Genomic DNA, 122076 nt, shown 5'->3' on the forward strand with positions numbered 1-122076 from the left:
ATGCAAAAGGGTCCAAGTTCAATTCCTGGTACCTTCAGATAGAGCTGGGGTAGACCCATGTCCGAAACCCTGGAAAGACCCTGTCCATCAGTGTAGACAATATTGAGCCTAATGGACAAATGGTCTGGCTCAATTTAAGGCAGAGTCCCTTGTTCATAATGAGAAACTGCAATTGTGCCTAGCCTGCTGCCCTCTGTAAGCCTCCAAGCAAGCTGTTGCCCGGCTTTTCCTCTTTCCCCTTCAACACATGCTCAGTGGTTTCGAATAGAGAAGACGACATTAGTTAATGTGATTTTAAGCTATTGAAAGATCTTTGTTTTTCCTGCTGTTGTTAAGGATGTCAAAATAAACGCATTTCCCCCCTCCCGTCTCTGGCAGGAACAACGGAAGGCGGAAGCCACGTCAGCCCTCAGCTTGCATGGCTCTCTACAACAACGGAGCGAGGATGCCTTCACCCCAGGAGGTGTCCAACGGCTTTCCCCAACCCAGTGCCTCAGGCACCTGGCACAAGCCGGAAGATGAAGTACGGCTGGTGGAGGCTGGATTGGTGAAGAAAGCCCACCGGGAGATCCTGGACCACGAGAGGAAACGTCGGGTAGAGCTGAAATGCATGGAATTGCAGGAGATGATGGAGGAGCAAGGGTGAGTACATGCGTGAGGACAGGAGCGCGTCAAAAGAGCTGCCTTGGTCAGGCCCACCTGGACCAGTATTCTATCCCTCTGTTTATTTGGGATGTATGAGCGTTTCGCAACCCCAAACTCAACCACGAGAAGGAAAGCAGGGAATTTCCACAAATTCCTGAATGTACGCCCATGTTTGAAAGCGCGCATATGCGCACATGCACACTTCCAAAAATACATACGTGCACAAGTGTGCGTTCCTCCCCAAAGTCAACATTTTGACACGTTGGCCTTTTGGGGCTAAATAAGCACTCCCCTCCCCCGACTGGGAAAATTTACATTTTTTCCCCCTAACCAGAATAATAATAATTTTTAAAAGTGTGTTTGGGAATGCAAATGACGCTAACTGAGCTTTGAGGAGGGATTTGGGAAACCTCATCTCATGGATGTTTTGTGGTTCCCCTCCCTGCCATTTTAACAGGTGGAAAAGGCCCTCAAGAGCTTTATGCTACTTTGGGCCTGTTCAGACAACACACTAAGCCATGGTTAGGGCCTTAACCCCCGTTTAAGGGAAGATTGAGGGGAGACATGAGAGCACTCTTCAAATACTTGAAAGGTTCTCACGCAGAGGAGGGCCAGGATCTCTTCTTGATCCTCCCAGAGTGCAGGACATGGAATAACGGGCTTAAGTGACAGGAAGTCAGATTCCGGCTGGACATCAGGAAAAACTTCCTGACTGTTAGAGCAGTATGACAATGGAACCAGTGACCTAGGGAGGTTGTGGGCTCTCCCACACTAGAGGCCTTCAAGAGGCAGCTGGACAACCCTGTCAGGGATGCTGTAGGGTGGATTCCTGCATTGAGCAGGGGGTTGGACTCGATGGCCTTGTAGGCCCCTTCCAACTCTGCTATTCTATGATTCTACGAAGTTTGAAGAATCTGTGCGACTCAGAAAAAGCCGCCCCGTTGAAGAATCCAAATACGGATTCCCCTGATATTCCTAGCACAGATTATTATTTAATATATGGATGCAACCAATGATGAGGTGTAGCTCACACACACACACGCACACGCATACACAACACAAGGTCACCCCTAGCATTAAAATCAACCGTTGTCAAAAAGATTTATCAAACTACTTGTGCGTAGATTTCTTGGTGCATGAAGGAAAATGCCCGTGCAAAATGCGCAGCTGCGCAGTCCCCGCTAGGCGTCACGTTGTGTAGTTAATTGGCGATGCGGTATATGTGTGCACTGAGGGAGGCTAACGTCCCACTGCGAGCCAGGGAGGAAGCGGTTTCTCTCACTCGCTTTACGATTCGGCGTCTTCTCTTTTAAAAAAAAGAAAGCAAGAAAGAAAAGAAAAGAAAAAAATCTGTTTCCAGGACAGCTCCACCAGCAAATCAATTAATTAATTAAATAAATACAACGTAGAGAGAGCCCTAATGAGAAGAGAGGCCATCTGTTGTCTCTCATCCTGCCCGGCTCTCTGACATCCAGCCGGCAAGAGCATTGTGAAGAACACGGCATGGCAAATATTTGCCTTTTCCAGCAAGTTCTTCCAGCCAGCTGAGGACAGCTGCCGGGTGATGGCGGCTGTAAATCTCACAAACGTGGGGAAGGCAGACGGCCTGTCTCGACGGGTCTCCATCTGGGCCTGGATTAATCATTATGTTAAGGACGCTATAGCGTAGGATTCTGGCCAATCGGAGCTTCCGCGTGTGCAAAAAGGGTGGCCCTTTCGGCTTCGCGTGCTGCAAGGCTACGAAAGCCTGAGCAGGCGTGTCACAGGCATTGGTGCTTCCGGAGCAGGGACGGGCTGCCTCCCCCCCCCCCAGACCTGCCCCTTACAGGCCACCTTGCTGCCACTGTGCCATTGGAATTGCCAGTGGAGACTGGTGGCTCAAAAGTCAGTGGGGATGTGACTCCATCCTGGGGTTCAGTCTGATTCAATTCTAAAGGAACTATCCAAGGTGCTGAGGCTTATCCTGAAACTAGGTTCAGTATCTTGGATAGCTCTTTCGCATTCGTGTTGGTAGGGATTGAAACGTGAAGCTTTGTACCTCAGAGAGCTCCATTAGGGTTCGGACTGTTTCTGAACGAAACATGAAGCTTCGTACCTCAGAGAGCTCCTTTAGGGTTCAGACTGGTTCTGAACGAAACGTGAAGCTTCTTATCTCGGAGAGCTCCTTTAGGGTTCGGACTGGTTCTGAACAAGATATTAAGCTTCGTACCTCAGAGAGCTCCTTTAGGGTTCAGACTGGTTCTGAACGAAACGTGAAGCTTCATACCTCGAAGAGCTCCTTTAGGGTACAGACTGGTTCTGAATGCAATGTGAAGCTTCATATGTCGGAGAGCTCCTTTAGGGTTTGGACTGGTTCTGAATGAAACATGAAGCTTTGTACCTCGGAGAGCTCCTTTAGGGGTTGGACTGTTTCTGAACGAAATGTGAAGTTTCGTACCTTGGAGAGCTCCTTTAGGGTTTGGACTGGTTCTGAACGAAAAATGAAGCTTCGTACCTCGGAGAGCTCCTTTAGGGTTCGGACTGTTTCGGACTGAAACTTGGACTGGATTCATCTCCCTGCTGACCTCCACTGGATGCACATAAAAAGATCCCTCAAAGAACCGCACGCGTTGATCTCTCCAAAGCCGACAGAGCCGACTGCTGTTCAGCTCCTCTCCAGTGGCTTCATTAATGGCAGTGTTCCTTCTGGGCTCGGCCTTGAGCTTCGCTCACATGACGGGAGGTGAGATTAGTGGAACCAAAATGTGCAGCCCTTAAACGATCAAACTGCGCTTTTGCCCAGATGCCGCCTTGCGCACTTGCCAATTCATCTGCCTTTAGGGGAGTGCGAGAGAGAGATAGGGGTGGGGGGACGTCTGATTGTCCCATTCGGTTTTAAAGCTGCTGTGTCCTTATTGTTAGCCGACAGCTAGCAATAGGATCTGAAATGAGTTTTAATTTTCCTTCCCCGTTTTTCCTCCCAGTACGTTTTGAGCCGTGTCTCGGTATTACTTTTTGCAAGCTTCTCCGGGATCCTTTTTGCAAATAAGTCAATAATTGTATTGATATATGATTTATTAGTGCGGGGCTGAATCCTTCCCATGTATTTTGGGAAGTTTTTCTCTCCCAATGAAAGAGGCATGGCTTTTTCTGCCTCTTTCAGCCAGGGGCGGCCGGGTGTGTGTGTGTGTGTGTGTGTGTGTGTGTGTGTGTGTGTGTGTGTTCAGAGAATTTTCTCCTTGGGGAGGAGGACAGGGAACCCACATACTTTTTTTAAAAATGTGTAGCCAGTTGCTGAGGAAGCTTCTTCCTATTTTTTAGTTTAAAAACAAAACAAAAACATCCCGGCATTTTCAAGAGCCCTTGAGGTATTAGTGAATGCCTATCAGAAACCATGTGACCTCTCTCTCTCCAATAAGCATTCAGGAAGAATTCCTGGGCTCCTGAAAATGCCGGGGGTGTTTTAAAAATAAAATAAAATGGAAGGAAGGAAGATTTTTTTTTTAAAAAATTATTACATTTTTATACCGCCCAATAGCCGAAGCTCTCTGGGCGGTTCACAAAAGTTAAAACCATAATAAAACAACCAACATGTTACAAGCACAATTACAAAATACAGTATCAAAAGCACAACCAGGATAAAACCAAGAAGACACACACACACCCTCAACAACTGGCAACATTTAAAAAGATATGTGGAAAACCTGTCCTCCTCTCCAAGGAGAAAATTCTCCAAAATTCTCACCTCTGCAGCATCTTTCGCCCATTTTTTGTCCCCCCCCCCCGAAATGCCAAAAATGGAACGGTCAAAACATTTGGCACAATACTCTGATTGATGGAAGTTCAATGAAATTCAGATCCTCTCGCTAACGGATGGATGAATCCACTTGGGAATAAGCAGTGAAATGACCACAACAGGCTCTCTGTGCCTAGGAGGAAGGAATAGAGTCACCCACCTTCAGGTCCCAATGCACAAGACACCACAGGAGCCGCGGAAAAACTGGGCCAATTCCTGTCTGCGTAGTTCCACATACCCAGGATGGACGGAGGGCTTTCAGAATCGTGATTTGTTTAAGGCAGGGGTGTTAAACCTCGTGCGGCACACAGGTCTGGAATCCATTTCGGAGCAGCTTCCGGGGGCGGGCGGAGCCAAAGGGGAAAAGGGGCTAAAACGCAAAATGTCAACATATTTTAGGGTATAGCTCTTACGGCCAGGGATTAGGAACATCAGAAGCTGCCTCAAACTGAGTTAAACCCTTGGGTTTCTACTATTTAGTGCCGGCCCTCCTCTTCAGGGGAGGCATTTCAACCTTTTAGAATGGGGGGGACATCCCCAACCTGGAGATCTCCAAACATTTGCCTTTTGGGGGGGAAGGAAAGGGGGAGTGGCTCTCGGGGGACTCCAAAGAGCCGGCCTGGGGCCCCAGACTTGGCTTGCACGGCTGAGGTTCAACACCCCTGGGTGTTCGCAGGAGAATCATAGAATCATAGAATAGCAGAGTTGGAAGGGGCCTACAAGGCCATCGAGTCCAACCCCCTGCTCGATGCAGGAATCCACTTTCAAGCATCCCTGACAGACGCCTCTCGAGTGGGAGAGCCCACAACCTCCCCAGGTAACTGGTTCCATTGTCATAGTGCTCTAACAGTCAGGACGTTTTTCCTGATGTCCAGCCAGAATCTGGCTTCCGGTAACTTGAGGGTAACTTGAGGGCAAGATTTGAACCCAGATCTTCTAGCACGTGGCTTACACTACCCAACACCGCCTTGGAAAGTCAGGGCAGGCAATATCCCCGGCTCAGGAACCCACAGGGTGCCTAATTCCTTTGTTGCTGGCTTCCGTCGTCTTCTCCTTTCTGCCGTTGAATTTTGATGTATATTTCAAAAGGCAAGGATTTAACGAGTCCGTTGCTTCCTGCATTCTCTCTCTCTCTCTCTCTCTCTCCCGCCTCGCCAGCTCCCTTTTATCTGACAACTGTCCTGAAACATCTCAAAGCCAGGGACAGTTTTCATGTTGCATGCATCTCCCTGATGTGCTGCTTCAGAGAGACGGCATAGGAGGTGTTGGGGCGGGGGAGACAGGCGGATGGGCACGGAGGCCTTTGTTTATTCTAGCCGTGTGCCGGCGCTAACAAGCTTTCCTTCTGCCAGTTTTGTCATCATAACCAGCCCGGGGTGGGGGGGGTAGGGGGGAGCAGACAAATTCATCACAGACAGATCAATCAACAGTGGCTTATCAGCACCACCATCATTGTACAGTTTCCATATTCATCATCTACTTTGTTTATTTATTTAAAGTATTTTCCCCTGTTCCTTAGTCCCCCTGTCGAAACAGAACAAACAAACAAAAACACGCTATATAAGAACATTAAATCATAGAATCATAGAATAGCAGAGTTGGAAGGGGCCTACAAGGCCATCCAGTCCAACCTCCTGCTCAATGCAGGAATCCACCCTAAAGCATCCCCAACAGATGCTTGTCCAGCTGCCTCTTGAAGGCCTCTAGTGTGGGACAGCCCACAACCTCCCTAGGTAGCTGATTCCATTGTCGCACTGCTCTAACAGTCAGGAAGTTTTTCCTGATGTCCAGCTGGAATCTGGCTTCTTTTAACTTGAGCCCGTTATTCCGTGTCCTGCACTCTGGGAGGATCGAGAAGAGATCCTGGCCCTCCTCTGTGTGACAACCTTTTAAGTCCTTGAAGAGTGCTCTCATGTCTCCCCTCACTCTTCTCTTCTCCAGGCTAAACATGCCCGGTTCTTTCAGTCTCTCTTCACAGGGCTTTGTTTCCAGACCCCTGATCATCCTGGTTGCCCTCCTCTGAACATCAGAAGAGCCCTGATGCTGGATCAGACCAAGGGTCCATCTAGTCCAGTATTCGGTTCACACAGGAGACACCCAACTGCCCACAGAAAACCCACAAGCAGGACATGAATGCAACAGAACCCTCCCACCCATGTTCCCCAGCAACCCTATCACAGCAGCTTATGATCAATCACCAAACAAGACAGGCTGTATTATTATTATTATTATTATTATTATTATTATTATTATTATTATTATTATTATTATTGCATTTTATACTGCCCAATAGCCAAAGCTGTCTAATAATAATAATACATCATAAAAGATAACAGTGTAACAGCAGATTCATGTAGGAAATGTCATCAGTTACAGGAACAACAGACCATGTAAGAGGAGGATGTAAAATTCTAGCAGGAATGAACTATATGGACAGACAAAATACAGCTGCAAAAATAATTCACCAACAACTGGCCATCAAATTCAACCTCATCAAACAACGTTCGCCATACTATACATAGTCATCTGAAACAATCTTGGAAAATGTAGATCATAACATACACTGGGACAGAACAATTCATACCTTGCAACCGACCAGACATAGACAAAAAAGAGGGGGGGGGAAACCACTTACTTCATTTATATAGCAGTACCTAATGACAAAAATGTTGTAGAAAAGGAAGAGGAAAAGAGAGAAAATATTCACCACTGGCTATGAAAGTTAAAGAACTATGGCAACAGGAGAAGGTCACAATTATTCCATTAGTCACATCAGTCACCAGTATCACATCAAAAAATTATACAGAAAACCTTCAGAAACTGGGCCTACCAAAATACATTCCCATCAATATCCAGAACGTAGTTATACTGAAAACGTGTTCATTAGTCAGGAAATTCCTGGATCAGTAAAAAACAGCATGACTCGGCAAAGCCTGTCATGTCCCTCTAGAAAAACTGTTATGAGCTGAAAAGAGAGATAGTAATAATAATAATGGGGTATGAGGAAAAGGGAATGAGGAGGGAAGAGGAAAAAAATTAAGGAGACCTTCAGCAGGGCTGGTGGAATGTCCCTGTCCTATATCACACCTTGTTCGCCATAATCTTTATTTGTATGCCACTCTTTTCAAATTATGCTGAAAGTGGATTGTGAGAAAAGGGAACAAATCAATACGTAGGTACAAAGACACGCACATAAGAATCATAAACATATTGAACACATCTCAGATGATATCCACATTTAGAAACCCACATGCTGCAGTGAAAAGGTTCCCCGAAATATATGAACGCACATTTCTTCAGTAGTTTTGTTCCTGTCTGGAAAGATGGACCCCAGAGGGGATTCTGGGAGGCAGCTATTTATCCTTTATTGCTTTATTGGGATATTTATATATGCCCTTCCTACGGTCCAGGGCAGTTTACAAAACCCAATGACCTGTTGAAGGTCCAGTGATGATGATGATGTGCACTGCTTTGGTAATCTTAATAGATAAGATGAGGATGAGGATGAGGATGAGGATTCTGTCTGCTGCTTTGGTAATTTTAATAGATAAGGTTATTATTATTATTATTATTATTATTATTATTATTATTATTCTGTCTGCTGCTTTGGTAATCTTAATAGATATTATTATTATTATTATTATTATTATTATGTCTGCTGCTTTGGTAATCTTAATAGATATTATTATTATTATTATTATTCTGTCTGCTGCTTTGGTAATCTTAATAGATAGTATTATTATTATTATTATTATTATTATTCTGTCTGCTGCTTTGGTAATCTTAATAGATATTATTATTATTATTATTATTATTATTATTATTATTCTGTCTGCTGCTTTGGTAATTTTAATAGATAAGCATTATTATTATTATTATTATTATTATTATTATTGCTACTACTGCTACTAGTTCTGTCGTGGTACTAGTAGTTGTAGTTATTATGAACTTATTATGTAGTTATTATGTAGTTATTATGAACCATCAAAAAACCATGGTTGTCTTTTTGGTCTTTGTCGTTCAGGCATGCCCTATTTTAAACGTATGCATGTCCTATTCTAGTCCTATAATAGCCTGGAGAAATGGAATAGAACAGGAGGGGCTTTGAGGGGCAGAACTCAGGAACCTGCCCAAAGACCAGGGCCCGATGGGCTTCGGGTGATTCCCTGTTCCGCCCCCGCGAAAGGAGAAAAGGACCAGCCAACGCCGCCCGTGAGCGTGTGCGAGGCAGAACGCCTCCTGAGCGCCGCCACCCGCAGTGACCTGTTCTATTATTGAACACCAGAGCACATCCGGAACCCATGAAATATTCAACAAGGCTTGAATGCCAGGCGGAGCCCATGGCGAGAGGCCGCACAGATGCTTTTTGCCTCCACCTTTGCGGTGGAACGGAATCGCCCGTTCTGAACTCCGTCGGCAAGACACCCCCGCCCCTGTTTTTGGCAGGGACTCTGTGTTACTGCCTGCACCAGCCGTGGCTCTCTGAATAGTAATTTGGAGGCCCTGGACTTTGGCTTTGAGATTAGACCTGCCTGCACCGCTGGAAGCATCACTTGGGTTGCTCCATTCTGTCCTCTGGGCAACAGCATGACAGAGAACTGTGATCCCTGGGGATGATTAAATATGTGAGACAGCCTCTGAGCATGCACAAAGGGAGAACTTGCCTCCCCACTTTGGCACCACAGATGAGTCCTAGGGATGTAAAATCTGTTCCACCTCCGTTTTGCAGATTATCAGGTGCCTTTCATTGCATTATCTGGAAGGGCGGAATCGTGTTTCCCCCCCAGTTTTTGGAATGCACGCAAATTCGCATTTGCACAAATTCATATTTGTGAAAATGCGCACCCCTCCCCCCAAAACACGCAAATCCTCATCAAAATGCGTAAATCCCTGGAGAGATGATGCTGCCAGTCAGTGTTGACAATATTGAGGTAGTTGGACCCAGGAGCTGACTCACTATAAGGCAGTTTCCAGGTTTCCTATGGAGTGGATTTTTGTGTTGAAGGACTGTGAGCATCATTCAGTTCGGGGACTCAGACCAACCTCCTGGGCTTAGCGTGCTTCCATTCTGAATGTCTTTTGCAAGGGGTTGGCAGATCTCAAAGTTCTTGTTCAAACAAACCAAGTTGTATCTCCAGAGCGTGAAGTCTGCTCATACATGCCCATGAGAGCCGTGGTCTCCCTCACTGAGTCACTGTGCTATTCCCAGATGTGATGGCTCCTTTGAAGTTAGATGAATGAGAATTGTTGATGTCCTCACTACTGGAGCTACAACTTGCAGGTCCTGAGCCCCGGGGTGCTGCCAAGGGGATAGAAATGAGTAGGGGTACTCAGCACCGTGTAGGATCAGGCCCTGTATAAATGCACAGTCTGTGTGGGACGGCACTCCGGCAGGCCAAGCACAGTTGCAATGTTACTGCAGCTTGTCCTTGGCCTAATGCCTGCAGCCTAGCACAGGAAAGCGCATTCAGCCCTTGAATATTATGGAGAGTGTGACAAAGGAGTAGGGTGACCCTGTAGAAAGGAGGACAGGGCTCCTGTATCTGTAACAGTTGTATTGAAAAGGGAATTCCAGCAGGTGTCATTTGTATAGATGGAGAACCTGGTGAAATTTCCTCTTCGTCACAACGGTTAATGCTGCAGGTGCCCTGCCCTCTTTTAAATCTGGTCACTTTCCGATCACTGATGTATTTAAATCCAATTAATCTTGAAACACTCTGCAAAGAATTGAGCTGTTGCCCATATCTGAGGTATGCATTTTGTAGGCAGGAGAATTACTTCCTCATGTGTAGGCGTGCCAAGGCTTGTTACCTGGGATGCTATTTGAAAGTGCTACTGAGTGATTCAGTCCTGCTTACTACTGGGTAGACACGCAGGAGTCTTGTCCTTGTTACTTCTGAGTAGGGATGTCAGAGATACCTGCAGTGCAATCAAATGAGTTCAGATTTCTATGAATCCAAACCACGGATTCCACAGCGGACTGAGTTTTCCCGAATCACACAAATTCTGTGGACTTGTGCAAGTTTTTGTTTTTTGTTTAACTTTCTGGAATTTTACAGAAATGTAGCTATAGAAAGCAGCAGCAGCAGCAGCAGCACATCTCCCACAAGCTAAAAGATTAAAATCCACGTTGGGGCGATTGTCACATCCTTGCAAATGCAAATTTGCGCAACTGCAAATTTTCAGAAATGCAAATTTGCGCAACTGCAAATTTCCACAAATGCAAATTTGCGCAACTGCAAATTTCCGCAAATGCAAATGTGCACAACTGCAAATTTTCAGAAATGCAAATTTGCGCAACTGCAAATTTCCACAAATGCAAATTTGCACAACTGCAAATTTCCACAAATGCAAATTAGTGCAAATTCAGCAAATTGGAGGGGGGGAAACTGATTTTCCCAGTGCTCAGCCAGTGGAACAAAAAGGCACCTGACAATCCGCGAAACACAGATGGAATGGATTTTACAAAATCTCTACATCCCTCCTTCTGAGTAGCCTTAAAATGGTGATCATCACCACGTTAGCCCCGCCCAATCTGCCTTTGGCCACGCCCACAGACGGAACGCGGCCCCTGAAACTTTCCCTATTGTGCAATTTGGCCGTTGGGCTGTAAAAAATGTTCCCTGTTCCTGCTATACACACTTACCTGTACAGCCGTGGACGTGGCCTTCAGGGTACCTGAAGACGATTCCCCTCCAGGCCTTTCCTGTGTTGTGGGGTTGGGAATCGCAGTTGACTTGGCAGGTTGCAGGCTGCTCCCGGACTTCGTCTAGTCCACGAGTACAAAATGGGTGTGGAGAAGGGGGCGGGTGTTCACGAAAGCTCCTGCTCTTCCCTGCTCTGGGAGTTTCCCTCTTCCCTCCTCCTGGGTGTTTCCTCGATGGTATAAATCAAGGAGGCATTGACCCATCGATTCCCGCGGCTGGGGAGCCCTCCTCCGTGAGCAGAGCGAGCAGCGCCCGGCTCCATTTTCCAGGCCCATAAGTCAGAGTTAATGAGCTGCAGAAGCCACGGAAGCCGAGCGAATCGCCCAATAAATACTCGTCTTGGCCTCTGAAGTCAATCAGGAAGGAAAACCAAGCAGGCCTTTTGTCAAGGAGGCCAAATGCAAGGGATGAAAAGAAACGCTCTGGGAGGGCGCGTCTTTGGCCCCGTCAATATTTCCTTCCGTGCCTCCCGGTGTTATGGACTCCTTTCCCTTTCCCTTTCCCGCTCTCCTTTGGGCCTTCTGCTCAGACTGGAGCTGCCTCTCTCTGTTGCGTTGAGGTCCAGTTGGGCACCTGTTCAAGGCCCATACCCCAGCAGAAATCCGCTTACAAGAAGTTGCTGCTGCTCCTCCTCTTCTAGGGTGACCCTATGGAAAGGAGGACTGGGCTCCTGCATCTTTAACAGTTGCACAGAAAAGGGCATTTCAGCAAGTGTCCTTTGCATGCATGCAGCACCTGGTGAATCCCCTCTTCATCATAACAGATAAAGCTACAAGAATCCTGATTCTTTTGTATCTGGCCAAGAGGGCAGGGCTCCTGCAGCTTTAACTATTGTGATGATGAAAAAGTAATTTCACCAGGTGCTGCAGGCATACAAACGACACCTGCTGAAAGGCCCTTTTCTATGTAACTGTTAAAGACACAAGAGCCCTGTCCTCCTTTCCATAGGGCCACCCTATACCTCTTCCCCACTGCTTGTCCCCCTGCCGCAAGATGTGCTGATGGCCACCAATTTGGATGGCTTTAAAAGGGGGGTTGGTCACGTGGCTGAGTGCCTTAGCACCCGTGTTGTTTCGTGACATTGTCAACCACTGCCTCCTATTGCACTGTAAGATTTGTCAATTCACATATGCCTCCATTGCATCACATCTACTTTGGCCCTGGGGTTCTGGGGCTGGTCAGGGGTTGCTTGAACCTCCGTAATGTGGCTGATGTCCTGGTCCAAGATCCAACGAAGATTGTCCACCATTTATAAAACAAGGGCGGGCAATTTGGGCAGGGCAAAGCAATGGTTGTTCCTAACTTTCTCCCCCCTGTTCTAATCTGTTGAGGCAGGTATTCCGAAGAGGAGATCCGGCAGAAAGTTGGGACGTTCCGCCAAATGTTGATGGAGAAAGAAGGGGTACTCACTCGCGAAGACCAGCATGGACGGCATATGTGAGTACCGAGAGATCTCTGCATGGGTGGGATCTGGCCCCGTTGGTAGGCGTCAGGGGTTGCTGCTCTTTCTAAACTGGAAGTCTGGCATTAGGATGGCAGAGAAATCCGGAGCGGATCTAAATGCGTTTTGATTTCTATGAATCCAAGCTGAGGATTCCGCAGACTCATTTAGGACTGAGTCAAAATCCCTCGCCTTCTATAAGTGATAGGGCTGAGCAGGGCCTGGAAGCCCTGTATCAACATCAGTAATAGTGATGTTTATCGTGGGTGCGGTGGGCTTGCCTTTTGAGTGCTCCCCTCCACACACACACATACATGCCACACGAGAGGCCTTCAAGAGGCAGCTGGACAGCCATCTGTCAGGGATGTTTTAGGGTGGATTCCTGCATTGAGCAGGGGGTTGGACTCGATGGCCTTGTAGGCCCCTTCCAACTCTGCTATTCTATGATTCTATGAAGTGCAGGACACGGAATAAAGGGCTCAAGTGACAGAAAGCCAGATTCCGGCTGGACATCAGGAAAAACATCCTGACTATTAGAGCAGTACGACAATGGAATCCGTTACCTAGGGAGGTTGTGGGCTCTCCCACACTAGAGGCCTTCAAGAGGCAGCTGGACAACCCTCTGTCGGGTATACTTTAAGGTGGATTCCTGCATTGAGCCGGGGGTTGGACTCGATGGCCTTAGAGGCCCCTTCCGACTCTACTATTCTATGATTCTATGATCCACTTCAGAAAACTGTCACATTAGGGAGAAAACTCAGCTCTGAGCTGCTAAGTTTCTCCATGCAAGGAGTTGGGCGAAAACTAGGTTCCTTTCTGTTCTGGTTTTTTTGTTTTGTTTTGTTTTTTGAGTTTTTGAGGATTTGCGCTACTGACCAGCTTTTTCTGAGTCACGTGGCTCTGGTTTTGGTGGGGCTGTGGATCCATTCTGCTTTCCAGCCAGAACTCTAAAGCCGCTCTCCACGGTGCTGAACCTGAACCCCAAACTGGACTCAGCGCCACGAATAGCTCCTCTGTGGTTCTGTCAAATCGCCACCAAATTTGTCACCCAAGACCCAGAAGACCATCCAGCCATTTGAGCTCAGAGGCTTCCTTCCTTCCTGCTTCAGAGGCCTGCTCCGTTGATAACGCTTCTCAATTTTCCTGGATTGTCAGTGATTTAGCTGCAGCCCAGCGAGAAAACTGCATGTTATAATTCATCAGCAAGGGGGGAGGGATGGAGGAGCGAGAAACCAGGTCACTCAGGACAGGAATAGACCGTGCTGAGTCACTGAATGTAAATGCTTCCTTGGGCCAAGGAACTGGGGCTCAGAACCTGTGAAAAGCGGGCTCAGAACCTGTGAAAAGCAGGCAAAAATAGACAGGGCAGGAATAACAGCTGTAGAAGGGACGCTGAGCCCAAAGACTTGAAATTTTTTGTGGGGGGCAGGGGAGAGCAAATGAGGACATAATATGTAGGGTAAATACTAGGGATGTGCAAAGTGGGTCTTCTCCACCTCGAAATTTGAGCCAGAGCCCTGTTGAGGTGATTCGCTGCTTCCCTTATTCTGCCCCATCGGATTAACCGTTGGAGAACCGCCCCTTTTCGGATAACTGCTCTGATCAACGGAAATTAATCAAATGCTCACAGCTCCCTCATTTTTAAAGATAAAGACGTAAAACTTGGCACAGTGATATCTCTTAAAGAGGACTTTAGCCCTGCCAAGTTTGAGTCAGATTGGTTCAGGCTTTGATTTTTCGGAAGTCTTAAAATGGAAATTAACAAAAACGCTTCCATTTGTGTAATTTGTACAGATAAAGAGATGAAACCTGGCAAGGTGATATCTCTTGAGGAGGGCTTTAGTGAGTTTGAATCGGATCCATTCACTGACACAGACACACAGCATTGACACCTGAAAAACAGTCAGATAATTTTGCAAGCTCCGTTCGGGCACGCCTCCGCTCTGATATTAATCGATGGGTTTGGAAGCGGCCAATCTCTGCTCCAGAAGATCGAATGCTCTGTGGATGTTCACGGTTACGCGTACTTTCCCATGTTGTGTGCATTTTGGCGCATGTTTGTTTTTGGGTGGAGAACTCAACATTCGGTGCTATATTTCGGTGGAACAATTCTGTTCTGGTCAAATTTGCGAAGTTTATGTAAAAATTGGACAAAAAGATTTCTCACCTCTCCCTAGACAGTTCACACCCTTAAAACATTTGTAGATTATTTCTTGTGCCTCTTCCGTGCAATGTCTTTCTTGGCCATTACTGTTCATGCCAGGAGCATTGCTAAGAGTTCTTGAAAGATCTGGGGCCCAGGTCCATGGGGGGGGGTGAGTCTTAATATCTCCTAGTGGCTGCAAGGCTGCTGAGGTCAGAGAGAAGATACAGGGAGATGAGGTCATTGGGGCATCTCAGAAGAGCACAGTTCAAAAGATGCAGGGCACATTGCCCCGGTGTGCTCTTAACAATAAAAAATGCCCATGGTCCATGTGCGTCTATAGATAAGCAGGGGCTCTGTAGTCAAGATTAATTCTTTCTGCTTTCCCCCTCTTCAAATGTTTAACTTCCAGGGGGAGGTGGCTGAAAATTGGGGGGAAAGGGTTCCCTCAAATTTGTGGCTATGTACACTCTTTCCAACAGATCTGTTTTTAAATTTATTTATTTATTTTTGCATTTATATCCCTCCTTTTTTCCTCCAAGGTGGCATACATAATCCTCCTCTTCCTCCTCCTCCTCTCCACATTATCCTCACAACAACAACCCTGTGAGGTGGGTTGGGCTGAGAGTCCGTGACTGGCCCAAAGTCACCCAGTGGGTTTCCACGGCCGAGTGGGGACTCCACCCTAGCTCTGATTCACAGTTTGTACTCAGCGATAGATACTCAAACCCAAATGAAACATTGTCTGTCTGCTAGTAACCGGGTGTTTGAAATGGCTGAGTTTCCACACAATATACACAGAAGTAGAATCTCAGAAAAGATGGTGGATCTGTTTGCCTGCTTATTATACACACGACGGAACAAACGTTTTATGGGCAAACATTTCTGGTGTGAAAAGGGTACTTGGGCGAGATCCCAATGTCCCCAAATAAGTGCTGCACTTATTCTTGGCCGTTGCTTTGCTACATTCTATGTTTTTGCTGGGGTTACAACCAACCAGGGATCACGGCATTGCAGTACCAGATGTGGGTATATGGCAACGTTACAAATGCAAGGAGCTGAATCCTATCCCCAAAAGATGTCCTTGGAGAGCTTCTTTAGAGTTCTGGCTGAAACACAGAATGGATTCACAGCCCCGCCAAAATCAGATCCGCCAGCCTCCACTGCCACAAATCCAAATCCAAAGGAGGGCATTGCTTTCTGCCATTGCTCTCAATGGGTGAACATTTTACCGTTGCACAGCCGCCTACCCCAAATATTGCTAGAGTGATGGAGGGGCAGGGGGCGCATGTATTTCAGAGTGTGGATTTTTTGTGACACGCAAGTCCCCCTATTTTGTACAACTATCCAGATTCAAAGGACTAAGGAAAAAGACAATTTTAACAAAGTTTTATCACATGCATACAATTCAACAACTGAATTAAACAATTAAAATGCACCGGCATCTACTGTATACATCTGACTGAATTAATGTTATACAAGAATACCAAAAGAGAAATTAAAAAAGCAGGTCAAATGCGTTTCGACGCCGGGGTGTCTTCTTCAGTGACCCCAGGCTTCACAGAGCTCCTGTAAAATGTACTTGTACTGGCTGACTTAATCGAAAAGCCCTGAATTGGGAAGCCAGTATCACTCCGTCTACCCAACAGAGCAAGCCTCAGTCTGTCTGCTGCTGACTGCGTTACTCACTTAGAGCAGCCTTTGGTATTCTTGTATAACATCAATGCAATCAGATGTATACAGTAGATGCCAGTGCACTTTAATCGTTTCATTGTTTAATTCGGTTGTTGAATTGTATTCATGTGATAAAACTTTGCTAAAATTGTCTTTTCCCTTAACCCTTTGAATCTAGATAGTTGTACATTTTGTTAAGGACAACACTCTTTCTTTTTACACTGCCTATTTTGTACTCCAAGATGCCTAGACGAAACCACAAATACACTTTCCCCGACGACAGCCCAGCTCCCTCCCGGCCCGCTGATGTCTCTCTTGTATTTTCTGAGCCAAAACACCCTGGGGTTCATTTCCTTTAAAGTAGCCAATTATTCACTCGGCTTGTAATTGGGTTAAAATCCCTGAGCGATGAGATTAACGCCTCTTGGGCGGTGTCTACTGAGTGATATTGCCTCGTGCTGTGATTCCCCCCTCCGGATTTCTTCCGAGGGAAACCAGACAAATTGGGAGGAGGACTCTCTCTCTCTCTAAAAAAAGAAAAAGCATGATTCTCTCTCAGGTCCATGGTGGGGTTTTTCTGGGGGAGGGAGTTACGTACGGGAGTTACGCCGCCACAGGCTTTTGTGTTCCTGAAAGCATTGGGCAAATTGCATTTAATGAATGCACCACGTCCCCACTAATCCAATCCAGAAATAATTTGAGAAAACTCAGATTGACGTCCTACATGCAGAAAAAATAATAATCTAGGCCTTGAATGATTATTTACAGTGCAACCCTGTCTACAGAGAAATACGTCCTGCAACTCCCAGTGTGGCACGGTGACAGTGGTATTGCCTCTTTCATAGAATCATAGAATAGCAGAGTTGGAAGGGGCCTACAAGGCCATTGAGTCCAACCCCCTGCTCAATGCAGGAATCCACCCTAAAGCATCCCTGACAGAGGGTTGTCTAGCTGCCTCTTGAAGGCCTCTAGTGTGGGAAAGCCCACAACCTCCCTAGGTAACTGATTCCATTGTCGTGCTGCTCTAACAGTCAGGAAGTTTTTCCTGATGTCCAGCCGGAATCTGGCTTCCTTTGACTTGAGCCCGTTATTCCATGTCCTGCACTCTGGGAGGATCGAGAAGAGATCCTGGCCCTCCTCTGTGTGACAACCTTTCAAGTCTTCGAAGGGTCAATAGACCGTTTACACCCGTCGTGTTGCATAAACGGGCCTCTTTACGTAAACGTAGGAGCATGGCACAGCATGGCAGGGGTGAATTCAGCCATCGCTAGTTCCATGCCCAGCCATGCCCACCACGGCAGCCATTTTATGAATAGACAAGGCACCCCCATGGCAGCCATTTTGTGAAAATGCCCATGACTTCTCTCTCTCTCTCTCTTCATCTGCTTCTCTTTTTCTTCTACTTCTTCCTTGGACAGAGTGATAGAAAACCACCATATGGTGGATGGAGAAGAGTATACAGTGCAATACGCAGAGTACCGGGAGGGCTGCCCCCTGCAGTGTGACTGTGGAACTGACTGCTACCAAGATGACAGCAGTCACCGAGAATACAGGTGAGCTTCAGGACTACCTGTTGGTGGGCTTAACAGTCGGTGGAATATTACTCAAGTGCAGCTATCGATTTTCATGTCCGGCTTTTCCCGGTCCTCTCTTGGGTGTACCAGTCTCTTGGCAAAATCTCATCCAGCCTTCCCCAACCTGGAATCCTCCAGATGTATATCCCAGCATGCTCCATGTGGGTTGATCAGGATCCATCCGCAGGGTCCATCTGCAACCGGATCAAATGATCAACCTTTTTCTGTACCATTTCAGGCAGCGACTGGAAAATGACTCGCTAGGATGCTTCTCTGCCAACCCCTCCCCCGCAAATTGTGCTCCTTGCATGTGGAAAGGTAGCAAGTCAGAGACGAAGGGCTCAGCGAGGTCACCTTCTCTCTGGCATCTTGTTGTCCATTGTTGTGATTACCTGAGGCTCAAAGGGGAAGCTAATTTCATCTGACAGGGTCAGGTCTGTGCATCAAGAACTAATCTATCTAGAACGGTTTGGTCAAGGCAGGCGAGGTTGTGTCAGGTGGGCAGGGTCCAGTCAAGGTAATTGCATTAAGGACAGCAAGCTAACTAAAGGCAAAACCCCTACTGGATAAAAGATAGCTGCAACAGGACCACAAACAGCTCAGATTGAGCTTTACTGGCTGGAACTCTCCCCTAGTAGAAATACAGGAGGATGTTGTCTCAGCAGCAAGCTAGAACCAACAGAAACCTTATGCAGGCAGCCACAGTCTGTAGTGTGATCAGCTCCATCCTCTCAGCTTGACTCGCTGCAGACCAAATTAGGCCAACTGACAAAAGATGAGCCAAAATTCGGGGGAGGGGGGCAAGCTGACAAAATCCCATCATGCTCCACCCTCAAATGGATTCCTTCCTCTTACCGTAGACAGAGAGTCATTTTATGACTTGGTTATCCAGTTCCATGTTCTTCATTTTTGAGGACCAATCATTTACGTAATGAGTTAACCCCTGCATGTAGACATCTAGCAGGTCAGGGAGAAGACTAGTCTAGTTTAGTACAACCATTCTTCCTGTTATGCTAATTTTCGGGAGGTGGGGTTGGTACGAAGGAGCATTTCACCCTGTGACTCCAAGCTACCGCCTGAAGCAGTACAGCCCAGGATGCAGGTTTTCCTCCTCATCTGCCCTCTGTGAGGACTAGATGCATGAAGAACATTTTAAGAAGGACGCTGATCCTGATCGCTCTCTCCTTCTTCTCCCACAGGCTGAAGAGGCGGTCCAGCAGCTCCACCTCTCCCCCGCCCAAGAAGAAGAAGAAAAAGAAATCGGGTCACCGCCGGAGCCGGTGAGTTGCCCAAATGGAACAGCTGTTTGGTGGGGGCAGAGGAAGGGGGACACGTCAATCCAGATGTGTTGCTAGGTCTTCACCCAATCCAAAAATGTTCTTTGTGGGGAGGGAACGTGTAATAGGCAAGGGCCATCGCCACAGTTCCACCGAGCATACAGCTACTGGTTGGAAGTGAAATAAATTGGTGTTGAGCTGTGTCAGCACCGAATGGAAATTTGACAACGGGGAAGATAATTATATTCAACTTTGGGTGGCTTTCCCTCGTCTGGGGCCTTCCAGGTGTCTTAGAGGAGAATCCAACGTAAGTCCTACATAGAGTAGACCCAGTGACATGAATGGCTGCTTTGCTACTCATAAGAACGAAAGAGGAGCCCTGCTGGATCAGACCAAGGGTCCATCTAGTCCAGCACTCTCGTCACAGAAGGCGATCCATGGCTGCTAGCCCTGATGGTTGTGTGCTATCTCCAGTATTTGAGGCAGTAAGCCTGTGTGCACCAGTTGCTGGGGAACATGGGCGGGAGGGTGCTGTTGCACCAGGTCCTGCTTGTTCATCCCTGGCCGATGGCTGGTGGGCCCCTGTGTGAACAGAGTGCTGGACTAGATGGAGCCTTGGCCTGAACCAGCCTGAGGGCTCTTCTTCCGTTCTTCTGTTCTCTATCCTGGGCCTTTATGAAGTAACCTGAGATAGCCTTAACTCTGGCCTTAAACTGTCAGGGTTGTTGGTGTGTGCGTGTGTGTGTGTTTATCATTGAATACACATTCCATTTGGTGACCCTGGGACCAGTCTTTCCAATTGATTTGACAACGCTCACCCCTTCCGGGAGGTCCTGGAGTGTCACCACTTCAGACTGAGTCCAGCACTCCCTGGCATCTTCTCAGCTCCATGACCGGCTCGTCTAGGACATGGCTATTTAGCACACTCATGGTCACAGGCGCTCTGCCACGGAACCATGAAAAGCTACGCTTCGGCCCCCCTCGCCTGTAGCTGACATGGGCTCCAGTATCACCTGCCCGAAGTGGAGACATCTGCGCACCCCATCATAGAGCCGTTGAGATGTGCTTCCATTGCTCTGCTGTGGAAATATCCCAGCCTTCCTAGGCTGAGTGAAGGAGGGGGGGGTCTCATTGGTGCAGTGCCATTCATCTCACACACTCCCCCCTGCCAGGTTTTAGATCTCCCCGCTAATAATTTTCTCCTTAGAGCACAGCGACCATTTTAATGAGCTTGGCTTTCTTAGGGCAGGCTAGAGAAAAACCCACGTTATGAGGAGGAAGAGGGGGCGTGTGTGTGTCAGGAAGCACACCTTGAAGTACGTGTGAGGAGGAACGCCAAGAATAACAACTAACCGGGTGTTTAACCCAACCAGATGTCTGTGTCTTGTGAACAGAGGCAGCGGCTCACACGGTAGCTGCAGAACCTGCAGTAAATTTGAGTTTGCCTTGGTGGGAGTTGCCTTGTTACATCTCTGTGCTGCCACCGGGTGGCAGTAAGCGCCCCGCCATTGCTTTATGGCTCCGTTTCATGCTCGCTGCAGCAGAGCATGGCGCCGGCTCTCTGCGCATGCAGGCAAACACAGCAGGATGCCTGCATCAAGCTTTTAAATATTTGAAGAGTGCTCTCATGTCTCCCCTCAATCGTCTCTTCTCCAGGCTAAACATGCCCAGTTCTTTCAGTCTCTCTTCATAGGGCTTTGTTTCCAGACCCCTGATCATCCTGGTTGCCCTCCTCTGAACACGCTCCAGCTTGTCTGCGTCCTTCTTGATTTGTGGAGCCCAGAACTGGACGCAATACTCTAGAGAAAGTCCATCTTTTCTGGCCCGTCTCTAATAAATGTTATCCACCACCACCCCCAATTTGGAAATGCCTATTTAGAACGGTGTTCTTCATGCTTCTAGAACAACATACGAACATCAGAAGAGCCCTGCTGGATCAGACCAAGGGTCCATCCAGTTCAGCACAATGCTCACACAGGGGCCAACCAGCTGTCAAACACGGACCCACAAGCAGGACACGGTGCAACACCCCATGTTCCCCAGCAACTGGTGTATATAGACTTACTGCCTATATAGGCTTACTGCCTTATAATGTTTTCCAGCCTGGATCCCTCCAGATGCCTTTGCTGTCCAGAGAATAGGGGGGTGTTCAAAGAGGCACTGTGTTTTTCATTTGTGCAGTGTTGTGAGTTATCACACATACGCCCAAACATATATGGATGTACAATAGATACCTGAAAAACAGCCGGATAATTACGGAGACTTTAGAAGCACCGATTGGGTGTGGTCTCCGCTCTGAGATTATTTGACGGGTTTGGAAGCGGCCAAACTCTGCCCTGGAAAATCAAATGTTGCATGGATGTTCGTGGTTGCCAGATAATTCCGGGGCAGAGTGCATACCCCTACTGTGTAGCCTAGGGATGGATAAATGTGTCTGGTCTGATGCCAATCAGTTCCTCATTTCCACAACATTAAGTTTGTTCCCGTCGCATTGTGAGAGCGGGAGAAAAACGTCTCCCTATCCACTATCCATCTTTATACCCTTCTATCGTTTGTCATGTTCCTTCCAGTCCCCCGTAACGTGACCATCCCAGCATTATCCCTCAGCCCACATGTTTCCTCATCAGCATTGTCCACAGGCTGCAAAACTTATTTTCGCCTCCATAGGGACTAGCAACTTGCTCGCAGACATTCCTCGCATACTGAACTAAACTCATTCATTCCGAGTTGGTTCCCAGCTCACACTGGGTGTCAAAACCCACAGCCTGTTGGTTGGGATTTCACCTCGCCCCCAGCAACATACATGTCCTTGGACGTCTGTCCAAAGGCCAGCCATAATCTCCAAAGCCCTCTGCTCTTTGTGAAGTGACCCTCCTTAACCCTGTTTTGTCTGTTTCCTGTCCTGCAACCTCAGCAAAAAAAGGAAACCTGGATCAGACCGCAGGTGAGTTGCCGTTTCTTATTTCAGCAGAATGTACATTTTTATCTCTGTGTAAAATGTACCTGCAAACATTCAGAGGTTGAGCTGGATTGCATGATCCAAATAGCTCACTGTAGATCAAGCCACGGTTTGTTGTAGTGTTTGCCACCATTATTATTATCAATAATAATAATATTTATATACGACCCCATAGCTGAAGCTCTCTGGGCGGTTTACATTTTGAACATGCAAGCCCTGGCCAGTGGCCATGATGGCTTGTTGTGCTGTGTGAACCCAGGCAGCAGGGCTTATGCAAGGGTTAAGCAACCTTCACATAACCCTAGGCTGAATGTGAGGATTCTAGGGTGGTTCTAGGCAGGTTCACATGACACGAAACACCATGGTGACTTCTGGCCCCAGCTGGCATATCCAAAATGTTGTCCAGCACGTGGTTCAGTGGCCAGGGTGGCTTCTTGTGATGAATGAGCCAGCCCAGAGAGAGATTCCTAGGCCTTATTCCTAGAGCATCCCAGGAAGTAGACAAGAAAGTTCAACCATTATTTCCTGGATGCTCTAGAAATTTGTCCGGCGAGGTGATGTTTGCCCTGTCCTGGACGGGGTTGCACTCTCCCTAAAGGATCGGGTCCGTAGTTTGGGGGTGCTCTTCGATCCAGAACTGTCACTTGAGGCACAGGTGAACTCAGTGGCAAAGAGCACCTTTTATCAGCTTAGGCTGATATACCAACTGCGCCCTTATCTGGACAGTGATAGCCTAGCTACAGTTATCCATGCTCTGATAACCTCTCGTTTGGATTACTGCAATGCGTTATACGTGGGGCTGCCTTTGAAAACGGTCCGGAAGCTTCAGCTGGTACAAAACAGGGCAGCCCGTTTACTAACAGGGACTGGCTGGCGAGATCACATTACGCCAGTCCTGTTACAACTTCATTGGCTGCCAGTCCAGGTCCGGGCCCGATTCAAAGTGCTGGTATTGACATTTAAAGCCCTAAACGGTTTGGGGCCAGGTTATTTGAAGGAACGCCTCCTCCCATATGTACCTACCCGGACCTTAAGATCATCTACAGGGGCCCTTCTCCGTGAGCCCCTGCCAAAGGAAGTGAGGCAGGTGGCTACTAGGAGGAGGGCTTTCTCCGCTGTGGCACCCCGGTTGTGGAATGAGCTCCCCAGAGAGGTCCGCCTGGCGCCTACACTGTACTCCTTTCGTCGCCAGCTGAAGACCTTTTTATTCACTCAGTATTTTAACACTTAATTTTAACTTAAATTTAAATTATACTGTTTTAACTCTGTATTTTAACCTTATATCAATTTTGCTGCGTGGTTTTATCCTGGTTGTGCTTTTTATATTGTATTTTGTATTTGTATTTTTAACTTGTTGGTTGTTTTATGATGATTTTAATTTTTGTGAACCGCCCAGAGAGCTTCGGCTATTGGGCGGTATAAAAATGTAATAAATAAATAAATAAATAAATAAATAAAAATAAATAAGGTTCCTGTTCTATGGCAGGAACCAAACGGGCTTTTCCTAGAACTTCCCCCATCTCATGTTTTGGCAGCAGCAGGTGCTGGGGTCACCTGAAAGGGATTTGGGGGGTGGTGGAAGATCTGCAGGTGTAGAAGAACTTCAGGTGTAAATCTTTGGGGTTCGCTTGAAGAAGTCCACAAACTAGTCCAGAGGAAGGCAACCTGGTATGCTCCTGAAGCATTGGACTACAACTCCCATCAATCCCAGCCAGCATGTCCCATGGTTGGGATATTATGGGTGTTGTAGTCCCCATAACATCAGGAGGGTGTTGTGGAGTCGATCAAAAGGCAACCGGGAATTATTTAAATATTTCACACAGGCCTTGGTTCCATATTGATCTGACTATGAGAAAAAAAGAGTCTACCAGCTCTGGTGCTAAGAAATGTCAAAAGAAATTTCTTTAATTTTATCCGAAATATAACAATTTAAAAATGTTCAAAACAACTTTCAACCAAACTTGTACAACACTCCACATTTCGGATCCGAAGATCCTTCGTCAGGAGCTGTACAACGAAATAAATTTGACTGCTGATGGAGGCAGAATGAATACCACTGCAGATTTGTAAAAAATATCTAGAAGGTTTTAAATTTATAATTACATCAAAAAGTAATTTATTTCGTTGTACAGCTCCTGATGAAGGATCTCCGGATCCGAAACGTTGAGCGTTGTACAAGTTTGGTTGAAAGTTGTTTTGAACATTTTTAAATTGTTATATTTTGGATAAAAATAAAGAAATTTCTTTTGACATTTCTTAGTTAGTAGACTCTTTTTCTCATAGTCTTTTCTGGTGCTTTCTCCCCCTCTTTTTACTCATCCATATAGATCTGAGCCATTTTGTTCATTTTCATTATCTTATCCCAGTTTAAGATGTCGAAGTTAAGACTGAGCAAGTGAGCATAACTCCCCCCACCCACAAATGTGGGAAGGCAGAGGATTTCAGAGACTTTCAGAGGGCAGGCAAAATGTGTATCCCTTTTGGATATTATTATTATTATTATTATTATTATTATTATTATTATTATTATTATTATTATTCCGCCTTTTGCCCAATACTGGGTCTCAAGGCGCCCTTACAAAATTTAAAACATATACATTTTAAAACCTAGGAAAAGAAATGTACAAAAATTAAAATAAAATACAATATTAAAACATTAAAGGTTTAAAATACAGGACAATTTTACAAGTCCTTAACATAGATGGAGGGCCAGATTATTCTCCAAAGGCCTGCCGGAACAAACAAGTTTTTGCCTGCTTCCGAAAGCCCATCAAGGAGGGAGCCAGGGAAGAGAAATCCAACGCCCTGGAGCAGCCACTGAGAAGGCCCTGTCCCGTGTTCCCACCAAGCGCGCCTGTGAAGATGGTGGGACTGAAATAAGGGCTTCCCCAGAAGATCTCAAAGCACAGGCAACCTCACACAGAGTATACGGTGTGCATCACATACAATGAAGTGGAAGAGGGTTTTTATGGCTTTGCTGTTTCCTTAACACAGAGCTCAGCTGCCATCCCAAACTTTGAAACTGGAGGTCAGACATAGCACTGTTTCCCAGGCATTTGGGTGTGTGTGGAAATTGCTGTCCCCATGGGCAGAAAAACACCCCCTTGGCTAATCCTTTCCATTTTGACTAACTGGGGATTCTTGTTTGCTGTACAGTGGGGATAGCTCTTCCCCCATCCGGAAGGAGAAGAAGAAGAAGGCTGGGAAAAAGCATCGAAGAGACAGGTAACCAGCCATGCCTCTCCTTTCAATGCTCTTCAACATATCAATTCTCTCCCTTTGCCTCTCTTTTCTGCCTCTCCCTTAACCTGGACAACTTCCCTTTAGTGAGGGAAGCCTCAAAAGCTGCATTCTCCAGCTGGAATCCCTTTTGGACTGCAACTCAGGGATGATGGGAACTGTAGTCCCAAAACATTTAAAGAGTGTGCCAGGCAACGGAAGGCTGCTGTAGCTCTGGGGTGAAGCACATGCTTGGCATCTAAAAAGTCCCGTGTTCCAGTGGAGGCTGGTGGCTCCGATTTGAGCGGGGCAACGAATCCACTCAGGGTTTCAATTGGAACCGTCCGGAACCCCAAAGGAGTTCCGTCTGAGTTCCGAATGAAGCCCAGAGCAGATTCCCACTCAATTAGGAGCCACCAGCCTTTACTGCCGGCTACCCTTTTTGTCATGACCACTTTAAAAGCATCTCAGACAGCAGGCCTGGATGAGATTTCGCTCCCTGCTGGCACGTGGACAAGACCCCCTCAACGGGGCCCTGGCTTGACAACTCCGTGGACTTGTCAGGCCCTTGATCTCTCCACCCCTTCTGCATGCAAAGCAGGGATCCACCACTGAACTATGTCTCGTCCCCTAAAACTAAAGTCGGGTTCTGGTCCTCATTGTTGACCAGAGCCCAAAATGGTTCTCTCTCTCTCTCTCCCCATTTGTCTTTTTAAACCTCCCTGCACCACGATCCCCCCGTATCGCGCTGCTCCACTCAGCACCACCACCACATCCCAGCGTTCCTGGCTCCTTGACATGGCAACAGCTCAGCAAGGTGGCTTCTCCCGCCCCTTGCCTTTTGGAGAACTGGTGTATCGGGGGTACTCCTGGGCCCTTGAGGCTATTCTCCTGACCTCAGGAATGAAGGGAGGGGCCTCAGAGAGAGAGGGGGAGGGGCCTGGGCAGGGAAGCCTCGCTAAGCCATGAGCTGCCCACGTGGAGGACACGCCCTGTGCCTGCTGTGGATTGACCGGTTGATGGAATGGCCAATGAAAGCACCTTGATTGCTGGCGTTTGTAAAGATGTCCCATGGCAGGGCCGGGAATGGCTGCTGTATCAGGGTGTGCCTGCGAATCTGAAGGACTGCAGACAGAGTAGTCCTGCCTGGCGTGCCCCAGATGGGTTTTGCCCTACAACTCCCTGGGAGAATCCACAACAATGCACCTTTTCCTGAGCAAAGACCCTGTGTCGATTTGGGGTGCTGGAAGGCCGGGGGGGGGCTCTTATATTTTAGGAACCCCTGAGAAGCGATAGTGGATTTCTGCATTGGGGTGGATTGTAGCTCAGCGGTAGACCGCACCCATTGCTAGCAGAAGGTCCCACGCTCAAATCCTCCTCCCCTTTTGCTGGGCATCTCCAGTTAAAAGGATCAAGAACCCGACATCTTGAAAGACCTTTCTCTCCTGGGGCCCAGTTGGTGTGGACCAGCTTAGCACCCTCAACATGTGTTGTACCATAACACCCATCATCTTCAGCCTGCAGTGACCCATTTAGGTTGATGGTGACTGCAAGACCACATGACTGGAGGGGGCCCAAGAGGGGAAGGAATGGGCAGCAATGTGGGGCCAGGTGGTGCAACTGGTTCCCAGTTTCCGTTGCGTGCAGAACTCTTTCTAGGATCAGTGGGGGTGAGCCAGCCTCCCCGGAGTGTTGGGCTGTGGAGGCAGGCTTCACCCCCCACTGCAACATTATCCCAAAGGGCAGTGGTGTAGGAACTCAGGGCTAAATCAAGCCCTCCGTGGATGTCACTCTGGCCCTCCTGGCCATGTCTCTGCCCCCACCCAGGGGAGGCTAGCGGCTCCCGTTTTGGTGGAGTGGAAATTCCATTCTTCTTTTTAGTTACAAGCAGCCAGAAGTCTAAAGGAGCTGTCCAAGGTGCTAGAACCGGGATGGAGGTGGGGTTCAGCACCTTGGATAGCTCCTTTGTAGTTCTGACTAAAACCCGGATTCACTGCCCCACTGACATCGGAGCCATCCACCTCCACTGCAGGGGAAAAGGTAAAAAGGAAATGGCTTTTAGATAGATCTATAGATATCTGGCAGTGCGTTCCACTCCTCTTTAACCATCTCAACCAATGTCTCCCTGCTTCCCTCCCTCTCTTTTGTTTTCCTCTCGGTGGTCCACCAGGTCTGCATCCGGATCACGGAAGAAGAGGAGGCACAGGTGAGGGCTAACGGTGTGGGACCTTCCACCCCCTTCCACTTCCACGCACCTTTCTTCCACATCCCTTCAGCCGTACCTCGCCCCTCTCCATCCATAGCAAGGCAAACTGTGCACTGCTCTCTAGTGGTTGGATTTAAAAGGTCTTTCCGAAATGAAACCTTTTTGCCGTGCAGCATCTGAATGCAGAAAATAGAGACACAGTGTAACACTGTGAGGGCAGCATCATAAAAACAAATAAAAACTCATTGGAGTCTGCAGCAGATTTCTCTGGCATCCCTAGTAGCGGCAACCTGAGGGATGAAAGGGAAAATTTGACTCTGCCTGGTGGGATCTACTTTGGTGGACTAATACCAAAAGCTCTTGAGCCAGTCAGAAAATAACCTTCTCCTTTGATTGTGGCCCTTTATCCTAAGAGTTGTCCCCTGGGAGTCCCTGACGTAAAAACATTGACAATTCAGATCAAATTGGAGAACTGGCAATGTGGGGGGAAGAAGCTGTTCCAGAAGGTACCCGTAGAAGATTATGGAAGGTAGACACAGCCACTGAGGTCACTACATCCGTCTGCCATACTTATGTGCCAATCTGTCTTTCATTCTCTTTTCCCATGTGTTCAGTTTTCTGCTCTCTCGTAGGTCCAGAAGCCCCAAGAATAAAAGGAAAGAAAAAAACAAAGACAGAAAAAGGTGAGGTTCTAACCACCTGTTGGGAGACCGGCTTATGGGCCACGCACACAGAACAGTAGTTTAACCAGGGTGGGGTTATAAGGACACAAAATGAGCATAGATAGTAATGTGATATCTTGATGGCAATTAAAGTGGTATTTAATTGCCATCAAGAAGATGGTCAAGAACGCATAGAGGACAACCCAAAATCAAAGTCAAGTAAAAGTCCAGAGGTCAGTAGCATGGAGGTTCAAACACACGGCAAGATCAGGGAGAAACCAAGAGACTGGAGCTGAAATTCAGAAATATTTCCTGCAGCTTTCAAGTTTACGTGAAAGGTAATATAGCTAGAGCTTCTACAGCCCCACCCAGTGCTCAGCTGCATCCAGGTAGAGCAGTGGAGGCCGGTGGCTCCGAATTGGGTGTGGCGATGAATCCATGCTGGGTTTCAGTCAGAAGCAGCTAGGTCCCCAAATAAACTATCCAAGGTGCTGAATCGTAGAATCATAGAATAGCAGAGTTGGAAGGGACCCACAAGGCCATCGAGTCCAACCCCCTGCTATCTATTTGGAGGATAGGGTTCAGCAATTTTGATAGCTCTTTTAGAGTCCTGGCTGGTTTGGAGTGAAACCCAGCTTGGATTTACAATAATTGGAACCACCGGTCTCCACTGCATTAGAGGCTTCTCAGATGTCTTCCTCATAAGGAGGGCCCAACTCCTGAGTAGTCCTCTTCAGGAAGGAAGCACTCCTCCACCTGGCCACCATCAGTATTGTGGATTTTAAGGCGACAGCATTCCCGGAGGCTAGCATCTCTGCCTCAGAAGCTGAGCTCTCTGTCTCTTGAGGAGGCAGATACAAAGGCATCATTCCTGGGGGTCCTGGATCATCTTGGCTAGTGCCCGGGTCTCCTGAGGGGTCAACTGGCTCTGAAAAGGCTGACTTCTATTCTGAAGATGACTCCAGTAGTGGCATGACCCCCTAAGACCATGACAGTGAATTGGTGCCTTGATTCAATCATTCAGAAGACTCATTTAAAACACACACACACACGGACACATAAACACGGCTTTAATGTAAGTACTTATAAAGGAAGTGGTGAGTTCTTTTGTAGAAGAAGCACTCCTTCCCAATGCGTGTGAAAGAAAGGGGAATGTCTCATCAGAGAAGAAGGATGTAGTGAATTCCATAGTTTAATTGTTTTTTAATACATCCAAACAATACAACAATACAATATAAAACAATACTATATAATACACAATAATATAAAGTAAACAATTTGATAAACATATGTTCTAACTTAATTCTCTTCACATAATCATTATTAACATAAGTGTGCTCCCTCCAACCACAGGATCTTATTCATATTTCCAAAATCTCATTACTTCTTCTGGGGGTGTTTTCCTTCTCCCCTTTAATAATACAAATTCTAAAAACTGTTTCCATATTCCTTCAAAGTCATTTGTTTTTATCATTCCTCTTCTAACTTTTATATTACATGTTAGTTTATCATTAATAGCAATATCCCATATTTCTTTATACCAGTCTTCTATATGATAATCCCCTTGAACCTTCCAGTTCCTAGATATCATTAATCGTGCTGCTGTTAACAAATTCGTTATCAATTCTTTTGTCTCTTGATTACAATTCAATTCTCCATATACTGATAACAATGCCACTATAGGTGTCTCTTCAATCTCCATTCCTCAAATTTCTTTTATCTCTTTAAACGACATTTTCCATAATTTTTGTACAAATTCGCATTCCCACCACATATTGAAGAAGTACTTCCTGTTATGGGTCCTGAACCTCAGCTTCATGGCCATGCTGAGAGTTGTAGAACTTTTTCTCAATCTAAGCATTAATGATTACCCCCTTAATGATTAACTTAAGTCCCATTGGTTTCAGTAAGTCTACTCTAAGCATGGCTAAGTCTGGATGCGGCCCCTTGCCTTTATTTATTTATAATATTTTAAACAAGACTCAGCACCTCTTTAGATTCTTCCTGATCCAGGTGGTTTCTCCTCTTCCTCCTTTGTGTTGGATTTCTGGTTGGTGATCAGGATCATGGCAGGAGCCGGGCAATTTTATTCATTTTTATTTTATTAAAAACATTTATATCCCATCCTTCCAGTGCGAAAGTGCTATATGACGGGTGGCTTCTGAGCTTTAAAAATGATAATTATGGATGAATAAACCTGGGGAAACTGCCAGCTGAGGAGAGCCTGAGTCTCAACCATTAAAACAAAGCCATTAAACACCCCCCCAAAAAACCCACCATGACCTGCCCATGTACAGCAAAAGCCAAACAGAATCAAACCATCTGCAGCAACTGGCAAAGAGGATAGGGCTACAACCAACGGGTGGAAATTGCAAGGATACAGATTTCGGCTAAACATTAGGAGACATTTCTGAACAGTGAGGGCTGCTCAGCAGTAGAGCAGTCAGCCTCAGGAGGTGGTGGGTTCTCCATCACTGGAGGCAGAGAGAGAGAGAGAAAGGGGTGGCAGAGAGGGAGAGGGAGAGAAAGGGGGTGGCAGGGAGAGAGAGAGAAAAAAAGGGGGTGGGAGAGAGAGAGAGAGAGAGAAAAGGGATGGCAGAGAAAGAAAGGGGTGGTAGAGAGAGAGAAAAGGGGTGGCAGAGAGAAAGAGAGAGAAAGAGAGAGAGAGAGAGAGAGAGAGAGAGAGAGAGAGAGAAAAGGGATGGCAGAGAAAGAAAGGGGTGGTAGAGAGAGAGAAAAGGGATGGCAGAGAGAGAAAGGGGTGGGAGAGAGAGAGAAAAGGGGTGGCAGAGAGAAAGAGAGAGAAAGAGAGAGAAAGAGAGAGAGAGAGAGAGATTCAGAGAGAGCGCATGGGGTTGGACCAGATGATCTCTGAGATCCCTTCTAACTCTATGATTCTGTGAAAAATAGGGAGGTGCTGTAGAGGTCCTCATAGGGTGCAGCTACTGAGAAAGCCCGTCCCTCCCATGCCAGGCCGCCTGGGTGCCTTTTTGGGGTCCCCTGCCTCACGCTCCTGCTTCTCCCCATCCTCTTCCAGGTCCCACAGTGAGTCGTCCACCCGGCGATCCCACAGACACAGCAGCTGCAGTTCCCGGAGTGCCTCCCTCTCCTCGGGTTACAGCGACGGCAAATCGACAAGCAGGTAGGCCTGTGGTTGTGCCTGCTCTGCCCCCTGTAGGCACAGCTGAGGGGTGCAGGAGAGGGCACCGCTAAACGGAGCAGGCTCTTCGAAAGGGCCGCTTCTGAAAACTCCCAGCTTGGCCTCAGCACCTCTCCAGGCACCCAAATGCCTCCGCTGGATCTGAACTGGGATGTAGTCAAAGTTGGGTCAACATGTGGATGTTCCTGAGCTCGGGTGGGCAGCGTCTGCTCTTAAAAGTACTCTGCTCATGGGCAGAGACCACACATGAGCCAGACAGCACAGCCCCCCTGTGGGTTTTACCGGACTGGAGAGGGAACTAGCAATGTCCGAGAAATATTTTTTGGGGTGGAATTCCACGAGTTCTTTGCAGACTCAGCTCCCTGGACTTCGGGCCAGTTCATGATTTTCCGGGTATTCTGCGCTTCTGTGGATGGGGGAGGCAGGTTCTGCAATTTGCGTGATTTTTTTTAGCAATTTGCACAAATTACAGATGCCCACCAGTTACAGCTGAATTTGCACAAATGCAGACAAATTTGTGCAAATTTGTACAAATTGCACAATTTGTGCAATCCCCCTCCACACTCTCCCAAATGTGCAAAACACTTCCCAGAATTAGGGGAACAGCCCACAATTCAGGTTGCAGACGCAAAGGGAGTTTTACACATGCCAAAAAAAGACTGGATCCCCCAGCGACGGAGATTCCTAGGTGGAGCCTGGTAAATGTTGAGGCAGAGTACAGTGCAGCCTTCCTGAACCTGATGATCTCCAGATGTGTTTGACTACAACACCCATCATCCCTAGCCATGCTGGCTGATGATGAGGGATGTTGTAGATCAACATATCTGTAGTGATATGTGTACAAGGAAAACTCAGACTCGTAGACATTCTCCAAAGTCCTTGAAGCAAGTTCTGCCCCATCTGAGTGTCAGTTCGTGAGCTTTGGGGTGTTTCCCCCCCCCTTTTTGGCATGGAAATTCGTGTGAATTCCTCTAAATATACACATCAATTGTGCACAGCTTTGAAAGGTACGTCTTCTTACGCCATTGATTAAAGCTCACATCGCAAGCTTAGAAAGGCACGGATTTCAGCCACGGGTTGCTTTCGAGTCTGTGTTTGCTCCATGAGGTGCAAACCGGGTAAACTGAGATCTAAAACAAGCTGAAACAAATGTCTCGTACAGCCCTACACATCTGGAGAGGCTCCGGGTTCAAGGAAGGCCCAGCTTCCATAAATGTTTGGCTTGGCCAACAGCCTCTGGTCCCCGAAACCCCATGGACCTGTGGAGACAGACGGCTTCCAACCATTCCTCTGCCTTCTCTTTTCCCTCCAGACTGAGTCCCAAGTACCGTGAGGATGGTCAGAAGGCCGCTAGCCCCCGATCCAGCCAGAGCCCGTCTTCCTCGGGTACCGGCCACAGCCGATTGGCCACGCCACACCAGAACGGGCACAAAGGCGGTGCCCAGAATGGCCGCCATAGCCATGGTGCCCTTTCGGAGAAAAAGCAGGAGGTATGGAGGCTTCTGTTTCTTACCACGGTTTGCTCCTCTCCCATTCCTCCTTCCGCGGAAGAACTCGCCCCGCCCTCGAACCCTTGCCCTGTTTTAAGACCCTTGGCTCAAGGTAGGATGGATGACGTGGGGTTCTGTTTCTTCACAATGAGATCTTCCCTCCGTCCCTCTGTATCTCAGCCCAGCAGGGTACATCTACAGAGCTCCGCTTAATGGGGCAGCACACCAAGGGGTCAATTTAGAGTCGGGGGGTGCATCGAGGTCCGACCACATCCTCCACTGTACCTAAAGACAACAGTCTAGTTTACAGGCCAGATTGCAAGACGAGTGACCCAAAGCTCTAAAACGGATCCTTTATCTGCGGTCCACAACTAATTTTCCTGAAAAGCCATGGGAAAGTGTGTTTCCCCCGCCCAAAATGCCAATTCCCTCCCCAATCACTTTTTTTCGTTCCTGTTTTTTGGGGGGTGCTTTTTTGGTTATCAAATGGAGACCCAGAGAGGAGGCTGATAGTACCCATAGGAGCCATAGAGCCCTCAAAGGGCTCCACCTGTCCAGCCCTACTTTACTATAAAGATTAAGAAACAGAAATGTGGGGTCACGGAGAAAGTTCACGGCAGGAAACAAATGATCCGTATACTTGACCTTCTTTCCCCTAAGATTTCAAAGGGACATGGTGGAACGGCCTGCAACTCCCATCACCCTGAGCCAGGGGATGATGGGCGTTGCAGTCCAAGGACCAGTCTGGCGAAGGCTTTGGTGGCGTATTCATAGCGTTGTGTCTTACCTCGGTGTAGACGTGTCCTGGCCCCCAACAGTTGTCAGTGCACTTCCAAACCAAACGACTGAACGAATAAACCACAAAGATGCCAGCATAATTCTTTTCCTCCTAGTCCCAGTTTTTACTCTGTGAAGGAGATTAGGTCAAGGGACAGTTGTCCAGTGAGTTTATTTATTCATTATTTATTATTTACATGTCTCCTTTTTTTGGTACAAAGCCACCAAGGTGATGAGTAACCATTTAAAACAATAAAACCTTCACTCCATAAAAAGAACATTCAGGAGACAGTCCAGTGGGAGGCAGGTGGCTCCCATTCTGGTGGGACTGTGAATCCATTCTGGGTTTCAATCAGAACTTGCCAGAACTCTAAAGCTGCTACTCAGGATGCGGGACCTATTTCAGCACCCTGGACAGCTTCCCAGCCTGCCTCCACCAGCGGCGGAATCCTTGCCTCTAAATCAGCATCCTTCTGTCACTCCCGATGCTGAGATACCACTAACTTCAGTGTCCTCAGAGAAGCCGCACTCAGAACGGGGCATCACGCAGAGGCGTAGGAGATTGGTTCATTCCTGGGAGCTGGAGGCAACTTCCTCTTATGCTAGACTTCTCCGACATGGGACCCTCCAGATATTTTGGACTGCAACGCCCATCAAACATGAGCCAGCATAGGCAGTAGTCAGGGACGATGGGAGTTGTGGTCCAACAACATTTCGAAGGTGGCAGATTTAGCAAAGCTGAGTTATCCATTCTTAAAAGTCAGTCTGACAGCAGGCTTCAGGGCTTTGGGAAAGACTGAAAACCAAATTTATCTATTTATTTACTTATTTATTTTATTATTGCATGTATCTCCTGCCTTTCTTCCTCCAAGGAACCCAAGGCAGTGTACATAATCCTCCTCCTCTCCATGTTATCCTCACAACAACAACCCTGTAAGGTGGGTTGGGCTGAGTGTCTGTGACTGGACCAAAGTCACCCAGTGGGTTTCCATGGCCGAGTGGGGACTAGAACCTGGATCTCCCGGCTCCCAGTCCGACACTCTAGGCGCTACACCTTTCATGCTCCCGACGCCAAAAAAGACATCCTTCTCCTTCCCCGCGTCCCATGCCAAGACCATACCTTAAAAAGTAAACACACATTTATTCCTTTAGTGAATGACTGTGGCCAGTGCTCTTCTGCGAGGCCTTTTTTATTTTTATTTTTAATTCCGATCTGTGTTTTTCTTTAGCCTCCTGTTCGAAATGTGGTAATATAAACTTTCCATTTATTGCTCTGCAAAAGCAAAGAAATGAGGTATTGGGCCAGGCAGGAAGCCAAATGTCACTTTGGGATCCCTGTGTTTCTTTCTAATTTCTTCCCTTTTGTAATATACAGAAATGCAAACTATATCTTTCTCTCTCTTTTTTCCCCTCCTTTTCCTTCCGTTGTCATCATGTGAATGTAGAATATATTATTTCTTCCTCTTGTGCGTGTGTGCGTGCGTGTTAATGTGGAACCCTCCTGGCCAATTAGGAAACAGACAGACATCTTTCTTTAATTCTTTACAACTGTCAAACTTCATTGTCTGTTTCGATTTCAGATTTAAAAGGGAAGACAACTGTACAGTATTTAAAAAGTTAAAAAAGAAAAGAAAGATGATTTAAGAAGTTCTTAACATTAACAGTGTGTATAGCTCCGTTTTCGAACACTCGTGGTTCTTTTGAAGAAGGAGGTGGGGTTGTAGTGACTAAATCAATATCTAAAACAAATTTGATAGATTGCCGTGCAAGGAAATCATAAAATCATCAGGAATGGTAAGATCATTTTTAGTTGCCATCAGCACTAGCAGCTTAAGATCTCCTGATTATAGCCATCGAGGCTAGCAACCTAAGATATCCTAATTATATCCTTTAGGACTATATAAGAACATAAGGACATAAAAAGTGCCCTGCTGGATCAGACCAAAGGTCCATCTGGTCCCGCACTCTGTTCGCACAGTGGCCAACCAGCCTTCGGCCAGGGATGAACAAGCAGGACATGGTGCAACAGCACCCTCCCACCCATGTTCCCCAGCAACTGGTGCACACAGGCTTATTGCCTCGAATACTGGAGATAGCACACAACCATCAGGGCTAGTAGCCATGGATAGCCTTCGCCTCCATGAATGTATCCAACCCCCTTTTAAAGCCATCCAGTTTGGTGACCATCACTACATCTTGTGGTAGTGAGTTCCATAATTTAACTATGCACTATACCTAAGATCTCCCAAGTATAGCCAACAGGGCTTGTAACCTAATTATAGCCATTAGCACTAGCCACCTAAGATCTCCCAATTATACCCACCGTGACTTAAGCCTAAGATCTCCATATTATTTGCCTGTTTTGGAGCTGAAGTGAAAAAGAGTGCTTTAGACTTGCCAATGGACCGTCCACCATTTTAGACTAGGAGGATTTACATTTATATACCACCCCACAGCCAAAGCTCTCTGGGTGGTTCACAAAAGTTTAAACAGTGAACATTAAAAAGTATACAAAATTTTAAAAACCACCAGAAACATAAAAACAACATTATCCATGTAAAAACAAACAGTTCTGGGGTCCGTTAGAAACAAACTTAGCGTTGTTAAATGCTGTTAAATGCCTGGGAGAAGAGAAAAGTCTTGACCTGGCGCCTGAAAGATAACAGTGTTGGTGCCAGGCAAGCCTCTTCAGGGAGATCATTCCACAGTCGAGGGGCCACCACCGAAAAGGCCCTCTCCCTTGTTGCCATCCTCCGAGCTTCCCTCGGAGTAGGCACTCAGAGGCGCATGTTGGGAGAAGCGTTCCATCAGGTATTGCGGTTCCAAGCCATATTCTCTCTATCTTCGTAGAATCATAGAATAGTAGAGTCAGAAGGGACCTATAAGGCCATCGAGTCCAACCCCCTGTTCAATGCAGGAATCCACACTACAGCATCCCTGACAGATGGCTGTCCAGCTGCCTCTAGTGTGGGACAGCCCACCACCTCCCTAGGTCATTGGTTCCATTGTCGTACTGCTCTAACAGTCAGGAAGTTTTTCCTGAAGTCCAGACGGAATCTGGCTTTCTGTCACTTGAGCCTGTTATTCCGTGTCCTGCACTCTGGGAGGATCGAGAAGAGATCCTTCTCAATATAACCAGATTGAGACACCTGGGATAGTGAAGTGATGTTTAACTCAAATAAACTTGAGAGAAGTTGACTTCCCTTTTAAATGGACTGTTTCAACTTACACGCCATCTTTCCATGCCGGTTGGCTTCCTCTCTCTCTCTCTCTCTCTCACACACACACACACACACACACACACACACACACACACACACTTCTCTCTCTCTCTCTCTCTCTCTCTCTCTCTCTCTCTCTCTCTCTCTCTCTCTCTCTCTCTCTCTCATATGCACACTTTACAATTCCTCCCTCTTCTGATGGGGCTTCTTCTGACCTAACCTAATTGAAACAAATCCCCAAATCTTGACATTTTTCTGCCTTCATCCACTGCTTTCCTTGCATGCTGTTTTGGGACTCCCCCACCCCCCACACACACCACCTTTAAAAAAATTAAATGTGACATAGAAACCTCTTTTTAATTTCGTTTTGTTTTCCAATGGCTGCTGCTATTTAGATAACTGGTAAACATAAATATATAGAGATGATGAAAATGAACAGCAAGGCTAAATATGTCTGCCTCAATTGACGGAGGCAAAACCCCCAAACCCCTGAAAAGAACGCTCAAAGCCAAGCAAAGTTTATTAGCAAAAGGGTTCTGAAGCACATGACTAAAGAGTTATTGTTTTTTTTTTTCCTATTCTGCCCTCCAAATGTGGAGATTATTGTTTCTTTTTTTTTCTAATTGCATTCCTGACCAAACAGAAGGTAGGTATTTCTCTCCCAACGCACGTTCACTTCTACAGATCAACCTGTTGAAAAAGCACCGTAGTTTGATTAAATGTTATTTTTCTCTCTCTTTCTCTCTCTCTCAAGTTCTCTCTCTCTCTCTCTCTTTTTCTCCTCCTTTCTCTCTCTCTCTCTCTTTCTCTCTCTCTTCTTACACTTTTTTTGGTGGCTCTGTACAATTTTTATTGTATTTTTTTTTTTTACAATTAGCTACAAAGTCATGCTTTTCTTCTTTATTTTTTCTCCCGCCCCCATGTAAATTTATTATTATTTTTCGTTTAAAACACAAAAAACAAAACCTCATTCTGTTGTTAGAATGCATTTCTGTGTGTCTTCCAGCTCTTTGATCTTGTGTTTGTTTTCATAAATGGTATAATTATGTCCAAGTGATTTGATTTCCTCTGTGTGGTTTTAGTATTTATTATCATTATTATTTTCAATATAGCTGACTAACAAAACAAGTCACCACTGAAGAATCACGAAATGAAAGGGGTGATGTTGCAACCCCTTTTCTGTTTATCACAGCCTCCCTGCAACCTGGGGCCCTGCAGATGTGTTGACTACAACTCCCATCACCCACATTCATGTGGGTGATGGGAGCTGTGGTCCCACACATCTGGAGGAGAAGACTGCTATATGGTTTTGGGAGTTACTGGATTTGCAGAAGGTGCAAAAAGGATACATCCAGTTACTATGTTTAACCTGCAAAATTAAAATAAAATAAGATAAAAAAAAGACGAGGTTCAGTTTTGGTCAAAACATCCAAGGGAATTTCAGGGCAAGCAAAAAAGGGGGAAAAAAAGGAGGGCTGTAATCAACATTAAAAAGGTTACTCACCCTGACATTTGTGGCTAGGGTGTCCTAAGTGAGCAAAACATCCAAGAAAATGTTGATTAGAGGTTAAAAGAGGACCCCCCACGGGCAAGGGCAGGCCTTTCCAATCCCACCTGGGCGAAACGAGAGAATGACTAGTGTGATTTCAGATCCTTGGCACGTTAGATCATGTGGGAATAGGTTTGGAAGAGGCTGTTCTGTTTTGACACCTTCCTCTGCCAGGCTCCCTTCTTCCCGTTTCTTTCGGGCCCACCTCACAGACCTCACTGGTGGATCGGGCCTCACGGTAACAAATGGGGACCCTCAGCTCTGACACTTCCACATGGGGTCCTTGGAAGCAGATGGAGACGTAGGCCAAATCCTAAAGCCCTCGAACCAAATCAGTTGCTCCGTGCGATTTGACGATTTGGGTTCTTGGCAGTCCCATCCAGCACTGTGACACAAACGACTCTTAGCGCCAATCTTAGAAGCCATTCGGCCTTCGGTCAAGGGGCAACAGCTTTCTGTACGGGGCCACCATTGCTTGCATGCCATTGCCCACTCCGCATCCATCCAAGAGCCACAAAGGGTGCGCCTCCATTTTCCTCTGTTCTCCTCCCAGGGAGTCCACTTGATAAACCCGATTAACCGGCCCAGTTGAGGAATCCCTGACAACAAGATGTTCCACTCAACACCCCCAATTCACCGTTGGGCTTCAGGTGTCACCTGTGGGGTTTGCTAGGGAAAGGAAAGGAACTGGTGGAGCAGGGAAGACCCTCCTCTTCATTGTGCCCCTCGGCCATTTTGAAAAGGTACCCAACCAATGGTATGGCCCATAATGGTAGTTTGGGCAGAAGTCTTTCCCTATGGTGGTTGGCATTTGGGCATTGGAAGACGACACTCAAGCTGATAAGCCAGCCAGACATTTCCGGTTAAGGCAAAAATTCCATCCAGGGTAGCTAGCCAATACAACCTGCCCATCCTAAAGCCCAAATAAATTCGCCTTCTTGATCCCAGAGAATGCGGAGTTCTAGAAATTCTGGGTTTGTCCTTTTCACCATGGATTTCCGGCAATGAAACGAGACCCAACAAGTCTCACAGGACTTGGGTTTGCATAAGATCTCTAAGGTCCACCATGCTTCTGATTATTTTACCAGACATTGGGTTTCCTGTGCCCTTCATTGCACATACCACGTGCACAGTGTGTGTGGGGGACCCTGGAGGCTCCTACACGTGGGCGATGTGTCTGAGGCAGGTGGTCCTCGTGAGAGCTACAACTCCCCTGACGCTCTTCTACCCTAGAAGCACTTCCTTTTATTCTCAACATGGACCGAGACCTCTCTGCTAGCGTCCCCTGTCACAGTACTGGATAGTCACGTGCAGGCACATACACCTCTGCCATAAGCAAATATTAACACCAAAGTACCAAACAATTTTCAGCCTTTCAAAATGGTAAAAAAAAAATAATTTAAAAAAGCCCCAGAGTGATTGAAATTGCTTGTTTACAATCGTCAACTCTGTGTACCAGTGGGTCACCGTCCATGTCAGAAAGCGTAAAGATGGGGGCGTGAAAGGGCTTTGAGGTCAACCCCACTTGTAATGAAATTGGTTGTGGAGGGGGAGGAAGGACAGAACAGATGTCCAGGTAATGAATCCATAATTCAGGTTAGAGATGGGACAGAGAGGAGGATCTGGCCACCACAGTTTGATCAGTTTGACTATCACTGTTCACAAAGATAGACCAGTAGGGACAGGAGAACGCACCCAAATCATCAGTCAATCTCCCTGAGCATACACAATATTGGGGGTGAACGGCAATGTTAGGGAAGAATACAGTGCATGTATTGTATGTGGAAAACCCTGGGTCAAATCTTCCTTGCACCCCACGCCCTTCCTGGCCTGAATCAGACCCTTTTCATCATCACCACCCCACCTCCAATAAGTACCTCCAGTTCAAGGGTCGATAGGTACGGCTGCTGCCTGAAAGACCACAGTGATAACGGTGCTAGTTAGTCTGGTGGTGGTGGAAATGTTGATTTTTTTTCAACCGAAGTATACTGATTTCCTTTTGTTTTCTTATTCATGCTGAAGCCTCCGTAGGGTGTCTCGCTGGTAGGTATATGTATGTCTAGAAGGATTGCTAACTCTCTTCGGATTTAGTTGGGCATGCTGGGAATGGGCAAATGGGCCACCGAATGAGCCCCATGGGCTAACAGGGCTGATGTTGACCAGCCACTTGATGCTGCCATGGGCCAGCATCAGTCTTAGGATTGAATGAACTGCGGCTCATGGCCAATCAGAAAGGAAAACAAAATCTTAACTGTATTCCTTGACGTTGCGGGCTGCTAGACGGCCATCTCGAGTTTTCAACATCCTTCCACTTTCCTCAACTGGGTGCTTTCCAGATGTGTAGGACTGCAAATTACAGCCCAGCACATCTGGAAGGCATTTGATTGGGAAAGCATATAGAATTTGCAGGATACAAAATTCACCAAGCTGCTTAAAGGCATTCAAATCCATCCCTAATCCTCCAGTTCCATATATCCCACCTATCGCTGTTTGTCAGAGACATGCCTGGTTCCCCGGCAAGGAAATCACTCTTCCGCTTTGTCTTTTGAGCAACGGGTGGGTGGGATGTTATTCTTTTGCGCACACATGAAAAGAAATACTGTGTACATGCCTGCAGCAGAGCTGTTCTTCCCCAGGCCGTTATTGTGGGGGGCAGGGGAGACATCTTAATTTCTAGCGCGCATGCGTAGCAGTGCAAACGTATGACCACGGAGGCACCGCTTTGAGGTACCCTGCTGTTGCGCCTCCATTTTGAACCTCCAGCTCACCGCCCTGGCTGACTCAGAGGAGGGCCAGAAAAACCAATCGTAGGAGGAAAAGTGGAAGGAAAGGACTTGGTATATTGATAGCATCCTTTAAACCCCGAAGGGCAGTTGCATAGAAGAGAACAAGGACTTGCTCTCTGCTGCTCTGGAGCAATCTAATGTTACAGGAGGGCAGGTTTCGGTTGACCATTAGGAGAAACCTTCATGGTACAAGCCATGGGACTCCAGACTTCGAGGGTTGGTGAGGCCTCCTTCACTGGAGGTCTTCAAGCAGAGAGTGAACAGCTGTCTCCTAAGATGCTCTTGTTTGGGGTGTCCTGAATCGGGGAGGGGGTACCCAAACTGGCAGGCTCACAACTCCCCCACCTCCCAAGGCTAGGAATCGATGACTCATTTGTAGCTGTTCAGGATGTAGAAGCAGTGTGGGAGTTTCCGTTCCTTTTCCAAAAATGAAAAGGAGGCCGAGAGACAGAGAAGAGAGAAGCAGAGAGGAGCAATATAGCAGGCAAAGGAGCAGTGTTCTGGCAGCGGAAAAGATCTCAGGCTGTTGGAGGGGTGTCTCATAGTTTAGGCCAGGGACAGGAAACAGATCTGCCTTGCAGAACTTCCAAATCTAGTGTGTGAAGGCTTGGACTCCCTCCATGGACTCCCCCAAATCCCACGTGCAGTGAAGCCGGGTCGTGCCCAACGTGCTGGGTGGATCATCCACCCAATCCATCAGCCAGGGACCAAATTTTTTTTATTTATTTATTTATTTATTTATTTATTTATTTTCTTACATTTATATACCGCCCCACAGCCAAAGCTCAGGGGGGTGCGGCAGGCCCACACTCTGGCACGCTGGACTTCCCAGCCACGAGGGCTAGAAACTTGACGGGTTTCTTCTTCTTTTCGATGAAAGCTGACATTTTCAGGGTGCTGCCAAAGCCGTCGCTTTCTGAAGCCTTGAAAACCCATCCTGCCATCTGTTGGACTGGGAGGTGTGGGCAGCCTTCTCAGAGATGGGAATGGTGGTTTCAGGCACGGATCTGTAACATATCAAAGGGGAGAAGCCAACTGGATTAGCTGTTGAATGCTGGCTGTGAGTTGCCATCTTCCACTACCCCCGTAGGCTTAGGGGACAGCTTAGAGGGTACATGGAACTCAGCACTCTCCTCCAACACCTTCTGCCACCTCCCAGAATCTGCTGCTTGAGGCAATTGCCTCACCCTGCCTTCTGGCAGAGCCGGGCCAGCTTGGAGTAGAATCTTTGAACGCCCTTTTCTGCACAGTCCTTTTAAACCCTTTTCCTGCATCCAGAAAAAATAGAACGAACGATGTAGTCAGAGTCCTCAACTCCTGCCGCAAGGGATACTTGATGGGCAACATGGAAGGGTAAATCAATTTCTCACTGCTTTCCTTTCACTGGCTGGCAGAGGGAACTTGAAACCCTGGGGGATCCATCTTTTCCCCTTCTTTTTCATGGGAACAAGCACTGGTTCCTGGTCAGACCAAAGGTTTGCTTGTCGGCCCACTCACCTACAACCAAGACACGTTTTTCTACAAGCTGTCCAGAGCTCAGCTGTAACGCCGCCGTCCCGTAACAGAAGTGAAGCAGGACAAAAAAGTAAGAAATACAGCCTAATTAGGATCTAGCGAAGGACCGCTGGAGTCCAGAACGTTGGAGAAATTCTCACCTGGGGCTGTTCAGCCGCTCTGACTTGTGAAGAGATCAGGGGGTTAACTATCTTTCACCCCCTCTGATCCACTTACTCTAGGCAGCTGGGTCCATGTAACTGACAGGGCTCAGTACAGCGGCTGGTGGCGAGGGTGTCTTGTGAGCTGTGGTGTCGTGGCCGTAGGGCTCACAGCGATACTGTGCCCCGACATTTTTTTATTAGCCGGGAGGCTGACGCCATCAACCGCTCTGCTTAGACCTCTCTGTTCCCTCTGAGCTTAGCTGCACTCCTCCTAGTAGCTGGGGAGAAATGAATCTTTCCAGAAGCAATATAATCTGGGATGGCCTGGTCTTGAATAGACAATTAAGACTCATCGGCTTGACGAAAGCCCTGATCCTGGTGGAGATGGAACCAGTTAGCATATGGATCCACGCAGCTGCCTGGACTTTTGGGCTGTCCTTGGAGGCGTGGCTAGGGGTACCGTCACGATGCACTCCTCTGCTTCAAAAGTTACGACTGCACCACAGCGTCTGCCTTTTATTTGGGACCGGGCAGTGGAGGCTGGTGGCTCCTATGTCAGTGGGGCGGTGAATGCACTCAGAGTTTCCGTCCGAATCAGCCATAATTCTAAGGAGCTATCCAAAGTGCTGAACCTATTTTGAAGATAGGGTTCAGCATTTTGGATAATGTCTTTCGAGTTCTGGCTGGTACTGGCTGAAACCCAGGGTGGATTCTCCCCCCCCCCACTGACATTTGAGCCACCAGACTCCGCTGTCTGCCACACTATGGTACCCAAACCTTAGTGATGCTGAAGGAATCCATCCAGGCAGTGGGGCTCACTGAGCCTTCATTAGCTCAGCCCCAAGATTTAGGATCATTTCTTCATGAGCTAACCCAATTCAATCTGCTTTGGGTCAAGGCAGCTCATGGATTTTTCAGGCTTTGTTTTTTTAATTAAATTTTAAAATTGCACAATTTGCTATGATTTGCACAATTTGCTATGATTTGTGCAATCTGCAGGATTTTTGGGGGGGGGAATTTGCACCAATTTCACCTGTGACTTGCACCAATTTTGGCTGTGATTTGCACAGATCTCGGCTGTAATTTGGGCAAATTTCAGCTGCACTTTGCACAAATTACAGCCTTTATTTGAGTGACTTAAGCAAACTATGCCCCCAAAATTATGCAAATTGCCACCACAATTTTTGCAAATCTATATTTACAAAAACAAATCTACGAAGCGAAAAAGTTCCTGGATTTCGGGGTGTGTGGGGTGGGGGGAAACAGCAGTTTGGCTGGCAAATCAAGCCTAGCTGGCAATGCTGCAGAAATCCAGTAAGCCCAGCAATCACTACACTCCGGCTGTTGGTTCAAGGAGGGCTTTCAACCGGCACAGTCAATTTCCCTTCCTAAGAGATCCTGGGAGTTACATTTCTGGGAGGGGAGAGCTAGAAGGTTCTCAGGAACTTGTAAACTACTATTCCTATGATTCCTTTGGGAAGCCATGTTGGTGACCCTGGTATCAAACTGATATATGCTGGTAATATAGACAGCCTGGAGGTCCCCCTGTGAGCCCTATAACATCTACTGATACTCCATGCTTTTTCTCTGGTGACGGAATTGACTCCTGGGCCGGCACGGGATTCGTATTAAGCTCCTTCTGTATCATAACAACTGTTTGAATAAGTGAACCTCCTATAGGTCTCCTCTGCAGCTTTTCCTGGGGTGGGGGGAGGACCGGACCAGAGCTTAGTGGTAGGGCGCATCCCTTATAACCCCAAGATTTAGTCCCAGACATCTTCTCTTAAGTCCTTTCTCTGAGAACCTGGAAAATGCTCTTAGTCATTGCAGAGCAGGGCAGAACGTGATCTCCAGATATTTTTGGGATTCAACTCCTAGCATCCCTGAGTATTGGCAGGTCCAAAACTTCTGGAGAGCGACATTTTGCTCGCTCCCGGAGCAGGCAATGCTAGCCGAGATGAACAAACAGACCCTGTTCAGACGACACACTGAGCCAGGGTGGTTAAGCATTCTGAGAGCTAAACATTATGGTTTAGTGTGCCATGTAAACCATGACTTAGTGTGCCGTGTGAACCATTCCCACCCATGGTGGCTACAGAACCATGGTTGAAACACGCTGACTAACCCTTTGCTGCAAAAGGGTTAGCGGCCTAGCCACAGCTTAGCGTGTGGTCTGAGCAGGTCTGTAGTCTGATCTCACATAAGATGCTGCTTTATGCTCCACAAGCGTCTGAGGCATTTCCCACAGGGGAAAAGGGAAGGGAAGGAACAGTGGTGGATCTCCCAGCTGGCTTCTCAATGCACGCCCAGGGTTGCTACCTTTAGTTCCAAAGCAATGAGGCCTGCACAGAAAGGAATGGATCAAAGGCATCGCCAAGAAGGACCGGGTTGGTTAGGAGCAGAGACTGGATGGAATCTTCAGAGTAAAGGGGAGGAGCCAGGTTAGAATCTTCAGCATAAGGGGGAGGAGCCAGGTTAGAACCTTCAACATAAGGGAGAGGAGCCAGGTTAGAACCTTCAACATAAGGGAGAGGAGCCAGGTTAGAATCTTCAGCATAAGGGGAGGAGCCAGGTTAGAATCTTCAGCATAAGGGGAGGAGCCAGGTTAGAATCTTCAGCATAAGGGGGAGGAGCCAGGTTAGAATCTTCAGCATAAGGGGAGGAGCCAGGTTAGAATCTTCAGGATAAGGGGAGGAGCCAAGTTAGAATCTCCAGGATAAGGGGAGGAGCCAGATTAGAATCTTCAGCATAAGGGGAGGAGTCAGGTTAATTTTTTTAGCATAAGTGGGAGGAGCCAGGCCTTCCACTATTGGTAGGTAATGGATTGATCCTGACCAAATCAAACAGGTCATGGCTGGAGACTGGCAGAATCTGGAAGTGACCCTTGTTATTCTGGAGGGCAACTGGCTGTACTGGTTTGGCCAGGAACACCCCAATGGGTTGGCAACCCTACTCAAGCAATTGCAGCCTTAAATGGACGCAGATCTTAAAAGTGTCCCCAATAGGACCCCGCTCAAATCCTCCATGGTGTTGCAGTCTGAAGGGGGGGTGACGCGAAAACACGGAGACAGTCCTTATCATTTCAAAAATGCAATGCAATCCAATCCCAATGGCATTCTGGTTCTCTAAATCTCCAGGGAGAGAGAATCCCAATGCATTCTGTCCCTCTCCTTCTCGTGGCTGTTTGTTGCAAAGGCCTTAGGAGACAAGGGTGGCTTCGTTTTTTTATTTCTCTTTCTCTCTTTCTCTCTTTCTCTCTCTCTCTCTCTCTTTCTCTCTCTCTCTCTCTCTCTCTTGCATTTTTGTCAATCTAATGATTCACTTATATTGCCCAACTTTTCCCTTCTCTTCATACCTTACCTACTAAAGGAGGAAATACCACTTTCTTGGTAAGTGGATGTTAACTAGGAGGGACTTAAAAAAAAAAAAAAAAAAAAGGTGGAAATTTAACAAAAAAAAATGATAAAGTGAAATTAAAATTTTAAAAAAGGAAAGAGTATAGAACACTGGTGGAGACGCTGCACAAAGTTCAAAACCCAGGAAGAGTTCAGAAACTTTTTCTTGCTTTCTTTCTTTTTTTCAGTACTGATGACATTGTGGAGTTTCCTTTTTGTTTAAAATATAATTTCCCCCCTGCCCCTACCCTGTATGGCCCCCTCATTACGACCCCTCCTGCCCTTCTCATAGTTCCCACTCTTTGATCGGCTACCCACCAATAATTCCATTTTGATCCAACTCCACACGCAACCCCTGCGTCTGATCCCTTCCCATAATATCTCCCCATCCACCGACATCCGTGCCCTCCCCCCTTCCCCCCTCTTTTTAGTATCATTTGGAATTTTCTTTTTAAAACAAACAACACCCGTATACTTCCATTTTTTCCAAGATAAATTCTTCCCTGTTTGAACTCTCCCTCCCTGTTTACATTCTGTTTTTTTCTGTTTTTTTTTTTCTGTTTTGCATGCCAAGGATTTGCATGAGCTGCGTTGTTTAAGGACGAGAGATTGAAGAGGGGAGAAAAGTCCAGAGTAGTATCGTGTAGCCTGCCTTTTTTGCGATCATTGTGCATTGCTGTTGTGAACTGCAGCTTTCCATGTTGGCAGGGGGCTCCCTTTTAAATACCTCTCCTTTCCTTCTTTCTTTGTCTCCTCCTATCCATCCTTCTCTCCCTCCTTCTCTTTCATCCTGCCAGAGGTTGGAGTCCGCGTCGCCTTCCGCCAGGGCACATGTCAAGACCGACGGCGCGTCGCCACACTCCAAAGACGGCAGAGGGGAGAAACACGGCCTCAAGCCCTCGCGGCGTTCCACGTCTCCGGGACGATGCTTGGGAGAGAAGCACTTCCCAAAGCGCCACGCCAGATCCACGTCGATGCATAAGCACAAGGGGAGGACCAGGAACAAAGGCACGTCCTCCAAGGACTCCCCGCGCTCTGTCAGCCATACGGGCTACAGCAGTGACTCTGAAGGCTCCTTCTCCTCACATCCTCACCACGCAGCAGCGGGGGCGGAGAAGAGACATGGGGCGTACCTGAAAACGTAAGAGCCAGGTTACAGCGCCTGTACAATGCTCTAAAAAAAGCCTCGTGTGGCGCAGAGCGGTAAAGCAGCAGTTTCTGCAGCCGAAACTCTCCCCACGGCCTGAGTTCGATCCCAGCGGAAGCTGGTTTCAGGCAGCCGGCTCGGATCGACTCAGCCTTCCAGCTTCCCAGGGTCGGTAAAATGAGTACTCAGTTAGCTGGGGGAAAGGGAATAATGGCCGGGGAAGGCAACGGCGAACCACCCCGCTATAAGGCCTGCCAAGAAAACGTCAGCGAAAGCTGGCGTCCCTCCAAGTCAGTAATGACTCAGTGCTTGCACGAGAGGTTCCTTTCCTTCCTTTCCTACAATGCTCTAGTCCAGAGCTTTCCAAACTGTGTGTCGTGATGCGTTAGTGTGTCAGCTGCAGTGTGTAGGTGTGTCACGCGGACGTAACGAGGAACCTCTGAGTCTCTGTGAAATAAGCAATACCAACTTGCATGCATTTTTACGTAGCAAAGGTGCCGATTAGTATGGTGCACTAGTATATGCCCCTTCCGTCGTATCCGTGTGTGCACACCGCAGTCGAGGGATCATACAGGTACTGTGCATGCACAGGATGCATAATTGGGTCGAGACAGCTGATTCTGCGTCACTTCCGGTGACGCGGCTGCACCTGAAGTGACGCATTCGAGAAATTCCATGGGTCCAGTTTTTTGATTGAACACCATCTCAACGGCCGCACGATCGCAGCCCGACAAAATTGGTTCAATGTGAAAAGTCTTGGAAATGTATGTTATTATCTTGCAAATCATATTTTTAAAAAAATATAAATGAAAGGTTTTCATGAGATATGTTTTGTCCCCATACATTTTGTTATTACAATTTATGTATGTGTCCGTATCTCTTATAAGGGGTTAGTTTAGCCTCCGGTTTGCTAGTAAAACTGAATTACTGTGTCGCGAAATGATGCATGTCTAAAAAGTGTGTCACCAACATGGAAAGTTTGGAAAGCTCTGCTCTAGTCAGAACCATTCCAGGCCAGAAGCCATCCCTGTTCCGTTTGGACCACAAAACCAGGAGCAGATTCCGGTTAGGGACAGGTTTGGAATACGGATCTCCATCACTAGGAAAGCTGGGCCTTTTTTGATTTCCTAGACTTCTGCAATGTGCCAGACTCGGCTTGCACCTGCAAGCTGAGCCACGCATTTCCCCCGAATTCCAGGAACTTTTAACATTTTTTAAAAATTTGCAGAAACACACATTGGTGCAACTTGCAGCCAAAATTTGCATAATTTGCACCATTTGCACCTGTATGGATTTTTGTAAAATTCCTTCTATCTGCCTTCCAGTTTGTCCAGTGACTTTCATTCCATTGCTCGTCCATTGGGGAAATCGGCGTTTCCCAATTTTTCTAAATTTGTGCAAATTTGCAAACATGTACAAATCCCCCCCACAAATTGTGCAAATCCTCCCCCAAACGCACAAATCCCTCACCCAAAATGTGAATTTTCATGCTTTAGCATATAGGGCAGCCTTCCTCAACCTGGGGCGCTCCAGATGTGTTGGACTGGCTGGGGCATTCTGGGAGGTGCAGTCCAACACATCTGGAGCGCCCCAGGTTGAGGAAGGCTGTTATAGGGGAAATGTACATTTTTCAGCTGGTGTTTTTCTATTTTGTTTTACAAATTTTCTATGACTAAATCTGAGTAAAATTCCAGAATGTTTTAAAAAAGCAGTCTATGAACCAGCGATTCAGGAACTGCCAGACCATTGTGGAATCCATGGGTTGGATTCATAGAAATCCAAAATCATTTGGTTCTGTTGTGGATTTCTCCGACACTCCAACAAACTGCACCTATCTCCAGATATTATTATTATTATTATTATTATTATTATTATTATTATTATTATTATTATTATTATTATAATGCCCCATAGCCAAGGCTTTCTGGGCAGTTTACATAGGATAAAAACACTTAAAAACAATATACAAAAATTTTAAATCACAAAAACCTACAATTTAAAACCACAAAAACATACAAAAACAAGCCCAGGCTAATTACATATTGCTAAATACCTGGGAGAAAAGAAAAGTTGTGACCCGACGCTGAAAAGATAACTATGTCGGTGTGAGGTGGGCCTCGTCAGGGAGATTGTTCCACAATTGAGGGGCCACTACAGAAAAGGCCCTCTCTCATGTTGTTGCCCTCTGAGATAGGGCCATGGAGTTCTCCTGTCAAACAATAGGTACATCGGTATGTACGTTAGGGGGGAGCATGGCCCAAAATGGGCCTATTGATGAAAATAACGTTAAATGGTGCACGACGCTTGGGGAAATGCACATATTAGACAAAATTGGCGTTGGAAAAAATGTGTATGTTAAGAGAAATGCATGAAAAAATGTGCATACATGTTTTTCTTACATTTTTTCCCCCCTTTTGAAAACCTGTTGTGGAAAATGGGTAGAACTGAAGACTGGAGAAATGGGGAACTGAGGGTGTGTGTGTGTGAAATTCACCAATGTGTCCTACCTGAGCTTTCAACCTCCCCTCCCCAACCTCCTTGAGTTTGAGCCTCTGAAATCCCTAATCTTGGCCTACTTCCTCCACCAGTTCAAAGGAAAGGCACCATCGGGGAAGACCTCACAGCAGTTCTCCAGCTCCGACCAAACACTCCAGGCACAACTCGGACCGAAGGAAGAGCCTGTCACGCAGCAGCTCCTGGAGCTCCAGCCGGTCCCCGTCAAAATCACGGTCTCGATCCCGGGAGAAGAGATCCGCACGCAGCAGGACTCGCTCTGGGTCCCAGAAAAAAGCCACGGGCAGCAGGTGAGGTCCTGCCTCGCTCTGACACCTGGCGTCAGAGCATTTCTTTTCGATAGGGCTGTGCACCGCCTCGGGGCGAATCCCCGAATCCAAGGTGAGGCGGGCCGATTCGTCCTGCCTCGGCCCGAATCTGGAGTGGCACTGGGTCGGCCCGAGGCACCCCGAGGCCAAAGCCGTTCAGCACCAAAGCCTCGGGACTCCTCAGGTCGATTTGAGGCAGTGCAGGGACCTGCAAAGCTGAGCCACTTCAGGGGCGAATCTCGCCTTGGCTTCGGTGTCTTGGCTGCATCCCGAAGCAGCCTCCAAGGTGAGTCAGGGGGAGCTGAGCACAGCCTTACTTTTCAGGAAGCTTGCCGGCAGATTCTAATCCTTGCACACGTCCTCTTCCATTGCTTTTAAGAGCCTTTGGTTCTGATGCAGCTGAGTAGAGACTAATAGGATGATGAGAAAGACAAGCGCTTCCTTCTAACAACGGGTGGCAGGTTTTGGTTATAAGGAGTGTGAGCTGCCGCAGGCTCTCTACAGCAGAATTTCAGGCTGGGGGCTGCATTTGGCCCTCCAAGGGGTCCCAATCCAAATCTCTGGGGTTTCCCACGCTTCCTTTCCCCTGGCCACGCCGGCTTTCAGCCAGCCACTAAGCATTTGTAGCCCCGCCCTGAACTCATTCTGACCAACGGGCAGGAAAAGCTGGAAGCTACCATAGGCTCCGCCCTATTCACTGTTGGGTTTTGGGTTTGTTCTCTTCACCTAGAGAGAAAGACAACGAGCCGCGAACCCGGCACAGTGATACGGAACCGACCCGGGCCCGCCGTCGCTCCCGGAGTTATTCCCCCATCCGAAAAAGAAGGCGCGACTCTCCCAGCTTTATGGAGCCCAGAAGAATCACCAGGTAAACACTGCAATCTTGGTCAACTCTTGTTGGCCCACAGGACAGGTGAGGCAATACCGTAATGCGGAGCAAGCTTTGGAGTTACACGGGATTCTTCTTCAGGCAGAGTAGAGAGTAAAAAAAAAAAAAAAACCCAACAAATTCCTAATGGTGGTAAAACTAATCAAAGATGGCGGGGGAATGATTGCGTTTTAGGGCAATGCAGTTGGCACATCTACACCGGCAGCCCTTTGGGGAATGAGGAGGGACGATCGTGGGATTTTCCACTTCCAGGATCGTCTCTCAGAGGCCACTGTCAGCGCATTTATTTATTTATTTATTTATTTCATTTCTATACTGCCCAATAGCCGAAGCTCTCTGGGTGGTCCCAGCAGTAAAGAGGGAAGGTCCGGGGTGACATTTTTTTTTAAAAAAGAAGAAGAGACATTTGCACAATTTCGCAATTTCGCAGGCATGACGCTGCGCAAAGGTGAGGTTTTTTAAAAAATTGGCGAGCGACATCCAAAACACCTGCTTACTCCGGACATCCCCGAAACTTGCTGACGCCTCGCTTCCCTTCCAAACTGATTGGCACTCAACCACCCGAGTCCAATATTAGAGGGAATTACAATGTCTTCATTGTAGGCTAAGGAGAGACACCCGTCAGAATTCTTAGAGCATGAGAGAGAGAGAGAGCCGTGTAGCGGTTCATCTCTCCCAGGAACCTACATTCAGTGCCAGGTGAGCTCTCCTTCCTCCCCGTGTGCTCCTTCCGCCGCCGCTAATGATGCAAATTTCTCCTTTTCCATCCCGTCTCAAGGTTCCTCCTGGAGAAGCATCAAGCGAGGCCCATAGCTGCAGGGCCGGGTTACCATGGTAACCTTCCCTTCCGTCAGGACCCTGCTGTGAAACCACCACTCTGTGAGGCCCTTGTAGAGCTAAGCGCCGTCTCTACAGTTTCTTGCTCTTGCTCTCTGGCTTTCCGTGTCAGTCTCACTAACGATGCTACAAGGCCAATACGTCAGAGGCTGTGATGGTGGGTGGGGTGGGCAGCAAGGCTTTAGTTGGTAGCTTGTGGCAATGGCAGGTAGGGATGGACGGGCGCACCTGGGTCTGGTGCACCGGGCGCCCATGGCCTCACCTGCATGAGCCGGGCCATGTGAACCCCTGGATTCCTCGGCGGCCGAAGCTGGCATCCAACCATCGATCTTGAGTTATGGGCACCTAGCACCCCAGCTAAGGGGGCATGACTCAAGAGCCATTCATAGAGTTGGCCACCCCAACAAACTGAGCTCATTTCACAACATTGATTACCCATTAATTGGTATCCGTTGTCCCTCTGTAATTACTAGTGTATTCCCTACCGAACATAAGAACATCAGAAGAGCCCTGATGCTGGATCAGACTGAGGGTCCATCTAGTCCAGCACTCTGTTCACACACTGGCCGACCAGCTGTCAACCACAAACTCACAAGTAGGACACAGGTCCAACAGCACCCTCCCACCCATGTTCCCCAGCAGCAGGTGTATACAGGCTTATTGCCTCAGATACTGGAGGTAGCACATAACCATCAAGGGCTAGTAGCCATGGATAGCCTTCTCCTCCAGGAACTTATCCAACCCCTTTTTCAAGCCATCCAAATTGATGGCCATCACTACATCGTATGGTAGTGAATTCCATAGTTTAACTCTGCACTGTGTGAAGGGGGATTTCCTTTGATCTGTCCTGAATCTCCCGCCAGTCAGCTTCATGAGATGACCCCAGTTGGGTTCTAGTATTATGGGAGTGGGAGAAAACACCCTCCACACCCTCCACAGAGGGCTGCCATTTCTCCATGTTGCACAGCATCACAGCATTCTGGGTCTAGCTTTAGTAGAAACCCTTGGTGGAGAACCAGCTAAGATGTTCCTTACTACTATGAGAGGAGATGCCTGGACCGGAGCACCAATCAGGGAAGGAGAAGGAACACAAAACAAGAGTGGACTTCAAAGGGTTTTGGGGTATATGTGGGATGATCCTGTAGATGAGGTAATCTGGAGGGAAGGGGTGGAGTCAAGAGAAGTGGGTAGGGCCTCTGGAGACTGTGAGGTCCATCACCCCTGACTGAACTTGTAATCTAACACACTTTAATTTGAATTTGAGGGAAATCGGGTGAGCTTATGTATATGTTGGCAGGCTGTTTCCAGAGCAACTTTCCCCAACCTCCAGTACTGGCAGCTGGGGATGATGGGTGTTGGAATCACAGAATAGTAGAGTTGGAAGGGGCCTATAAGGCCATTGAGTCCAACCCCTTGCTCAATGCAGGGATCCACCCTAAAGCACACCTGACAGATGCTTGTCCAGCTGCCTCTGGAAGGCCTCTAGTGTGGGAGAGCCCACCACCTCCCTAGGTCACTGGTTCCATTGTCGTACTGCTCTAACAGTCAGGAAGTTTTTCCTGGTGTCCAGCCGGAATCTGGCTTCCTGTCACTTGAGCCTGTTATTCTGTGTCCTGCACTCTGGGAGGATGGAGAAGAGATCCTAGCCCTGCTCTCTGTGACAACCTTTCAAGTATTTGAAGAGTGCTATCACATCTCCCCTCAATCTTCTCTTCTCCAGATGTGATGGATCAAACACATCTGGCCGGCCCCTGGTTGGGGAAGGCTGCTCTGGGTGCAAATTGCCCATCTAACTAACCCCTAACCTCTCTTTTCTTCCAGCTTTAATTCTCCAGCGCATTGAGCAGAAACGCGAGTGCTGTTAACACATTCACCCTCTGTTGTTCTAGCTGGCTAATCCAGGACTAACAACTCGGGGGGGCGGGCGGGGGGCGCACCTTCAGCACTGAGGGTGTCCTAGTTTGGAGGAGAGGGCCTGGTGAGGGTTTAGCAGCCCAGGCTGAACAAAATCAGTAGAAGCTCTGGGATACCTCTGGAATACGGTGCCCATTCCAATGGGGCTTTCCCTAGATTTCACGCTGCCCCTATTCTCCCCTGTTCACATAAGGCAACAACCAATTTTGAACATCTGCATGCACAAGGTGGTGTGTTTTTAAACCAACATCTGAGATATTAGCACACACTGTTGGGGCATGCTGGGATTTGTAGGACTATTTTCTGTCTAAACATGCATAGGATTGCAGGGCTTTTTCTCTGTCTAAACATGCATAGGATTGTAGGACTTTTTCTCTGTCTAAACATGCATAGGATTGTAGGGCTTTTTCTCTCTCTAAACATGCATAGAATTGTAGGACTTCTTTTCTGTCTAATGCATAGGATTGTAGGGCTTTTTCGCTCTCTAAACATGCATAGGATTGTAGGACTTCTTTTCTGTCTAAACATGCGTAGATTGTAGGGCTTTCTCTCTCTCTAAACATGCATAGGATTGTAGGGCTTTCTCTCTCTCTAAACATGCATAGGATTGTAGGACTTCTTTTCTGTCTAAACATGCATCCTACCCACACTTCCCAAAAAATTAACATTAGCTCATTTATCAGCCTTCCGTCCCTCTGATTGCAGATGGACTTTTGCCTTGCATGAACTTTATTAGTTCTATATGCTCATTTGTCATCTATTTTTTTTTAAAGTAGGGCTGGGTTTTTTGTTTGTTTTAGAAATGCCCATCCCATTTGGGGACTTCATTGTCCTCATGACGTCATGGTCATCAGCCAATCAGTGCTATGCATAAACAGCCTTTGTCCATTGGAGAGTCAAGCTCTTGTTAAAAGCTGGAGCTGTTGTGATTCTACAACAATGCAGGGGAAATATTGCATCCCACATGGAATTCAGCTCCAAGAGAGGTTTTGGCTCTCCTGCTGGTTTTTTTGCAAATTTGGCTGTCACCCTGCCCCTACATCCTTTTAAAAAGTCCTGCCTCCCTCCAGATCTGCTCACTTCCACCCTCAGTGCTGAAATCGGGGCCTTCCCCCACGTCAAACCCGGTTCAGGTTGTGCCACCACTGCCAGCTGTTAACGGGATTTCTCTTTTGCTTCCAGCGCCCGCAAGCGCCCGATCCCTTACTACCGCCCCAGCCCGTCCTCTTCCAGCTCGCTTACCAGCTCCTCGTACAGCCGCAGCCGCAGCCGCAGTTACGAGAGCTACAGCAGCAGCCGCAGCCAGACACATAGCCACAGCCGCAGCCCAAGTTACAACAGCCGGAGCAGTTCCGAGAGCACCGGGTTTTGAGCGCCAAACGCTCAGTCGCCGGAGTGAGCCGGCCCGTCCCGCTCTCCCGTGCCGGACTCCCTCCTCTTCCCACCTAGGCATGCCCAACTTAATTCCTCACCGAGCACCAGTCTCTGTTCCTTCTCCGCCTCTCATCCGGAGTCTCATCTTTGCGTCTCTGGAGATGATGGAGCGTGTTCCCCTACGTCAGGGCCTGGTAGCTGGTCCAATCACGAGTCTGGAAAATCTTCAGGGAGGGCCCAGTGGGGAAAAACCGCCGAGTCACCCAGTAGAAACGCAGCGTTGCCGGGAGAACCCGCTGAGTCACCCGTTAGAAACGCAGTGTCGTCAGGAGAACCCGCCGAGTCACCCATTAGAAACGCTGCATCGTCGGGAGAACCCGCCGAGTCACCTGTTAGAAACGCAGCGTCGTCGGGAGAACCCGCTGAGTCACCCGTTCGAAACGCAGCGTCGTCAGGAGAAACCGCCGAGTCACCCGTTCGAAACGCAGCGTCGTCGGGAGAAACCGCCGAGTCACCCGTTCGAAACTCAGCGTCGTCGGGAGAAACCGCCAAGTCACCCGTTCGAAACGCAGCGTCGTCGGGAGAAACCGCAAAGTCACCTGTTAGAAATCTGTCCGAGATTTTCCCAGCAATGTTCCAGAGACCTGGCTGCTGCTTGAATTACATAGAGGAGAGGCGTGATGGACTCTTTTTTAAAAAAACAAAACAAAAATTCTTCTAGTTTCTAGTGACAAAGGAAGGGGAGGGGTCTCCAGGGGGAACAACGCATTTAGGTTCAGTGAAATGCACAGAGCCAATGAACAAAGGTCAATGCCACTGGATGACTTTGGACACCAGGAACAAAAATGATGGTGGTGGACATGTCCTCTTGAATTTTTTGCTTTCTCTTTTCTTTCCTGAACAAACAGCTCATGGGAGCTGCGACTTCCTCGGGTTGGAGTTTTTAATTTATTTGGTGCATTTATTTATTTCGGTTCCAGCACCAGCTGGAGAAGCTCGCGTTTAATTTATTTGGGGGCGGGGGCGGAAAAGAGTGGGTGGGGTGGGAGCACAATTATGGGGTGTTTATAGGAAGAAAACCCTGGATGAAAGCTAAGGGTCAGGATAAGTGAGTTGCGGAGAGTGGAGGCAAGTGAGCAAGCAGAAAGGAAGGAAGGGGAAAAAAGATAGAAAGAAAGAAAGAAAGAAAGAGACTTGATCTCCTTCAATAAAAAAGGATGCAAGGATTAATGTTGGATTATCTGCTTCTGAACAGAATCCATCTGTATGGACCACAATTCAATTGCTAGAACACCAATAATCATCCATTGCCACTAAACAAATCCCACTGCTGCCACCTGCAGAAGGTCTCAGACTCACTTCAAGGGATCACGTGGCAGGTGACAGAGAGACCATTCTTGGCCGGAGATTTTGAAAAGCTGCTAGCAGCCAGAGTAGAGCATAGACGGAGCAACAGCCTGACCTGATGTACAGGCCCTGACCGACGCCCTGCATCCGACAGCTGTTGGGTCTTAAGAAGAGGTGGGCTATCAACTCGATGCGGTACAAGGCACTGCTTGGTAGGAATAGAAATCTAGCTACTTTCGGCTGCTGAGGACTTGGGTTCCTGGTTCTTGCATCTTCTGTGAGGAAGATGAGAGACAGAGACAGAGATCCTAGTCCCAAATGCAAACTGTGGTTCTGCAGCGGGTTCTAGTCTAACATGGCCCATTTCTGTGCAAACAGATACCGCAACGGGATTGTTCGCCTTTCATTCAAGTCCAAACATCTGCCAGGCAGGGACAAGGCCCCTTAGCCTGTTTCTCTACAACTGGATAGCACAGCAGGACAGGTTTTAGGGTGGGGGTCAAAACTTAGTGCTTCTAAACGAAGCACCCTTCCTCCCCAAGTGAAGTTCGGGATGTGAGTCACTTGATCTGTATCACTAGCCCACGGCTGAGTTGGGTCATGGCTTTACCTCATTGTGCTGTAGTCACCACAGGAGGGGGAAGAGAGAAAGAGAGAGAGAGAGAGAGAGAGAGAGAGAGAGAGATTGGGTACCCGAGGCATCCTTGGAAAAACCTAACTCTCCTTCTATCAGGGGCCAGACATAAATATGGTGATGGTAAAAATGTACATCATGAGGACTAGCGCCCTGGCAAGGCGTGCACTATAATGGCAGGATGGAGGGATGAAAAGAAACCCTGCTGGGAGGCGTCATTCACTAACTAGCGTAGTAAGGACAAAATTGTGGTTCTCCGGCGTCCTTGGAAGTCTGCCTCGATCCCCGCTCCATGGAGGTGAGAGGGAGTTGTCACCCACAGATTAGTTTAGCTTCCCCTTCCAAACATTGAAGCTAACGATGGGACTGGGATTCATACCAAGCGACGTGCGCATTTTGCCTCGTTGAGGGAGTAGTACGGCTGGAAGCTCACGGAAATCCCAGCCATTTCTTTTGTCACTTCCCGTGGGAATTCAGGTGCTGTGAGACGTTCTCCAATTCCTTAGGACCAGGCTGCCAAATCAAAATCCGGCAATGTGAAAGCCAAAATTGAACCTCTAAAGGGAATTGTGGAGTCCTGGTGTGGAAATATAGGAGCGGACAGAGAGAGAGAGAGAGAGAAAACGGCCAACAGAAGTCAACGCACCCATTATCGATATGATATTTTGGGGCACCAAACTCAGACGATTCTTCCCATGACATTATGAACTTGGATGATTCTTCCCATGGCAACGCTGGATCTGGGAGGATTATGAAGCAGAATGGTCATCTTTGTTTTCAGGGCCGTGAACGGACAGGAGGTGTGTTAGGACAAAAGGCCGCTTTACCAACAGTAGACTCCTGCCCCATTGATCCAACCAAGGCAGAAGGTCAAGCTAGGAATCTGTTAGACCAGGCCTGGCCAGCTTAGAGGCTTTGTACTGTTAAAAGGACCTCCGAATTGCGGGACAATGTCCTGTCCGGTTGTTTACATGCCTACCAGTTTTGTAAGCACTTGAGGACATTGGTCAAAACCCCTCTTTTATCTCTTGGACAAACTCTCACATGCAATCACCACCTCTGCGTTGCTGGGCTCACCAAAGGCGACTCAGCAACGTCTGACCCTGATTTCATGGGACACCCGTCTCCAAAGGAACTCCACCAGGGGGTTGCAATGTTGGCTTCTCTTCCCACCTGCCTATCAACCTCGTTTTCCGGCTCCGGAGAAGGAAAAACACAACCAGCCATGATGAAGAGAGAAAGACGTTGCATCAGGGAAAAATTTCAGTCTTCCTAGCATTCTTTCCTAGTCTCTGCAAGAGAAAGCGAACCGGAACAAATAATTCTGTAGAAAAACTTTCTCTCTCTCTCTGTCTCTCTCTCTGTCTCTCTCAATTCCTTCCTTCCTTTGGACTGTGAGTTAAGCTGTAGATTCAATGAGCTGGTTCAGTTATAATAAAATATACAATATATATATATATATTGTAATGGAATCTCTTTGGTGAAGTATAATCTGCTTTGATGATGATGATGATGATGATGACGACGACGGAGGAGGAGGAGGGGAGCAAAGACTGCATCTCAGTGGAAGAACATCTATTTTGTGTGCCGAATTTTCCAGATTCATTCCCTGGCATCTCCACGTAGGGCTAAGGGAATGGGATTTCTCTCTGAAAGCCTGGAGAGTAACTGCTTGTCAGCATAGACAATCTTGAGATAGAGGCCTGACTTGGAATATGGTAGCTTCCTGCGTTCCTCTTTTAATTTGCCCTTCAGTCAAGACAATGAGGGCTGGAATCTTACTTTATTTTTAGGGGAAGGATTGTAGCTCAGTGGTACAGCATGGGTATTACATGCAAAAGATCCCAGCTTCAACACTCAACATCTCCAGACAGAGTTGCAGGAGGGGGAGGGGCTGTCTGAAACCCCACAGACCAGCTGCTACTTCATGTAGACCAATGGTGGGTAATATGTGGCCCTCTAGAAGTTTGGCCCTACAACTCCAATCAGCCCAGGACGTTATGGGCACACTAGAGGCCTTCAAGAGGCAGCTGGACAACCACTTGTCAGGGATGCTTTAGGGTGGATTCCTGCATTGAGCAGGGGGTTGGACTCGATGGCCTCAGAGGCCCCTTCCAACTCTGCTGTTCTATGATTCTATGATTCTCTGAGGAGTGTTGGGAGCTGTAGGCCAAAACATCTGGGATAGGGATGTGTAAAATACATTCTGTGTTTCATGATTATCAGGTGCCTTTTGTTCAAAGGAATCAGGATTTTTAAAAATATATATATATATATATATGAATTTGCGCAAATTTGCATGTGCACAAATTCATACTGATGAAAATACGAAAATCCCCCCAAATGTGCAAAAAAACCCACCAAACCCCAACCAACCAAATATACATCTTCACATTCTAGCTGCATGAGTTTTTGTGCATGCGCGGCGTCCAAGCGCATCTTGGGAGCTGTGGTTTGGAATTGCGTCGTGTGGCATGTTTTCACACGGCCCGCCTGTGCAATAATGACACGCGATGTTTACTCGCTGTTGACGATCACCGGTGCAAAGATGGACACACTGAGTTGTCCTCCTCAGAGCCAACCTGTGACAGTGACCAGCGAAATAGGGGACTGCTTTAAGTCATATTTTGGGGAGTCTAGCTGGTAGGATGACTGAAAAGTTAAGCGGGGTATCTGTGTATTACTTTACGCACATGTTCTGAAGCTGTCATCACTTCCAAACTTAACAGCGAATTCGTAATCTATCGATCCAGGCTTGTTACAAAGGTGAACGTTACGAACGGATGAGTTTCGGATTACAAAAATCCAAATTACAAAAATTCAGCAGCATCTCCAACTTTAACCATTTGAAATAGCACTGAGAACACCTAAAATTACCCTCCCCCGGAAAAGCCCTTCTGTTTCTCCGTCAGTCACGGACTGCATCTTCCGTCCTCATCGGAAAGGAACGATTTTTTAAAAATAAAAATAAAAATGAGAGCGCCCATTTAAACCACAAAACACAAACCAAATGTATCTATAAATAAATGTTTTACAAAATCTGGTACATTAATAATTTGGTGGTGATCTGCTCCACTTACCAGAGCGGTGAGATGTGTTGCAGGAGTAATTTGCACTACAGCTAGAATTTCTTAGAAGAAAATGTTCCGAGAACATTTCAGACACGTCTCTCTCTCTCTCTCTCCCTCTCTCTCTCTCTCTCTCTCTCTCTCTCTGTCTCTCTGTCTTACACACACACTCTGTCTGTCTGTCATACACACAAACACACACAGACACACACACTCCAGAGAAGTCCAGTTTGCAGAATTTTCTCTGGATGTCCTTCATATTGTTTTGGTGATGGCTGCCATTTTGTTACCCCAACGCTCCGGAATGACACCACAGCTAGATCTATGCATTGACCAAAATACCACCACAGGTCTCGTGGGGTGGGCTACAAGGTACAAATGTGTGAGAGGAATATGGTGCCACCATGACAGGATCGCATCCACACAACGTGAGGTCTAGGTCTGGCCCAGGTCTTGGGGAGGGGAATGCGTCATGGGAATCAGGGTTGGGAAACTTGGCACAGAGGCCTGAATTCAATTTCAGAGAAGTTTTCAGGACCCAGGAGTGGACCTGGCCAAAGACAAAAAGGGTAAGCCACAGCGCTTTATTTATTTATTTATTACATTTTTATACCGCCCAATAGCCGAAGCTCTCTGGGCGGTTCACAAATATTAAAACCACAATAAAACAACCAACAGGTTAAAAGAACAAATACAAAATACAGTATCAAACGCACAACCAGGATAAAACCACGCAGCAAAATCGATATAAGATTAAAATACAGAGTTAAAACAGTAACATTTAAATTTAAGTTAAAATTAAGTGTTAAAATACTGAGAGAATAAAAAGGTCTCCAGCTGGCGACGAAAGGAGTACAGTGTAGGCACCAGGCGGACCTCTCTGGGGAGCTCATTCCACAACCGGGGTGCCACAGCGGAGAAGGCCTAAGCATTTTACTTATTTATTTATTTGCAATATTTATACACCACTCCCCACTGAAAATTTCAGAGCGGTGTACAAGGTAAAATGAAAACAAAAACAGAATAAAACACTTTAAAATAGATTTTAAAAGATACAAAATGTACCTCCCTCTGTGATTTTAAGGCAGCTTTGAAGACTAGCCTTTTCCAGCAGGCCTACCCAGATTAATGTAAAATCAAGAATTTTAAAAGTGTGTTGATTCCTGCACTAATGTTGTTCCCCGCCTCGATCCAAAGGGAGAGGCGGGTAAGAAATAAATTATTATTATTATTATTATTATTATTATTATTATTATTATTATTATTATTAAGGAAAGGCTTCCTGGAATAATGATGTTTTCCTTTCAAGAAGAAGGGAAAGCCCTTTCCCAAGACACGTTAACTTCAGAGAGACTAGTTGTGATGCAGCTTCTGATAGGATGCCAGCCGGGCTGACTTTCTCTCGCCTTCCTTTAGCTCCACCCATTTTAGTCTGCGGCATACTCTAGGATCAGCTAACCAGTCCATGCTGTCTCCTTCAGAAGACTGTTGAATTCCCACTGACTGTGTATTATTTGCCCTTGGAGAGATAAGCTCTGGAGGGGGTTCACTTCCAGCTGGTGAAGAGCCCATGAGAGCTTTCTCCCCCACTGGTACAGGCTGGCCTGTTTCTGGCACCGACTCCTCTACTTCAGAGTTTTATTCAGATTGATCACCTGAAACACCTTCTCCCAACCTAGGGAGTGCAGGGCTAGACATGACACTTGGATAGTTCCTTTAAAGTTCTGTCCGGTTCTGACTGAAACCTGGAGAAGATTCGTCACCCCACTGACACTGGAGCCACCCCCCCCCCCCACTGCCTCGCTTCCTCCCTTTCTTTATCTTTAAGTCAGAGTTGGGTGGCTTTCAAGGAGGGCAGAACGTCGATTGGGATTGCTGGAAGTTCTCCGCTTGATTTACAGCAGGCTGCCCCGGGGACTCCCCCTGCCCTGTTTCCGTTTCGCAACAGGAGTGACCAAAGATGTGAATTTCCCCTTCCCCTTCTAAATTAAGCTGCTGAAATGGACAAAACAAGGGATATACGCAGGTGCAGATCTGCGTTAAAAGGAAAGCTGGGAGTAAAACAAATCCCTGAGATGAGTTGTTGTTGTTATAATTATTTGTATCCTGCCTTTTGCCCAATACTGGGCCTCAAGGAGCAGGGCGGCGTCACAGGTAGGCATGGTTGGGCCGCGGCCGGGGGCCCACACCCCAGCGGGGGGCCACTGGCAAGAGCGCCCCCTAGAGTTGCTCCTCCTCTTCCCTGTTAACCGGCTTGTTCAACCTGCCACTCTCTCCGGCTGAGGCAACAGGTGAGAAGGAGGAGAAGATGCCACAGCCTCCTGGCTCATGGGCTCTCTTCCAGTCAAGTTGGCAAGTGCGAGCCATGAGGAGGAGGAGGAGGAGGAGGAGGAGGAGGAGGAGGAGGAGGAGGAGGCAATGAGAAGGAGGGAGAGAGGCATTGAGGGTACCCTGTCAACAAGGCCGGTGCTACCATAGAGGCCACTCAGGCGGCCTCCTAGAGCGCCAAGCTAAGAGGGGTGCCAGGCACAGTGCAGCACTCATGCACGTTGGCTGTGAGCCGGGCTGGCCCGATGATTCAGCTGGGCCTGGGCGGGCGAGATGGCGCCCCGCGCCCACCCAACCGAAGCGAAGCCAGGGACGCTGGGGTGGGGTGGGGGGGGCTCCACGTTCGGACTTCCAGAACGCGCCCGGAAGAGAGAGAGAGAAAGAGATGTATGGGTGAATGGGGTGCATGGGGTCTTTGAGTGAATGCATGTGGTCATGCGTGTGTTTGTTTGGAATGAGCAATGCTGAGTGTGTGTGCGCTTGTTTGCTATAATAGGCATGACTGACAACAAAGGCCCGCGTAGTTAAAGCAATGGTATTCCCCGTAGTAACCTATGGCTGCGAGAGCTGGACCATAAGGAAAGCTGAGCGAAGGAAGAGAGATGCTTTTGAACTGGGGTGTTGGAGGAAAATCCTGAGAGTGCCTTGGACTGCAAGAAGATCCAACCAGTCCATACTCCAGGAAATAAAGCCAGACTGCTCACTTGAGGGAATGGTATTAAAGGCAAAACTGAAGTACTTTGGCCACATAATGAGAAGACAGGACACCCTGGAGAAGAGGCTGATGCTAGGGAAAGCGGAAGGCAAAAGGAGGAGGGGCCGACCAAGGGCAAGATGGATGGAGGATATTCTGGAGGTGACAGACTTGACCTTGGGGGAGCTAGGGGTGGCGACGGCCGACAGAAAGCTCTGGCGTGGGCTGGTCCAGGAAGTCACAAAGAGTCGGAAACGACTGAACGAATAAACAACAAATTTCTTGCACTTTAAAATAAATTTAGCCGTTTCAAGTTTTGTGCTTCTTATTTTTTCCAGGAAACATCTGTTCTTAAAAATCAAAGTTGGCATTTTTTTGAGTGAGTGTCTCTCTCTCTCTCTCTCTCTCTCTCTCTCTCTCTCTCTCTCTCTCTGTGTGTGTGTGTGTGTGCGTGTGTGTGAAAGTAGCTCACCTTGCCTAGGGCGCAAAATAGTCTGGCACCGGCCCTGCCTGCCAAAACCCGGAGCCGGCAGAACCCTGTCCCTGAAATCTAAGCACCTGTCCTTTTCTCCACCTTCAGCTCCACAACCAATGCCCCCCCCCACACCAGAATTGGGGATTCTACTATAACACGAAGCCAGACTATCCGTCTGATTTTTGCCCCCCCCCCTTTTTTTCCTTGTCATGTGACAACCTGGCCAGAAGGAGGCGTGGAAGGACCGCGTTTTCCTGAGCCTTCTGGAAGCCGGTCTCTGTGCAGCCGTGATTGTGCCAAGGACGGAAAGGCCCAGGCGGAGGGAGCGTTCTGGAGGCTTCTTAACGCCCCCCTTCCCTCCGCCACTGTTCACGGTGCAATCAGCCTTCTCATCATGTTCTATTATCATTGCAGCTGGGGGGATCAGCGTGGCAGATGGGACCTGTCAGTTTCCAGTAATTGAGACAAGGGAGGGAGAGAGGGAGACGGGGAGACAGTGGATGGGGGGGGACAGAGAGATTCCTATTGCCTGTCATTCCTTCTCCTCTCCGCCACCACCAGGCTTTCGGATCTGCGTTGGCCGTGGAATCAGCTCCTCCTCGGAAGGTCAATGGGGACGTTGGCCACAGAAAGCCAGGTCCTGCCTCGGCCACCTTGCTGCCATTTCTTTCTGAGTGTCCCCCGTCCTTTAACCCCACGTAAACACCCTTTTCTGATCTTGGAAAAAGTCCCACAACCCAACACCGCCGCCCTGCCTCTCTCTCTCTCCTTATTCACCATGGTTAAAGACAAGGTTTAAGGTGTCTTCTGAACATGGCCTGGCTTTCTGGCTTAACCACCATAGAATCATAGAATCATAGAGTTGGAAGGGGCCTCTAAGGCCATCGAATCCAACCCCCCTGCTCAATGCAGGAATCCACCCTAAAGCATCCCTGACAGATGCTTGTCCAGATGCCTCTTGAAGGCCTCTAGGGTGGGAGAGCCCACAACCTCCCTAGGTAACTGATTCCATTGTCGTACTGCAATAACAGTCAGGAAGTTTTTCCTGATGTCCAGCTGGAATCTGGCTTCCTTTAACTTGAGCCCGTTATTCCGTGTCCTGCACTCTGGGAGGATCGAGAAGAGATCCTGGCCCTCCTCTGTGTGACAACCTTTTAGGTATTTGAAGAGTGCTATCCTGTCTCCCCTCAATCTTCTCTTCTCCAGGCTAAACATGCCCAGTTCTTTCAGTCTCTCCTCATAGGGCTTTGTTTCCAGACCCCGATCATCCTAGTTGCCCTCCTCTGAACACGCTCCAGCTATGATTTAAGGTGTCTTCTCAACTGGCCCAGCATTTGTGATCTCCCCCACAATCCACCATTTCCCTCTTTGTTTTTGACCTAGACCTAGAGACGCTCTAGCCCACCCCTTCTTGGCCAGGAGAACTGATTTCTTAGCCCAAGGGAACACCGGTTTATAAATTACCATGTCATTGGTGTGGCTGTCAGCAGCTGCTACCCCGGAATATATTAACACCATCATCAGCCAAGCGTGCAGAGTTGGCTGTCTGTCCCCCGAGTGCTCTGGGGTGGCTATGTGAGTAAACGTTTCCCATAGTCCAATCCAGCTGCAGTGTGATCTCAAATGCATCATGGGAGTCGACTCATGGGCATTCACGTCAGCTACTACTAGTTACATATTTTTCTATCTAGGTAGATCAGGCCAATGAAACCTTTCTTTGTTTTGATAAGAAGCATTTTCTAAAACCTGTATTATTCATTCATTCTTTTTCAGTTTTTGAGTCGCCTTATATATGACGTTCTCAGGGTGATGTACATAATAACAGCAAAAAACAGTAATAAAACCAGCAATAAAACACTTTCAGGGTGCAATCCTATGCATGTTTAGACAGAAAGACGTCCTGCAATCCTATGCATGTTTAGACAGAAAGACGTCCTGCAATCCTATGCATGTTTAGACAGAAAGACGTCCTGCAATCCTATGCATGTTTAGACAGAAAGACGTCCTGTAATCCTATGCATGTTTAGACAGAAAGACGTCCTGCAATCCTATGCATGTTTAGACAGAAAGACGTCCTGCAATCCTATGCATGTTTAGACAGAAAGACGTCCTGCAATCCTATGCATGTTTAGACAGAAAGACGTCCTGCAATCCTATGCATGTTTAGACAGAAAGACGTCCTGCAATCCTATGCAAGTTTAGACCAGGTTATTGCTGGGAGTTAACAGGCTTTTTTATGTCAAAATATGCATAGGATTGCCCCCTAAATGTATTGCATTAAAACTGGCAACAATAACTTCAGCATTTAAAAGAGATAAATGACTGAGCAGCTAAAAGTGAGAGATGATTTTAAAATGTAACATATGTGAAATCTATAATGGTACAATTATATTGGTTGTCCATCTGTTTTGAAGCCTAATCCGAGGGGCTGGTTTTTTTATCCTATACGTTCTGTAAACAGTGTTTCCTAGGGAATGCCTCCTCTCCTATGAACCTCCCCAAAGTTTCAGAATTGCCAATGAAGCCCAGATTCAAGCTCCATCTTAGGTGGAAGCCAGCTTTGTTTCCGGAAGAAGCAGGGCCTTCACGGTGGCTGCCCCACAGTTTGCAATGTTTCCCCATACACTGTCAATTTGGTTCCCTCCTCCATGGTGATTCTGGAAGCCGGGAAATACGGCATCCTTTTCATTCCGCCCGTGGCTTTATACCGCTGAAATCGACAAATTTGGTCTTGCTTTGTTTAACAGGGCCTTGTTTTTATGGTGCTTTGAAAACAGTTGCTGAAAAGCTTCCCAGAAATCCTTGAAGTAAATAAACCACCAACTTCACTGGAGTGGAGACCCTTCCATATCCCCTGCCCCCAAAGTTTTGTCATTATAAGTAGAATCATAGAACCATAGAATCATAGAATAGCAGAGTTGGAAGGGGCCTCTAAGGCCATCGAGTCTAACCCCCTGCTCAATGCAGGAATCCACCCTAAAGCCTCCCTGACAGAGGGTTGTCCAGCTGCCTCTTGAATGCCTCTAGAGTGGGAGAGCCCACAACCTCCCTAGGTAATTGCCTCCATTGTCGTACTGCTCTAACAGTCAGGAAGTTTTTCCTGATGTCCAGCTGGAATCTGGCTTCTTTTAACTTGAGCCCATTATTCCGTGTCCTGCACTCTGGGAGGATCGAGAAGAGATCCTGGCCCTCCTCTGTGTGACAACCTTTTAAGTCTTTGAAGACTGCTATCATGTCTCCCCTCCATCTTCTCTTCTCCAGGCTAAACCTGCCCAGTTCCTTCAGTCTCTCTTCATAGGGCTTTGTTTCCAGACCCCTGATCCTCCTGGTTGCCCTCCTCTGAACACGCTCCAGCTTGTCTGCGTCCTTCTTGAATTGTGGAGCCCAGAACTAGACCCAATACTCTAGATGAGGCCTAACCAGGGCCGAATAGAGAGGAACCAGGACCTCACGTGATTTGGAAGCTATACTTCTATTAATGCAGCCCAAAATAGGAGCAAGAATGAATCTCTGCCCATTCAGACACGCTGCGAAAATACTTTTCGTCTTCAGTTCAGCCCAAACTTATCTTCAGGCTGCTGAGGACAAAAACAGGGTTGGAAATCGAGGCCTCTGCTTCACTCCGGCGGGACGTGGTCTCCATCTCTCCCCCCCCTCCATCCCCACACTCACCCTTCCGTCCCCTGACACCTAGAAGGCCGTCGAAGAGGGGATGACAAATGCCGAAAAAGAATGCTGGCGAGACCCGGGCAAGATAGTCATCAACAGTTCCTCTGGCCAAGTGTAATTTCCATTAATAGAGACGGGGCATTCTGGTCCCAAAATAGACATTTGTCTGTTGATAAGGGCCAGCCGGTGGCGGTTGCTCTCCACACACAGGCAGAGCGGCTCCGGGACCGAAAATGTCGGAACGCCAAGTTCCCTTCACTTTCCTACGCAGCCCGAGTTGGGATCCGTTCCGGGACTGGCACCGGGGCAGCCGGCTGTTCGACCAGTCTTTCGGGATGCCCCTAATTCCGGAAGATTGGTACAAGTGGCCGGCGGGGAACACCAGCTGGCCGGGCTACGTCCGCCCCATGGTCAGCCCGAGCCCCGAGCCGGTGGTGACAAGCCCCGTGGTCGCCTCGCCGTCCGCCAACCCGGCCTACAACAGGGCCTTAAGCCGACAGCTGAGTAGCGGCATTTCCGAGATCAGGCAGACGTCAGAGAGCTGGAAGGTGGCCCTGGACGTCAACCATTTTGCCCCCGAGGAGCTGGTGGTGAAGACGAAAGATGGGGTGGTGGAGATCACCGGTGAGTAGGCTCTCGTGGCCATGCGAATGGGCCTAATTTGGCACTTTGGAACCCATAACGCCAGAGACCCTGGTTCGAGTCCCCCCTCGGTCGTGAAGCACACTGGGAGATTTCGGGCCAGTCGCTGGCTCTCAGCTGATCCTACCGCACTGGGTTGTTGTGAGGGTAAAATGGAGAGGAGGGTGTGGTGGGGGCCACCAATTTGGATGGCTTTAAAAGGTGGTTGGATAAATTTCTGGAGGAGCAGACGATCAAGGGCTATTAGTGCTGATGGGTCTGTGCTACCTCCAGTATCAGAGGCAGTAAGCCTATTTGCACCAGTTGCTGGGGAACATGGGTTGGAGGGTGCTGTTGCACCTGCTTGTGGATTTCTGGTCAACAGCTAGTGTGAACAGAGTGCTGGACTGGACAGACCCTGGGACTAATTGGTTTTAAAAAATCTGATTCCATAAATGAGCAGACGGCAGAGCGAAAGACACCTGACAATCCACAAAACACTGCCAGAATCATAGAATCATAGAATAGCAGAGTTGGAAGGGGCCTACAAGGCCATCGAGTCCAACCCCCTGCTCAGTGCAGGAATCCACCCTAAAGCATCCCTGACAGATGGTTGTCCAGCTGCCTCTTGAAGGCCTCTAGTGTGGGAGAGCCCACAACCTCCCTGGGTCACTGGTTCCATTGTCGTACTGCTCTAAAAGTCAGGAAGTTTTTCCTGATGTCCAGCTGGAATCTGTTTTCCTGTAACTTGAGTCCGTTATTCCATGTCCTGCACTCTGGGAGGATCGAGAAGGCTAAACATGCCCAGTTCTTTCAGTCTCTCCTCAAAGGGCTTTGTTTCCAGACCCCTGACCATCCTGGTTGCCCTCCTCTGTACCCGCTCCAGCTTGTCTGCGTCCTTCTTGAATTGTGGAGCCCAGAACTGGACGCAATACTCTAGATGAGGCCTAACCAGGGCCGAATAGAGAGGAACCAGTACCTCCCGCGATTGGCTCATATTCAGCTTGTGATCTACAACAATTCCAAGATCCAATTAACAATTCTTAACAATTCCAAGAGTTAACAAACTCTCTTCATCCTTAGATAAGGGGTTGTGTAACCTCACTCCAGGTCCCAGAGGGCTAGCTAGCTGTTTGAGTCTATCGCAGCCTTCTCTGACCCTCAGTGCCCTCCAGATCCTTTGAACGAGCTCTCCCATAAGCCCTAGCCAGCACATGGCCAATGGTTGGGGATGATGGAAGCTGTAGTCGGAAAAATCTGGAGGGCGTCAGGTCAGGGAAAGCCGGCCTGTGACAACGGAAGCAGCCAAAAGTCCAGTTCATTGGATGCTCAACGCAACTGGGGCGGCTCCGCTCCAACGCGGCGGGCTAAGACGAACAAAGGTGGGCGCGGTCCGAGGAGGCGCACAAAGGAATCCGCTCAGCTTGGGAGCAACGTACGCCCTCCTCCCCTCTCCCCACGACCAGCTGCAGGGCAGCTGGTATAATATACCCCTGATTAAAACCGAGGAGATCAATCAGGTGCCAAGTTTGACTTCGTAAATTACAGGATGAGGCGATGGGTGGGGGTGGGGAGACCTCCCCCCCAAAATCATAGCCTCTTTCAGCTGCATGCCGGAGGCCGGAATGCACCCATTCTGCTAAGTCCTGGGTGTCGCTGTTTCCTGCTCCAACCTCTCTCGGTTCCCCTCCCCGAAATCTGACGAATTGTTGCTGACGAGAAATGATTTATGTCATTTCCAGAGGGGTGGCCTAGTTCTCTCTCTCTCTCTTGCAGCCCCAACGACAAAGGAGTCTTGTGGCGTCTGGAAGTCTGACAAATGCATTCTGCCGTACACAAACGCTCATCTCGGAATGTATTGGCCAGTCTTCAAGGTGATACAAGTCTCCGGGTCGAATTCGCAATGGTTTCTCTTGTGCTCCGTTCCCCCCTCACACACACACACACCTTCCCTAAGGGATTGGATTGTGAGGAAATGCACAATGTCTCTGTTTATGCCGCAGCAGCGCCGGTTGCTGTGGGATCTCACCCCCACACACGCACAATTCCCCGCTATCTGAAATATTAATGAATATATAAAGTCCATGGCTTAATGTGCGGCCACGTAACTATGGCAACCGGCAGCAGATACGGGGAGGGCGGGAGGTTGGAGGAAAAAGAGGAGAACAGGGATGGTGAGTTCCCACAAGTGATTAAAACACACACGCAAGGCAGCAGCCCAGCCGGTGAAGGTTGCCAACTGACCAGAAAGACACACCTCAGAATGCTCCTGTGCATTCTGGTCAGTTGGCAACCTTCACCCGCGAAATTTGCAGAAATCAGAAAGCGGAGCTTTTTTCGATGTTGATGTAAGCCTCCGTGCCTGCTGTTGAACCACGATGCCTGTTTCTTTGAGTATAAATCATAGTAAAACTGGACACACGTGTTTTCTCCTGGGCGCGGACAGGACAATGGAATTTTCTCGAGGCCTCAGCGATGGTGGACGCATAGGCGTGCGCAGCACATCTCATTAGGGTATTCGCCCAGGGTGTATTATTTTTTAAAGACAAACGTTTATTGAATACTCAGTCATAAAGGACATTACTTTTATTCATTCATTTATTAAACACTGTAGAGACTGATGCCCTACTTTGCATTCAGCTTGCCTGGCTGTGGGAGGGCCGTCGCAGGGTTGGGGGGGGGAACGAGGAAATGTTCTTCAAGCCCTCGCAATGAATCTCCTCAATTCGGCACTTATTGCTTGAGACATTAGGGTGTGCCTGGGCACACCCGGCACACCCTTTGCGTACGCCTATGGGTGGATGTCAGAACTTCAAATTTAACCACTGCATGTGTACGTCATTAAGCGGCCACACGAAATGAAGCACGTGCCCTGCGATCCCGTCCACATTTGCTCTCCTGTTTTGCCGTGTTTCATCGCAGCACACAAGCACATGTAGGAGGGGGACGAACTAATGGGAACCACAAATTGTAGCAAACTGTCCCTTCTCTAATCCTGGAAATTCTCATTAAACCAGGACTCAAAGTGCCGATTAGAGAGAGCCAGCAGAACTACAAACATTGTGGGGAATTCTCTGCCATCCTCTGGAGCAGCACTGATTGTTCCATAACTGTGTCGTTTTCCCCTCCTGTCCTATTCCAGGCAAACATGAAGAAAGACAAGATGAACATGGGTACATTTCTAGATGCTTCACAAGAAAATACACGTAAGTAGGTGGATCTATTGAGCGAAGGACGGAGGAGCCTCATTTCCAAAATCAACCTGATGCCCTCTTGATGTGTCGATTGCAAATCCAGACCTCCGGATTTCCCCGGATGGCCACGCTCCCTGAGTAGACAAGTACCTATGTGTACTTTTAGCATCACAACTACTGGAATACCTGCCATAAACATATTTTCACTAGGGACAAAATAGCCCCAGAGAGTTTGGTCGTCTCGTCCAGAGCGAGCTGTCAGAATTCAAAACGGCACAGCCCATGACCAAAAGCTGAAACTCAACCGAAATTCGGCTCAGTACAGAAGAAAATCCCAGATGATAGGAAACATACTTTTCTGTTTCATTTGAAAATGCAAACTAGATATTGGCTAGGACTCAGTGCGTTGCAATGGAGCAGAGGTCCGTCAAGGGTATAACAGCTAAATTATTTCAGTATATCACTGAGCCATGATAGTGACATACCAGCTTCATGTTAAGTGGCAGTATTTATTATTATTATTATTATTATTATTATTATTATTATTATTATTATTAATTTGTTACCCACCTCTCCCTCTGGATCAAGGCGGGGTACAACGCTAATAAAAACACCATAAAATACATACAACTAATTCAAACGTTTAAAACCAGTGCATCATTAAAAGCAGCAGACCATTAAAAAAAGGCATCTTAAAATTCAGCTGGGTAGGCCTGCCGGAAGAGATCAGTCTTTGTGGCTTTCTTAAATTCCGGAAGACTGTTAAGTTGACAAATCTCTTATTTACAGCATTTATATACCGCTCCACATCTAATCAGATTTCAGAGCCGTGAACAATAATCAGATTCCAGAGCCGTGAACAATAAAACAATAATAATAAAAACCCACCATATTAAAAATTGTTATTTTAAAGAACAGAATACCAATTGAAAAATCATGGCCAGTCAGTCAAGGAAGGCTTCCTGGAATAAAGCAACACAGTTTGGCACCTGATTGGCCTCCAGTGGCAGGGAGTTCCAAAGGAAAGGGGCCACCACACTGAAGGCTCTTCTCCAGGTGGATTCCAGTGGGGCCACCAGAATTCTCGTTGAGCAACAGCTCCAATTCCTCTCTGAGGCATCTAGTTGGCCATTGTGAGATGGGATGCTGAACTCGATAGGCCTTTGGTCAATAATAATAATAATAATAATAATAATAATAATAATAATAATAATAATAATTTAAAAAAAATGTAAAGTGCTTTCATCAGGAGTCCAACAACCAGTTTCCCCAGCCTGCTTGTGCGAGATAATTCAATCTTATTATCTTGTTGATGGAAGGGGTGGGACTGAGGCTTAGATGGAGTAGAATGCCTAAGGCTACCTGGTGAGTTTGGGGGCAGCGGTGGGATTTGAACCAAGGGTTTCTGGATCTGTTGCTCCATCTCTTGTCCACTATGCTGTATCAGCTCTCTGTTGCTTTGCTTCTTATGTGAGCTTTTTAAAAATAGGGCAGAGAGGCACCATATACTGGGTGAGTTCATGATCTCATTACACTCTGGCCTTCTTCTCCTTTCTCCAGGCTGCCGCCCAATACCGACCCAGCAGCGGTCCGCTCATCGCTTTCGCCCGACGGCATGCTGACGGTGGAAGCCCCCTTGCCCAAGCCGGCCATTCAATCTGCCGAGATCAAGATCCCCGTCACCTACGAGACTCATGCCCAAATCACCCCATCAGAGGCCAAGAAACCTGAGGAGGCCGTCAAGAAATAAACAGCCCGTGGGGATCTGCAGCCCATGGATAGAAAACGGCGGGTTTTGAACCTCTCCCACTTTATTCCTTTTTGTAAAGCAGGGCTAGCTCAAATGTGCCCAAATCTACGTTTTACAATGTAAAGACACCTCCGCTTCCACGCTTACAAATAAATTTTATAAAAAGCCCTGTGTGATCTTGTTTTGTTTTGTTTTAAAACCTTTATTCCGCTCATCTCATTGTGCCATGTCTGGGTCACATGGAAGTCAGGCCATCAAGATTACTTAATCTTGGGCATGGTTGCAGTGAGCAGGGGGTAGGAGAGGGATGGAATGGGAGGAAGGACAGGAATTCCCCATTCTTCCAACACACATCAAAGGTGCAGTATGCATGCTTAGACAGCGTTGCTAGCTGGGGGATGCTGGGAGTTGTAGGGTGGTTTTTTCTGTCTAAACATGCATAGGATTGTAGGATTGTTCCTGTCTAAACATGCATAGGATTGTAGGATTTTTCCTGTCTAAACATGCGTAGGATTGTAAGGCTTCTTCTTGTCTAAACATGCATAGGATTGTAGGATTTTTCCTGTCTAAACATGCATAGGATTGTAGGGCTTCTTCCTGTCTAAACATGCGTAGGATTGTAGGGCTTCTTTATGTCTAAACATCATAGGATTGTAGGGCTTCTTCCTGTCTAAACATGCATAGGATTGTAGGGCTTCTTTCTGTCTAAATGTGCATAGGATTGTAGGATTTTTCCTGTCTAAACATGCACAGGATTGTAGGGCTTCTTTCTGTCTAAACATGCATAGGATTGTAGGGTTTTTCTTGTCTAAACATGCATAGGATTGTAGGGCTTTTTTCTGTCTAAACATGCATAGGATTGTAGGGCTTCTTGCTGTCTAAACATGCATAGGATTGTAGGGCTTCTTGCTGTCTAATCATGCATAGGATTGTAGGGCTTTTTCTGTCTAGGGCTGTAGGGCTTCTTTCTGTCTAAACATGCATAGGATTGTAGGGCTCCTGTCTAAAAGCATACATAGGTTTGCTCCCTTAAAGATGAAGAAACTTGCGAAGGGAGAGCAGGTGCGAAGTTGTGCATCCACCCTTAGCACCTGGGCAACAAACTCTACAGCTCCCCCTTGACATGGGATGGGAGCATTGGCCTGGGGTTGACCCCACCTCAGTTACATAAAGCCCCACATGTGGAACAAGGCTCAGGAAATATGTGTGAATCGTCCATTCCCCCCCCTTTTCCCCCCCCTTCTGCTACAGTTCGGAGAGTGTCATACCTCCCTACACACACACACACACACACACACACACACCCTCTGAGATGCTCCGGCCTTAGCAACAGAGTGGTGATTTGATATCCAGCTTTCTCGCCCATTGGCTGCTGCTGCCGTGCTGCGATTGGCCCAAAAGGGCTGGGTGTGTGTGCAATGTGCGTGCATCATGCTGTGTGTGTGTGTGTGTGCGTGCGCGCGTGTGCACTGTGAATTGCGTCAGGCCCGGAACAAAGGGTGTGGCGGAGTGGCGCACGGGGAGGGAAAAGCGGTGTGTTGCAGTCCTGCTACCCTGCAGACTTTTGCCAGAAATGTCACTCCAGCGCAGGGCTGTGAGCTGCCAGACTTCTTGTCCTGTCTAAAGATGCATAAGATTGCGCCGTAAAATACGCAAAGCCAGAAATACACTTACAGGCACTCTAGAGCAGACTCCCTCAGCCTGGTTACCCTTCAGATTTGTTGGACTACAATTCCCAGCATCCCCCCCAACAGCATGGTTTTGGTTTCGTTGGGCCCTTGGGCATAAAAACACACATCGGAAGAGCCGTGCTGGGTCAGACTAAGGGCCCATCTAGTCCAGCGCTCTGTACTCACAGGGACCCACAAAGCAGGACACGGGTGCAACAGCACCCTCCCACCCATGTTCCCCAGCAACTGGTGTACATAGCTTACGGCTTCGGATTCTGGAAAGCTAGGAGGAAGACCTCAGTGCCCTCCTTCCCGCAATGAGCCTACCTTGGCCGGATCTACACTACTGCTTTAAAGCGCTTTAAAGCAGTAGTGTAGATCCGGCCCTGGTCACTCCATTGTCACCAGCTCCTCCTCCTCCTCTTCCTCCTTTCTACCACTGGCTTGCTTGTCCTGTTCCTCCTTCTTTCACCAACATTGCCTGGGCCACAGTGAGAGGCAGGTTGCAATGGCGGAAGAGTTGCAGGAAGTCGGGTGTGTGTATGTCTTGTCAATGGGCCCCTGCTTGCCCGGCCATGCCTACCTTTTGGCATCAATCCCAGCCGGGAGGGAGATCCCTGAGTGCGCTGATGCCAAGCAGAGTGGCTGCGGTTTCCCTGCAGAACGGGTCTCCCAACAGAGAGCTCAGGGCCCCCGGCCAGTGTAGGCCCCCTCTGCAGGGGCCCGGCCATCCCAACTCTTCACCCCACCCCTGCTCCTGCTGAGCGAGGTGGAGCGAGCGGGATGCGTCCCTAGCAAAAGAAAACGCAGCCATGGTGCAAGCAAAGCTTTGACACGGATGGCACGCGTGTGCCAATTCTGCGCGCCCTCCTCCCTCCCCACCTTTTTGCAGGGAACGCTTCTGCGCACTTGGAACAGCCCGGGGAGGGCCCCCCTCTTTGCTGCCCCTGGTAGGTTCCACTTATTCACCCTCCCACATCCTGTTCCGCACCTGTTTGAAGGAAAAGAAGGCAACTGGGGCTAGGATTGCCAACTGACCACAGGCCTGGGCTTCTGCAAAGCCTTACGCTGGGGGGGACGGGGGACGGGACCCCCAGATAACAACCCTGGTTGTTCTCACCCACCAGGTGAAACGGAGTTCACCTGACCTGTCAGGGGCATTAGGAATCTGAGTTTCACTGTTTGCTTGAGTCTGCAAAAATGGGAGGGGGTGTTTGCCAAGTACCCTAAAGGCCAGAATGAGAATTTCTTGGACATAGGGTGATCTCCTCATAGCAGGCAAAGTCAATTTGCTTTTAATCCTCTGGATCATGTGCCTGTTGAGAGAGGGAGAATGCAAGAACCCCTGATCCTCCAGTCTCTGACTTCCTGGTGCCGCCTTCTTCTTCTTCTTCTTCTTCTTCTTCTTCTTCTTCTTATTATTATTATTATTATTATTATTATTATTAATTATTATTTACATCTGGCATCTTTCATTATTATTATTATTTGGCTCCTGCAAATTTCACAATGGGTACATATCTCCAACCTTAAATGGCCGATGGACATCTGCTGGGCGAGGAGTGAGGCTCCCAAAACCATCGGTTCCCTCCAGATGTTTTGGACTGCAAGTCCCATCAGCCTCAGCCAGCACGTTCAGGGAATATGGGAGTTGTAGTCTAAAACATCTGGAGGGCACTGCACTGCCTATTCTTGCCCTAAGCTAGGGGTGGGCAGGAAGTAGATTTCCAGACGTTTTGGAGTTCAACTCCCATAATCCCTGATCATGCTGGCAGGGGCTGCTGGGAGTTGAAGTCCAAAAGATCTGGAGATGTACGGGAAGCAGTTTGACAGCTTTCTAGTCCCCACTGCACAGCTGTGACTTTTGCCCACCCCTGTCTGACATGGAAAGGTAACCATAGGGAACAACCATTAACTACCCCACCCACACTCCCCGTGCATTTTAGAGGATCAAGTGCCACCCTTTCCTTGGCTGTGAAGCCCAGGAGAGAGGTACCAAGAACATGGGAGCATGCTGAAGTCCAGTGATACAGAGAGGGGAGGAAACTCTACCCGTTGAGTTTCTGCCTGCATTTGTCGATGTGCAATAGCATTGCTGGGTGTGTCTGTGCGTGTGTAAACTACCAGGCAGTAGCAGGCTACACACCACCCCTTCAAACAAACCAGCATAGGCACCATGTACCAAAAACTGAGAGCCAAAATTTGTGACCCTTAATCACTTTCGCTGCTGTTTATATCAACTTGTGGTGAGGTGTAGTGGTTACAGTGGGACTCAGAAAACCTGGGTTCTAGTCCCCCCCCCCCCCCTCAGCCATGAAGCTCGCTTGGTGACTTTGGGCACAGACTCTCACCTACTTCGCAGGGTTGTTGTGAGGATAAAATGCAGAGGAACCACTTTAGTAAGAAACAAACAAATAAAAGAAAAGCCATTTGATGTCTACTGGCTTCCAACTGTCAAGCTGCTGCTGAAGGTAAAGGAGCAGGTTTGGAAGAAGTCAGTTGGCAACCTCCCTTCTCTCGCTCTCCGGGGAAAATTCTCCCTTAGATGTTGCTTCCTGATCCACAAAGCCTCTTTGCTGCTTGGGTGCCTACTCCGAGAGAGTGTGGCAACGAGGGTCAGGGCCTTTTCAGTGGTGGCCCCCAGACTGTGGAATGATCTCCCTGAGGAGGCTCGCCTGGCGCAAACCCTATCTTTCCAGCGCCAGGTTAAAACTTTCCTCTTTGCCCAGGCATATGGCGGCACATCTTAATCACCCACATGTTTGGTTTTTTAACGGTTATTAATGCTTTATGTGTGCATGTTCTGTGTTTTAGAATTTTAAATTTTGTATATTCGTTTTAATCTTAATTTTAGCATTTCTGTAAACTGCCCAGAGAGCCCTGGCTATGGGAGCGGTATATAAGTGCAATAAATAAATAAATAAATAAATAAAATCCAGAGATGAAAATGCAAATACCGCCAGTGGGGGAATTATCGGACGCCCCCTGAACTGTCAAAAACTGCAAATGAAATAGCGATATTTATTTTGCAGGAGATCTGCGGCCACCACATTTCCTCCACAACTTTCAGATGGAGGACAGGCAACTCCGAAGACCTCGAAAAAAGCACCGCGGAAGGCATGCTTCTTCATTCTAGGAGCGTGGGTGAAGGAAAAACACTCTGCACATGCTCAGAGGCTGTTTATTACTTCCCTTTCTCTAAAGAGGAGGGGCTGGCCATGGAGCTTAAATGGGTATGGGGGGGTTAGAGAAATTCATGGAGGGTGGGTCTGTGCCAAACACACACACACACACACACACACACACACACACACGTGTCGTGTTTATGCTGGAAACTGAAATGCGCTTTGGGTTGCAATACCTGCATCAACCTGAAGATGGCAGCCGCGACGAGCGCACGCCGGGCACAGATTGGAAATTGCTGCAGCCGCAGCCTCGCCTGACCGGGAAGCGGGCGAAGTGCGCCTGCGCAGCCTTTCTGCATTGCAGGGCGGTCATTCCTGCAAAAAGACCCAAAAACGTGCGAGGGCGGGGAGGAGGGGGACTGGGGTCTGAGACGAGGAAACCTCTCCAGGGCTTGGATGCAGATTTCGTCCTGCTTAGAGTAGACCCATTGAAACCAACAGGACACAACTTAGGCATTACTTCCTTGCCCCATTGATTTCAATGGGTGTACTCTAAGCAGGACGAAGCCTGCAGCCAACCCCAGATGTATCAGGGCACAATTCCCACCCACCCCAGTGATCACTGGATGTCACCTGGTCTTTTTTCCAGGTGTGACATATAGCTGACCCTCCCCAGGTATGTTTCTTTAAAGGAGGGATAGGGAACCAGTCTCCTCCCGCAGATGATGTTGGACTACAACTCCCATCACCCCAATCATGAGTCACGCTGGCTGGGACTGATGGGAGTTGGAATCCAACACCACCAGGAGGGCCACAGTTCTCCCACCCTTGCAAAGAACTTTTGAATTGCTCAACAGGAGCAGGATCACCTAACCCATCACCGTTTCTGAGAGCCGCCGATTCCCTGATCTCTACAGGCCGATTGTCCCCAAGTGTTGTGTCGGTGGAACACAGGACTTCAAAGCTCTTCCGAAGCTCAAAGGGGACGAGGCTGGGTGCTGCAACTCTGCATGAGCCACTGGCCTCTTCCCTACCACTCGCCTTTAGGGCTGAGAAATTATGCCCCGTCTCCATCAAGCGTAAGTGCAGCCTCCAGTCACTCCAGAGAGCAGCAGCAGAGGACGGCGGCCCACCCTCCAAGGAGGCTGCTTGTTGTCTCTCTGAATGAGTCCCTGCTGTGGAATGGCTCCCTTCCAATCCAGCAAATTTCTCAGAGCACTGGTTTATAGGGGTGAAGAGTGGCAATTCATACCTTGGCCAACACCAGAGGGGCGGGAAATTCATGGTGCTCCAGCTCCTTTGGGATTCCAACTCCCATTAGCCCCAGACAGCATATGGCCCATGGTCAAAGAGGAGTTGCAGTTCATCAAGGCTGCAGCTGCCCTGCCTCTGCCTTCCACCGTGCCGGCAGTGGCTCTTTTGTAGCGCCAGTGAATCAGTGCACATGTTTCACAAAGAGCCACTTATCCTTTTCAAGGGTGGGGCGGTGAGTCACCCTTACCGGACAGAACTCTCGAGGGAAACCAGGGTGACGCTGCCTTTGTTTATCCCAACGCACTCAAGGGCTCGATTTAAAAGCTCCCTCTTCTCCGTAACTCTTCCGGGATGCCTAGATTCCCGGAAATGCAGCGAGTACATTTCTGAAAGCACACAGGTCCCCAAACAAACCTCTTGCTGCAGAACCCTCCTGGGCAAAACGCGCTTTCAGCAGACCAAAGCGAGAAGCACTCAGCTTGCCAAGTCCCAATTCAGTAGGCTCATTTTATTATGTTTTTGCACACAGCCGCTTATTAGACGCGTCTTAGCCACAGAGTTAATGTTCGTTGCTAGAAGAACAGTTCTTTGGGCTTCCACATCTTTCGCCTGATCTGTCAACGTGAAACCTTCAAGGAGGAGGGGAACGGAACAGCGACCAAGCCCAAAGTGGTGAGGAAACCAGGCCTGTCACTTTAGGTGTCACCCTAAAATGTGGCGGCACATCTTTAACCTGCTTTGCTTTTAAATCACGACGTAGTGGAGATTGCTAAGGGTGGTCATAGGGGTATTGCAAGCATGGAACTGTCATCTCAATTTTAATCTTTGAGAGCTTGGAGCAAGAGAGGGTTTTTTTTTTTTTTTACTCCAACTCCCATCAGCCCCAGCAAGGAGAGCCCATGTCCCGGGTGATGGGATCTGTAGTCCAATGTTGTTCTATTGTTGAATGTTTCGATGCTGTTGTTAACCTGCCTGGGGATTTATCTTTTTTTTTTAAAAAAAAATGACAGGCAGGAGATGACAGATAGATTAGATTAGATAGGGATAGATTAAGATAGATAGATCTAGAGATAGACAGATGGATGGATAGATAGATAAGAGAGATGGATGGAAGGACGGACGGATGGATAGAGACAAATGATAGTGGAGATCTTGGCCAGTAGTCTTGAACAGGTCCAGATCCGAGACCCACGTCAGACTCCCAACCTGCAACACGGGACCCACTTCCACAAATTTCTCCGTGTCCAACATAGCGGCAAGAGCTTTGCCGTGACCTACGTGGACTCCTCTCGCGACCCACTTTTGGGTCATGTCCCACCAGTTGAAGACCACTGTGTTACGAGGGTAAGCAAGACGCGGGCCCTCGAACACCCGCCCAGGTTTCATAAATTATAGAAAAACCAGGTGGAGACCAGAACGCTATTCTTCTGGTCTATGGGCGTGAGACCACGGCCGTGATGCAAGATGAGGTGGCAGAAGGAAAGTGCAGCATCACCAGGCATTCTCAGAAAACTCCCCAGTTGATAATGTCTTGTGTTCATTTATATTTGGAGCTTTCCAGTCTCCAGTGCCAAAATGTTCTGGAGCCAGCCTTGATTGGTAGAGGCAAAACCGTGTGTGTGTGTGAGAGAGAGAATCCAGTTACTGTATTTCTTCGATTCTAAGACGCATTTCCCCCCCCCCCCCATATAAACATCTCTAAAAACGGGGTGCGTCTTAGAATCGCAGGTCATTTATTATTTCTTAGAATCAAAGCTTTTTTTCTGTTGGTGGTACTGAAATTAGTGTGCGTCTTACAATCGATGGCGTCTTAGAATCGAAGAAATACGGTAATCCCTACTGTACTATTAGCGCAGACGGATGTACATACTGTAAGGAGCTCAGCATGAAAATGGGGGTGGCCGTATCATGGGCAGAGTGCAAATACTTATAAACTCACAGAGCATATTAAAGCCACTCACCATGCCTTCACCACGCTAGGGCCCTCCAGATGTGTTAAGATTGCAGCCCCCATCATTCCCAGCCAGTATGACCAATGGCCATGTTGGATGGGGAGGGTGGGACTTGCAGTCCAACACATCTCGAGGGGCCCGGTTTTAGGAAGGCTGGCCTAACTCCATTCATTTAACAAGCTGCTGACCTTTCAGGTAAGGAGTAAGATTTAGCATGCTTCCAGGGAAAGGGGTGGTACACAAAGCAGCACTGAAGTGAAGGCTTGAGCCCTCATTCCATGTTTAGTTGCTGATCTCATAGAATCATAGAATAGCAGAGTTGGAAGGGGCCTATAAGGCCATCCAGTCCAACCCCGTGCTCAATGCAGGAATCCACCTCAAAGCAACCCTGACAGATGGCTGTCCAGCTGCCTCTTGAAGGCCCCTAGTGTGGGAGAGCCCACAACCTCCCCAGGTAACTGATTCCATTGTCGTACTGCTCTAACAGTCAGGAAGTTTTTCCTGACGTCCATCCGGAATCTGGCTTCCTGTAACTTGAGCCTGTTATTCCGTGTCCTGCACTCTGGGACGATCGAGAAGCGATCCTGGCCCTCCTCTGTGTGACCACCTTTCAGGCACTTGGAAGAGTCTCCATTGAATGGGCAAAGCCACCTCTGTTGAAAACCACGCATGTTTGCAATGTTATGAAAGCGTACGCTCAGAGTTTGATTTGTGGCGAAGCTTTCACCATGTAGGCAATGAAGATGAATATCCTAACTCTGCCAAAGTTACCAAAAGCCTTCTTTGGGAGGATTAAGGGGGACAGGGCTGTGACACCCCTTGTTGAAGATACTTTTAGGGGTAGGATATCCCCCAAGTTGGGTTCAATAATACAAAAAAAGGCTTGAAAGATGGTGCTCGTGAAGAAGGACCGTTAGCTATTATTTCCTTACCACCCAGGAACTGAACAGCAGCCATTATCATCTCTTCAGACAGAATTCTGGGACAGGGCAGAAGCTTAGTGGACCTTGAACATCTTGCCAGGATCTCTTCTCGATCCTCCCAGAGTGCAGGACACGGAATAACGGGCTCAAGTTAAAGGAGGCCAGATTCCGGCTGGACGTCAGGAAAAACTTCCTGACTGTTAGAGCAGTACGACAATGGAACCAGTGACCTAGGGAGGTGGTGGGCTCTCCCACACTAGAGACCTTCAAGAGGCAGCTGGACAACCATCTGTCAGAGATGCTTTAGGGTGGATTCCTGCATTGAGCAGGGGGTTGGACTCGATGGCCTTGTAGGCCCCTTCCAACTCTGCTATTCTATGATTCTATGGCACATTTTCCCCACAGAGGATACAACGGAAGCCAGGGACACTCCCAGGCTCACAGCTATCAAGAATAAAGCAGACTCTAACACAAGACCATAGTGAAGTAGCACTGACATCAGATCTGTAAGTTTATTTGCTCAATGTACGACGGCTACATAATGACTCACATTCATGATATTCCATCACTGAGGAAAACTGCTAAGAATGGTCCGTGTGTGAAATAATTCCTTACAGAAACACGGAGTTGGAAAAATAATCACTGATTAGACCTTTAAAAAGAGTTCACTGCATAACATGACAGAAAAGCACAAACAAAGGTTCATTCAAAGAACATAGTCATTTTTCTCCTACACTGTAATAGTTATAATTTCACCATGACGAACACCAGACATTAAGATTAAGCTAACACTGGTGTTTTCTTTTGCTTTCCATTTTTTAAAAAAACAAACAAAAAAAAAACACAAAATCATATATAATTGCATGTCACTATAGCAACATCCATAACAGATCAGTTACTTTACCCCCGAAAAAGAAAAAGAAAAGGAAGAAAATAAATTAAAAACAAAACAAAACCTTTTTTTTAAAAAAAAAAAAAATTGTTGAAGACTATTGTCATAGGAATACGTAACATCTACAGTATAAGTTAATAAATGTCAAGCTACTTTATAGAAATACAACACCAGCATGCACAATATTGTATAGAGTAATGGAGCAGTTATTCATTTCACTGGAGAGACAGTTATCAGAGGCAAGTGCATTTCTTTAACCAGAAAAATAATAACGTAACTGAAAGAAACCATTCAAGCTGGTCACAAGTCCCCAAACCCAGTCCTCCATATTTAGCCCTCTTGTGCGGTCCTTTCCCCCTGCATAAAGTTTCCCTAAAGCAGCCAGAGCTAAAAGCCGGTGGGGGTAGGGGGAAGGAGTCAAGAAAGGTTTTGTAATTCCAGGAAACTACTTCCAAAAATCAAAGCCAGGGACACGCACTGCTCCCACACATGATTGCAAATTAAAAGAGAAGCCTAAAAATGTCCTTCTAGTCCATTGACATTTCCTAAAGGTTTCAGTCAGTTACCCCACTTGAAAGCCTCCTCCTCCTCCTCCTCCTCCGTTAGATCCAAGGATGCCAGGATTGGGCTTACTGGAACGGCACTTTAACTGGGGTGGCCCCGAGCGAAGAGTCACTGAATGCAAACTGTCACACTGCAACGAAGTACAAGTAAGTTTTTAAAAGATGCATCTGCGTTGGACGCATTGATTCCGACTTAATAGCATTTTGCCAATATCAAACCCATTTAAAACTTGGGGCCGACCGCCTTTGGGACCGCAGACCACTAAAGCAGCTCACCCCCGTCGCCCAGGTTCACCGAATCACACGTAACAACAACGAAACCCACTATTACCACCGTGTAAATCAAGATGCGGAGTTCCCACGAGGGAAGACAAATGCGGTTTGTACAATGGGAGTCATTAGCGGCCAGTTTCCTTCCGTGGAGCTTTCGAGGGAACAAAAGCTACATAGTAAAACATAATTCGAGACCGGGAACAGCAAAGAATTTCCAACAATCATGATGCTTTTTGTAAGGAAAAGAAAATGGGAGGGGATGACAGAACATTTCCTGATCAGCTATAGTCTTCCCCCACCCCAGGCAAATAAGACTTGCAGATGTACAGGTTTTATTACAGAGCGTAAGTTCTAGAGTGCTTAAGATTTAAGTGTGTGGGGTTTTTAAAAAAAGGATGTTGGCAACAAACTCATTTTTGTGGATTTCTCCATCAATTCAGACTGTTTCACTTGTACTACAGGCTTACAACAGATGAAATCCCCGCCTCCAGTAAAGGCAAAGAATAAAAGTCTGGGGAGATCTGTTGACAATCTTGAAGTACAGTATGAAAAACTTGGGTTATGAGCTAAAATGGCAGCATGATCCCAGAGGAAGGGGCTATGACACTTTTATCTCTCCCCCCTCCAGAATTTTTTTCCCCCTTAAAGGGAGAAATCAGGATGATCTTGGAGAATACTAGACATCATGTGAGACATACAGACCTGAATTAGCTTAAGTCAAGCGGCATAATGTTATAGCAGCTTCCCCTGTGTCCGATTTGAATTCTGAACTCTCTTTTGCTGTGGACTCTTCAGCCACTTGCCAAAGCACCAATTGAAATGGCTAAGAATTAGAGAAAGATGGATGTTCCTCAGGCAGCATTCAGGCATCTGGGGAAAGTGAACAGGGTGGGATAAACCCACCCACAGATGCAGGGCTGGAGGAGGACGGCAAGCCAGAAAGAACAAGCAGACCAACTTCACACTCAATGGCTTGATGTTAAATATGGCTGTCATGTAGAAATACTGTAAACTGTAATTTAGTGTTAATACTGCAAGCTATCTCAAGTATCTTGACAATAAAGCTCCGAGGGGCTCATGGGGTGTTTTTGGGGGTGGGGTGGGGATGGGGGTGGAGTCTGGGGTTCTCTCTTTTAAAATTGTGCTATGAGTGAGGGTGTCTTCCAAAGTTTGGAGTGGGTAGCAAAGAGAGGAGACACACAGATGTATCTTAACAAAAAATAGAAAAGGAAAGAAAAAGTGTGTGACATTTCAACTGAAAAGAGATGGATGGAAACCTTACTGGAACCACAGAACTGCTTCTCAAACAAACAAACAAACGAAAAGACAACAAATCAACAAATCAACAAAAAAGAGGGCCATTCTGTTCAAGTTAGTCATCGTCAACTTCACGTCTGCCTAGCGATTAAGATAACTTAAAGACCGCTCCCCTTGAATTAATAGTCTACAGAACAGTCCATGTGCCATTGTGAGGCTGCCATCATTCCGTTCCAGGCCATACCAGCACAACCAGCCCTGACTTTCCACTAGTGGTGTTTTGGCAAAAGTGTCAAAGAGGCAATGAAAGCCAGGTTGCGGGGAGCCTCCCTAGAAGGTCACCCACTCTCCTTTTCCCCTGCCCCCCTCCCCTGCCCCCCTCCCCCCCACTCGTGGGAAAAAAAATAAAGACTGCAGTAGTAGCATCAGCGTGCGGCTGCCAGTCCATCCGAGGGGTCTAGTTGTTGCCTTCGCCGCCGTCGTCGTCTTGCTGGTCGCTCGTCCAGAGCGTTAGGTTATCGCGGAGCAGCTGCATGATGAGCGTAGAGTCCTTGTAGGAGTCCTCGTTGAGGGTGTCTAGCTCGGCGATGGCGTCGTCGAAAGCCGTCTTGGCCAGGTGGCATGCCTGCTCGGGAGCATTCTGGATCTCGTAGTAGAAAACGGAGTAGTTAAGCGCCAGGCCCAGCCGGATGGGGTGAGTGGGCTGCATGTGTTCCTTGCTAATCTCATGGGCTTCGCTGTAGGCCTTCTCGGAGGACTCCACCACGGTCGCTCTCTTCTCCCCCGTGGCCACCTCAGCCAGGTAGCGGTAATAGTCCCCTTTCATCTTCAAGTAGAAGACTTTGCTCTCGTACTGGGTCTCACTGCAGTTCTTGATCAGGTAGTTGTCTAGGAGGCTCAGCACGTCCTGGCACACCGCTTCCAGCTCCTTCTCGATCTTCTCACGGTAGGCCCGCACCATCTCAATCTTCTTCTCGTTGCCGTCGGCAGAGGTTTTCTGCTCAATGCTGCTAATGACTCGCCAGGAGGAACGCCGGGCCCCAACGACATTCTTGTAGGCTACAGACAAGAGGTTCCTTTCCTCGTTGGACAGTGGCTCGTTCAGCTCCGTCACCTGTATTGGAGAAAGGATGACACAACGGGCCCGTTAGTCGCTGCTCCTCGATGGAAAGCTTTGCCACTTCTGAACTCAACACGCCCCTGCAAAAGATCGCTGACCAGATCCCTCTGGCACAGGAGTAGGCAGAAAGTGGATCTCCACTTCAACTCCCAGCATTCCTGACTATTAGGCATGCTGTCAAGGGCTTCTGAGAGTTAGTCCCCAAAAATCTGGAGATCTACCTTTTGCCCACCCCTCCTCTAGTAGGTATTATAGAAAACGCCCTTATGTTCAGACAACGTAACAACCCACGGTTCAGGAACAACGCACACTGGGTGGCTTAGTGTGCTGTGTGAACCCAGCCTTTGCTTCAGAAAGGGGAGTGAGATCTACTGGCTACTAGAAACAATTATTAGCTACCAAACCCAGTCAAACGGCTGAGAAGATGGCAACAAGAGAGAGGGGACGCCCCCCCCCCCCAATTATGGATTGATTCCCCCATTGAGGCTCACCTGGAGCCAACATTGCTATCTTTTCAGGGCCTGGTCAGGACTGTTCTCTTTTCCCAAGCATTTGGAGCATGTGATAAGTTTTAATCTATCCCAGGTTTGTTTTATGGTTTGGCTCATTGCTCAAAGTTGTGTTTAGATGTATGTTTTCTCTGTGTATACTGTCTGTTGTGGTTTTTATGTTTTTGAATTTAGCATATTTTTAAAAAAATGTTTTAATCTTTGTAAACCACCCAGAGAGCTTTGGCTATGGGGTGATCTAGAAATAAATAAATAAATATAATGTGGGTCCAAGGTTTGGGGGGCACTAAGAAGTGTAACAACAGGAAGATGTAAGTTAACTGATTAATAAGATGTAGAAACGAGTAATGTTATTTTACTGAGGGGAGGGAAGACTTTTGAAGAGTAAAGACAGCCCAGAACTAAAGAAGTACCCAAGCCTGAAAGTACATAGCCGGAAGTCAAAACCACATAGTAAACATGGGGAAACGATACAGGAAGAAAGCCAGCCGGGATGGACAAATATGCTGATAGGGATATGACAAATGTCCAGAGAGAGGACAAATAGAGGTGTTTAAGAGGCTTGAAAATCAGTTCCACTGAGGCCCTAAGTTTCTCCATTGAGTTTCAAGCTACACCCCAGAGCCCACAAGACCTAGACATTGCTGATAAAAACCTGAACCTAATATTTGACACCACCACCCCGCCAGATCCTAAACTAGCAGAACATCAGGAAAAACGGCTGGACATCAGGAAAAACTTCCTGACTGTTAGAGCAGTGCGACGGTGGAATCAGTTACCTAGGGAGGTTGTGGGCTCTCCCACACTAGAGGCATTCAAGAGGCAGCTGGACAACCCTCTGTCAGGGATGCTTTAGGGTGGATTCCTGCATTGAGCAGGGGGTTGGACTAGATGGCCTTGTAGGCCCCTTCCAACTCTGCTATTCTATGATTCTATGATTCTAGGACGCTATTTTGCCAACACAGCAGTCGAAACCCTCCTACGACCACTCTGATGAATTACCAACATTCTGGATTCAAATGCACAATGAGCTGAAGTTTATTTATTATTTATTTATTTATTTAGAATATTTATATACCGCTCCCCATTGAAAAATTTCAGAGCGGTGTACAAGATAAAATGAAAATAAAAACAGAATAAAACAGTTAAAACAAAATTTAAAAAGAAGCAAAAAACAGAAATCCAAGCCTGCATGTTAAAGAAAGGCTTCTTGGAATAAAGATGTTTTCAGGAGGCGCCGAAAGGAGTACAAGGTTGGAGCCTGCCTGACCTCCAGAGGCAGGGAATTCCACAGGAGGGGGGCCACCACGCTGAAGGCTCTGCCCTTGGTGGACTCCAATTGGAGGATGGGTTTATGTGGGACCACCAGGAGCAGGCCCTCGGATGACCTCAGTGACCGGGCAGGTCGGTAAGGGAGAAGGCGCTCTCTCAGGTATCCTGGTCCCAAGTGGTTTAGGGCTTTGTACACAAGTACAAGAACCTTAAACCTGGCCCGGCAGCGAATAGGCAGCCAGTGCAGTTCCCTCAGCAGAGGAGTTCCATGCTGGAAAGGGGCAGCTCCAGACGACAGCCGAGCTGCAGCATTCTGCACTAGCTCCAGCTTCCGGGGCAGCTTCAAGGGCAACCCCACATAGAGCGCAAGTTTGGCAAGCATGTGCCCAAAACATGTCTTTCAGCAAGCTGAGCAACAATGGCACTGCTCGAAGGAGTACAAAACACTGTCCAAGCAAGGGAACCACGTCTTGCCAATGCAGGAACTACCAGAGTCCATTGAGAAAACTCTAGTACCTCTGGCACTCTTCATGAATACAACGGAAAACTCACGCTACAGTCCTTGCAGGAATTCACCAAACCAGAGCACAAGATCCCCATACAGCTAAAAAAAAAAGCTGCCGTCTTCGAGTGTATTAAACCATCGTAGGTTGCTCGGGGAAGAAGCATGCAGCGGGCCATGTGGAATACAGGGATGACTTGGCAACGCAAATTCAAGGTTGCATGTACTTCTCCTCACGTCCCTAATCAGAGGCAGACATCAGCAGAGGCCCGTGCACTGCAGCCTCCAGCAAGAGCACGAAGATAGGATCTCTGCGATGACAAGGCAAATGGATATCATATTTAAGAATGTCACTCTCCCCCTCCAGGAACTCTGCACGCAGCAGTTCTCTATTTTGGGCCACGAAGCAATTAAGCCTTTTGATAATTTGTTTTGGACAGTGTTGCAGAAAGCTATTGAGAGCTTATTTTAATTAGACAGCCTTAGCCATGCTTCAGGGGACACGGTCTCTTGGAAGTTACCCGGATATTTGGTCTCTTCTGAGAAGCAAAATGTGACATCTATACAGCATACAAGCCTGCAGTGGGATGGGGTGAGCACTTTAGGTGGGCAGTGTTGTATATGAAGTAATCCTTCCCAACTCTGGGTATTTCCAAAAGATTCAAGGCCTCCCAATCCTAGCAACACAACCTGCTAGATTCTACAACTTACAGCGGTTTGCAAACAGCTAATCACCTAGGGCAAATATAATGTTCACCCTCCCTGCCTACCACAGCTGTTAATGTGCCACGAATTAACTTACATTGATACGCACTGGCAGGTGGGCAAGTAATTCATACAGACACACTTGCAAGGCTTAATGTACAGGGCAAGTGCATCTGCCAACAATGTAATAGCAATGGAATTCTAACCTTTCCTAATGCTCCACTTCCCTCATACGAAAAGGCAGCAGAGAAATCTTCCTATACCCACCTGTCCCAAAGTTTTCATGTTTTTATTTCATGTTGTTCCCTGCCTCGATCCAGAGGGAGAGGTAGGTAAGGAATATATTACATCATCATTATTATTATTATTGCTGGAGAAATGCACAAGACACTGACTGCTCAGTTTTCTTTCTACCAAAGGCTCCATGACAAAATTGCTTATCATTAAAATTATCCATTTTCTTACTCCCTCCGTGCCCCCATCCAATATCTCAACCTTCTCCAATATGGTGCCCTCTAGATGTGTTGGATTATAACTCCCAGCTGGGGAAGGCTGAGATATCGGGTTCACAAGCTGGAGTGAAACTTTAAAATTGACCTTTTTCCTTCCCTGCTTGAAACTGTTGAGAATTCAGCTGTTTACCGGCTCCACTGCCCTAGGTGGATCTTGGCCAATGGAATAGAATCAGGACCAGAGCAGAGATGTCCACCAGCTTCTTTTTGCATACAAAGTGCACCTCAGTGAAGTTAAAGCGGATGCCAACAGCACATGAATGCAAAGAGGGATGAGAGACATTTTGGCTGGCCTGGATTGCCAGACAAAGTCCTTTGTGGTTGCCAAAAGTTTTGCCACTCGGAGGGAGACAAAGCCAGGAGGACCACAGGGGCAAGCCCCTGCCCTCCTCCCTCAGCACTGAACTGGGAAGGAAGTTGACCTAAAGCTGACCCTGAGAGGTTTCTCTGTTTACTGCTTTACAAGCTTCTTCGTCCCTCATCACAAGGTCTCGGTGATCCCAAGGGATCTCCCCAGGATTAAAAGATGAACTCGCCAGTGGAAAGTGCAATGACCTGTCCAGTTACTAACACCTGCCTCGCTGAGACCCTTCTGGAGGACCCCATAAGGTCCGAGGTGGTGGATGATGACTCTAGGTTGGGCCTTTTCATAGAATCATAGAATAGCAGAGTTGGAAGGGGCCTACAAGGCCATCGAGTCCAACCCCCTGCTCAATGCAGGAATCCACCCTAAAGCATCCCCGACAGAGGGTTGTCCAGCTGCCTCTTGAAGGCCTCTAGCGTGGGAGAGCCCACAACCTCCCTAGGTAACTGGTTCCATTGTTGTACTGCTCTAACAGTCAGGAAGTTTTTCCTGATGTCCAGCCGGAATCTGGCTTCCTTTAACTTGAGCCCGTTATTCCGTGTCCTGCACTCTGGGAGGATCGAGAAGAGATCCTGGCCCTCCTCTGTGTGACAACCTTTTAAGTATTTGAAGAGTGCTATCCTGTCTCCCCTCAATCTTCTCTTCTCCAGGCTAAACAGGCCCAGTTCTTTCAGTCTCTCCTCATAGGGCTTTGTTTCCAGACCCCTGATCATCCTGGTTGCCCTCCTCTGAACACGCTCCAGCTTGTCTGCATCACTCTGGAACATTCTCCACAGGGGCGTTTGCCTGGCATGTACTGTGTCTTTTTGGATATGCCGTTTTCATCTGGATGTACATCCTACCAGCATTTGTCTGCAAGTTTTTATATCAGCCTTCACATGAAGGCTGCTTTTATATCAGTCTTGGCACTTTGCAAACATAAGGATTCTCATCACCCACAGCCAATGAGGCCAAATGGTTGTGTTGACTGGAGTGTCAGGGGAGTTGCAGCCCAACACACCTAGAAGCCGACGGAATAGTTGGTGTTGCTTCATGTGATTATTTTAATGGATTTGTTTTTAAAAAAAACTTTTTGTGTTAGACACTCCAGGAGGCTGCTGCCTGAAGAATGGGTTCTAAATCCCCTAAAGTGAAGGTGAGCGAACGTTTGCGGATGGCGTTGTGGAGGATGTTCAACCCCACAGGCTTTTGTATTTTCAAGTGCCACCCCTTCTCTCTCTCTGTATCTGCAATTTTCTTACACTCCATCTAGATCCATTATCGTTGCTAGGGAACATAGCCCTCGTCAAGCAAAGGCGTTCCTGAGCCATCGTTTTGCCTCATAATGCTTGCAGGCACCGCGGAAGGATCCACGCCACTTCTGCGTTCTAACAGAGGGCCCAGGATACTTACGGCCTGAGCGTTTAGGTAGCATCAGTGAGAACGCTGATTTATAGGCTACTTCGGTGAAGTGTCATTCAAGCCAGCCTCAGAGACTGCTGGATTTCAAGGTATCTCTTTCAAACTTTCTCAGCAACTCCCCTTGATAACGGGTATGTTTTCATCATAGTTGAACATCCTTTTTACGTAACATTCAGCCCTAATTCTGAAGGTCTCCCTTTCTGTAAGGATTCTCTTAGGGGCTAGAAGAGACAGGAGGTGCTCAGCACCTCCACCAGCTATCCAACAGAGTGCAGAAGCAACCTTGATCCTATCCTCCCTTGTACTGCAAAGGAAATGTCAAATTTCAAGCTAAGAAAGCACTGAGAATGCCACAGAAAAATATGAAGTTGAAAAAAAACCAAGGATTAGCTGGTACTAAACAGGGCTGAAAAAGAATGGCCTTGTTCAAACAGAACACTTTGGTTCCCAAACTTTTTCAGGTCACCGCCCCCTTGGTTCCACAAACTCGTGCCCAGTGTCCCCTACCCTACCCTATAAAAATCACCACTAAGGAAGATAACAACACCAAAATTCAAAACAGTAAAAATTGAATATTTATTCAAAATCCAATTACATTTTTTTTAGTTTATTCAATTAAACACAATTGATGAACTTGATCCAGTGATATCCTTTTTTCAAAGTCTGATAAGTCATTTGGCAAGAATATTAAATATCACATTTAGTAACTAGGGTAGAGTACACTATTCTGTAAATTCTTAATGTGATGGATGGGCTTGATGAAGTGATACCAGTTTCCCAATGTCTGGTTTAAAGTCACTTAACATGAGTCTTAAATCACCCCATTTAGTAATCTGGAGTCGATTTCTTTGCTTGGAGAGAAGTAGGCAGACCACACTAAAACCACATTCCACCAAATATGATGTTGGAAATGTAACCAGGAGCTTCTGAACCACTCTCCATAGTGCAGGACAGCGATCAGAAATTTCCTTCTGTAACCAAAACTCCTGGTACGATTTCTTAAAACTTTGCCCCTTTAAATGGGAAGCTCCCGCCTCAGTCTTGCCGAGGGAGGGAGGGAAAAGAGAGCGAACACCTCTGTTTTGCAGCCAGCATGGCGGAGCACACCAAGCGGGGTATGTCTCTTCATTAGCATTTTGGTGCTTTTGAAACATTTCAATTCACCGTTAAAAGGCCTCTTCTTAAACAGTATTTTTAACGGATTCTTTCCTTATATGGCTTGGGACCAAACTACCTTCTCCCATAAAAATGTCCCTGGGTTTTAAGACCTTCTGGAGAGGTGCTTCTCGGAAAAGACCACCTCGAGCGCCCCCCTGCCGCCAGCATCCTGAGTGGGATGCTGTTCCCACAGCTCAACTCATCATAATTAAGATTAGAAAGTTTCAGGTTCAGATGCAACAATCAAGTTACAATTAACTGAAAACAGAAGCGGAAGCTTCCACAGAAAACTGACACTACTTTGTTTTAGACAGGTGGCTGTATGACTAGCTTTCTGCTTTTCTGTTAGGACAGGATAATTCTAAACCAGAGAAGATGGTTTCCCAATCAGAAGTTAAGCCCCAAGGTTCAACTTGCTGAGCTTTAGAACTGGAAAGGAAATGGCCAAGTCTGGAGCCATACTTGTTGTAATTTAATCTCTCTCACTAGACCAATGTGATCATCTGGTGCTAAGACTGTTGGAGAGATGCTGTTGAAAAAGGACTTCTGCTCTAATTTCAGGAACTATTAAAGTAGCAACTGCCTGCATATGATTTCCTACCTATCCCCAACCTAATCAGGAAGTGCTCAGTTCTGGAGGCTTTATTGGAGTCAACATTTAGAATAGCAGCAAATTCACTCTCACCTGTGCAACTCCACGGGTCCCATATTCCCAATATCTGAGCATGCTTTTTCTCCAGAAGTTCTTAGAGGTCTCTTGGGAGTTTTTAAAGATGCTTCGGGGGAAGCAGAGTTTTTAGCTGGATTCTTACATGCCAAAATGAAATTTAAAATTCGAACATCATACCTAAAACACTGTAAGAATTTCCAACAAAGCAGTCCATGGTCCAGGTCCACAACAGGGCAGAAGTGACACTAGGGCCACAGCTAGACCTAAGGTTTATCCTGGGATCATCCAGGGTTCGCCCCTGCCTGAGCACTGGATCCCCTGTGTGTCACCGAGATGAACAGGTTTGACCCCTGGACCATTCAGGGATAATCCTTAGGTCTAGCTATGGCCTAGGTGAATCCCCATGCCTCAAAAGATGGCGCTCAATCTCTGGGTTCCAACAGCCAGGGTGGTGTAACGCTTAGAGCACAGACCAGGAATCTCCAGCCCACTGGTGAATGCTGGTGCACTAGGCTGTCCTGTTTGGCTTGGTGGATAACCCTTTCCCCAGGGAGCAAAGCCAGGGGCACCAGGAAGTGCAGGCGGAGAGCAGTTCTTCCCTGCAGGCATTCATGTTGTCTGAATGAAGAGCATTTTGCACACGGTGGCTTGTTAAACCATGCTGTGTGGTTTATTTTTCTTGAACAAACCACCTTGAGAAACCATGGCTTGTTGTTGGGGTTGTTCAGGGTGGTCACAAGCCACGCGACATGGTTAATGAGCCAACATGCAGAAAATGTGCTGCCTTCAGGCAACACAGTAACTCATGGTTCAACAACAACCCAGACTGGTGTTGTGTGAAACCAGCTTTGGTGTCAACCCCGTGCCGTTGGCACAGGAACCAGGTTACCAAGTTTCTTTTAGACAGAGAGGGTTTATTCTAGTGGCAGCAGTAAAAAGTTTTTATAGCTGAGGCAGCATTCCCTAGTTGTGAGGTCTAATTGAGAACTTACTTAAAAACTGTGGCAGTGAGTTCTATAGACCTAAGCCTCACAGTTAATTTTTTAAAATAGAAACATAGGTGGGATAAACCACATGTTGTTGCATCACAACTGGTGACAGTGGCCGAAAAAAACTACAGTGTTTCTTTCACATTTGGGTTTCAGAACTACATTAATTGGTTGCTACAACATCTAACCAGAACAAGCCCAGAAAGACAGGACTCTATAAGAACAAAACACCAGCATTCAAGATTGCAGACGTTCTTCCATATTATGATATAGTGACTCATGTTGGGAAACTGAACATGACTTGCAGCATCCTTTAAATGTCTATTGGTACAAAATAATTAGATCACTAGTTTTAATAAAGAATGGAAGAAATAACTGTGCTGGGAATCTTACAGAGAGAATTGAAAAAAACATTTTCCCCCACGGGTTCATTATTTCCAGACATTTTACACGCCTAGTCTTTCTATAAAAGTTTTATTACACAGTTTTTAGAAATCATTTGGGAGGAGTAAAGGCTGGGTAACAACATATAAACACCCTGAAAGATTTTATTCATCATTTTAAGAGAAATTATTTCATAAGACAAATTATTTCATAAGGCAATCTTTCGGAAAACAACAAAAACTACACTTGGATTAAAAAAACCCCAGATTTTGCCACACCGAGGAGAACAGAGCACTCTCTCAGTGACAAGAAAAAGATCCAATCCAAGGCCTTTGTGAGCCTTTCGAAATTTGCCTGCTTGGTGACTTGGTGATTGACTAGCAAGGTCTTGCTTGGGGGAAGCACCCATGGTTCATGGTTGTGGTGCCAGGAGGCAAAGTGACTCCTGTTTGAAAAATAGTGAACATCACTGGTGTATCAAATCAAGGGGGCTCTTTCTCAGCATTTGCTGCAATGAACAGGTAAGTCACAGGCGAACATTAAATTTGCTAGCAACGGAATGATTCAATAATGAAGCTGAAGTCTCAGCAGAGCTTTGAGCCCACAGCACAGCGCACACACCAGAAATAAGTGCTTCACAATAATGAGCCTTTCCTATCAGCATTTTGCTTTTAGTATTCTAACCAGAGTTCCTACAATAGAACTCATTGATCACAAAATGCTTTCAAAAAGCAACAGCAGTTCATGAGGAAGGGGGGGAAACACTCCAAAATCTACAGTTTTCATTTGTTTGTTGTATTTATTATTACATTTATATCTTGCTCTTTTCCTTCTTGCAAGGAACCCAACACAGCTTACCTGGTCCCCTTCCTCTCCAGACTGGTCACCCAGAAAGGTTCATGGCCATGCAGAGAACCAGGACCCAGATCTCCTGAGTCCCCAATTAAACTCTCTTAACCACTACACCACTCTGGCACATTGCTTCATTTGAGCAATACCTTTATTAGGTCTGACCAAAATATCAACAGTGTGGAAGCTTTCCAGTTTTCCCGAACCCATCAGGCTAGGTGGCACTAAAAGCAGGGGGATAGAGGAAAAGTTAAGGCCGCGAGATCTAGTTTTGAGACCTAGGCCTTAGCTAGACCTAAGGTTTATCCAGGGATCGTTCCGGGGTCATCCCTGTTCATGTAAATGACACACAGGGTATCCCGGGAGCAGGCAGGGACGATCCTGGGATAAACCTTAGGTCTAGCTAAGGCCCTAGTCTCAAGAGGAGAGATTGTAGACCAAATGAATTGATCAATACTAGGTGCTGCAGTTACCCCTAGACCTTTGGGACAGAGCTGCAATGGTTGACCCCCATTTCTGAAAACATAAAGGCAACCTAGTCTTTTGCTGTGGGGAAACATATCTGCTTGACAGAAGCACATCCTCACAACCAAGTTTAGGAGGAAGTCGGAGCTCTTCCTCAAGATTCATTCTTCCTAGAAACATTATGGGCCTCTGGCACCATTTCTATCTTTGTTCATGGGAGCACAGATTCGCTCATGACAGAAAAAAATAACATCTGAAATACTTATGAATAGACACACAGGAATGAGTCAGACAGGAGCGTGCCAACTGATTCTACCAGAGAGTACAAATCATTTTAACCCTTCTCTCCCTGAATAGCAGAGTTCCTGTCCATCGGAACAAAGGTGCAGAACCTGAGGGCCAAATTCAGTTTTTGGAGGAGCTCCTGGGGGCCGCATTCCAGTGGTGGGCAAGGACAAGGGCTTAAAGAGGCAGGGGCAAAATACTCTTGAGCTTACAGCTCTTACTGTCAGTCACTCAGCCTCAGGAGAGGGATATCAAACTTTTAGAATGGGGGAAAGCTACACACAAGCGGGTAAAACACCAAACAATTGGCATTTAGGGGAAAGGAGGTGTGGGCATCTGGGACTTAGATGTTGTGTGCCCTGACTTAAAGCAATTTTGAACTATTCTTATGGAGTGGAATGACAACCCCTACGCTAATTAGTGTTACATTGTCCTACAAAAGCATGAATGCTAGTCTCAATTGCCTTAATCAAAGCCTGTTCCTAGTTCAGGTATCGTGAAGAGAAGCAGTCTACTTCATTTGGAAGACCGGAAACCTAGAATTGCTCCCATATTGTCATCTTACTGAGTGAGGCAAAGCACTGTCTACTTAAAACAGTATGGACCTTCCTGACTAAGCTGTGGCCATTACCTCTAAGTTCAGGCAAAATTATCAGAGCAAGGGCAAGTAATGGCCTCATAACTTTTTGTGCATCTTCAGCACCGGGTTTTTGGTTAAGGGGATGAAGGATATATGAAATGTCAAAGTTCCTCAAGCAACGACAGTGAGGGGCACAGAGACGATTTCTACAGGCAAGCCACTGCCTGTCCCGTTCCTCCTCTTGAGTAATGAAAGATGCCTAATCAAGGGAATGTATACATAGCAGTAAGGCATATATCACACTAACTGCTTTACCCTATTAGAGGCTGAATCATGCAAGCTCTTTCAGTAGACTTTGTGGCCAAACAGGGAATTGAATTCCAGTCCCCACAACCTAAGCACTATACCACAAATGCATACTAGTGGATCTCAAATCCACGACTGAACATTTCTAGGGTAAGCTACTGTAGATCAGGGGTGGGCACCGCCCATGGGTTGCTGCCACCCCCCAAAAAGTGCACACCTTGTTTCTCTGCTGAATGGGGTTGCCAACAGCTGGGCTATCAAGGGCCCCATTTGGCTACAAGGTACGCTGGAAACGCACCCTATTTCTGAGCTGGAAACGCTGTGATTTCAGGGGCAATTGGTTGGTTCTTAACCATTAGCTACTGAGCATTAATAGGTGTAAAGCAGACGTGGGGAACCTGGCAGCATCAGCTCGCTCTGCAGGCTTCGCCCTCAATCCCAAACTGTCCCTGGAGAAAGAGACAGAGCAGAACAAAAGCAAGGATGCACATCTTGAAAAAGTCTCTCTGTCCGTTTGCTCAAGCTGAACTGGGCATCTCCTTCAAGTTGAAGCATGGAGGGCAGGTGCACTCTGGAAGACCAGATTCAGAAGGTGCCTCATGTGGGGAAGAGATAGCTAAAGGAGAGCAGAGAATTTTGGAAGTTATTCCTGCTCAGGTGGGGAGGCTGGCTGCTTCCTTGGTGGTGGTAGCATTGAGACTGACACATGCTGGCGTGGAGGGGGTGGGTCTAGAAAGGAAGGCGGGGCGCTCTGCCTACTGTCAATTGCAGGTCACTACCACACCAATTGACTTTTCACCTGGGTTACTGGCTCTTCACAAGGAAATGGTCCCCTATGCCAGGGTAAAGGATTAAAGAGACAAGAATATTTGGAAACCAAGAAAAACCTGAATACAGAAGTGATGATGACTCCAATTTTACTTATTCAGAAAGTATGAAAAAATATTCAAGTCATATTTAGTGCTAGGGAATAATGAAGTTTCTGCTTTGCAAACTGCACAGAAAAGAAAAAGAGGGGAAAGGGAATTTACTGCAGACCTTAACAGAAACCCTTTTCTCAACCTTTCAAATGACAGATATATATGATCTGTAGTAATTCCCCCTCCCTGAAGACTTCATTATGAAGTTAGTCAGTTATCCAAACTTAGACCTTGCTTCACTACTCTAGGAAACCATGCCATAGCATTTAATAACATCTGATCTATCCAACCAGCCCCAGAGTTCTACATGACCTCACCAAAAGCTTTAATTTGGGTCTTGCTAAATGGTTAGAGATCTAATTTTCCAGATGCATTAATTGCAAGAAGAACGTTCTGAAGTTGGTAATATATGACTTAATACTGATTATATGTTTTGGACTCTGAGGTGAAAAATATAACTGTCCCAACCTCACCATGCAGTTACATTACATCCATTTTTAGAGCAGCATTTTTAAAATGGGTATCTTCATCGCTGGAGAAACTTCACAGGATAGTTATCACTGATTTCCCCAAGTTTCTCTTCAGTTTCTTTACCAGACCATGAAGGGCTTAAAACCACAAAATATGTAAAGATAAGCTTGCAAGCATTCTAGCAATTCATGTTTCTAATAACTGGGAATTCAGGGAGCCTGCAGAGAACCACCCCCATCCTGTTTCCCTGTGCCTTAGGAAATTAAGATGGAAGGGCCCAGTCTACCAGTGTGACACCATGCCGTTAGTCTCCTGGCGTGGCCACTGTAATGCATTTTAAATTTGTCTACCCTTGAAGTGGGTTCAGAAGCTGATGTCCAGACAGCTTCGGCTATTGGGTGGTATAAAAATGCAATAAATAAATAAAATACAATACAACAGCTTCGTTCCATGAACATATAAACATTTATTTAGAAGGATTCACATTGGCTGTCTGTTTGCTCTGGGCACATTTTAAGTTATTTAATAGCCTACGTACAGCGTATCCCAGGCCACACTTCAGTACAAGCCCTTTTGAGTGCCAACTCTTCACAAAGGTGCCACAAACAGGGATAAGAATTAGTTGAGCAGCACAGTGGGAACCACACCACCAGGATCACCAATGCAAGGTCCAGTCCAGACGTGTAATCAAATAAACAGGAAGCCTGCAGAGGGAGACAGAATCCCTATAGACCAGAGCAACGCCCTCCCCAGCCCTCAAGTATACCCTGATGCTGAGCCACGTACCCTGGTGGGCAGAGATGAGAGAGAACAACTCCTCCCTGCTCATCCACCCAGAACTCAGTTATGCATGCCAGATCAACCGCCTCATCTACGATTAAATCAAGTATAAGGGAGGTCCTATTTTGAATGGATCTGGCATTTTAAAGCAGCATCTGGAGACCTGAATGCAGGATGATAAGGCAACCACTCAATCTGAGGGTAGTAGGAAGGCCAGAACACGGCACAAACATGGGCCATGTTCTCCTAACCTGGCTAGCCCTCCTCCCAACGCCCTGAGATCTTAATGATATAGGGCGGGATACAAATGTTTTAAATAAATAAATCTCCCGCGATCCATATCCACACTAACTGCCCCCGCCTCATGCCACCTCTCACCCTCAGTAGGATCTCAACAATTTTGTCCAGTTCTGGGCTCCACAATTCAAGAAGGACGCAGACAAGCTGGAGCGTGTTCAGAGGAGGGCAACCAGGATGATCAGGGGTCTGGAAACAAAGCCCTGTTAGGAAAGACTGAAAGAACTGGGCATGTTTAGCCTGGAGAAGAGAAGATTGAGGGGAGACAGGATAGCACTCTTCAAATACCTAAAAGGTTGTCACACAGAGGAGGGCCAGGATCTCTTCTCGATCCTCCCAGAGTGCAGGACATGGAATAACGGGCTCAAGTTAAAGGAAGCCAGATTCCAGCTGGACATCAGGAAAAACTTCCTGACTGTTAGAGCAGTACGACAATGGAACCAGTTACCTAGGGAGGTGGTGGGCTCTCCCACACTAGAGGCATTCAAGATGAAACTGGACAGCCATCTGTCAGGGATGCTTTAGGATGGATTCCTGCATTGAGTAGGGGGGTTGGACTTGATGGCCTTGTAGGCCCCTTCCAACTTTGCTATTCTATGATTCTATGAACAGCTCCACTAACGATAGCCAGATTCTCCTGCCTACCCAACTCCTCTGTGATACTGCAGAAACTCCGCCACTCAAGACACAACCATAGCATTTTACAACTGCAATCAATTGAAGCTCCTGTGATTTTAGCAAGGGTGGGGGTGTATTTTCAAGTAGTTGGCACAGTTTAGTTCTGCATCATCTCATTTTTATTACTATTCAATCATTCCGGAAATTATTGAAGGAGATCTTCCATATACAAGCGGAAGCTCTTTCAACCACAATCCTACTATTCAGACAGACTATTTGCTCTTGGTAACCTCAAAAGAAGCACAAGTAGTGCAGAGACAACTCATGACTTTTCAGCATCATGGGACTACCTTTGCAAGATGGGTGTGGAGCTTTAAGCCTGAAAGGTGCACAGTGTTCTGCTCTAAAACCCCTGAGTCTTTCTTGGGAAATGATGCCTCCTCGTCATTTGCCTTCCATCACACAAGCTTGGGGGTTGGAACAGCGGGGCGGAGGGGTTGCCTATACCATTCAGCCTGCAACTATCACGCTGCTAAACTGGAGGTCACATACCCAGAGTTTGCTACAGGGCGATCTCTCAAGCACTTGATTTTGTCAAGTGACTGAACGAGGCTGAAGCATTTCCTCAAGACTACAGCAACCGGGCAAGTCATTCAAGTCTACTTCGGCCTGAACACTGCCAAAACAGTAGAAGAGGGTAAACCGGAGGACGGGACACCACTACCAAACATTGCCATTACTTTGCTTCCTACATTCTGCTCTTATTTTAAAAATTCGTATTACTTTTATTCAAGATAGAAACAGACATGGGCCAAAAACACACCCAATAGAGGAAGAGAGAAAAGGGCAGACCGCTAGAACTAGTCAGATATAATAAGAGGTAAGACACACAGGCAGCTGAGTACAGAAGGACAAGGAGGAAGATGGAGTCCAGAGGGGAGGTTATTATTATTAATTATTATTATTATTTATGTAGCACCATCAGTAGAAGGAAAATCCTGCAGCAGATTCTGTTCAAGCAGTAGTGTTGCTATGGTGAAGGGGAAGAAAGGTGCCCAGAAATGTCTACACGTTTAGTGGCCTGTAATACTTCAAACCTATGGATGTCTGCCTACAAGCCGCCTGGTTTGAGCACTTATGAGCTGGATCATTCGTTGAAAGCCAAGCCGTGCCTCAGTGACACACAAATTTTAGACGCTCATTATGTAAGCAAGGCATTCAAAACCATTTGAAATTCTTTGCCCTTTTGCCAGGCTGAGCTACCTCTGGCCCTTAGCACCAGCTTAGCAGCTGTTTCAAAGTCAGATGTCTTTATCCAAGTGGTCACGGCTACACTTTTAAGGGGTGACCTCACTACCAGAATACAGGTCAGTTCTGACACCCACATATTCCTCTTTGGAAAGCACCTTACTCCATGGACGTGGTTATGCATGCGTCAGCGTACAGTTAGATGGATCTGCCATTTGATTGCTACTGAAGAATTTCAGAAAACTGGTTGTTCAAGTAAGGTACATTCAATTTTTTATATATACACATTTTATTTTGTGAACTGCCCAGAGAGCTCCGGCTATTGGGCTGTATAGAAATGTAATAAATAAATAAATAAAATAAATAAATAATAAAATAATATTCAGCAGTCTACTCTGTTGCACCAAAATATTTTCAGGAGTTCCTAGCAATGCTCATTTGGGGATGGAGAAGTCTGCCTTGTAGTAACGGCCATTTGAGTCAACGCATCCCCTACGTAGGTGCAAACGCTTGATATCTGCCTGGCCCCAAAACTCTAGCATATAACCCAAAAAGCAAAGCTAGATAGAAGTTGAAGAGGTTCTGATGCCCAGCAGATGTCAGGGATGCTATAGGGTGGATTCCTGCATTGAGCAGGGGGTTGGACTCGATGGCCTTGTAGGCCCCTTCCAACTCTGCTATTCTACGATTCTTCAGGCTTCAACTCCAGGCATTCCTCTCCAATGGACATGCTGGCAGGGGCTGAGGGGAGTTGATGTCCAAAACATCTGGAGGGCACCAGGTTGGGGATGGCTACTCTATAATCAAACTTTGATGTTCTTCTGATTAAATAACTAAACCACACAGGTTTGCAAGCAGTACATCACAAGACTTAAGGCTTGCATGTTTAGCACCTCGCCTTCCCATACTTTCAGGGACCTCAAGTGTTACTTTACAAATGCCCAATACAACTAGGCATTTCTGAAATGTCAAGCCTGCATTTCTAGCCTGCAGAAGCATTTCATACTCTGCCTTGAATACAAATGGAACAGAAACAAACCCGCACCTACTTTCGCTAAGCTGCACTTGGGAGTTGAAACAAGGAATGGCAACATCCCGGGTGATACGGAAATGTAAAGCGTCTTCGTAATCCCAAGTTAACACAACAGCAGAAGGAACTTGTCCGTCTCTTGATTTAAAGATTCATCAGAGGAAAGTATAACAGGACAGAAACACAAGCAGGATAAATGCCACCAGAAAGTAACACAAGCAGACAGGGTGACTGCATAGAAGTTTAAAAGCAAAAAGCCTTAATATATTGAGGGACCAACTTCTCAAACAGATCAGTCTTTGTAAGCAGTGGCTGTCTGACGCTTTGCTGTTCAGTAGTCTGCCATTTCCCTAGCCCAAACAAGATTGAATCTCTTACTTTAGAACTGGAATATCGCAACACCATATAGCTAACCTACAATATATCTTCAGAGACCTATAGAGCTTTATGATTTACATAAGCAGAATTGAATAGCTGAAAGGGAGCTGGGGGTCATAGAATAGCAGAGTTGGAAGGGGCCTACAAGGCCATCGAGTCCAACCCCCTGCTCAATGCAGGAATCCACCCTAAAGCATCCCTGACAGATGGTTGTCCAGCTGCCTCTTGAAGGCCTCTAGTGTGGGAGAGCCCACAACCTCCCTAGGTAACTGATTCCACCGTCGCACTGCTCTAACAGTCAGGAAGTTTTTCCTGATGTCCAGCCGGAATCTGGCTTCCTTTAACTTGAGCCTGTTATTCTGTGTCCTGCACTCTGGGAGTATCGAGAAGAGATCCTGGCCCTCCTCTGTGTGACAACCTTTTAAGTATTTGAAGACTGCTATCATGTCTCCCCTCAATCTTCTCTTCTCCAGGCTAAACATGCCCAGTTCTTTCAGTCTCTCTTCATACCCTGTGCCTGCTTACCCTACCCTGTGCCTGTTTGCATTCTCTTCCCCTCCTTATTGTTTTACTATGATTTTATTAGATTGTAAGCCTATGCGGCAGGGTCTTGCTATTTACTGTTTTACTCTGTACAGCACCATGTACATTGATGGTGCTATATAAATAAATAATAATAATAATAATAGGGCTTTGTTTCTAGACCCCTGATCATCCTGGTTGCCCTCCTCTGAACACGCTCCAGCTTGTCTGCATCCTTCTTGAATTGTGGAGCCCAGAACTGGACGCAATACTCTAGATGAGGCCTAACCAGGGCCGAATAGAGAGGAACCAGTACCTCACGTGATTTGGAAGCTATACTTCTATTAATGCAGCCCAAAATAGCATTTGCCTTTCTTGCAGCCCTATCGCACTGTTGGCTCACATTCAGCTTGCGATCTACAACAATTCCAAGATCCTTCTCGTTTGTAGTATTGCTGAGCCAAGTGTCCCCCATCTTGTAACTGTGCCTTTGGTTTCTATTCCCTAAATGTAGAACTTGTCCATCGTCATCTTGTCCATCATTCACTACAGGACTCTTTATGCCAAGTAGGTTAAATACGATTGTACAGCTTATAGTACACCACATGAACTGCAAACACACCAAAATTCAGAACAGATGAAAGATTTCAGCAAAACGTGTAGAGCATAACTTATTGGAGCACTGGCTCCCACTAAAAGGAAAAGAACCAAAACAAAAGAGAGTGTATGTTATTTATCTTTCCAAAAGCAAGTAATTAGGAAAAGTCACTAAGGCTGTAACCCTTTATACCAGGAGTGAGGAACTTGTGATTCTCCATATTTTTAGCCATATTTTTAGCCTACAATGCCTATTAGCGTAGTCAGCATAAGTAATGATGAGGAATGATGGAAGTTCTGGCACTCCAGATGTTTCAATTTACAAGTTGCTCACCTGTTACACATTTCTGCCTGGCAGTCAGTATCGCTGAATTCAATGGGGCTTAATTCCATGCAGTTATGCACAGGGTTGGTTTTTTTAAAAAGTATGTAAGCCATTTTATAAAAAATAGTGTTACTACATAAAGAGAGCCCTCTATGACTGCTTAGCACAGTCTTCCCCAACCTGGTGACCTTGAAACGTTTGGACTACAACTCCCAAAATCCCTAGCTAGAGCTGCTGAGTGTTGAAATCCAAAGAATCTGCAGGATACCAGGTTGGAGAAGGATGGTTTAAAGCATTGTTTAGCATCATTTCTCTCATAGTCATACACAGTAGCTACATATTATACACAAGAATTCATTTCTGAATCATTCTAATAGCTGAATGCCAAGTTCTTCAAACACCATGGTAGAACTCCCTTATCATGCTAAGAGTAAGCAATGTTTAAATCTGCAACACTACCAAGCAAACGAAATGAACTGCTAGAACGTACCACCGCATGTTTACTTCATTCCTCAAAGCCTCTCATCTACCTTCCTTTGCTGAGCTTCAAGAATGATTGGTTCAATAATTAATCCGTTCCCCTGAAGTCAAGCTGACTTTGCAACTAGATGTTCATCTTGGCCTGGCACACAGCTTTTTCTCAGGTTACCAGAATGCATCAAGCTAGTGGTAGACGAACTGTAGGTCAGATCTAGATCACCACTGATTGATCCTTTCATGTAACTACCAGTTATGTACACACTGGCAAATGTATTTGGTGGCAGAGTGAGGGAAGAGGCCCGCCTCTCGCCCAAGCACCCTACCCTACACTGGTTTTTCATGCACTCTAGTTGCAAGTCACTCTTTAAAACGTGACTTTACAGAGACCTCATTTTGCATAGCAACCCAACTCAAAAAACATCTCAACTTGACAGAGATTACTATTCTGAGAAGAATTAAAACACTGACTACACAGCTAGGGCTGGTCACTTACCATCATATACTACTTCCTGACCTAATCAAGGCTAGGAGTGGCAAAGGGCAGATTTCTGGTCTATCTTTGTATATAGCTATAGCACTGTCAAGTGTATGGTGCATTAAAGGTCACTTGTAACATCACACTTTGCCCTAATGCTATTATTACCTTTTGGACACTTGGTTACAGAGAAACATTCAAAAAAGGTTTCATGATGCGTCTAATTCCAAAGGAAGGAAACACACCATATCTTGTTAGTAGTTTTCCACTAGTGTTGGAGGGAAAGGGGGGTACGAAAGCAGCACAGTGCCTTTAAAAGATGGTCCTGGTAATTACGATTTGCAAACTCTGGATGTAAGAGGTTGAATCAAGATATAGGACAAATATCAATTCCAGGGAAGCCTAGCAAAATTTAACCTAAGCAGCTCTAAAAGACACAAACAGTTAATTTCAAAAGGAGAAATAACAAATGATAAAATAGCCAGAATTACAGAAAAACTGCAAAGCTAGCGATGACCGGCTTTACCTATTACTGATGAACTGTCACTGAAAAGAAAAGTCCAACGGCCTCAATCGACCATGTCCCTTCAACTGAAATCTCAACGAATTCCAAATAATTACCAAGATGGAACACATAAAATGCCAGATGCCCAAGGCTGTTATGCAGAGACAGGCATCAAGGCAGCATACAGCTCTTATAAACTGGGAATTGGCGAGGACTTCGTCTCCAGAGACTCTATCTCCATTACAACTAATGGGTATTGATCTAGATATTCTGCAATGGGCAGCTGTATGATAACATGAAGTTGATCCAGGAGTAGCACGCTGAAACTGTCATTTCAGAAATGCATTCAGCACATCCTGCCTCTGCAAAAGGGGTTGGACTATGCCTTTAGGGAAAGCCTTCTCATTTTAAAAGGTCTCGCACAAACCACCCTATGATTCCAAATGTAGAATTGGTGCTGCCCTGTGTGTGCAAATCAACTCAGACTAACTACTCCACCTGGAATTACATAAAGCAGGCCACCTCCCCTTTTCATAGAATAGTAGAGTTGGAAGGGGCCTACAAGGGAATCCACCCTAAAGCATACCAGACAGAGGGCTGCCCAGCTGCCTCTTGAATGCCTCTAGTGTGGGAGAGCCCACAACCTCCCAAGGTAACTGGTTCCATTATCATACTGCTCTAACAGTGAGGAAGTTTTTCCTGATGTCCAGACGGAATCTGGCTTCCTATAACTTTTGCTGACCTTGTACTAGCACCTTGTAATCTGTCAGGGTTCCTAAACTGTATCCATCTTGCTATGCCTTAACAGCTTTCTCTAACCTGGTGCCCTCCAAATGTGTTGGACTACAACTCCCATGGGAATCATGGGAGTTATAATCTAATGCACCTTGAGGATACCAGGTTGGGAAAAGCTGCCTTAAGTCGTATTTTTTTTTTAAACTAGCAAGTAAGCCAGTTGCCAGTTTAAGAAAAGGCTACCAGTGACATTATGCAGCCCGTCAGACATAGAGGCTGCACAAGAGTGTATGCAGCAGTCTTAGCAGTCCAGCAAGACAATTCTCTTCTCGATCCTCCCAGAGTGCAGGACACGGAATAACGGGCTCAAGTTACAGGAAGCCAGATTCCGGCTGGACATCAGGAAAAACTTCCTGTTAGAGCAGTACGACAACGGAATCAGCTACCTAGGGAGGTTGTGGGCTGTCCCACACTAGAGGCCTTCAAGAGGCAGCTGGACAACCCTCTGTCGGGGATGCTTTAGGGTGGATTCCTGCATTGAGCAGGGGGTTGGACTTGATGGCCTTGTAGGCCCCTTCCAACTCTGCTATTCTATGATTCTATGAATTAACGGTAGTCCGCTGCCTTTATTACTTGGCCAAGCAGCAAATGCAGCAAAGGCCTGAAGAGCAGCCATGCTGTTGAGCCTTCCTATCAGAACATTACATATACAGTGATCAACAAATGAAGGTTTCTCTATGAATTTGTCACAGCTGGATATCAATGGCCAACTAGTCATAAGGGCTATGTGCTACCTCCTGAATCAGAAGCAGTGTCTCTCTGAATTTTAGCAATTGCTGGAAAACAACAGCTCGTGGGCCTCCCATAGGTACCTGGCAGGTCACTGTGAAAAACAGGCTGCTGAACTAAAGAGGCTTCTTGTCTGATCCAGCAGGGCTCTGCTTATGTTCAGGGATCTGTTTAAAGAATACAGCATGCTCCCCCCCCACCATTTTGTGCAGTGTCAGTCTTAAATAAATCCCAATTGTAGGTGCCAATACTAACCAAGTCAGCGAAGAAATTAACCAGAAACTGCAGTCCCCGAGGGGCCCTGGATAACTAGATTAGGATGTGGGTGCATTTTAACTGTTGAGATGGGGAACTAAAATACTCAGTAGACGTTGGAAAGTATCCAACACTAATAACTACTCCCTTTTTGTAGTGAAGGCTTAACTACAAACGCACAATCAGGAAATTAAATGTATTCGTTTTGAAAGCAATCTGACGAGGACCCCATCATCCATTCGTTCTCTGGGACAGACGCTGCCAATCCCAATTCAACTACTACACTTATATTTCTGCATTACCTTGGATAAATGCCATTTATACGCTCTCTGCTACCACCTGGGTGCACTGCAGGTTCTATTGTTACGTGTGACATCATTCTGTTGCTACGGAAATGAGTGTGAGTTCATAAGTCTCCCACACAGCTGGTTTTGGGGTGGAGGAAAATGGTGTGGAATATGAGCTAGAGGAGATGGAACAAAATGTCAAAGCAGAACTATGTCTGGTCTATTCAGATGGGTTTGTAATTTCACTTCAAAGTATAACAACCCAAATCTTTACGTTAGGAGACAGCGAGTAAAGACTTCCAAAAAGCCAGATGCTAATGGATGAACTGGAGATGCTGTAATATCCAAGGCTGTTGTTTTAAGAGAGATTAACGTTTTTACTTCTCTTACACACACACACACACACAGCCAGAGACTCTTTTCTAAGAAGCACAATTCTTTCTTGGGGGGGGAGGGGGAAACAGCCGTACCGCAACAGGAATCTAGGAGGCTACTGGAGAAATCAGCCCTCAAGAAGTCTTAAAATGGAATGCGTCGATCATAACTTACAGGGTTTAATATCTGCATGTGGTTGTTCGCAGTGAGATTACTCTGTAAGCAATGATTGGCATCAAATCATATTGCAGAGATTGGCTGTCAAATATTAACACAGTACCACCATGCTGACCCTCACCGCCCCCTCATGCCATTTATTTTGCTCCCGGCATCTTCCTCTGCTCCTAACCATGCTTTGGTAGTTGGCCATCTGCTTGACAAACCCAAGGTTACAGCAAAATGGTGCAATAAGATAAAGAGCAGTATCCCAGAGCAGTATTCCAGGCAGACTGCGACAATTCCGGATCAGTATTCACAATTCATCAGAGGGAGGCCACGCCAGCTTCTCTTAAAGGCTCAGACCTGACTAACAAGGCAAATATAAAGAACTGTTCTCCCTTTAAAAGCAACCCCTCCCTCCCTCTCTCCACCCAGTCTAGTCTCTCTGCAATATGACAAATGCAGAATCTTCTGGAATGACTTGATACTGCCTCCCACGATCGCTTTGTTTGCAAGATCAGATCAAAGATTTCCTTTTTACTTATTGGATTGTCAAAACAGATCAGGATTTTTTTAAAAAATAATAAAATGATTTGCAACATTTAAGATCTATTTTCAACGTTCAGCTATTATTTTAAAGTGTAAAAAATATTAACGCATCTTGCCTTAAGACTGAGCAAATCTCCAAATAAATGTTTTTTGAAAAGCTAACCTAGATAAAGATTAAGATTTTACAAGAGAAGGGAACAACTCATGTTCCTGAACGCAGCTGTTCCTCTCATCAGAGGTCTGGGAGAAGGATGTATAACCGTGGAGAGAAAGAAATAGCCCAAAGAAAAGATTTGCATACTGGTTAACCTATATACGTTATATTCCATTGAGATTTCTCCTTGTAATACACTTATCCCCCAAAAGAGTGTTAGATGGGAAACCGAGGGGGTGGAAGATTTACAGTTCATCAAGATTATGTTTTTGCTTGTCTAAAGCATGATCTTTGCACTGAAGGAAGCTCACTGTCCTGTCATGAAGCAGATTAAGAGATGGTAGATGATTGTGGGTGGGGTTGCCTGTGGGGGTTAGGAGGTGGGCATACTAGCTGAATTAATGGGAAAGGCTGGCAGGGAGTGGCACCGCCCAAACCGGGGGGGGGGGGGAGAAAGAAAGGGGGGAGGATTGAACATCCACATTGAAAATCTTACAGTATTCCTAACATTTCTACAATATGGTGACACAGAGGGAGGGGCACCAGTACAGGTGACCCACAAAAAGCCCATACATAATAGCACGGAGCCACCCACACCTCTTTCTCAAAGCAGGGAAGAAACCATTTTAACTAGGCCCGATGATAAAGCAGAACAGCATCTTTCCTCCATCCAGGGACAAGAGAAAAGGAAGCAGAGAGAAGAGGGTTATGCCGAATACTAGGAAACCACCCGGTAAAGGTGTGAAATAAAGCAGGATGCTTTAGCACATTTGGTGCCTGTAACTCACGATGAAAGACATTATAAGGGGAAAGGGGACAAGAGACCAGCTTAAACATTTGAAAAAGGCAACCTGACAGGGCCAAAATGGTACTCCAAATCTTTCAAGCCTGGGTACTGTAGTCCTAAAAGGAGAAATGAAGACATTTGGAGTACCGAGCGAAGTGTGAAATGATCCGTAGTAAAGGCAAAGGATGCCTAGACTTCTGTGTGCACAGGGGAATATTTCTTCAGCATGTGTATGAAGGTATATTTGCTCTCAGGGAGGGGCACTTCCTCCAGAATGGCAATGGATAAGAGCACTCCTGTGAATATGGGGGAATTTCAGCTTCAGACAAGGCTTTTGGGGCAGGGTGGGGATGGGGGGAAGAGAGGAACAACTTCCCCACGGAAGGCATTAGCTCTAGGCGAGGGTGAGAAATACTATTCTCATCCTCAAAGGTCCAATTCCCCCACCCACACCCCATCCTCACCAACTACATTATCATCTCAGGCATTGTTTAAAGCAGCAAGTTCTGCCAAAATATTAATATGCAGTGGGGAACAAAAGGGTGTGTGCCTGCCCTCCCAGGGTGGGGGTTAAAAATGACATCTGCCCCAGGGAGGGGCATTTTCCCTTTAGACACGTGCAGGAAAGAAAGGATCTCTTCTCTCACACCCCAGGCTGCCTAGGTGTGGCAAAGCAGGAGAAGAAAAGAGAGGGCAGGTTATGGTTCCTTGGGGCCATTTCTTCTGCCCCCCAAGTGCATTTGGGGCAGGGAGAGGCATAAGAAACTACCTTGCTCCCCAAAGCCATTTTGGGATAGGGTGAAAGGGATGTAAAGGAGTAGTAGGAAGCGAAGGGGGGAGGGAGAAATAAATATTTCATAGTATTGTATATATAATAAAAGATGAGATACACCAGATCTCTCTCTAGTGAAGGCCAATTCCACACACACCCTCCCCTGACCAAATGATGATTCATCATGAGAAAGGCTTTTTTGTGCCATTCGGGGCAGGATGGGCTGTAAATCTAAATAAATTCATACATTAGCAGGGGGGGGGCAGGGTGAACAACAATAAATCTAAATAAATTCATACATTAGCAGGGAGGGGGGGCAGGGTGAACGACAATAAATCTAAATAAATCCATAAATTAGCGGGTGAAAGAGGGGCGAGTGTACAATAAATCTAAATAAATTCAGAAATAAGTGGCTGGAAGGGGAGAGAGAATAAGAATCAATCTAAATGAATTCAGAAATAAGTGGCTGGAAGGGGAAAGAGGATAAGAATCAATCCAAAGGGAGAGGTGGGTAAGAAATAAATTTATTATTATTATTATTATTATTATTATTATTAAATTCAGAAATAAGTGGCTGGAAGGGGAAAGAGGATAAGAATCAATCCAAAGGGAGAGGAGGGTAAGAAATAAATTATTTATTTATTATTATTATTATTAAATATATTCAGAAGTAAGTGGCTGGAAGGGGAAAGAATAAGAATCAATCTAAAGGGAGAGGTGGGTAAGAAATAAATATATTATTATTACTAGATAAATTCAGAAATAAGTGGCTGGAAGAGGAAAGAATAAGAATCAATCTAAAGGGAGAGGTGGGTGAGAAATAAATATATTATTATTACTAAATAAATACAGAAATAAGTGGCTGGAAGGGGAAAGAATAAGAATCAATCCAAAGGGAGAGGTGGGTAAGAAATAAATATATTATTATTACTAAATAAATACAGAAATAAGTGGCTGGAAGGGGAAAGAATAAGAATCAATCTAAAGGGAGAGGTGGGTAAGAAATAAATATATTATTATTACTAAATAAATACAGAAATAAGTGGCTGGAAGGGGAAAGAATAAGAATCAATCCAAAGGGAGAGGCAGGTAAGAAATAAATATATTATTATTAGTATTAGTATTAAATAAATTAAGAGATAAGTGGCTGGAAGGGGAAAGAGAATAAATCAATCCAAAGGGAGGGGAGGGTAAGAAATCAATGTATTATTATTATTATTATTATTATTATTATTAAATAAATTCAGAGATAAGTGAGGGGGGGAATCTGGGCAGAGAACAATACATCTAAATAGACTTCATAAGTGGGGGAGAGAATAAGAATATTAAAAGGGAACATTTCCCCCTCTTTTTTGGGGAAGGAAAAATAATCATCAGCCTTTTATTCTGAATGAATCCCCCCCCTCCTATTCCCACCTCCCCCCAAAAAAGCATTTTCATCACCAAACGTTTGTTTTTTTAAAAAAAAGAAGCATTATTGACAATTCCCGCCCCCCCCCCCCCAAAAAAGGATAATTATTCTTTGGGGCGAATAGAGAGTTTATTATTGGCTATTTCTACTCATAACATGTCATCCCACTGACCCCCCCCCTCGCCCCAATTCTAAGAACGTGGTTTTTCCCCCCCCTCAAAAAATTAATATTTCTCTCCCCCACCCTCATATATATATAATAAATATATATTATGGGATGGAGCGAAGGGGGGGTGAAGTATCTCCTCTCTCCCCCCCTTAGTGAATATTAACCCCCCTCATAAAAAAGGGGATAATTGGGGGGGTCGTGTGTCCCCCCCCTCCCCAAATTGGGTTTCGTGAGGAGAAGAAGAGGGGGAGGGGAATGTCGCGACTCACGTTCTTCATGGCGGCCGCCATGTCGTCGTATCTCTCGGCTTGCTCGGCCAGCCGGGCTTTTTGCACCAGCTGCTCGCGGTCCACCATCTTTACGGAGCTTTTTTTTTCGGGGGGTATGAAAGATGGAGAAGTTGTGTGTGTGGTAAAATAAATAAATAAAATATCTTTAGAGAGGGGTTTTTTTTTAAAAAAAAAAAAATCGGCTCCCGACCGAGGCTGGAAGAAGTGTCGCGACGAAGAGATGTGAAACGCAAAGACAAAAAAAAAAAAAAGGACACACACAGAAAAAAAAAAAAGGAGAGGCGCGCGCCAATCAGGCAGGCAGGTTGGTCGAAGCCTGAGCGCGCGCGAGGCTAGGCAGGCAGGCAAGCAAAGAGACGGTGCGGGCGGGCGGTTCTTTGGTTCAACGGTGTTTTTTTTTCCTCCCCCACCGAGCGCGAGACGACTTCGCCTCTTTCCCCGCTCGCGCCGCTACTGCTCTTACGGCAGCGGACGGCGACGGCGGCTTGTAGTAGCGGCGGTGGTTGCGCGCATGCGTGCCTTTTTTGCCTCTCAAGGGACCCTCCCGCACCACGAAGACTCCTCCTCCGACTCCTCCGACTCCTCAATGCTCACCCCCCCCCCGCCACCGCCAGTCTCTATTGAAGCCACGCCCTCTTTCCCTTCGAAAAAGGGAGAAAGAGAGAGAGCGCGGCACACATAAGGAGGCGCCAAAAAGGGCTCCTGACTGCAACGGCCCCGCCCTCCCGCCGCGCAAAGCATCATGGGAAGTGTAGTTTGCTCCCTGGGGAATGAGGTGCGTTCTGAGGGAAGGCCGTTCTGAGGGGAGAGACTCCATTTCCCAGAAAGCCACGCGCGAATTGGTGCTTTTTTCCCCCACATCGATATAGATATGACATATTATCTATAGATAAAAGCAATGCGCTCTGAGCTCTTTTTCACTATATATATAGATAATACATATATGTTACATATATTTAATAGCACACTGTGCTTACACTGATACTTTAATAATAATTTGATCAATTTACCTCATGGTATTTTAGTACTTGACTGTCAAATATTGTATCCAATAATAATAATAAAAATAAGTATTTTAATACCTAACTGTCAAATATTGTATCAAATAATAATAATAAAAATAAATATTTTAATACCTAACTGTCAATATTACACATAATAATAATAAAAATAAATATTTTAATACCTAACTGTCAAATGTTGTATCATATAATACCAAAATGTGAATGTGTAATATGACATATTATCTATAGATAAAAGCAATGCGCTTTAAGCTCTTTTTCACTATATATAAAGATAATACATATAGGTTACATATATTTAATAGCACACTATGCTTACACTGATACTTTAATAATAATTTGATCAATTTACCTCATGTCCTCATGGTATTTTAGTACTTGACTGTCAAATATTGTATCAAATAATAATAATAAAAATACATATTTTAATACCTAACTGTCAAATGTTGTATCATATAATACCAAATGTGAATATGTAATATGACATATTATCTATAGATAAAAGCAATGCGCTCTAAGCTCTTTTTCACTATATATATAGATAATACATATATGTTACATATATTTAATAGCACACTATGCTTACACTGATACTTTAATAATAATTTGATCAATTTACCTCATGTCCTCATGGTATTTTAGTACCTGACTGTCAAATATTGTTTTGTATATTATAATACCAAATGTGAATGTGTAAATGAACAATCTTTTAATACCTAACTGTCAAATGTTATATCATATAATACCAAATGTGAATGTGTAAATGAACAATATTTTAATACCTAACTGTCAAATGTTATATCATATAATACCAAATGTGAATGTGTAAATGAACAATCTTTTAATACCTAACTGTCAAATGTTGTATCATATATTATAATACCAAATGTGAATGTGTAAATGAACAATCTTTTAATACCTAACTGTCAAATATTGGGTTTTATTGTAATACATTCATATTTGGTATTATAAACATGAATACATTGTAATAAAAACACAATATTTGATAGTCAGTTACTAAAATATTGCTAGGACATTTGATACATTGATCAAATCGTTATTAAAGTAGCAGTTAGTGTCGTGTGCTATTAAAACACACAGTAATTAATCATTTCATTTCTATACCACCCAATCGACGAAGCTCTCTGGGCAGTTTATCACAATTCATAAGATCATAAAAAACAGCATAACAATATAAATATACAAAATTTAAAACAATTTAGACAACTAGAAACAGTTTCAATAGAATACTAGACCTGTTTAGACGGCTAGTATTAGTTGTTATTTAGTTAATAATTAGGTATTATTTTCAACCCACAATCATTACTTTTATCCATAATTTATTGTTATTTATTAAGTACATTTCTATACTGCCTAATAGCCAAACCTTGCTTGATAGTTTACAAGACTTTAAAATGACTTTCCCTTCTTCTTGAAAGGACAATTGTCTTGCTTAGTTTGCATAGTTTTTGCCTAGGGGAAAGTTCAAAGAGATTAGACTCTCTTAATAATAATAATAATAATAATAATAATAATAATAATTTTATTTCTTACCCGCCTCTCCATTCTGATCGGGGCAGGGAACAGCAGCAAATATAAAACACATAAAACTGAATTAAAATATAATGTACATTGTTAAAAGCATCCTAAAAACATTCTAAAATCATCCTAAAAATGTTAGGATGGGAAGAGGTGTTTATTGCTTAAATAAAGCTCTGTGGATTACTTAGCAGGCCTTGTTATTGTCTCCCAAGAAGACAGGAAGTTTTGAGAAACACAACATTATCCCTCCCTTGCCTGGTCTCACGGAGCATACGAGTAAAAACGAAACAAAATGTGCTTAACAACTTTGAGTTCAAAGACACATTAAAAGTAAGAGCTTTGGCTATTGAGCGGTATAAAAATGCAATAAATAGGAAGCCAGATTCCGGCTGGTCATCAGGAAAAACTTCCTGATTGTTAGAGCAGTACGACAACGGAACCAGATACCTAGGGAGGTGGTGGGCTCTCTCACACTAGAAGCAGCTGGACAGCCATCTGTCAGGGATGCTTCAGGGTGGATTCCTGCATTGAGCAGGGGGTTGGACTCAATGGCCTTATAGGCCCCTTCCAACTCTACTATTCTAGGATTCTATGAGTGCCAGAATAATTTCTTACACCCAGGCGTTCTCTGTCCTCTTCCAGTCTTGTCATTCTCTGGACCTTGGACTGCCTACTGACTTCGCATTTGGAAGTGATTTTGGCTAAAACCCTGGAGTTCTGTCCCTGGGTCTGGGTAAGCAGGAGTTTTTGATTCTTAACTTAAACGGAGCTAGAACTTTGGCTGTTGCAAAATATAGAAATGTAAACAACAACAACAAATAAAAACAAAGTGTCTTGAGTAGAATGGATAAGAATTTTGTTTGTTTGGTGCATTGTTGTTTTTCATAAGAACATACCAAAATTGCAGGTCACTTCATAAATGAAAAAAAAAAGTCTGAGATATTAAAGAAATCAGGTGTAGGAGAACCCAAAACTGACAGATTTGTCCAGGCCCAGGGTTTTAAGTGCTTTGTTCTGCAAAGTTTGGTTTCAAATCCTTATGTATTCAGTCATGTTAGTGCTGATTTAGGGTTGCCACCTCTTCTTTTGTGATGGACTCCTGTTCTTTAACAGGTGTATTGACAAGCAGATACATCATGGTTCTCTGTGTTCAGAACACCAGTACTGATTGCAACTAAGGCGGTAGCTAGACATAAGGTTTATCCCAGGATTGTCCTGGGGTCAAACCTGTTCTTCTAAGTGCCACACAGGGCATCCAGCGCTCAGGCAGGGACGAAACCGGGATGATCCTGGGATAAACCTTAGGTCTAGCTACGGCATTAGCTGTTGAAGATGGGAGAAAGTTTGTTTCAGTTTTTTTCTAATAGGAATTTACTAAAATTCACACATTTCTTCCTACACAGGCTGGAAGAACTTGAGTTGTCGTTTTTAACTGAATGCAAGGCGTAGGCGCGGGAGGAGCAAAACTGACAGATTTTTCCATCCGCAGTCTTGATTAGGTTGCAGGGGTGTAGAAGAAATTTGCCCGGTTCACATTTCAGTGCAAACCCACCTAATTTGTACTTTGCATGGCAAAATGAAGTTATTGTTTGATATTTGCACTCCTCCACATTTTGCGATACACTTCTCCGTTCAAAACAACAACACGTGCATGCAAAAATGTGTATTATTATGGGATGGTGCTCACAAAATTGGGCATACGGATGACAATAATGTACAAAAATCCATTATGTTAGGGAACGTTGCCTGCAAAAAAGTGCATATATTAAACAAATATATTGGTTTACAGAAAGGCCTGTGTTGGAAGGAAGGTGCGTGACAAAGCCTACAAATTTTTCATCAGGCTTTTAAAAAGGGAAATTGCAAACGGAAGTGTAAATGAGACTGAAAAGAATTAAGCCTGGAAAAATGAGAAACTGAAATTGACAGATGCATCCATCTGGACCAGGTAGGAAGCCAAGAGATGTGGCTACCAAAAAGGGAAATGCTATTTTGGGATGCATTCATAGAGCTATGTTAGTCTGTTTTCTCTCTGAGACACTAGATTAGTTTCTCAGGGTCATTGTAAGTATGATTAGGTTTTTGTGGGTTGTTTTTGTGATGGTCAGTTTAGGGTGGGGAGAGAGATTTTGTGTATTGTGGATGAACACATTTTGCGTTGCCTTGCTCTTAGGTTATGATTTTGTGGTGTTTAATTTTAGTTGTAAAATTGAGCCTATTATGGATTACAGTGGTTTGGGGTTTGGGGTTCTGTTATATTAATTATGGATTTCTGTGTTTGTGTGTGTCCTTTGAGCCTGTTTTCTGCGGAGGGAAGCGAGATATTATTGTTGTTATTATTATCACTCTTTTTGCGCTTGTGACGGTTTTTCTAGACGGACATGATGGGCTTTGCCAAGTCATGCTGTCTTTTTCTGGTTCAGGAATTTCCTGTCTATTGCACATGTTTTAAGTATGACTGCTTTCTGGATGTTGGTGTGGATGTGTTTTTGTAGGCCTAGTTTCTGAAGGTTTTCTGTATAGTTTTTTGATGTGACTGATATGACTAATGGAATAACTGTAACTTTTTCCTATTCCCATAGTTCTTTTACTTCCATGGCCAGTGGTGTATATTTCTCTCTCTTTTCCTCTTCCTTTTCTACATTTTTGTCACTAGGTATTGCTATGTCAATGACATTAGGAGTGTTTTCCTTTTTTGTCTATAACCGTTATGTCTGGTCAGTTGCAAGGTACTGTCTTGTCCGTATGAATTAATCTGTCCCAGTATATTTTATGATCTGCATTTTCCAAGATTGTTTCAGGTGAGTATGTATAGTATGGTGTAGGTTGTTTGATGAAGTTGAAGTTGATGGCCAGTTGTTAGTGAATTATTTTTGCAGCTGTATTTGTGCCTGTTCATATCGTCCATTCCTGCCAGAATTTTACATCCTCCTGTTACATGGTTTATTGTTTCATATTATTCTTATTGCATGTAAAGTGATTGGAATGTCCCAAAACATGCTGTGTAGTATGAACGCTGGAAAACTCTGACTATTGGGAGTGTTCACAAACCCCAGCCCCATTACAAGTGTCAGTCAATAATCATTTTATCAGAAAGTGCAACTGGTTATATATGTCATTATCAAGTCGAATTGGGATTGTATATTGGCCTGCCCACACCCCACTCTTGCTCTGTCTGCCTGTATTTTTCACATAAGCACACAAGTTAATGCATGTTAAACAAACTGGACAATCTGTAGCAATCTGGATTTTCTTTGTAGATGACCGAGCAAGGACAAATTGGGATCCGGAGGAAAGAGAGCAGTGATAATTGGGCAATTTGCCAGCTGCTTCAGTGACAGAACTGCAGGTGGGGACCAGACAGGCCATGAAAGAGTTGATCTGCCACCTGTCGTTGGGACGCCCACCCTATGCCCCTGGTCCCAAGAGCCTGATGGTGCCAGTCTCCAAAGAGGGACAGCTGAATAGAGACAGATGATAGATAGACCAGACACACAAGGAGGGAGGGCTGAAATAAAAGGATGGGTGGTTATTATTATTATTATTTAGAGGATGCAAGGAGGTGGAATGCCCACAAAACAGACAGAAGAGTGGAAATAAAGAGCACATCCGTACCGTAGATGTCAAACTGGTATAATCGTCCTTGGGGAGAATGTTGGTGACTGTAGTTCTGGAAGTGGGGCGGGAAGGGAGAGTTAGTGATCTAACAGAGAATTCCCAATGCCTCACCAAACTACAATTCCCAGGATTCTTTGAGAGAAGTCATGCTAGTTGATCTAAACCTGGCGTGTGGACGGGGCCCTTGAATAGACGCTCCTGGTCAGCGACACATTTTGTCGGATGTCCATCATGAGAAGGGAGCCTGGGTTGTTGTGTCGAGGTAAGGACTCACCCCCTCTTCATGGGGGGGGGGAGCGGGGCAGTGAAGCCCCGTTATCACATCCAGCACCACTTTTGCTGTTGAGTTGGCAACTGGGGGGCATACGGTGCACCTCTTGAGGATGGATTTGGCCTGTTGCTGATTCCTGATGGATGCTGCCAGCAAGAGGAGTTCTTCTGCATCCATTGGCCAAGTGTTTGATACCTACCATCACCGCTGTGTAGCTCAAAACCTGCCTTACCTGCAAGGCCAGAGAGCTGTCCGGTAAACCAGGGATCAAGGGCTTCCAAATAGCAGAGGAGCTGTCCAGCAGAGGAGTCCTGGGGTGCATAGCAAGATAAGGTGTTGCTTCATCAGCCCTGCATAGAGCAGCAATGGAGCTGGTTCTGCTGCCTGTCACGTCATCAGGACCCCGATCCAGAGCATGGATGGCTTCCAAAGGGGGTTGGAAAATTCCTGGAGGATAAAGCTATCAATAGCTACTAGTCGTGATAGCTGAGTGCTACCTCCAGTATCAGAGGCAGCTTACCTATGTACACCTGTAGCTGGGGAACATGGGTGGGAGGGTGCTGTTGCATTCATGTCCTGCTCATGGGTTTCATGTGGGCAGCTGGTTGGATGGACCCTCGGTCTGATCCAGCAGGGCTCTACTGATGTTTTTAGTATTCCAGGCATGGTCACATCATAGATTTGAATAAGGGCAGTATGAAATTGGCAGCTTTAATTTTGATTCCTTTCCTCATGATCCCATTCCTGGAATTTGCTTCTTTTTTTTTTTTTACGGCAGCCACACACTAGATCGATGTTTTCATCAATAACTACAATGCTAGAATTCCTTTTCTGGTTTGTCACCATCAGCTCAGACCCCATCACCCTATACACAAAGCACACAAGCATATATTCCAACTATTTATTTATTTATTGCATTTCTATCCTGCCCAGTAGCCAAAGCGCTCTGGGTGATTCACAAAAAGTAAAAAAATACAGCATGCTAAAATAGAATATAAAACCTTTCAAAATTTAAAACATTGTAAAACAAAAAAACAACCACCAGCAGTAGGGTAAAGATGTAGGAATACAATAACCCATTTAAAAACATAAAATAAAACCTTCCAAAATTTAGAACAGAACAAAACCAGAGTGAAAATCGGCAGCAGTGTAAAGATGTTGAGAACAGATTTATTTACTACATTTTTATACCACCCAATAGCCGAAGCTCTCTGGGCGGTTCAAAAAAAAAATTAGAAACAAAACTGAAGAACTAGAACGCTATGCCTGTAAACTGGGGTTATTCCCTGCCTTATAGCATTTCTTTTGGTAAAACAGTGTTCCTAATTCTACACGGATGCCTCGGTTTTACCATTGGGGACACCCTTGTCAAACTGTTGTCAATGCGCACATTATGTGACCAAGCATCCTTGAGGATTCTGCCTGGGAGGTGGGTGGTTGATGCATCTTGAATCTGTCTTCCACACATGAATGTGAATGTGTAGGGTCTCCAAAAAAGATGGAAAGAAAGGACACAGATTTACCAGAAATGTGCAGAAGCTAATTTATATCGATAGATGCAACTTTGGGAAGAAGGAGAACCATTTTAAATAGAAATACCACACACACACACACACACACACACACACACACGCTTTCCCTTCTGGTGGCCCTTTATCTTTAAACTGGACTTCTCTTCAAATAGAGAACTGTCCTCTGCAAAGTAGGACACAGGGCCGCCCCACGAGCACGTCAATGCCCTGCTTCCTGTCCAGCCCACTCTTACAACTGCCTTCAGCAATCTGTAATGGGGAGAGGGTAAGGGCCAAACCAAAAGAGTCTCCCTGGCTTGATCTTCACCAAGCAGGATATAACGCTTTGAAAGCGGTTTGAAAACAGTACACGGAATGGGTCCTGGGCCCCCCGACAGTTGACAGTGCGCTTCACTACTATTACAAAGCTGTCATGTAGATCTGTTTTTTGTCTGCGCGGGCTTGGAGGCCGTGCCTTCAGAGGCAAGGCCCGAAAGCTCCACCTCGGGCTGCCTGGGAAACACCCTTCTGCAGGGCTGCAGAGAGCTTGGTGCATGCCAGCTGCCACGCCATCCGGTTTCAAAGCCTCCGTTGCAACCCCTGAAGACTGCGGCGGAATTGTCAGGCTGCTTTGCAAGTCATGCTGATCTGGGACTGCAAGGCGAGCCCAGCGCCCTCTGCATTCGCTGCAGTGCAATGCCCGCAGCAGCAGCCCAGCGTGCCACGCAGCAGCCCTGGCTGACCTCGCACCACTCTGGAGCCAATTTTAAAACGGAGAGAAAGCTGCCGGGGATTGCAGGGAAACGAAAGGCAAGCTCTTTTCAGCAGGAGCTTCTCAGCCGGCTGTAACGTTGGAAAAGTCAACCGAGGGAGAGGAATGCAAAACCTCGGCTGAGTGTAAATGGAGCTCACCGCCCTTTTCTAGAGGGAAAGTCTGTTTGCAGTGGGGTCAAGTTGAAAGCAAAGAAGCTTCCCCTGCCCTTCTCTTCTCCACCCTCAAAGCCCCAAAGGGGCTTTTCGAGCTAAAACAGCATTTAGTGTTACTAGTAAGAGGCACCGAATGGTCACCAGGCAGGGCCAGCCACACTATGAGTCACTGTGAAGCATCTCCTTCAGGCGGTGGACGCTGGGCGGGTGGAGGCAGCCCCCTGGCCATTCCCATCCTACAGAGCTGGTGCTCTAGCAGTGGTGAGTCTTGCTTGTTCATCGCCGATTTGGGCTGGCTAGTAGCCACCTTCCACCACGTCACAGACAGTCCCTGACGAAGCAAGCAGGCAGAGAGCAAAGCATCGCACATGTGCATGCATTGCTCTGCTCAGGCGAAGGGTGCTGGCAACCGCCATTGGTGCATTGCAGCATTATCGGGGGGGGGGGTTCAGTGGAGGTCAGGCAGTGTGGTGAGCAACTGGCAGGAAATGGTGGGTGATGGACCTGCCTGATTCGAATCCATCCCGTCCTGCCACTGACTTCACTTACATTGGGTCACTGAAAAGCAATGAATTTCTACAGCCGAGTGAAGTGTTTATATCCAGGGGGAATCCAGCCCAAAGGAATGGATAACTAAGGCTCCAGTCCTACGCCCATTTACCTGGGAGTGAGTGTCTGAATGGCCTCCAAGGGGCTTACTTATGAGTAAACGGAGTTAGGCGCACGCTGCAATAGCAGCTTCTTTA

General features: G+C 46.5%; 3 protein-coding genes across 3 annotated transcripts; 2 read left to right on the forward strand and 1 right to left on the reverse strand.

Moving 5' to 3' along the window:
- The first annotated feature begins 387 nt into the window (after positions 1-387).
- On the forward strand, positions 388-55299 carry SRRM3 (serine/arginine repetitive matrix 3). Its single transcript, XM_063146526.1, has 15 exons — positions 388-642; positions 12463-12564; positions 17804-17938; positions 19159-19239; positions 22151-22180; positions 25352-25420; positions 27585-27620; positions 28253-28303; positions 31320-31424; positions 32755-32932; positions 45102-45104; positions 47116-47459; positions 50054-50269; positions 51018-51155; positions 55110-55299. The coding sequence occupies exons 1-15, from the start codon at positions 419-421 to the stop codon at positions 55297-55299; spliced, it is 1902 nt and encodes a 633-aa protein (XP_063002596.1). The 5' UTR covers positions 388-418.
- Positions 55300-67703: 12404 nt separating this feature from the next.
- On the forward strand, positions 67704-73127 carry HSPB1 (heat shock protein family B (small) member 1). The gene is made up of 3 exons (XM_063146752.1): positions 67704-68140; positions 71280-71343; positions 72892-73127. The coding sequence occupies exons 1-3, from the start codon at positions 67750-67752 to the stop codon at positions 73079-73081; spliced, it is 645 nt and encodes a 214-aa protein (XP_063002822.1). The 5' UTR covers positions 67704-67749; the 3' UTR covers positions 73082-73127.
- Positions 73128-85371: 12244 nt separating this feature from the next.
- Positions 85372-112641, reverse strand: YWHAG (tyrosine 3-monooxygenase/tryptophan 5-monooxygenase activation protein gamma). Its single transcript, XM_063146733.1, has 2 exons — positions 112419-112641; positions 85372-86104 (listed from the first exon to the last, which is right to left on the reverse strand). The coding sequence occupies exons 1-2, from the start codon at positions 112503-112505 to the stop codon at positions 85448-85450; spliced, it is 744 nt and encodes a 247-aa protein (XP_063002803.1). The 5' UTR covers positions 112506-112641; the 3' UTR covers positions 85372-85447.
- Positions 112642-122076: the final 9435 nt, after the last annotated feature.

Source organism: Elgaria multicarinata, chromosome 22, assembly GCF_023053635.1.
Source record: "Elgaria multicarinata webbii isolate HBS135686 ecotype San Diego chromosome 22, rElgMul1.1.pri, whole genome shotgun sequence".
Lineage (NCBI taxonomy): Eukaryota > Metazoa > Chordata > Lepidosauria > Squamata > Anguidae > Elgaria > Elgaria multicarinata.

Coding starts and splice junctions, on each gene's coding strand:
- SRRM3 (XM_063146526.1), top strand. CDS start 419: ATGGCTCTCTACAACAACGGAGCGAGGATGCCTTCACCCCAGGAGGTG. Junction 17,939..19,158: donor AGCAGTCACCGAGAATACAG/GTGAGCTTCAGG, acceptor CTTCTCCCACAG/GCTGAAGAGGCGGTCCAGCA. Junction 31,425..32,754: donor GACGGCAAATCGACAAGCAG/GTAGGCCTGTGG, acceptor TTTTCCCTCCAG/ACTGAGTCCCAAGTACCGTG.
- HSPB1 (XM_063146752.1), top strand. CDS start 67,750: ATGTCGGAACGCCAAGTTCCCTTCACTTTCCTACGCAGCCCGAGTTGG. Junction 68,141..71,279: donor TGGGGTGGTGGAGATCACCG/GTGAGTAGGCTC, acceptor GTCCTATTCCAG/GCAAACATGAAGAAAGACAA. Junction 71,344..72,891: donor TGCTTCACAAGAAAATACAC/GTAAGTAGGTGG, acceptor TCCTTTCTCCAG/GCTGCCGCCCAATACCGACC.
- YWHAG (XM_063146733.1), bottom strand. CDS start 112,505: ATGGTGGACCGCGAGCAGCTGGTGCAAAAAGCCCGGCTGGCCGAGCAA. Junction 86,105..112,418: donor TGGCGGCCGCCATGAAGAAC/GTGAGTCGCGAC, acceptor TCTCCAATACAG/GTGACGGAGCTGAACGAGCC.